This window comes from Lampetra fluviatilis, chromosome 46, assembly GCF_964198595.1.
Source record: "Lampetra fluviatilis chromosome 46, kcLamFluv1.1, whole genome shotgun sequence".
Taxonomy (NCBI): Eukaryota; Metazoa; Chordata; class Hyperoartia; order Petromyzontiformes; family Petromyzontidae; genus Lampetra; species Lampetra fluviatilis.
The window spans coordinates 4,815,955-4,946,424 of NC_136320.1; the positions used below are offsets into that span (position 1 = coordinate 4,815,955).

Below are 130,470 nucleotides of genomic sequence, written 5' to 3' on the forward strand. Positions count from 1 at the left end.
GAAGCTGCCAAACGCCACCGGGTTTGGCCCAGACGGGAGTCCTCGCGCTTGATGAAAGTTCGCTGGGTCGCGGTGGCCTGAAGCTCTTGAATTTATTTTTTTATAAATCAGGATTCCGTCCCCACATTATTATTATGATGTTTTTACCCGTAGGCTTTCACAACCAAAATTTTGATTCACTGCTGGTTTCTTTAGGGTAAGATCTCGTTGCCAATCCGAATCAAGTTGATCATGGCGGGCAAAACTTGGCAATTGATTTGGTTTGTCAGCAACACCGGAGGAATGTTGAAAGGGCAAGCAGATCGTTGTTTGTTTACAATTTGTATCCGACATTGTAGTGGAGATTACAACCAGCATCATCAGGCGATTAACAACATCTCGGCAAGCAGTTTCAAATGTTCTGGCTTCATACTCGACTCGTGACGTGGCCGAGGCCAGAACGTGCAAGGCTGCTGCTGCTGTTGCGTGGACGGTGCCAGCTATGGAGTGGGCGTGGTTGTGCGAAAGTGGGCGGGGGCTAATTAAAATAAAACATAATAAAATAATTCTCACGACGTTTCGGCCACAACGCAAGCAGCCGTCCTCAGGTGAAGAACAGGTCTGTCGGGAAGACAGCGTCTGAATGAAACACCCCAGGGCTTGGAGCGTATATTTAAGCTGTGTTGGATGATCTGCTAAATTCCTCTTGATATGCAAATTCTTTTGTCAAGGCGCTTTTCCCCCTCCAACCCAGCTTAAATATACGCTCCAAGCCTGGGGTGTTTCATTCAGACGCTGTCTTCCCGACAGACCTGCTCTCCACCTGAGGACGGCTGCTTGCGTTGTGGCCGAAACGTCGTGAGAATTATTTTATTAAGTTTTATTATTATTTTATCATTTCCCTTCTACGTGACTTTACCGAAAGAACCAAGAAGATGAACCACAACATCAACAACATCAACAACAACAACAGCCACAAGCTGAAGGAGTCAATCCGCCGACGCTTTGCGCTGCTCTGCCAGCCTGCACTCGAGACGGAGAAGCTGGCGCAGGAATCCGTCGTTGGGGCCGATGGCCCGTCGGGAGCGCACCTGGCGCAGCGCCGACTGCACATCGCGGCCTCGGCGCAGCATGAGGAACGCGACGACGAGGCTGGGAGAGCGGCTGTAGCCCTCGCGGCAGTGAACGAGCACGCGGCCTGCGGGGAACAAGCGACCAAGAGTCACAACCGGGTACCCCCCGATACCCGTACCCGGGTACAGGTAGGCCGTGAGTCACTGGTGAGTCACCGTTTGTCACTCATTTCCCAACGTCTTGTCTCTTCTCACAATTCAAGTTCCTAGAATCAACCCACCCGCGTCTGCAACATGGCTTCATCCCAGAGGTCGCAATCGTGTACCCGATACTCGTACCCTACCCGATACCCGGCCGGGTACGGGTAGCCGGGTATCGGGTAGGGTACGGGTACCCGTTTGCGACCCTGGTGCGGCCGGGTACGGGTAAGGAATCAAAACCCGTTTGCGACCTCTGACAAGCGAGCGGCCTGCGGTGAGCGATCACGTGTCACGCGCCCCGCACAGCCGCGCAGCAGAGAGGCCGTCCGTGCGCTACGGCTCGACGCTTCGATTGCGCCCAGCGGGCGCTCACGCGGTGCCGCACATTGACATTCGTTGTGATGACCCCTCGCCAGAGGAATGTGGAATTTCCACCACTTTGCTCAGGGGCTTTGCAAACTGGCGACGAGCATCGCGTGATTGTCCCGTTTGAGCAGGAAATCATTTACGACTTTGCGTCCGTTAAGGTCTACGCTCATCCCTCTGCCATGGAGATGTGGAATTTCCACCTCTGGCTCTGGACAGGCGATGAGCACCGCGTCAATGTCCCATTGAGCAGGAAATCGCTTCGACTCTGCCTCGACATCGTTGCGTCCGTCAAGATCGCTTCTTAAGCTCACGATGCAAGGCTCGGCTCGTGCTGCGGAGGAGAGTCGATCTTGATGCGCATGTACCCAGTGGGGTAGAGTGGAGGCACAATGGTTGTTAGCACGCCACATGGTAGACCTGGCGAAAGCCGAGTTTGATTCCCGGCAGAGCTAAGATGGAGTGGGGGGGGGGAGTGACATCTGAGCCCGTTCTGGGCACTGCACCCTCACCGAGCACCACTGACCAGCATGGTGAAGTATGGTCAAACAGACCCATCGTGGGGTTAGGGGCCGTCCATAAATGACGTCACGCGATTTTGGACGATTTTTGAGCCCCCCTCGGCACACGGCGTCACAAAAAGTCAGACCTCTCTCAAATGTGACGTCACAAAGCTCTGCCCCCCCCCAAACTAAAAGATGCTCCAAATTGCTTTAAACTATTGTCATTGTAGTGCGTATTTAATGTGCCGCTGCACTCTGATGTTGTAGGAGAAAACATTTATTTTAAAAGTCTATTTAATTAAGTAAATGACGTCACGCACCTAGAGGAGGGGGGGGGGGTCGGACATTTGTGACGATGTGTGACGAGGGGGGGGGGGGGGTTGAGAAATGTGACGTCACATCAAAAGGCGCAACTTTAAATAAATATAGACAACAGGTTCTACTTAATAAAATAGACTTTAATAAATGTTTTCTTCTACAACATCAGAGTGCTTTGTGACGTCATATTTGAGGGGGGGGGTCTGACTTTTTGTGACGCCGTGTGACGAGGGGGGGGGGGGTCAAAATCGTCCAAAATCGCGTGACGTCATTTATGGACGGCCCCTAATGTATTGTGGGTACGATGTTGTTGCGTATAACGTCAATCTTTAACTCTGAATTGTTGGCGTGAAAGAAGCCATCACTGCGGTCACTCGCCGCAATGTTTAAGAAACACCGATGCCCTCGGTTTTGACGACTTCTGACCCCGCCGCCGCTACGGGAGATCCAATTGCACCGTCGCTGTCGAGGCCCAATCAGCCGCTCCCTCTCGCTCGCCCCGACACAGGCAACGTGCACGGACGGTCGATCGAGACCCGGCACGGTGCCGAGTCATCGGGGGGTGCGAGCGATGCGGGCACACGGAGGGCGCCGCGCCATCACGGACCCGGTCGGCAGAGTTCGATTCCCGCTCACGGTCAACATCGGTGACGAATTTCTGAATCGGTTCTGGGCCTCCCCTAGGTCGACTCGGCCTTAAACGCAAGACCTGGTGCGGTGTGCAAGCGTCGCCACTGGAGAGACAAAGGCGGCCGAGCGCGGTGCTGGCCACCCCACGCGGCCGCTTGGGTGTCACGCCGGCCTTCGTAGGTTGCTACTCGCTAAGGGGCCGTCCATAAATGACGTCACGAGATTTTGGACGATTTTGACCACCCCCTCGTCACACAAAGTCAGACTCCCCCTCAAATATGACGTCACAAAGCTCTGCCCCCCCCCCCCCCCAAAACCATATTTCCATTTTGAAGATAAAACATGCTTCAAATCGCTTTAAACTATTGTCATTGTCGTGCGTATTTAATGTGGTACTGCACTCTGATGTTGTAGGAGAAAACATTTATTAAAAAGTCTATTTAATTAACTAGAACGTGTTGTCCATATTTATTTAAAGTTGCGCATTTTGATGTGACGTCAGAGTTCTCACCCCCCCCCCCCTCGTTACACATCGTCACAAACGTCTGACCCCCCCCCCTCCCCCAGGTGCGTGACGTCATTTATGGATGGCCCCTAACAGCTCTTGCCCCAACAGCCTGCGGGTACCTTTGGGGTGCGAGAGCGCCTTCTCGATGAACTCGGCCCCTTCCTCGAAGTACTTGCCCAGGTCGTACGAGTCGAGGTCGCAGGCGGGGACGCCGTGGTAGGCGATGCCGCTCCCCTCGTAGAACTCGGCCCCCGTCTCCACGTGCATCAGCGTCGTGCCGTGGGCCGCGTTCAGCACGTGCGTCACGCCCAGCCGATGGAGGTTCCTGACGCTCCGCGCGATCTCACTGGGGGGCACCGCGCACACGCACAGAGATGCCCGGTCACAGCGGGGCCCACCGTGTGGCCTCGTTTCAAGGCCCTCCACCCCCCCCCCCCCCGCGGGGGTCAGTGGCGGCCGCTGGTGGCCTTTAGTGCGGCCCCTGACGTGTGCCCCACCACTGACAATAGACAAAGATAGACAGCTTCTTGCTGTGGATTTCACAGCTGATGACGATTGCTTGTGTTGCAGTCGAAACGTCGTGAGAATTTTTATTGTTTTATATTTGTGTAGTGGTGATACGCGCTGGGTGTATATGTCGTGTGCCAGCGCGTATGTACGGGTGTGTGTGTGGTGACGCGCGCTGACGGGGAGGAGCAGGCGTCAGTGCGCGGGTGGGGGTAGTGCTGCTGATTGGCTGTGTGCCGGTGACGCGCCCAGAGGGAGTGATCGGGTAGCAGCGCGGTGTGATTGGTCGGGGAGTGGAAACACGCGCTGAGCGGAACCGGATCGTAGGGATAGCGCGTGGGGATTGGGTAACTGAGGAGCGGTGCCGACGTTGAGGTCCGCATCCGCTCCGTCTCCCGGGAAGAAGGGGTATATAAGGTGATGCACAGAGGAGCAGGGGCAGAAGTGGAACCATCTAAGAATGAAGACGAAGGTGCAGAGATAGAGCCCGGAGAGGAGAGTAATGGAGAGTAGAGGGGAGTGAGGTATAAGTGTGTAGCCAGCGAGAGAGAACGGTCTACACGAGCTGAGTAATGTATAGTGTGTAGCCAGCGAGAGAGAACGGTCTACACGAGCTGAGTAATGTATAGTGTGTAGCCAGCGAGAGAGAACGGTCTACACGAGCTGAGTAATGTATAGTGTGTAGCCAGCGAGAGAGAACGGTCTACACGAGCCGAGTATGCATACGGTGTAGCCAGCGAGAGAGGAAGGTCTACACGAGCCGAGTATGCATACGGTGTAGCCAGAGAGAGAGATGCAAAGTCTACACGAGGCGAGTGGAGAGTGTAGCAGAGGCGCAGAGTCTACACGAGGCGAGAGAGGAGTGTAGCCGAGGCGCGGAGTCTACACGAGGCACAGAGAGCCGGCAGCACAGAATCCAGAGTCAAGAGAAGCGCATTGTGAAGAAGAGAGGCCACGCGTTGTATTGTTACAAGTCAAGATTTAATAAAAGAAGTGTGTTCCCGTCAAGGAGTTTCCTGCTGTCATTTTCCAATACTTCATCTGGCGTCAGAAGTGAAACGGGCTTCCAAGTATGGAGACGAGGAAGACCCGTAGGACCCACGGGATTGACCGCGAGGAAGACCTGGACGACTCGGGGCCGCTGGTGGCGGGGGGTGAGGAAGAGGACTTGCCCACGCTGCAGGGTCCGTCGACGGCGCCGGCCGAGCGACCGGGGACAGACGCCGGGCTTCGTGAGGCGCACTCCCGACTGGCGGAGCTGCTGCTCGCCGCCGCGTCCATCTTGGCGGAGATCAGCTCGTCGGGAGGAGCGGGGACGGTGGGGGACATTTTACAAGGTCGCCCCGCAGATTCCCGCCAAAACGAATGGGGGATTCCCGCCATTGCGCCTGGGCCTACTTTTGGCGGGAACGGCGAGCGCCACGTGGTGGTGGGTTCCCAAGCGCGCGCATCGACGTCATCAGCGCGCGAGGGGGTCCGCCATCTTACGTCTGCTGCTGGAGCCGCCATCTTAGACACCGACGGACAGGCGGAGAGGAACCACGAGGCGGATGACTTCATTTTTCAGCAGCGCCTGCCCACGTTGTCAGCCTTCAAGGCGGAAGGCGGAGACTGGGGCCAATTTCAGCGAAGGTTTTTGGCGCATCAAGAGATGTCAGCGTGGTCCGATGCTACGGCGCTGCGGGCATTGCCCGCCATGCTGGACGACGATGCGCTCGCGGCCTTCAGGGCTGCACGGAAGTCGGACCGCTCCACGCTGAAGGATGCGCTGGGGTTGTTGGCCAGGGTCTACGGGCCTCCCTCTACGTGCCGCCATCAGTTCTACGCAAGACGGAAAGCGGCCACGGAGACCGCGCTGGCCTATCGCACGGCGTTGCTGGCTCTTGCTGATGCTGCGTTCCCTCGGATGGACGAGGAGGGCCAAGACGCGATGGTTTTGGAGCAGCTGCTCAAGTTGGCGCAGGACCTGGGGGTCCCTATCAACACAGCTGACGAGATTGATATTTCTTCTTTGAGAGTCGCCACGAGTATTCAAGCGCACGAGGCCCTACAACGGAAGCAAGGCGTTGGTTGCAACGCTGCTGTCGTCGCAGCCCCGGGTTTGGTGGTCGCCGAACCCCAAGTCGTCAGCCCACGAGAGGAGGCGTTCGCCACGGGACGACCAGGGGACTGGAGGCCGGGGGCCCGGTCGCCTCTGCGATCGGGCCGAAAGTCGGAGCAACCAAGATCTACTCCGACCCTCGTCACGTGCTATAACTGCGGCCTCCGGGGCCACGTGGCGTCCGGGTGCCGCGCTCCGCGGCAGCGCACCATGGGAGCTCGGCTGGACGACGACCGAGAGCCCAAGTCATCTCTACAATCCCCGGCAAGTCGCGGCACCTCACACGCTCGGCCTGTTTATTCGGCACACATGGGACGCCGCGTTGCGGCGGAGGAGGGCCGGTTAAGGTTCGGGGATTCGGTTCGGCGAGGGGGGTTCGGCCGGGACCAGGGAGACATTGAATGGGCGGAATTGGGGCATAGAATTGTGGCTGCTTCGGCGGGTTCGTCCGTTGTTACGGGATCTATTGATGGGGTTGAGATTAGGGTGTTAGTGGACACGGGGGCATCGGCAACTATTATATCGGACCTCATTTATAATATTCTTCCGGTCCAATGTCGTCCGCTGCTTCCAGTGGATGTGCCATTTTACGCCGCTAATGGGGGATCGTTGGGCATTATCGGTCAGGTTAGGGCGTCCATTTGCATTGGAGATATCAAATTGTCGGGACCCGTTTTCGTTTCGTCTTCTTTGGCAGTTCCGTGTCTTTTGGGCACTGACTTTTTGGCTAAAATGCCCATTAAAATTCTTATCGACCAACGATGCATTGAACTGCCATCGGGTCGCCGGATTTCATTTTTGACGGGCCCTACTGACATTCGGACGGCGTGCGCTACGATACAAGCGGTGGCGACGCAGACAGTGCAAGTGCCCCCGGGTTCACAGATGTTGATTCCCCTCCGGTTGCGGAAACCATGGGTGAGGGAGGCTTCGGGACAGAGTATGCTTTTGGGTCCTTCTAACAAGGCTGTCGGGGGTCTTGATTTATCGGTGGCTCACACTTTGGTGCGGGCTGACAGGGATCCGTTTGTGATGGTTTTGAACGCGGGGTCGCGACCAGCTGTCATTCCGCAGGGCACCGTGCTGGCTCACGCGGCGCAGGTCCCTGGGGATGATGGGTTGGTTGCGCAGGTGGGCTCGAGCCCCGCGCGGAACGTTGAGCCAAGGGAAGACCTTGAGTGGGTCCATTCGTTATGTGCCGCCTCGGACGATTTGTCGGCGGCGCAGTTGGGTGCGCTGCGCGAGTTGCTCATTGAATTCTCTGATGTATTCAGTAAACATAAGTATGACATTGGGTGCACGGATTTGTTGCACCATCACATTGAAACGGGCGATGCGGCGCCAGTCAGGCTAAATCCCTTCCGACTGAGTCCCGTGGAGAAGGAACATGTTCAGTCGGCTGTTAACGATATGTTAGAAGCCGATATTATTTCGCCCTCCTCTAGCCCGTGGGGAGCGCCTATTGTGCTGGTTAAGAAGCAGGACGGGTCCCTGCGATTCTGCGTTGATTTCCGTCGCCTGAATAAGATCTCTGTGGCTGACGCGTATCCGCTCCCCAGGATGGATGAGTCCCTCGATGCATTGTCTGGTGCGCGATATTTTTCGACTCTTGATTTGTTATCGGGGTTTTGGCAGTTGCCGCTCGACGAAGAGTCGAAACCTAAGACAGCATTTCGGACTCCAGGGGGGCTGTTCCAGTTTAATTGGTTACCCATGGGACTTCACTCCTCTCCAGCGACGTTTCAGCGACTTATGGAGCTGGTTTTGTCGGGCTTGCAGTGGGATACATGCTTGATTTATATGGACGATGTCATTGTTTTCAGTAAAACGTTTGAGGAACACCTCCGGCGATTGAGAGGGGTGTTCTTGCGAATGCGATCGGCTAAGTTGAAATTTAAACCGGCCAAATGTCACCTCCTTCGTAGGTCCGTTAGATACTTGGGTCACATTGTCGATTCTTCGGGGATCTCCACCGATCCCGCGAAGACGGATTGTGTCGGTTCGTGGCCGACACCTACGTCCGTTTCCGACGTGCGTAGTTTCATCGGGTTTGCTTCTTATTATCGGCGGTTCGTTGAGCACTTCGCCACTATTGCAAAACCCTTGCACGCTCTAACGGCGAAGGGAGTGAAGTTCAAATGGGGACCGGAGGAGGAGGCCGCGTTTCGCTCCCTCCGGGACGCCTTGGTGGGTGCCCCACCCTTGTGTTATCCCGATTTTGCCAGTCCCTTTTTGCTGGACACGGATGCTAGCAACACGGGCATTGGGGGGGTGCTATCCCAAGTCGTTGGGGGTGTCGAAAGAGTTGTCGCCTACGGTAGTAGGGTGTTGTCTCCGGCGGAGCAGCGCTACTGTGTCACCCGTCGCGAGCTGCTTGCCATTGTTTTTTTTGTGCAGCAGTTTAGGCCATATCTTTATGGTCGTCACTTTACAGTCCGAACGGACCACGCGGCGCTACAGTATTCATTGAGGGTCGCCCAGCCCTCGGGCCAGTTGTCGCGTTGGTTGGAAGTCTTCCAGGACTATCAGTTTACGACTACGTACCGTAAGGGGTTGCGACACACGAATGCCGATTGCTTGTCGCGGTTGTTGCCTTGTGATGAATGCGCGTGTTTGTCGGGATCGGCGCGCTGTAAACCGACGCTTGCGGGGGAGATGGGGGCACTGGCTGCGACAGCGGGCGCACCGATCGGGGATGATTCCACTGCCTCTCAGGGTCGGGACTCGCTGCTCTCGCTGTCGCTCAGCGAATGGGGCCGCCTCCAGATGGCGGACAGCTCGCTGCTAGCATTGCGCCGCAAGGTTGGGGGTCCCGAGGGGGACCAGGAGCGTACCGGCTCCTATGTACTTGAGCGGGGCGTGTTATTGAAATGGGACAGTTTGTCCCGGCGGAACGCACTCGTGGTGCCTTCCGCTGTGAGGGGGAGGGTTGTCTTGGCGGCACACGAACGCCTCTTGCACTTGGGAGTTAACAAGACGCTTGCCCTGCTTCAGCGTGACTATTACTGGTCGGGAATGGGAAGTGATGTGGTGCATATTCTGAAGGGGTGCGTTGAGTGCGCCAGGCGTAAACCACCGGCCGTGGCAGCTAATCCACCGCTGCAATCTATTCAGGTCTCGCGTACCAACGAGCTCGTTGCACTCGATATTTTGGGGCCCTTCCCAGTCACGCCGAGAGGGAATAAATATTTGTTAGTGGGGGTCGAATACTTTACCCGATGGCCTATGGCGTGGCCTCTCGCTAACCAGTCGGCAGCGGCTGTGACGGATGCCTTCGTCCAGGGCTATGTCCTGGACAAGGAGGCTCCCGAACGCCTGCTGACCGACCAAGGTAAAAATTTTTCGAGTAAATTGTTGCAAGAGGTGTGCGATCTGTTGGGTACCAAGAAGGTGCGTACCTCCCCGTACCACCCGCAGACTGACGGGATGGTGGAGAGACTCCACAAAACCTTGACTTCCATGCTGTGCCAGCAGGTGTGCGAGGCACATGTAGATTGGGACCTGCAGGTCCCGGGAGTCCTTGCCGCGTATAGAATGGCCCCCCATGCAGCTACGGGGTTTTCCCCATTCTATTTGATGTACGGTCGGGAAGCTGACCCGCCAATAGAAACGCAACTTGGCCTGTCCGCTCCACGAACTAATTCTAATTTGGCAGAACATATTAAGTTTAATATTCACAAGCTGACAGAGGCGAGGGAGGCCGCGCGGCTTAATTCGCGGGCTCGCCAAATTGCTAATGAACGGTTGCGGGCACGGAAGGTGTCCATGCACGAATGGAAACCAGGTGACAGGGCCTGGCTGCATTGCCCTCAGGCACCCTTGGCTACGTCGCCTAAATTGTTGAGACCGTGGAGGGGACCCGTGGAGGTCGTGCGCGTTGCACGGCCCCAGTGCGTTCAGATAAAGTGGGGAAAGCGCCGGTGGTACGTTCACCCCTCCCGACTGAAACCGTTCTCGCCTCCATATGGCCTCCCCTTGTGTCGTGATGGCCGGGCGTGTGACGTGACCGGCGACCCAGAGGGGGAAATGTCTCTGCCTGATCCACACGTATTTTCGCCTGATCTGCTCCCAGGTGTCTCGGAACTGACAGCTGCCGATCACCGGCGGCCGGATCTCCGCGGCGGGGCCGGCCCTTTCAGGCCCGTTCCGCGCCGTCTGGAGCAGCCGGAACCGCCGGACGGTCGTCAGTGTCCCGCCCCATACGATGGACCAGCCAGACGGACTCGCGCCAGGTCGTGCTACTTTGCATGACCTGCCTCGTGAGGAGTCGGGGCAGTTGGAGCGCCTCGTCACTGCGTGTAGTCGCAGGGACGTGGGGCGCGTTCGTTTCGAATTTGCTCGTATCGTGTTATTGTTGACTTTTCGGGTTCATTGTCAATCTGTACATAGTTATTCTTGTTGTTGTTGTTGTTGTGTTATGTTACGGGGCACACTCGGGGGGTTACGGGGTTTTTTTTTTGTTGGTTGTCGTTTTATCGTCGCGGTTGGTTGTTGTTAGCAGCCGGGCCGGCTGCGAGCTATGTGGGAGGGGGTGATGTAGTGGTGATACGCGCTGGGTGTATATGTCGTGTGCCAGCGCGTATGTACGGGTGTGTGTGTGGTGACGCGCGCTGACGGGGAGGAGCAGGCGTCAGTGCGCGGGTGGGGGTAGTGCTGCTGATTGGCTGTGTGCCGGTGACGCGCCCAGAGGGAGTGATCGGGTAGCAGCGCGGTGTGATTGGTCGGGGAGTGGAAACACGCGCTGAGCGGAACCGGATCGTAGGGATAGCGCGTGGGGATTGGGTAACTGAGGAGCGGTGCCGACGTTGAGGTCCGCATCCGCTCCGTCTCCCGGGAAGAAGGGGTATATAAGGTGATGCACAGAGGAGCAGGGGCAGAAGTGGAACCATCTAAGAATGAAGACGAAGGTGCAGAGATAGAGCCCGGAGAGGAGAGTAATGGAGAGTAGAGGGGAGTAAGGTATAAGTGTGTAGCCAGCGAGAGAGAACGGTCTACACGAGCTGAGTAATGTATAGTGTGTAGCCAGCGAGAGAGAACGGTCTACACGAGCTGAGTAATGTATAGTGTGTAGCCAGCGAGAGAGAACGGTCTACACGAGCTGAGTAATGTATAGTGTGTAGCCAGCGAGAGAGAACGGTCTACACGAGCCGAGTATGCATACGGTGTAGCCAGCGAGAGAGGAAGGTCTACACGAGCCGAGTATGCATACGGTGTAGCCAGAGAGAGAGATGCAAAGTCTACACGAGGCGAGTGGAGAGTGTAGCAGAGGCGCAGAGTCTACACGAGGCGAGAGAGGAGTGTAGCCGAGGCGCGGAGTCTACACGAGGCACAGAGAGCCGGCAGCACAGAATCCAGAGTCAAGAGAAGCGCATTGTGAAGAAGAGAGGCCACGCGTTGTATTGTTACAAGTCAAGATTTAATAAAAGAAGTGTGTTCCCGTCAAGGAGTTTCCTGCCGTCATTTTCCAATACTTCATTTGTATTATTTTATTGTTTCCCTTCTACGTGACTTTACCGAAAGAACCAAGAATATGAATCCCTGCAGTCACGAAAGAAGCTTGAAATCAAAATAGGCGAAGAGTAAAATTAATGATCGGAGGCGGCGGGGAGGAAAATAATCGTCGATAAAATGTTGAAGAAAACTAAAAACCCGCACCCGTTTGCGTATATTCCGTGCGAAGCAGATTGACACGTGGGGCTCCAAACTTCGATATATTCAGGAAACCCGACGACCAGCGTGACGCGTGTTTGACATGGATGTACAATGATGTCGTGGATGCAAACAAAGCAAAGTGAGAACGCGTGACAAGCGGTGATTATCGTGCCATTCTTCATCGTCTCATCCCCCCCCCCCCCTGTTTTTATAAATATCGCTCCGCCGATGCATCAGCGTTGACAATTGAGAGCTGGCGCCGCGTGTTTCTAAGTGACGGGGAGTGTCGCTGCAGCTCCCGCATCTGCTGCATTCGATATATCAGCGGAGCGGCGACTTGTCCTCAAGTCTCCGCGCTATCTTTAGATCGACAACTTGACTGGATTGGATCAACACGCGGCGCTTTCAGACCGCACACATCCACAGCAAAGTCCCTCTTTCTCTCTCGGCTCAAATACGACGTTGAGGCAGCATTTCAGGCAATGGCGCTTCCACGCCATTGCCCAAAATATCACAGATTTTCTATTTTTCTTTTAAAGGCCACAGTTTTATTGCCGAATGTGTAGAGTTTATTTATTTATTTGTTATTTGTGCACCACTGCCAACTCTAAACTATTTTTTATTTTACCAGGTAAGGCCCACTGAGCTATGTAGCTCTTTTTCAGAAGCGACTTGGCCATCAGAAATGATGGCTCAACGAATTGGTGTATCATCATTTGGATATTTATAGCAGCCAAATACTCTAAACGCGTGACGTTGATACTAAATGTGGAATGAAAACCCAGAGGACCCGGAGAAAAATCCACGCGACCACGGGGAGAGAGACACCTAACTCTAAATATACAGCAGGAGTCAGGGCCGAGATCAAACTCAAGACCTCCTGTATACATGGCGAGGGAGTCAACATCTCATAGCCGCCGTGATGGTGATGAGAGAGACACGCAAACTCCAAATATACAGCAGGTGTCACGGTCGAGATCGAACCCACGACCTCATGTATACCAGGCGAGGTAGTTAACATCTCATAGCCACCACGGGTGCCTTCAGCAGCAGCAGCAGCATCACCAAATAATTTGTTGAGTTTTGGCGGCGCTCAATCCCAGCAGTGGAAATTTCATATTGCTACGGCTGGGACCATTCATTTATCACCGCTGGCTTCCCACAAAGTGGCATTGGCTGTGTCGGGTGGTGGCGGGTTTCACGACACATTTATATATTTACGCAATCTAACCCAAAACAAATCTGTATTATGAAAGTGCCATTTATAAGTATCAACTCCAGAGGGATGCAAGCCGAGCCAACTCCCGAAAGGGATTTGAACGCAAAACCTGACGATTGTAATTCTAGATTTGAAACTTTCGTGACTGCAAGGATTCATACTCTTAGGTTTTTTTTCGGTAAAGTCACGTAGGTAAAAATAAATGATAATGACGATTGTAAGTCAACAACTCTCGCATCACCTGGCTGGGTCAATTTAAAAGACCAATATAGTTTTGTCAATCCACTGCTCGATGAAGGCCTGCCCCAAGCCGTGTCACTCATGGGAGTTGTTTTGACCATACTTCGCCACGCTGGTCAGCGCGGAGTGGGCTACGCATTCATTGCCGAATATTTTCTGTGTCGCCTGCAGGCAGGAGTAAGAACGCGGCTCGCGAGGGATACGCCGGACGACATGAAGCATCGATGCTGAGCGATATCTGTTTTGGTTTCATTAAAAAAATACTCGCACTGAAATGTCCTCGTTGCTTAGAATACATCACTGTGGTTGTAAAAAAACTTTCGGTAAACCACTTTAGTTTGAACTTATTTCGCCCCGTAGTTTCAGCAACATACTTTAGAGGGATTACACTGCTTATAAACGTTATACCCCGCAGGACGAATGGTGAAAAACGATAGTTCTAAAATACTTAATCCACAATTGTATTTAATTAGACCGACGGAACTGTGCTTGATGGGGACGATTCTGTTCATTTGCTGCTCCCAATGTGGAAAATTATCTCTTGCGTAGCACTTACATCGCTCTATTCCCCTTCTCACGACCTTGCTCACAATCTGCTGCAATTCAGTTTATTTTGAGTCTTATGGAGCAGCGGTGGTGGTGCAGCGGTTTAGCACACTGCTCTCTGATCCAGCCCACCTAAGTTCAATTCCCGGCAACGGCTAACGTTATAATGGCGAATGATGCATCAATCGGTTCTGGACACCTCCCCACATTCGCCAACCGGTATGAAGCAGTGTGGTGAAGTGTGTAGTACGTTAGACTTATTTTGCACCGTACGTAGCCAGCCGTGCTAATCGGAGGCGCGAGGGGGAAGGACAGCAAACTACACACAAAGAGCAGTTCTAAAGAAATTAGTTTTCCTTCTAGATGACGTAAAAGTGCACAGCTCCAGTGGCTTCCTGATATCGGAAGGAAGAGCGTTCCAGACGGCCGCAGAAGCGCGTCTGAAAGCGCCGCGCGATGATGATGCGGTGACCACCGCCTTAGTTCGATGGCGAGCAGCCAAAAGGCGCTGCTGCTGCTGCTGCTGCGATGGCCGGAGTTTGCTTGATGGTGATTTATGCCCCTTGACGAGATCAGCGTGGTATTGTGGTTCATTTGCGGCAAGCACTTTGTGTGTAATGAGTGCGACCTTGGAGGTGAAGTATGGTCAAACAATTCCCCCGCCCCCCACCCTAGAATGGCACGGCATGGGAAGACCTTCATTCAGCAATGGAGTGGCAGGAAACGAAATAATAATCACCATCATCATCACCATCAAATAGGCCATATGTAAAGAAACAACAACTTTATTGCCGTGGCAATTTTCTTGAAATTCTATTTAATTTACCCACTGTCATTTCTTATCATCTCGTTTTACTCTAAATTGAACCTTTCCACTTTGCCATCATCTCCACCCATTTGTTTTTGTTCCACCGCTTTCCGCTAATAATATCACGTCCCTGTAAATAAAAACAACACCCCAGACCAGACAGCTCGTCACGAGGATGCTGTCCGCCCGCCACGAAGTCGTTGTTGCCTTTTTGGAGATTATATCGACATCAAAACTGCAACGCGTCATTGACAATTCCACTGCTGGATGAAGGCCCTCCCTCACACTTCTGCGTCGTTCATTGGGGGGGGGGGGGGGCTGTTTCACCATACTTCACCACACTGCTTAGTGCGGGGCCGGCGTGCGCAGGGTGACTCAGGACCTGTTCAGAGATCACGCGCCGCTGATATTTGCCGTGGCTGGGAATCGAACTCGGCGGCTTCACAGCGCCGCAGAGACCACGGTTGCCTGGCGCGTTCTGTCATGTAATGAAAGCCACATCGTGAGCACGCAATCAGCTTTTTGCGATGCGTCCCAGCGTAGCGTTTGTCTGCATCGGCGTTTGAATTCGCAAGCGCGGCATCCCATGGAACGGCTTCCAGGGAGAGTAAATAAATAAATAAAGCGCATACGCGCAAAGAGTTCTTTTAGCGCTGGGTTTTTTTTTTACGCGTTGAGGTCTTGCGCAAAACCTCAAAATAAGTTGACGCCTACGTGCTAAACAGAACGTGGCCAATTCACCACTAGTACAGCACACCGGTGTGTTGGAGAGCCAAGCCACGACATTTACAAGCTGAGTACGACGTTTCGCCAGCAATTACAACTAGCTTCATCAGGCGACAGCCAGATTTGTAGAGAAGTCCACCTGTTTCGTTCCTCATATAGAGGCGTAGATGTGGTGACCACGCAGCTGCGCTCCTGCTCCACGTGGGGGGGGGGGGGGGGGTCAATATGAGCATCATCTGGTTACGATCGTTTACCGTGAGCCTCCTCCCCGCTCGACGGATAGAGATCATTCACTGGGCGCTCTCTAACCGCCGCGCGCTGCCGTGCGATGGAGGCCGCTGCGTGCAACGTACGCGTCTCCCACGAGGATGCCGGGGAAGACCTCGTTGCAGTGGTCGCAGGGCAAGCTGTAGAGGCCGTGTTCGTCCATGAGCAGCTCGTTGAGCACATTCACCATGAAGTCGGACATCCTCCTCTCGCGTGCTGAAGACAGCTGATCCCCCCCCCCCCGTCTCCCTGTGCTACTGCTGCTGATGCTGCTGCTAGTGCTGATGTTAATTCTGGTGGTGCTGCTGCTAGTGTCAACTGCAACTGCTGGTGATGATGTTGTTGGTGCTGCTTAAATTATTCGTTCTGCTGGTGCTACTGCTGCACCGACTGGTGCTGACACTGCTTCTGCTGCTGCTACAACTGCTGCCTGCCACTGCTGCTCTGAGACCTTGGCCCACGCGTACCGCTCACGGGGCCCTCTGTTCCCCACACCCCACCCCGACCCTCGCCTGTGGCACGCTGCACTCACCGCTGGCGAAGTTCATCATTGGCCGGCAGCCAGAGTGGGATCGGGTTCTTCACAAACTCCCTTCACCCCCCCACCCCCTAGTATTTTCCAGCAGTGGCAGCCCCCCCCCCCAAGCCAGCCAGCTCCACGTGCCCGCTCCTTGCCCCGCCGCTCACGCCTCGCACGAAGCCAGCGGCGCATTTCAGAAGCCACGAACCCCGCCGACGACAAATCATTACGGGCGCACCGTGATAATTTATATAAACAAACACGTGCAGCGTGTTGTTTCAACTTCACATAGCATGGCTACAGTCGGTGTCACACGCATTCATCACTTTTACTGTAAGGCTTTGAAAAGAAACACATAAAGTGAAGACAGAAATAGCTGCTCATGAAAATACGATCCACGAGGGGGGGCGGGGGGAGTCTGGAGGCACGTGATGATGGTGGTGGTGGTGATGGTGGTGGTGATGGTGTTGGTGGTGGTGATGGTGGTAATGATGGTGATGGTGATGATGGTGGTGGTGATGGTGGTGGAGATGGTGGTGGTGATGGTGGTGGTGATGGTGGTGATGGTGGTGGTGATGGTGGTGGAGATGGTGGTGGAGATGGTGGTGGTGATGGTGGTGGTGATGGTGTTGGTGGTGGTGATGGTGGTAATGATGGTGATGGTGATGATGGTGGTGGTGATGGTGGTGGAGATGGTGGTGGTGATGGTGGTGGTGATGGTGGTGGTGATGGTGGTGATGGTGGTGGAGATGGTGGTGGAGATGGTGGTGGTGATGGTGGTGATGGTGTTGGTGATGGTGGTGATGGTGGTGGTGATGGTGGTGGTGATGGTGGTGGTGATGGTGGTGGTGATGGTGGTGATGGTGTTGGTGGTGATGGTGGTGGTGATGGTGATGGTGGTGGTGGTGGTGATGATGGTGGTGATGGTGGTGGTGATGGTGGTGGTGATGGTGATGGTGTTGGTGGTGGTGATGGTGATGTTGGTAATGATGGTGATGGTGGTGGTGATGGTGGTGGTGATGGTGATGTTGGTAATGATGGTGATGGTGGTGGTGATGGTGGTGATGGTGTTGGTAATGGTGGTGGTGATGGTGGTAATGATGGTGATGGTGTTGGTGATGATGGTGATGGTGGTGATGGTGATGGTGGTGATGGTGTTGGTGGTGATGGTGGTGATGGTGGTGATGGTGGTGATGGTGGTGATGGTAATGATGGTGATGGTGGTGATGGTAATGATGGTGATGGTGGTGATGGTGGTGATGATGGTGGTGATAGTGGTGGTGATGGTGGTGATGGTGGTGATGGTGGTGGTGATGATGGTGGTGATGGTGGTGATGGTGATGGTAGTGATAACCTCCCTGGGGTACCACCAGCCTCGTCCCGGTGTTAGGGGGGGGAGTGAGTCAGGCTGCTCTCCCGCCGGCGTTGACCGTGGGGAGTCTGTGGGCTACTCGGCACGAGCGGTGCCGTGGGGACCTGCACTGGTGCCTCGTGGAGAGCACTGTCCGTGTCATCCCCACCCACCCACCCGCCTGAGCCACAGCCCCAGCCAGCGCTGGTGGTGTCCACAAAGGGTTTCTTTCGATCTCCGTTCCCGGTGACATGCGCTCATGGCGTCTCCTGGGTTTGTGTGTGTTTTTAAGGCGGCGTGCTTTCTCCGATAATTATGGACATCAGCACGGCCTCGTTTGCTTCCTCCTCGAACCTCTCTTCGTTTGTTGTCACGTCTTTACAATAAATCTGTCGGGATACCTTTTCAGGCTCCCGTTGTGCTCAGATGTCGCGAACGTTTCTTGAATGATTGGCTGGGTCTCGGTTCCAGAGCAACGAGGTGTGGATAGCGCCACGGCTTTGTGTCTGCATTCAGCCAGACAGCCAATCAAAATGCAGCATTCTCTCTTACCATTGTGAACAAGCTCACATCATTCATTGCAATGAACGTAAAGAGAATGCAAAAGTCTCGCTGTGCTGCGCAGACAAAAGTCTCTGGACTCGACGAGAGCCCAGCGAACAGTGATGCATTCCCGTGAATTCATTCGGAATAGCGCTACGTACGGTGCGAAAGAAGTTCAACAAACATACATCCTGTTTATCCAATTGGAACCTCATTTGCCAGTAAAAAATATGATAATTGGTTTTTTACCCTTTTATCTGGCAACAAAACTGACACCTGCGCCTTTTGGCGTTATCTGGTCCAACCCATGTGAGACTAGGCTCTAAGGAAAGCTGTCTCGGGTGTGGACCAATCAACTTTAAGGACAGTGCACACATTATCAGATTTATGTTTTTTGTTTGCATTATGACTGCAGGTATTGTGGTTTATGCAAACATGACTCCTTGTAAAAAAGGTGTCAGTTTTGTTGCCAGATAAAAGGGTAAAAAAAATAATTATCATACTTCCTGTTATGTTCACGGGTTTGCAGCTGTCTTAAGACATTGCCTCCAATCTGCCCCACACTAAAAATAAATGTACTATGTACACAAACGGCTGGATTTTGCAACGGCAACAAGAATAGGCATTGACAAACCATTGCCAATCCACTGCTGTTTGATGAAAGCCTCTGCATGCCCTGCCAGTCACGGGGCTTGTTTACCCATACTTCACCACTCTGGTGAGGGTGGGTGAAGTGAATGGGGGGGGGGGGGCTTGAGCTGGTTAGCCATGGCCGAGAATTGAACTCGGGTCTGCTGCATTCACTGATCCACCGCCCGAACCACGATTGAATATTTTGCTTCAAAAGCCATTCAGTTGCAAATAAACTCCGACACGATTGGATTTCAGCACAGTGAAATAAAGTCTGATGTCTCCAAGTATACTTGAAAAAAGTGAGAGTATTGTTTTTATATTTATAAAATCACAAGGTCACGTTGACCCTCTGCTGATAATATGGCAGCACGGACTGGTTTCAATCTTATGGAGGCTAATCGGCAAACCACCCTCGGTTGATCCACAGCCGGGAATTGGACTCGGTGTGCTGGATTCACTGCTGCACTGCTGCACCGCTCACCTTGACTTAATATTTATCATCAAAAGCCATCATTTCGCAAATAAAATCACGATATAATTGCATCTTGATTTGATATAATTGGATTTAAATAGTACACTTGCAATACAATATCATGTCTCCGAGTATTTTTAAAAAGTAAAAGTGTTTCTGCTATAATTACAAAATAAACAACGTCGTGTTTACCCACTGACACGATTGAGGCTGCCATGGCACCCAGAAAGTCAATTCGCAGTGTGGAAGTCGCGACTCGTTTCGATCTTGGCCTCATCGGAAATCCACTCGACTCGGGACCGTTCTTCATGCCGGGAGCGTCGACACTTAATCCGAATCACGGGGCTCTTGATGTTCCAGTTTAAAAAAGATATAATTAAATTAAGATAATGCTGTTCCAGCTTGGGCCATCAACTAAACACGCAAATTCTAGATTTGAAGCTTTCGTGACTGCAAGGATTCATATTCTTAGGTTTTTTCGGTAAAGTCACGTAGGAAAAAACATTAAAATTAATAAAAGTTAAATAAAATAAAAATCACGACGTTTCGGAGGCAACACAAGCTTCCATTTTCAGGTGGAACCGTCACAGCCACGACAGCTGTATCAAGTAAACTTATTTTATTTTACTTTTATTAATTTTAATGTTTTTACCTACGTGACTTTACCGAAAAAACCTAAGCATATAAACACGTAAAGTAAAAGCTAATGAGCAGGAACATCGGTACCACAGCCGGAGACGAAACGGGGCCGGGCAGTTCTGCTGGGCATCTCCGGCAGGCGGGCGACACGACGGGAGAGCGCGTTTCGTGTCGGGGCCCATCGCGACTAAAAAACAATTCGCGAGGCGAGTAGGAATCTCTTTAAGAGTTTTATTCAATCAATCTTCAGCACTTCCCGTAAGTAAACCGTGAAGGCTGCACCTCAGCGCAGAGATTTCCCCCCCCCACCTTCTCTAAAAGCCACCCAAACCACTCTCTTTCCTAACGCCCGTCTCGATTTCATCATCTCGATTCTGGGACCAACTTTCAATCGCTGCGCTACGGGACATATTCCGCAGCGTTTCCCAGTCTCTTACAATTGTTCAGAAAACTTTTTTTGTACACGACCTTTGTTTCGCCATGTTTATGCTGAGCCCGACATTTAAAAACATTATTTCTAACATTTCCCCTCAGCTCATTGCCATTCCACATTATGACTTGTGTCATTAGAATATTCCAAGATGGTTAATGTCCCCCCCACCCCCGCACTAATATTTAATCCTGTTTGTTTATTTGATCCATTTGTTGGGAAATACCTTCAACTGTCGCTGTGAAGAACGTTGGCAATATACAGGTCGGTGCTTCAAAACAATGTTCACACTTCTGAGGATTTGCAACAAGGCCACAAGAAATATGCTTCCTCTGGGCTCTGGAGACCACCTGGAGAAGATTCCAGGCAGGTGTTGACAATGATGGCAAACACGTGGAGACTTTTTGAAGCTCTTACATTTGATATCATGTTCGTGTATTATCCGTTATTTTTCCATTAACGATAGTCCCATGGAAGTGTTAACATTTCTACTGGTAGAAACCTCCTGGTTACACCAGCCCACAGGGGGTTATTGTGTCCGTCGTGCAGGGAGGGGCTGGGTGGGGAGGGGCTGGTCACCCCGTGGTGCCCTTATATAAAACTTAACGTTTAACCTACTCACGCCGGCTTGTCCACCCTCACAGTCGGGCATATTTGCGGAATACATCACGCCGCCGTTGACCCTGGCCATTAACCGAGCAACCCAACGTTCCTACCAGCTCCCTCCGCAGGAATGTGTTTGAAGCATCCTGTATATATTGTGGCGCTCTGCGCATCGTCAACTTTGACTGTTCCACGGCTTGTAAATGATTTATTATTCTAAAAGCGTTTCATTGTTACACCTTGGTTTGTGATCGCTTGGATGGCTGCATTAATTTTCACTGAGTCACGATTGTAATAGTCGACAAAGCACCAATGGTAATTGAAATTCACGAAGTCTCTTCCAAAATCGGATGAACAGTTCGTGTGGCTGATGGGGAGCGTGCTTGCCACTGCCGTTGGTCGGCGTCTTAGTCGCGTTTGTTATTCCGTTCACAATGACCTTCAGGAACAGTTTATAGATATTATTTGTGCAACTCATGCGTCTGTAGTTCAAGTCATTTTTCTATCCCTTTTTGAATAGAAGAATAAAAAGAGGCAAACCATTCCACAATGGGGCAGTATTTAATTTCTGTGTAAACATTTAGTGGACAAGTCCCACCGCTTTCGTTCCAGCACTTGGCCCCACCTCTGAGTTTAAAGAGTTCCACCATCTGCCCCACGAGCTCTCTACCTTTTTAATTCCTGCAAAGGGCACGGCGTTTACTTCTGCGAGCACGACGTCTGGCGGCGCTCCCCCCGCTCCCCTTTCGTCTCGACGATTTGACTCTTGAGCATTAAAGCCGGGCACAAAGGGGGGAAAGGTTTAATCGCTCTGGGATAGAAGCCCAACAGAATTTCAAACAAACGGTGCGGAAAGAAAATGGGATCTACAAACTCGTATTCGAGGATAACATTCCTGGATGAGGTTACCCAGATGCTCAACAGAAATCTAACTTTATATTTTTCGAGCCATTTTTAGAATTAGGATCAATGTTTCCCCCCCCCCCTCCGCTTATGCAAAAAAAACCAACCAGCCTCACCAGCAGAGGGATATTTTTAGCGGAGGTGGACGCTCAACTATGTGTCAACATCTCAACGAAGCATCGATAACCCGTGCGATCGCACCGACACATGATCACGGTTAATTTTATAACGAATCATCCATCATTCAACTCACCCGCAAATATCTCTGTCGTGTGCACGTCACAGCATAAACCGTAAATCAACTGCAACCTACGAGCAAAATGATTTACCGAACAGGAGAACTTCTGAATGGAGGTTTTAAAAATTAAGTTCACAGTCCACTGCATGGCGGTTGCATCATGCACAGTTGAGAGTGGGTTGAAGGGGGGGCAGATGTGGGGGGGGGGGGGACAGGTCACTAGACACTGATGTCAGCCGTGACCCGGAATCAAACTCGGGTCGCCACCATGTTCATATCAGAGTGCGCTAACCATTGCACCACTGCTCCTTCACACGTGCAAATTCATCAATACATATTGCCCCGTGAATCGCATCTATTGTATGTATGTATGTTGAACTTCTTTCGCACCATACATGGCCAACCGTGCTAATCCAATACGACACACGAGATGCTACCCGCTGATCCCATTATCCGTGTTCGTGCAATATTTGACTCCTTTTGTTCCATAAAAACGCGAAAAGGAACCATTTGACATCAATTCTAGATTTTAAGTTTTCGTGACTGCAAGGATTTATACTCAGTTTTTTTCGGTAAAGTCACGTAGGTGAAAAATTAAATGAAAAAACAACTAATTTAAATCACGACGTTTTGGAGGCAACACAAGTTTCCGTATTTAGGTAATTTTGCTGTGACGGTTCCACCTGAAGACGGAAGTTTGTGTTGCCTCCGAAACGTCGTGATTTAATTTAGTTGTTTTTTCATTTAATTTTTTACCTACGTGACTTTACCGAAAAAAAATAATAATTTGACATCACTTCTCGGTCACTCCTCTTTATCCGTGCCAAGACACGGCCAACAGGACGAATCGTAACTCGACGAATGATGTCCTTCGATGAGCACGGTTGGCTACGTGCGGTGCGTAACAAGTTCAACATACACGCAGACATGTCGTTGTTACTCCAGGATAACGACTTCTGGGCCATTTGGGCCGAGTCAAGTCCACGACAAGGCACCCCACGTCACAGCAAACACAGCACTTGCAGAAACACTATTTCACGTGCAATTCAGCGGCCGTCTGGAACCCTCTTCCTAATCGACATTGGTGTAATTAGCAAAAAATGACGCCAAGCCAATATGCAGCCTAACGGCTCTACGGTGATTGGTCGGGAGGCAGACTTTTAAAAGGATTGGAGGAATAAGGGTTGAACGAGATCGATCGGGAAAACAGAGAGGATCCGTTAGAGGGGGAAGGACAGGGATTGCCTAAGGGACAAACAAGGACGAGGTTCTCGAAGTGGGGGCTTCAGGAGTCTAAACGGGGAGATCACGGGGAGTGGCGACGTGGGGGGTAAGTTACAAGCTGGAGACACGCACCGAGCCCAGGGTCCCGTATTGTGGCCGTGTCCCAATTAAGTGGCTCCTATTACATCGTCGTCAGAGTGGTTTTACATTAGGAAGCCACTGGAGCTATGCACTTTTAAATCCAGCTTGAAAACTCACTTCTTTAAAACTGCTTTGTGTGTCGAGTTTGTCGTCTTTCCCACCGCACCTCCGATTAGCACGGTTTGGCTACGTACGGTGCGAAAGAAGTTAAACGTACATACGTACAAGCGTGTGTGTGTGTGCGTGTTGTGTAGTGATTAGCGCTACGCTGCGCTACGAACCTGGCTACCCGGGTTCGATTCCCGCTTACGGCAAACACCAGTGACGATTATCTGAACCGGTCCAGGGCCTCCCCTAGGTCGACTCAGCCTCAAATGAGTACCTGCTGTTGTGTGTAAACATCGCCACTAGGGAGACAAAGTCGGCCGGGCGTGGTGCTGGCCACCCACCCCCTCGCGATCCACGCCGCCCTTCATAGGTGCTCGCTAACAGTGCTTGCCCCTACAGTCTGTTAAGCCTCCACGGGGGATCTTTGTCTTTGTAATCGCAGGTGGGAGTCAACTCAGCCTCCCGTCACCCCCACGAGTCAAAACAATGGAGTTCCACTGCACAGGTGACGGCTTTGTGACGAGCGACGTTGCCGAGCGGAGGGCAGCCTCCGGCGGCACCATCGGAGGTCCTCGTCACAGCGCTCCTCCCCGGCTGCTTCCCGTCCGCAGTCAGGCGCTTGGTGGTGTCTTTGAGGAGGTCTTGGGCCGGCGATAGACTTGCTCCGGTCTCCCGTCCTTCATGGCAGCAAACCTCGCCAACGTGAAGAGGTAATCGCTCAACCTGCCGGGGTCATCGTGCGAAGAGCGTTGAGCGCAATGCGCAGCCTCGAGCCATACTTCACCACGCTGGTCCGTGCCGGTGGGCTGGTGAAGGCGGGGAGAATTGGTGGTCACCCGTACAAGATAAAGATTTCCCCGTGTAGCCTTGACAAGTGCTGTTAGCGAGGAGCACCTGTGAAAGCCGGCACGGCACACGAGGGGGTGGGCGAGTGGCCAGCATCACGCCCGACCGCCTTTGTCTCCCGAGTGGCCATGTTGATACATCGCAGTTCAGATAACCAACTCGTATCGCCGGGTTTGTAGCACACCGCGTTAACCGTTTACACCACTGCTCCCCACGTATAACGACAATAGTCGCCACTAAGTGGCAGTGATGTCACCACGGTGCCTGTGCCAGGCTAGGTACACTTTGAGGCCAGGTGAAGTGTCGAAGGCTCGCCCACAGGAGGTCACGGGACGGACCCTGGTGCCGTGGGTTGACAAAGCACTTATCCAGGCTCACACCTGCTTAGCTTCTGAGATCTTAGATGGCGTGCACCTCGGGTGATTTGAACACAGGCGATGAACATTGCAGTCATCGGGCAAAAGCGTGCACCCTCCTTACGCACGTGAAGAGGCATTCGGGCAGGTTGACTGGAAAGCGGACAGGCAGACAGACAGACGTGTAGTTGGCAGCTGTCTAGGACGATGGGTAAGTAGCTCCAAGGAAATGGGTGGGAAGCAGAATGTACACTTGAACAATAATTGTCGATACATTACGACCTCCAAAATTCAACCGAGGACTGGAAACAGATATGACCTAACGAGACGGAACATACGAAGGAGGTGATAGGGGATCTAACATAGAATAAAATTTGTGCCCAGAATCGGGAAACAAACTCGTCACGTGGTTTATTACCAGAGCTGTTGTAAATACCGTGCCGATATGAGTGTAGAACACAGGGCGATGGTTTGACCCATAAACGCAGCTCGTGGATGGCACCGAGATGGTAGAATCCATGTTGTGCGACCCGCCGTGAAGGAGGCGATAACAGCTTCAGACGAGAAACAAAGCGGTGCGGAGGAGAGACGGCGAGGTATTTGCTCAAAGAAGAAATCCCCTTTTGATGTTTGTGCCTATTGGAGAGGCCCGCGTTGTGCGGAGCAGAAGCCAAGGAGCGGCTGAGGAGGAAGGCGGGGATGAGGTTTGACGAGTCTGCTGAGTGCATCATAGTCAGGGCTGTCTGGTGGCGCGAGAGGACTTCAAAGATTGCTTCCCCCTGCTGACGGGGAGAGAGCAGCCTTCAGACTTCCAGCTCCTTTTCGCGATGCGCAGAGAACCATTCCACCATTGCCAATAACACTGGTCAACAAAACAAAAAAATAAATTCTGGCCTGGACTTTTGCAGCTGTTTTAGACTAATTTCAGGGTGCTGATTCCAAATATGATCTCAGATTTGCTCTATCACATCTCATTTTTATGCTATCGGCATACCCCATTTTAATTGATTTTACCCGAAATTAACTCCGTCACTTATGATTGCAAGTTGTTGCGAGTCAGTGACTGCTTTAGTGTTAAAATATGGTGCTGTATTTTTAGGATGGTGTGTTTATAATATCATTTTATGTAGATATCCACATTTATTTAATATTTTTCTTCTGCAGTTTTTATTGAAAATGCAATATTTGATATCTCAAAAACCTGACGCGATAGACAAAAACTGATGCCAGCTTTGGAATCAGCACCCCAAAATTACCCTACCACCGTTGGAATACCTTATGCCAGAAAAAGTGTGTTGACCAGTGGATTACGGCTGTCGTAGGCAGCTACGTGCGGGCTGCAGAGACGGAGCGCCACAAGAGAGTTGACGCTCCGAGGAGATTGTGTCACTGTCCCACCCTTCTGTGTGAGCTCGTAGCAGGGCAGTGCAGTGTGTGAAAGCAGAGTGTTGGTGTGCTGTCTAGCATAGGTAGGAAGGAATTGTGCTCCACTGTTGTCTCGTGGTGTTCTTCATTCCCGTTGTTCATGCTCGCTTTCTTTTAAACATCTTACTCAGATTGTATATTTTGTGGATTTGCTCTCCAACACACCGGCGTGTTGCTGTACTAGTAACGAATTGGCACGTTCTGTTTACGTGACAAACCTTACTGTTTGTCGGGTGGTGGCGAGTTTAATGACACTTTTATATTTAAGCGATCTAACCCAAAAGATCCTGTATTATGGAGGTAAAAGACTCCTGGCCTTGTACCCACCTTCCTGGACGTTCCGCTCTGCTATCGCCCTCATTTTATTCAAATCGCACCTTAAGACTCACTTATCTTTACGGGCGTTTCACATTTCTTGAATCCTGTGTTTTGGGGGTGGGAGTTTATTGGCGTGAGCCTGCATGTGTGTTTGGCCAGATAGAGGGTGTCAAACGGGCACGACACGGGCTGGAGAAGAGATGGACTGATGCGGTGTGGGAGGATGTGGAGCTGAATGGACTTTCCAAAGACTGGTACCAGCGGTGTCAAAATTGACACCGCTGGTCAGCTGGAGGCAGTCGCCCTCCTTGGAGGGCAGAGGAACGATGATCACCACAACGAGCGGGGCGCCGGGCGGCTAAAATGCAGAAACTTGGCATTGTAGGGGGCACAGCTGGTGCATCTGCCAGTCATATCGGTCAACCCATGGCACCTGGGTCTGCCCGTGACCTGCCAGCGAGCCTTCGACACTTCACGTGGCCTAAAATTGCTTCAAAGTGCACCTGGCCTGGCACCGCTGCTTCGTGGCGAATAGCGGGTGTCGTAGTCGTTGCGTGTGTTTTGTACGTCCCCTTGTGGTCTCCAGGTGAAAGGCGCTTTAGAAGTGTCAATTATTCTCGGCCGTCACACGCCCCGAGCCGCCAACGATTCCAACCCCATGTGCCACGTGGCGACCGAATGTGCGCGCTTCACCTGTTCAGATATTTCCCAACACTGGCGTCGGCCTCGCCTGCACGCACCAGCACGACAACCCTGCAGCGTATACGCACAAAGACAAAGATCCCCCGTACGGAATTTAACAATGTCGGGGCAAGTGTCGTGAGCGAGCACCTATGTGGGTTAACACGGTACACGATGGGGTGGGTGGCCAGCACCCACGCCTTTGTCTTCCCAGTGCTGATGTTTTTACACGGCGCGCCAGGTACTCGTTTTCAGGCTGAGTCGACCTAGCGGAGGCCCAGGACTGGTTCAGATATTCATCACCGATGATTGCCGGTGAGTGGGAATCGAACTCGGGATGCCGAGTTCGTAGCATAGTGCGTTAACCACCGCACCACGATTCCACACACGTACACACACAAATATTAAATTAATACGATTACATAACCTGTCCCCGGTTACACAAGCAGAATATGAAAACACCATTACATCACTAAGATTATACAATCAGAACTGTGCAACAATAAACGAATGTATGAAAACATACAGTTGTTAAGTCAGTACTGCTGCAGGAAGATTAACCAGGTTGCGATTAGCATAAGGCTTTTTACGTAATATTGCAAAATATATGCGGAGGTAAAATCTGCGACTAATAAAGTATTAACATGCACAGATATTTTTGTGCAAGCTGCGGGTCTCCGCACACCACGCAGGTTACGGGGTTTATTTGACCATACTTCACCAATCCTGGTCAGTGCGGGTTAGGTGAAGGTTGCGGTGGCGTAGCGATTAGCGCGCTGGGCTACGAACCCGGCGACCCGGGTTTGAGTCCCGCTCACGGTGACGATTATATTATCTGAACCGGTCTTGGGCCTTCCTTAGGTCAACCCGGCCTCAAATCAATACCTGGTGTGGTGCATAAACATCGCCACTCGGGAGACAAAGGCGGCCGGGCGTGGTGTAGGCCTTCCACCCCCTTGTGTGCCGTGCCGGCCTTCTTAGGCGCTACTCGTTAACAACACTTGCCCCTATCGACTAAGGCTACAAGGGGGGTCTTTGGTGAAAGCGGCAAAGCATAAACGTGTGGGAGCATAGAAAATAACACGTTGAAAGACAAAAACACGTTGTGTGAACTTAAAAATCAACGTGACATATGACTTGCTGTATTCTTTGGGTCTTTCGGTAAAGTCACGTAGATAGGTTCAAAGAAAATAACAAAAAACTACGACGTTTCGATCGCAACACAAGCGGTCGTCTTACGGATGACGATTGAAACGTCGTGGTTTTATGTTATTTTCTTTGAACCTATCTACGTGACTTTACCGAAAGACCCAAAGAATATTAATTCCTGCAGTCATGAAAGCTTTAAGTCAAAATATATATGACTTGCTGTAAATGGGCTCACAAGTGACGTCGTCACATCTACCCCTCTATTTAAGGAACGAAACAGGAGCATTTCTCCACAAATCTGGCTGTCGCCTGATGAAGCTAGTTGTAATTATTTGTGAAACGTCGTACTCAGATTGTAAATGTTATGGCTTGGCTCTCCAACACACCGGTGTCTGCGTGTCCCTACCGGCGCTCCGCCCGGCGACACGTACTCCGCGCCACGTGTAGAGCCGCGGCGCAGCGACCTCCGGACTGCAACACAGAAAAGACCGAACGACGTTTCCCTTCGTGACGCGAGCAGAGCGACGCCGGAGGCATCCATTTCACGCGCCGAGTATCTCGGCGGGACGAACGCTGGATGTGTCACTACTCGCCCCCCCCCCCGCCTCCCCACCCGCCTCCCCACCAATCAGTTCGGATTGCCACCCGCTCCTGATTTTCCCAGGATCGTCCTCCTCTTGTAGAGCAGGTAGCTAATGTCCTGGGAAAACTTTTGTTATTTCCGGGACTTTCAAAATCCCAGTATGTTGTAAGTTGCGTAGTAGCAACAAGAACAACGGACTGCTCAAGACAATGCACGCACATGAAGTTCTCCCCTCTTCGGCTATTGCGAGATATTCTTCTCATGTTTCTGGTTCATTTTTTTTATACCTCAGGAGGTAGGCGAGTGGTGACTGGTGAGTGTTGAGCATCTGGTGAGAATCTTGAGTCTGGTGAATGGTGAGTGTCTGGTGGTGGGTGAATGGTGAGTGTCTGGTGGTGGGTGAATGGTGAGTGTCTGGAGAATGTGTCAGGGCGGGTGCCGAGTGATGACGGATGTCGAGTGAGGGTCAGGTAAGTGGTGAGCGTATCAAGTGAGTGGTGAACATGAATGGTCAACGTCGAATTGTTAGGCGAGTGTCTGGCGAGGGTCAAGTGAGTGTCCGCCGATTGCCAGGTAAGCGACGAGGTGAGTGTGTCACCGAGTGATGAGCATCAGGTGAGCGATGAGTGTCTAGCGGATGTTCAGTGTCCAGCGAGTGTCTGTGCAGCAGGGTGTAGCTGCTCTCGCCGGTAATATGAAGTTGGTCAGCGGAGGTAGCTGGGACGTGTAGCCATCGATCCACCCCTCCAGTTCGGCCACAACGGATTCGTCGAACTTTGTACGCTCTGCGACACACCGCGAGGGAAACACCCAAATTGTGTTCACTCTCGCGAACATGTCGCACAAGCAAAACGCGCGCGTCGCTTCGGGCGAGAAAATAATTTTCTGCCACCGTTGTTACTCACGTGTGAGTGCCTTCTTGCTTTCTTGCAAAGTCAAAATGTGTTCGGCTTCGTAACGGTGGCCACGGAGATTATCACCACGACCCATTTGAGCAGGAAAGTACTTCCAATTTCACTCGAATGTTACATTAAATGGCAAAAGTCTGTCAATCGCTGCACCGCAATTTTTGGTAGACTGGTTTTTACGTCATCTGGAAAAAAGGAGGCATCGAGGAATCTTGGATTTCTATTCCGTGGCAAGGCCTTCGTGTTTAGCTCTGAACAGTTGTTACGGCTGCTTAAACAGAGCACAGGTTCAGCCCAAGTTGTAATCCTGCTGCTGTCACATCTGTGGTGGAGCACCCAGATTCTAGCCGAATGCATCAACGGATATCGTTCAGAGTGAAGCAGCAGCCGGGGTGGCTGATGATCCAGCACTGACTCACTCCAGCCACGAGCTCACTAGCAGTCAGTCACCTCCTTGTCACTCTGCTATCACTACTACTACTACTAGAGAACTTCACTCATTGATTCCTCCACACATGCTGAGGACTCGGTCTACCAAATACTGACCACTTCGTGTACGTTGAACTTCTTTCGCACTGTACGTAGCCAGCCACGCTAATCGGCGGTGCGGGGGACCTCGAAGGACAACAAACTCAACACAAAAAGAAGTTCTAAAGAAATTCGTTTGTCAATCTCGATTATTTAAAAGTGCATTGCTCCCAGTGGCCCACTATTATGGGAAGGGAAGAACGTTCCAGACGGCCGCAGAAGCGCATCCGAAAGCGCCGCACGATGCGACGGCCACCGTCTTCGTTCGAAAGCGTTGTGAACCGTGGGGTTGAGGCGACGCAAATCACCGGGTAGCGGCGGTGTCAATAATCGAGCGACGACGTGTTCTGCGAACCGACGTGAATGTGGGTATCGCTGCACGAGCAACTCGGGGCTCCGCGTGGACGCCTCACGCACGGAGGTGTGCGTCGCGAGCCGAGGAGCGCGGCGTGGCGACGTTGGAGCCAACGTCCTGCAGCACGCACTGGATCTAACACGAACACGACAAACGCAGAGCACAACAATCGGTTTAACATTTCGATATCGGGCACAACAAAACACTGGTTGCAGTATAGACGTCAAGATTTTATTTCTCGAGAGATTATGTTTATAAAATAATGTTATTAAAAAATGTTTTGTTCTTCCAATGCTGGATAAAAGCCTTGTCACACACACCCATGCCAGCCAAAGGGGTCGTTTGACTATATATATTGACTATATTTTGACGATATATTGACTTTTTACTATATATAGTGACTATATTTTTACTATATATATTGACTATATTTTGACGATATTTTACCATGCCAGTCAGTGATGGGGTTGAAGAAGCAGTGAGGGAGGAAAGCGAGGGGGAGGGGAGGAATAACCGGGACAGATTGAGCCACCACTCGCCACGATCTTTAACCACTGCCAGGATTCAAACTCAGGTCATCGGGCTCACAATGCGCTATCCACTGAGCCATCGCTGCACACTTTGGATGGTTAGCGATATGAATCTGGCGACCTGAGATCAATTCCCAGGCATGGCGTAGCTCTCCGAAGTGTTCCCGCCTTGTGCCGCTTGTTTGTCCGGCACAACGTCTGATGTTTCACTCCAATTCAGTTCCTAAAAAAGCTTCCAGCACGTGGAGCGAAAACGTCGGACATCGTGCCCAACAACACGAATTCCAACCGAAAAGGACATCGGAGAGAGCTGTACAGCACAACTAAGAAGGTCTACGCATCGGCAATACCCAGGCGGTGATTTTTTTCCGATGGCGATCATTTGAAATTCATGGGTATATTCGCGGACACACAAAATGCACACAAACCACATGTATGCCCACCTGCAACAGCTGCTCGCAAAAGCTGTGCTGTCCTTCCTGACAAAGCTCACAGGCGAAGCTGAAAGGACACATTCATACGAAGCATTAGCGGCAGCAGATCCCATCGGTGCTTTGGGTATTCTGGTCAGGTGACACTGTTGTTAGAGCACCAGTAGGGAGAGGCCCAACTAACCTCGTCATTCCTGCAATGGTGGTCAAAACGAGTCGTGCTCTTACGCAAGTTCAACGGCGGTTATTGTGCACAAAGCCTCACGCTCGTCATGAGCACTGCGTGTATTTTTTTCCCCCAAATTGTATATCCCGATTGTGCTCTCGGCTTCATATCACGAGAGGAATATCCCATCCGGATCTCTTTCACCGCAGCAGTGCAGCCCTCTGCCGTGTTAGAGCGGCCCACGGAAGAGAATATCACAGAGCTCCCTCTTGAGACCACTTCAAGTTGGCCTGGCAGTGCTTCCCCACCTGCTGTGCAGTTTGGGAGTAATGTTCATTGTGAGAGTAATGTTTACGGCCATCAAACTGATATATTCATTCTTAAGAGTTATAATCTAGCCAAGGTGCAGAACCAAATTGAACGTGATGTTTTTTTCTAGATTTGAAGCTTTCGTTACTGCAAGGATTCATACTCTTAGGTTTTTTCGGTAAAGTCACGTAGGTAAAAATAAAAAATAATAGAAATAATAATAGAAATAAAATAATAAAGCACGACATTTTGTTTGCCTCCGAAACGTCGTGATTTATTATTTTATTTATATTATTTGTATTTATTATTATTTATTTTTACCTATGTGATTTTACCGAAAAAACCTAAGAGTGTGATGTTGTAGTAATAGGTTTTTACCCTTTCAACTGGTACAAAAACTGACACCTTTATACAAGGCATCATGTTTGCAATAACCACAACACAAGCAGTCAAAATGCAAACAAAAAGAAACAACTCTGATGATGATAATGATATGCACTGTCCTTGAAGTTGATTGGTCCACACCCAAGACAGCTTTTCTTAGAGCCTAGTCTCCATTGGTGTTGGACCAGATGACGCTAGTGATGGGCTGAGGACATCAACTCACTAAACTTAAGGACCCAATTGTAATCACGATCCCGGAATCGAACCCAGGTTGTGAGCGGTGTCAGCTCAGCGCTCTGACTCCAGAGCCACCCGGCCACCTCGGGAAGGTTCAACTTACACCACGGGCTTTGGGCGACAGAAGTAAGTGAGTGGTCACCCAACGCTCGTTTGAGTAGTGAGAGAGACTTATAGTTTAACACGTGGTAGGCTTTCCGGGATCAATATTATCCGTAAAAGTTTTTTGGGTTAGTTCGCGTAAATATTTGTGTCGTTAAACCCGCCACCACCCGACACATCCAATTAGAAAAGTTTGTCACGTAAACGAAACATGGCGTGTTGTGTTTACATTTATATTTACGCAATGGAACCCAAAAACCTCTGTTATAGACTTATTTTTGTTATAGGAATTATCCGTGAAAATAAAATACTGTTTAACTTCTCTTTAAAAAGTTGCCTGTGTGAATGCGTAATGGCTCCGTGAAACAAGGGTACTTTGATATCAATCTACAAACCTCTCACATTTGCTTGTGTGTACAATGAGAGAGTTACATAGGCACGCACTTTCAGCGCAAACTTGTAAGAACAAGTAAGCGCTGTGATATCAGTTGTACGGCGCACCAGTGAGAGCATGACATTGATGTCGCTTGTGCACTCAAGAGCATATTCAGGTGTGCGGCGAAATAAGCTTTCAAAAGCCACTATGTGGGGTCCACTTTTGAACAATGTTTGTACTATTCAAAGACTGGCCCCTGCCACTGAGTGCATGAAAGCTCAGTGAAACGCGAGTATTTTGACATTACAAACCTCACACATCTGTTTGATCATACAATGAGAGACAGAGAGAGAGCATGTAGGCAGGTGTCCCACTAGACCAGGGGTGGGGATAAGGCCCGCGAAATCATTTAGTCTGGCCCTGCCAAGGCAACCGCACGACTCGAAATTCAATAAATCTAGGAGCTTTTTACGTAGCAACATAAATTAAATTTTGTATGGCCCGCGAATGATGTTATAAATATCCAAATGGTCCTTGGCAGAAAAAAGGTTCCCCACCCCTGCACTAGACGGTGGAACGTCTACTAGCCACGTCTAACTACCGTTGCCTTTGGGCCACCGAACAGAGACGGGCACTGCCCAATCCTCACTTAAGCGAGGAGACACTTTAACTTTACGTGAACACTTACCCGAGAGCAGATGAAAGTTCATCAACGGTTCCCAGTGCCTCAAACACAGCATCGTCTTTAGTCCGTCGCTCCCCCGTGAATGTGCTGGACATGCCTAGATGTGTGCGAGAGAAACAGTGTCGATTAAGGCAACAAGCAATTCAAAACAGACGTCAATACAATTTGTATGAGGTGCTCTCCTTTGTAATGATGAGACGAACGTGGAAGAGTGCACGGAGGCGCGGAAGAGAGACGCACGCCTGGAATTACACCGAGCGACAGAAAGGCGGGCGCACTTGGAGCAGGGAAACTATGATTGTTGGAGGCACGACGTGGAGGGCAGGACACGTCGGTGGAAGGGAGGGTGGCCAACGGACGAGACCGGCTATAGAATGGCAGCCAAAGGGGGCGAAAGCGCCCAAGAGGACGATCGCCGCAGGGATTAAGTGATGAGATCAGCTCAAGTGTAGAGAAATGATTGATGGATCATCACGGCAATGTGAGATGGCGATGGTGTGGAGAGGCCATAGCAGGCACATAACAATTCATCAATACAATTCTTATGCCCACGATACAACGAACGTATCGCACGCGTAAAACTCAAATGTTTACAATTCATGCAAAAATATGCAAATGGTATTTAGACTAATGCAGCCAACTGTATAAGACAGGAAAACATAGCCAAAGAAAATTGATAATTTTATCAAAGATGCGTGCACATTGTGACAATCCTTATATTCGTGGAGGGGTGAATGGTTCATTAAATGCTTAAGCAACTGACCAGAGTTGATGATGCTCATTACGACTCATCTATATAACACTTTGCACAAACATCTCAAAAGTTTTACGTCGCATATAATAATCTGCCTGCCGTCATCTTAGCCACTTACAATGCGGTACAATGTGTTGAAAGTGTGGTAACGCGCAGTGAGGTGCGGTTGAAAACACACGTGATTTCATATCAACCAATCGCAGGCACAGATGGATGGGCAAACACATCAAAAACCGGTTTATACTTTTGTGGTTTCATATATTGAGCCACTATGGTGCGCAGCGCCGGATAATTAAATAAGAGGTATCTGGAGACGTAGGAGCCGTAGGCTGGCGAGAGATGTGATGTGCCAGAGTAAGGTATGCGCGGCATAGGGGTGACAGAAGGGACACATGGGGCATAGCCCGGAACCTTCTGGAGTATTCCAGAAGGGGGTGTGGCCGGGGGCGGAGTTAGGCCGCGCTGGAGGATAAAAGGTTCCCGAGGCTGTATCGGGGCTGTCTTCTGGAATGGAACCCGCCGTGCTGCGTCTTCTCCTGGGTCTTCGGTCTTCGTGCTCGGCATCGTGGGTCAGGCAGTGTGCCGACTGACCTGACCCGTTTATATAGTTATCCCGTTGTGGTTATTGTAGAATACAACGTGTCTCTCAGTGAACCAATTACACGTTGATACATCTTTTACAGATACGTAAAGGTTGAAAGGTAAGTCAGGTTCATTATTCCTGTAATTTTCTGGTCTATATTAACGCTAACCTCACCTGCATCCCCAGTTTTCGTATAGATCCTCGGAAGATTACTTCTGTCCGGCGCGTTCGTTCCAGCTGCTTTACTGCAAACCAGGAAGAGCACACATCACAAGCTTTCATAAGCCATCGGTCAAGTGCATGATCCAAAAAATATAACTTTTGATACTATTTAGAGACTAATTTAGAATAGTTGGATGAGGTTGTGAGGCTTGCATTTGGCTGGGCAATGTGCTCTACCCCAGACCTGCTCACCCTCCGTCCCTGCCCATTGTAACTTGTGGACTTTGAAATGTTTTTGGCCACTTTTCATTCCTGGAGTTTGCAGGGCCACCCAGCAGGAATAAAGGTCACGGATACGCTTGGAAAACCTTAGAGGCACTAGATGCCAGCAACGGTCACCCGCAACTTATTTAGACCGTAAACATTTTTGCTGTCCGATTATTGGACGAACCTCAACATCATTGCTCGTTCACACTTAGGAGAGTGAGGTCACGTTCACTACCCAAGGTTGTGTGCTCTATTGACCAATCATCATAATCATGCTTTCAAGAAGCTCTGCTCTCATCTGCTCGCCACACACCCACGCCAGTCTTTCAACCGGTGATCTCAAGTGTGTGAAGAGTTGCTCATGGCAAACAAGTCGACAACCACCAGCAAAGTCTATCGCAGTCATAACCGACCGCGAGGCTGTTCTCGGGGCCAGTTGCGCAAAACCTCAACCATTATGCACATTCTCTCTTTAAGGCCACGGTGTTATTGACGAACGTGTAAAGGCGTTTGCGTGCGTTGTTTGTGCTTGTGCAGCAGGAATCACCTGCAGAGGCAGCGAGGAGCAGGTGATGTTGAGCCCTTCACGAGCAGGGTACGGGCTCGCAGCCAGCGGCTCGCTGCCTGTGAGCAGATTCATGCACGACGGCCACACGGCAGGGTCAGGAAACACGGGGCCGTTGTCAAAGAACGACCCGCAGGGCGTTGTGGCCATCATCCTGCGGTGGATTTAACAAAATGGCTCTGCACGTATACGTGTAGGATATGGAATGACACATCGACCACCAATAATAATAATCAGCTACTTTTGTTATGGTTGATAATTAGTGGGGCCCCTTTAATAACTATCAGCCACCGCTATGAAGGTGGGAGCCCCTCCCCAATAACACGTCCAGTGAAATGTGACGTCACAAGGCCACACCCATCACCTCCCGTACAGCGGCACATGTGGGAGTAAGGGGTGACTACTGGTACTTTTTATCCACAAACTGTTCGCATTCCCTTATTAGTCGAGTAATTGAACCGATAATTATTATCTGTATGTAGTACTCGGCAATTGAAGCAATCCCAAAAGGAACAGCTCCTGCAATGATAAACTGTAGTGACATTCAAGAAGATATACCAGAGGTCTATACCGCAAGTATTATAGACTGTATGTATGATATACTGTATGTAGCATAGACTGTATGTATTATAGAATGTATGTAGTATAGACTGTATGTAGTATAGACTGTATGTATTGTATACTGTATGTATTGTAAACTGTATGTATTGTAGACTGTATATATTATAGACTGTATGCAGTATAGACTGTATGTACTATAGACTGTATGCACTATAGACTGTATGTATTGTAGACTGCATGTAGTATAGACTGTATGTAGTATAGACTATATGTAGTGTAGACTGTATGTATTGTATGGACTGTATGTAGTATAGACTGTATGTAGTATAGACTGTATGTATCATAGACTGTATGCACTATATACTGTATGTATCATAGACTGTATGTAGTATAGACTGTATGCACTATAGACTGTATGTATTGTAGACTGTATGTATTATAGACTGTATGTATTGTAGACTGTATGTATTGTATACTGTATGTAGTATAGACTGTATGCACTATATACTGTATGTATTGTAGATTGTATGTATTGTATAGACTGTATGTATTATAGACTGTATGTATTGTATACTGTATGTATTATAGACTGTATGTATTGTATAGACTGTATGCATTGTAGACTGTATGTATTGTAAACTGTATGTATTGTATAGACTGTATGTATTATAGACTGCATGTAGCATAGACTATATGTAGTATAGACTGTATGTAGAATAGACTGTATGCACTATAGACTGTATGTATGTATTATAGACTGTCACACACGTGTGTCCCGTGTCTCTCCCCAGTTTACCATTCTCACGAAGGCGTGAGGCCTCATCGTCGCGGTGGTGGCGGGCGGGAGGAGGCCGATGTGGGTGGTTGTTGGTGGTGGTTGTGGTGGTGGTGGTTGTGGTGGTTGAGGTCGATGTCTCAGAGACCGACGACTCAACTTCCTGCGCGCCGCGCGAGTCGCGAGCTGACGACGGCGACCGGGGCGGAAGTGACGTCGGCGGTGGAGGAGGTCGGTGGTGGTGTTGTTGGTGGTGGTGGTGGCGGTAGTTGTGGAGGTGGTTGTGGTGCTGGTCGCGGTAGTTGTGGTGGCGATGGTGGTGGTGGTGGCGGTGGTTGTGGTTGTGATGGTGGTGGTGGCGGTGGTTGTGGTGGCGGTGGTTGTGGTGGTGGTGCCATTCCTCCAAAGGGCCACGAGAGGTCGCGATTTCCCTTCTGTTGAGACGTCCCCCCGTTGATAACTAATTCACGATGTAACACGATTCTTGTTACTGTTATTTCCTAATTGCTTATGCCTAAAAGTATAGAACATTGATATTATTCCCCACAAACTTTCCTTTTGTCACCAGGACTTTATGTGAGCGAAAGACACAAACACACCACGTTTTCTCATTGCAAATAGGTAAATTTCAAAATATCACTGCCCTGGTCACAGAAAGCCAAGTTAGTGGGGAATAATTGCCATTGTCTGTACTTTTGAGGCATACGCAGTTCGGAAATAACACTACCCAGGAACAATGTATTTGTGACAGTGATCATTGATCCTTATGGCGGTACCCCGGGGTTCCAAATAATACAAATTGGGCGAGGCAATTAAATATTTTATGTTATTTCTGGGACACAATTGTTGTGTCCAGGGGTGAACTTCGCTCTGCGACTGGGGCACCGATCAATCCGACATCGGTGGTGCCACTCCGCAATGTCGAAACGCCAAACAGCATAAATAAATCATCGTTATCGAAAAATTCAACTTTGAATTGTGCGTCGTCTCCACCGTGGTGGTGGTGGTGGTGCATCGTGTACACCGTGGTGGTGCATCGTGTACACCGTGGTGGTGCATCATGTACACCGTGGTAGTGGTGGTGCCTCGTGTACACCGTGGTGGTGCCTCGTGTACACCGTGGTGGTGGTGCATCGTGTACACCGTGGTGGTGGTGGTGCATCGTGTACACCGTGGTGGTGGTGGTGGTGCATCGTGTACACCGTGGTGGTGGTGGTGCATCGTGTACACCGTGGTGGTGGTGGTGGTGCATCGTGTACACCGTGGTGGTGGTGCATCGTGTACACCGTGGTGGTGGTGGTGGTGGTGCATCGTGTACACCGTGGTGGTGGTGCATCGTGTACACCGTGGTGGTGGTGGTGGTGCATCGTGTAGAGCTCGTCGAGATGAGTGGATGGCCCCATCGCCCCTTTGCAAGGAATCACGTTACTACATTAACCAAACACAGTGCTTGTGGTGAACATGCAAACAGAACGTGCTCTAATGATACATGCATTGTCTTTGTAAACTAATAGGTCTACAGCAGAGACATCCTTCTTATGGCCCAGTCTCACCAGCAGTGTCAGACCAGAGGACAGCCGCACAAGGCGAACAGCTAAAAGGACAATGCCCATATTGCATCCACCCCGAGTGCGTTGTAAAGATCCGCTGGTAGACTGGAGTAGATGGCACGCGGCCAATAAATACTGAATCTGATTTATTTTCAAATGATCAGAATCGTGATTTAGACCGGAGGAATCCGATGAGCTGTAAAGCTCTTGTTCACAGATGTATACTCGACGTGGTGTGCCGGATGCGGAATTGCTTTCCGTATCGTCCGAAACGGCTGAAATAAAAAAAGCCCTGGGTGGTTCGAATCTAACATTTGATGAGAGCTGTCAAATTGTGAGAGATGTAACATAATTTTGAGACCTATCAAATTGTGAGATTTGAGAGGGCTAATGCGTTAAGGTTTGACAGCAAGGTGGCGTGAGATTGTTCAGTGGCGGCGTGAGAGCGTGACATTTCAATGTCCTGCTTACACAGAAGCAGCAATTCCCATTGCAACCCACCACCCCTGTGGTGTCACGCCACTACCAGTCAGCCATTATCACGAATTACACCCATCGCTGGGTTATTACATGTCTGCAGATGCTGATGTAGGGGTCGTCAACCTGCGGCTATTTAAGAAGTGCCTCGTGACGTAATGTATTAAGGACCACCACATGCATTGTGGCTTTTCAAATCTTGAGTTTTTTGGACCGAATTCGAAAAACAATTGCCCTTCTTGTTATGCATCTTGAGCCAGGGCACTGCCCCCAATTCCTTGCTGATCTCGTCAAGGAACTTTAACCACCATCACGCGAACTCCGCCGGTCATCCTCACAGTCACAGCAGCGGCTTTTGGCTGCTGGCCGTCGAACTAAGACGGTCACCGCATCTCGCCCCTTCAGGTGCGCTTCTGTGGCCGTCTGGAACGCTCTTCCTTCCGATATAAGGAACCCACTGGAGTTATGCACCTTTAAGTCTAGATCGAAAACTGATTTACTTAGAACTGCTTTTTGTGTGTAGTTGTCCTTCCGCTTAGCACGGTCGGCTACGTGCGGTGCGAAAGAAGTTTAGCATATTGTCGGTACATTTCTGAAAAATCTCACGCCGCGTGCAACCGCCACCTAGCGGTTGGTGATGGACAACACTTCTCCCCCACGAGAGAAGTCCTGCTCCACAGACGAATATTTATCCTGACCCCAACATGAAAATATGCTAACATCACACATTTTGTAACATTATAGGCACATGCCATTGTCACTTTAGACCACCCCAGGTGATACCGACATGTGTAATATCTGGTCAGGAGCTCATTGACTATTTTTAAATTATAAAATAAACATACAGCGGATATCGAGAAACAATCATAAATAATTGTCCATCTACTGCTGGATAGAGGGCACCCCAAACTCGTACTCGGTGGCAGTCATGTTCTTTTAAACAAATGTGAGCAAAAGCAAAGATACCCTGTACAGCCTTAACAAACTGTTGTGGCAAGTGCTGGTAACGAGCACACGAGGGGTTGGGTGGCCAACACCATGCCCGGCCGCCTTTGTCTCCACAATGTTGATGTTTACACACTGCACCAAATGCTGATTTAAGGCTGAGTCGACCTAGAGGAGGCCATGGACCAGTCAATTATTGGTCACCAATGTTGGCTGTGAGCAAGGAATCGAACCCGGGTCGCCGGGTTCACGGCGCAGCACGCTAACCACTGCACTACCGCTCCCAAATCTGGACACACACGCGGGCGTTATTCTTCGCTTTAAACGCGCCCTGTGGGCTTTTCGACGATCAGATCTAAGCAATGTTGGGATATAACATTTAGAGAAAAAACGCCAACATAATTCTGGGACTGTGCAATCTACAGCCCGCGGGATAAATTCGACCCGCCAACTCATTTAATCCAAACAGCGGTGTCACGCAAGCCTACCATTAACATTGGCCCGCAGCGCATTTGAAATGAAGTTAATTACGTTAATTATCCTTCACGTGTCTGTGTGAAATAATTAAGTTATCCTTCTTGGTTAGGATGCAAGAGTCTCGTCGTGCAATTCCGTGGCGTATGTGATGTAAACATTCTACCCGTTCATCTCCTCTGCTTGCTCTTACATCTTCCCCCTATATCTAACGTATAACTATGCTCTGAATACACTTCCTATATCTTTTGAATAATCGTAGCTGTTTCCTGAATACATCTCCGATCTCACGCATCTCTGTTTAAATACATCGATGCCAAATATCTATTCTCAAAGACCTCTCGTGTTGCTCGTTTAAACACGTAACCTCTATCTTTATCTCATCGTCTGCGTACAAAGTATATCTCTGACTCTTGTCTTCTGCATACATCTCCCGTCTCATATCTCTGCTGAACACATTCCCTATCTCGTGTCTACTCTGAATACATGCCTCCTGGCTAAACGTCAATTACGTGGTTTATGGCAGTGGTCGGCTCCACTCAGAATTGCTCGTCAACTGACGAAAGGCTGCAGCAGGGTTTCCAAAACGCCAGAATTCACGCTCATCAAATCACTCCCCATCCAAACACAAATTCACTCCTTCCACGAGAGCTACGGAGTGTGCCAGTCGATTGTGTAGATGTACGTGCTTTATTTAATTAGCTTTTTTGGTTGATTTGTGAAATTAATTTTGGTCGATGTTTAGCTTCGTATGCAGTACACGATTATACATTTTTTTGTAATGTTTTAATTTTCAAATACTGTATACGTGTTTGATTTTGAACCATTATATCTGGGGTAAAATAATAAAAACCCATATATCCTTCATAGTCGAACAATATAAAATCAAACGTAGCAACGAATATCGTGCAATAGTCCTACCCGTGGCCTCACTTTCTCTCGCTCTCTCTCACCCTCACCCTCTCTCTCACCCTGCCTCTCTCTTTTTTTTACGATCAGTGGAAACAAGAAGATGCTCGGTGTAGTCGGCACTTTGCTTCGTTCATCATTTCGTTTTTTTTAATGCTTTGCTTTATGTAACCCCCCCTCTCGCTCTCGCTCACTCTCGTTCTGCACGCAGCCCTTCTCGCAGTCCGACGGCCTCCGACGGGTAGCTCATATCAGCATGCAGAGCTCCCCGTCATCTGCCACCGAGCACACGGCCTCCTCCATCGCCCACTGCTCCTTGAAGGCCGGCACGGCGTGGGTCAGCCGCGCATGGCGGAACTCCGGCCACACCCTGGCTCCGACCAGAGCGCGGAAGATGCCCACGCTGCTAGCCGGACGTTAGCCCTCCAGGGCCACCTTCCCCGCCCTGTATATGGCGAGCTTATCTCTCTCACCGTGCCTCTCTCACTCACCCTGCCTCTCTCTCTCTCCATCTCACTCACCCTGCCTCTCTCTCTCACTCACCCTGCCTCTCTCTCACTCTCACTTTACTCTCTCGCACGTGCGCTCACGAGCACGCACGGATGCCCCTCTCCCCCCCGTGAGAGTGTTTATTTACCGTGCTATAGAAAATGACCCAAAAACAAACTCCCTCCTCGCGGCCCACCCAGAGTTTGAGGGCGATAGAGATTAGACGAGGTGTGTGACAGCGAGGTTTTAGATACCTCGGTCTACCCTGCGATGGTGATGATTTCAGCGGAGTGAAATCCAACGGGTCGTGAGATCCCGTGGTTTTTTTTAAAGTGTGATGATGAAATTAATCGGGGACATTCGTTGCATGGAAATGTGAAGCGTTGCAGACCGAGGGTGCACTCAACATTTTATTAAAATAATCAAAGGTATTTATAAAGGACGATACATTTATGGAAATGTAATGTTTACATTCCATATCGCACATTTAAGCATTTGTGATGCTTGTAATTACTTCACAAAAAAACTCTCACAAATTTTCAGGAAAGCGTCCAATTAAAATGAAAAAAAAATGAAACAAAGTATTTATAAACCGTGAATTTTGAAATCAACAAAAAGGTGGAAAATGTAAAACCACCACGAATTGGGTGGCTTTTAACGGGAGTAAAGGGGTCGAACGGTCACGTTCACACGTAGAGGGCGGAACTTTGACGACGATGTTTGGCACGCGCCGAATCCGCCAATGTCCTCGTCGCGGACAGACGCCAGGGCCAGTGAATAAACGTTCCGCCGAGGCGATGGCAGCAGGTGGCACAGATATCGCATTTCTCCTGCCACAGGTACATCGCACGCGTCGCCAGAGAAGAGAGGAGGAGGGGGGGAAGTTTTTGTTGATGTTAGCGGGAGAATAGTGCTTTGTAAACTGAGAAGAATGCTGTGATTTTGTTACAAAAAGGTTTCTACTTTTCGCAAACACAAGAGGTGGATGTTTCAGAGTGAAGGCTGTTTCATCACGGTGACATTTGTATTGTTTGCTGCTGGTATATATACACGCACACACACACCGCATTCACTAGCCCAGTGCATCGATCCGCTGTTTCAGCGCGCTGTTTGATATCCCTGGCGCTGAGCTAAAACAAACTAATAACAACATACAGATCCGATATCAGTTTGAAGTTTATTTGTTTTTAACTTTTCATTTGTAGGTATAAATAATACTAATACAAAAAAAGAATGCAGACACAAGCCCCAAGTCTGAACGCGATTCACATTTACATCCTCATGGTACGTACTAAATGGTGTATAAATGAAATCAATGCATTGTCTAATGTGATGACGGCCGGCGCAGAGCGAGCTTTATGTAATCATGTTGTGCTGCTGCAATTGAATCTTGTTTTCACGATCGAACTCCCGTGCCGTTAGCGGTGACGGCTAATCTGCATCGCTGCGTAACGCGACGTGGCCGCAAATCTCCCTTCGTTGCTTTCCAGCTCGACTCCGCCGCCCTTTGGGAAACGTGAACCGGCTAAACATGTCCGTGACTTTCAATCGTTATTTGAACATGTCCGTAAGGTGGCAATGCGTTGGACGTGATTCACCGATGAGCCGTCCGGGCTGTGCGCGATGAACGATGATGCTCGCTATCACAAACGAGGGAGATGGCGATGTTCCGTACGGTGTTCGACGTTTCGCTCCACGTGCTACTGGGAACTGAATTCAGCACGTGGAGCCAAACGTCGAACAAATCACTGCGGAACGACCCGAAAACTCCATCGGTGAGCTGCACGGCGCAATCGTGAAAATAATATCATCATCGTCAAGTGCCATCATCATCATCACCAAGGGCCGAAGTGCACAACCGATGTTTTCCACCACTCATCATCTTCAGCGGATCTCATTCCTCGTCCATTCCAGCCGCTCACACTGTCCCACCCTCAACTCATTCCCTTCTAGAGGTTGTTTTTGGGTTAGATCGCCACGTAAATATGTAAATGTGTCATTAAAACCCACCACCACCCGACACAGCCAACTAGTAAGGGTTGTCACGTAAACACAACGTGCCAATTCGTCACTAGTACAGCACACCGGTGTGTTGGAGAGCCAAGCCACAACATTTACAATCACGAAAGCCTCCGTGTTAAATCGATTCCCTTCCCTATCTCTTCCACTCTGCCCCTTCCACGTTTCCTCGCAAGAAATCCTTCGTGCGTTCTCCAGCGGAGCATCTGACGATGTTCACAATAACAAACAAACAAACAAAAAAAACGTGGGTTACGTTGCGTCAATGTAATCGTGTCGTACACTCATTTCCATTCGACACAGCCAATTAGTACGGCTTGTCACGTGAACTGAACGTGCCAATTTCGACACGAATGGCTGTCGGGTGGTGGTAGGTTTGACTTTTACATTTACGCGACCGAAACCAACAACAAAAAAACGAACAATGTTGGTTGTGAAAGCATACGCATTCAATCTAACGATGTGTTCGCATATGCTCCTCGTTATAGACCCCTGACTAATTCCTGTCGAGACCCTTTCTCTCTTAGTAACTTTCTCTTTGTCGCTGTGTTCCACCCGCTCGCTCTCTCCATTCGCCTGCAACGCAATCGTTTCAAGTGCATTCCCTCTCGTTCAACCTCATGCCTCCTGGGTCGCCGCTCGTGTGCCACTTGCTTGCCCTAGGCAGTAACAATTCACCACGATCGGAATTTGTGGGAAAATTTTATTCTGAAAATAACGGAGAATGTGTTATTTACGAATGATATAGTTTGCCAATAAGAACCCAGATGCTGTTGTTGTTTAATGGCTGGCACATCGCACCTACAATCCAGTGGTCACCCGTTCGAGTCGATCTCCCGGAACGGCAGATGTGACATTGACGAAAGTCTGTTTCCTGTCCACCCAGCAGCAGTAGACATGGAAACACCACAGCGAGTCGGTCAGTCAGGTCACGTGTGGTGGGGTCAAGCGTGGGTACGCCCACCTCTCCCGAAACGTCTGGCCCAGCAAGGAAGGGTATTGCAGGCCAAAGCGCCCTCTCGACGGGCCCTCTAGAGCTTCGTCTCGTGGGAGGCCCTTTTTGCCAGCAGTGGCGTGAGCAAGACATGTCAGGGCTGCAACTCCACCTTCATCGCAAACTCCGCTCATCCTCGCCACCGCGGCGGCGGCTTTTGGCTGGCCATCGTACAAAGACGGTCACCGCACCGCGCGCTTTTGGATGCGCTTCTGTGGCCGCCTGGAACGTTCTTCCTTCCGATATTATGAAGCCACTGGAGCTATGCACTTTTAAATCTAGTTTGAAAACCTCATTTCTTTCGAACTGCTTTTTGTGTTTTTGTTTGTTGTCCTTCGCCCGCACCTCCGGTTATTATCGCGGTCGGCTCTGTACGGCGCGAAAGAAATTGAACGTACACACATGCAAGTAAAAGGCAAATTGTATCCTCGCAGGCCTTGCGCGATGCCAATGCTCGCTGCACGCGTAGGCAGCGTCCTCAGAGAGGCCTGACATCTTCGCTCGTAAACGAACACCGACAAGGCGTCCACTCCGCACGAGGGCAGCACGTGGGATGACAGCGGTGCGGTCTGGACACGTTGCAGCGCGGGGAAGTGGGACGCTGCGTTGTTCATATCGTGGTTGAGGGCTCGACTCAACCCACACATAAAATGAGGACCGTTTTGTAGAGAAGTCAACCTATTGGTTGGCCTATGGATAGACCCGACCCTGCCACAGGAATGTGTAATTTCCACCACCGGCTCATTTGAAGGGTTCGAGTCAATTATATTATACACTACTGTACCTTGAAAGTGATGAACATTTGATCGTCATTTACATTCATTGCTTTTGTTGAAACCACAATAAGGAAAGATTCGTGATAAAACGGAAGACACCGCATTATTTTTCATATTTTTTATAACAGTGGTCTAATCTCATCATTCAAAAAACCCCGTCAACGTCCTAATGGGTTTTCGACTAAGGGTAGCGTTCAAATGTTACGTACAGATTCTTAAATATATGTTGTGCCGCGGGGCCCGACGTGACATGTTTAATTACCATCGTAAACATCTCAGCAAAATAAGCAAATTTTATTTCCGGAGAGCGAGGTGGAGCTGTTTATCTTTACTCAAGTACATTCACTGGAACACTGTCGACAGCAATGTGATTGATTGCAGGCCAACATCACCTTGGGTTACACGTCGCGGATTGCCTGTACGCAGCCTGTTCACATCGCTTATGTGAGTTTATTGTACCGTAAAATCACCGCATCCTTAGGATCAATTTTCGTAAATGAACAACAGCATTGATACCGCGGTTTAAACTCTTTGCACATTGTAGCGGTACAATTCCAGACTCGGTAGCCGTGGCAAAGTCCCCTGAATGTCAATGCTTCCTCCCACTGCCACGCGCTCGCAATGGCATCTTGAGATGCAGGCGCATTTAGACGCTATTGAAATTTGAATTGTAATTGGTGTGATTACACATAATAGCGCCTTCGTAAAATATTCCTCCAGTGGCCTTTATACATTTTACTTTGGTATTGTAATGGTGAAAGTGGCGTGATTATCAGCACAAAGGGGATGGAAATGTAGACTGCATCTGACAGCGTAGTTACGTAGGGAAATTGAGCATTTTCTCCTTTTAGCGAATGAACAGCCTGGCAATTTTACCAGCTCGATTTTAAACATTATACATAGAGAACGGTGAGTGCATGGACAGACCAAGAGGTCGTGCTTAACAAATGTAATTTTTTTTTTCAATTGCGGTGAAGATCTGAATCCTCACATCACTAAGCAGCACTATGTGGAGGTGATAGACTGAGATCCCGAGTTCTAATTCCCGGTTTCAATCGCACATGGTTACTGAGAAGCTGACTCTCAGTTGTGGCGAATCCGTGGTGTGAGCACGGTCACAGATGCACAACAAGGATTCATGTAAAATGTTGGTTTCTCACGGTTTGGTGAAATTCAAACTGAGAGAATTGAAATATTGGTTTGACTCTCGTGCCACAAATACTAACCACAGGACAGAATGTGTGGGAAAGTGTTTCCCGTATTGTGTACAGGACAGAATGTGTGGGAAAGTGTGTCGCGTATTGTGTACAGGACAACGGGGCCACTTGAGGGGTGTATGAGATGCATCCGTTGTGGTGTGTGTGTGCGTGTGAAACCATTGACTTATTCTGTAAATAAGCCACCATTTGTAAAACTTCAGAATGAGTCCTACCCCCCGTATATATTCCGCATTATTCAGAAGATTTTTTTTCTAAATTGTGAAGTTGCCTAATTTCCGCAACTGCCCAGGGACGAGAGGAAACGAGTGGAGGATGGTACGGCGGTAATGCGAACAACATGTTCAGAACACGCCGCGTGTGTCACACGAGGGCGTGGAGGACGATTCGTCTCACTCTTCCAGATTCATAAAACTCTGCGTGCTGCTGCCGCCACCACCTTCAATATGTCTACCGACCCGTATTCGTATGTACGTATGTGCGTATGTACCAGAGGTGGGACAAAGTCATTGTTATGCAAGTCCAAGTCGAGTCGCAAGTCATCAAATTCATGACTCGAGTCTGACTCGAGTCCAAGTCACATGACTCGAGTCCACATCTCAGAGGTGGGACAAAGTCATTGTTATGCAAGTCCAAGTCGAGTCGCAAGTCATCAAATTCATGACTCGAGTCTGACTCGAGTCCAAGTCACATGACTCGAGTCCACATCTCAGGTATGTACTATGTTGAACTTCTTTCACACCGTGCGTAGCCAACCCTGCTAATCGGAGGTGCGGGGGAAGGACAACAAACTGACCAAAAAAAGCATTTATAAACAAATGAGATTTCAATCTAGAAGATGCAAAAGTGTATAGCTCCCAGTGGCTTTATAATATCGGAAGGCAGAGCGTTCCAGACGGCCGCAGAAGCGCATCTGACAGCGCGCGGCGCGGTGCCCGTCTTTGTTCGACGGTTCGCCAAAAGCCGCCGCTGTGAGGATGACCGTAGTTTGCCTGATGGTTCATGCTCCCTGAGATCGGCAGGGTTATTGTGCGCTGCATGAATCACGTTCAAGTCCCGGCTGAAGACTGGCCTCTGTCTCTCTCTATGATCCCTTTGTCTCTTGAGTCTTTCTCTCCACCGTTTACTTTCCACTTATTTTCCTAAATCACTTGCATGGAAGCTCTGAGGTCTATTCTTTAAGGATCCCTTACAAATGGAATTAGTACAGATTAACATGTTATTGTTGTTTTTCGAATCGACTGATACATTTCCACGAAACAAGTTTGCCTCTAGGCAAGAAAAACATCCCGCATGGGAATACAGGGAAATGGTCACTTTACCCAGAAGAAGTGTCATGAACAAGGATGCTAACTCCACTTGCGAGTGACTGACACGTGTGAGACACATGGACACAGGGACCTAATGTCTGCGGAAAGAGGACAAAAAAATATATAATTACGTTTTAAAAAGGGCACATGGGAACACAGGGAACGTGCTGCGTGTGAATTATGAGCATTTATTCCTCTGTTTCTGCTCAGAAAGTCAGAGTTTCCACCAGAGTTTTGGACATAATTGCCATTCATGCCGTGACAATAGCCCCTTTGTGTGCCGTGCTGGACATGAGGGCGCTGTTACTACTTATGCGTGACAAATTTTGTGTGCAAATGAATGAATTGCTCAGATTTGTTTTTTTTTGCTCCTACGTTCGAACAGTGCCAAATGTGAACTTCTGGAACATTGTTCTTATGCCCCCGATTTAACATGGATGGTATCGTTCGTACGGAATCTTACTGTTCTGGGTGTGCGCAGGCAAAACGGCGTGCTTTGCAGTATGCCATTGAAATAAGAGCACCACGAATGTTTAGCCCTTCAATATTTATAACCCTTTGTCGACCAACTGCTGGGGTCTCCCCACACCGTGTCGTGTCGGTTGTCGGGCGGGAGGCAGGGGGTTGGTGACCATACTTCACCACGCCGGTCAGCGCAGGTTGGTGAAGTGTTGGAATCCAGCAACGGTGGCAGATATCGCTCGCCACTGATGTTTAGCCATCGGTGGGGAATCGAACTCGGCTCGCCAGATACATCGCGCATCGCAGTGCGCAAACCACTGTGCCACATCTCCACACGCCACCACCCCGTAGCCCGCCTCATTCAAAAGTGTAACGCACACAAACAAATGTCCCGCGCCTCGTTCTTCTCAGCGAACGTACGCACGCTTGTGTTTTCGCCTCCAGTTGTCCATGTTTCCCAAGGCGGGTCCGTGGCACGTTTTGAACAACCTGGAGTACGACTGCTGGCCGCTGTCACAGCCGAACGAGTTCAACATGATCGACTGCGGAGGTGAGCGCGTGACGGGGGGGGGGGGCGGGGAATGCCTCGTCGCTGCTGACGCCGTTGATGCCGCAGTTGCCTCTCGACCCCCACGTGATCTGCACCCCTCCTCCACCTGGCTTCCAGCTCCTTCTTCCCCTTGGCCACCGACTTGCGTGGGTGCCACTCTCAGTCGCTTCTCCCGCTCCTGCATCCGGCACGAATGCTCCACGAACGACTCTATGAATGTACTCGCAATCTACAATACTTTCCCATCACTCTATGAATGTACTCGCAATCTACAACATGCTCACATCACGTTGCCATTAAAATGCTTCGAACTTGCTCATCCAGTTCTGCCGTAAAATGTCCCAACATGCCCCGCACGAGTCTTTATTCAAAGGCCGGGAGATTATTTTCGGTAGCAGAGATAGGTGGTGGTTGAGGTGGTCATTGTGGTTCAGGTTGTGTAGAGCGATGAATCGGCATTGCTGAGAAGCTGGGTAGGAATCCAGGTTCGATCCACCCGCGAATAAAGTGGGTTCTCAAACGTAGCGAATGAATGGTCTCTGTAGAGTCACCAGTGAATGCACATACTTTTTTCCCCCCTAATATTAAAAATAACTTTTGTCACCTTCATTTGTGACCAATTTGATCGCACAGCATGTGGGGAAAAGTGATATTATGGATAGTAGGTACAACAAGAAAAATTAAGAAGGAAAATTCGATTAAGGCAAGTTAGATTTTCTTGGAAATATAATGAGAAAACAAGAGGACCGCATTTCAAGATTTTTTGGCTCTGAAAATTATCGGTACAACAAGAATCCTGGGAAGACAGCGAATTAAGTGCGTGAAGCAATTTTAACAATTGCATGAGAGGAGCAGTGTAATGTCACGGGCAGAGCTAAGTGGACGGCCACAATCGCCAACGAATTTGAGAATGGACGTTGAGCGTGCGGGGAAGTGCCACCCCTATTTGGTGAAAATGCAAAGGCCACTTGAGTTCTTCATGGTTCTTTCGGTAAAGTCACGTAGAATGGAAATAATAAAATAATAAAAATAAAACATAATAAAATAATTCTCACGACGTTTCAGCCACGTCGTGAGAATTATTTTATTATGTTTTATTTTTATTATTTTAATATTTTCCTTCTACGTGACTTTACCGAAAGAACCAAGAAGATGAATCCCTGCAGTCACGAAAGCTTTTAATCGAAATTTAAGCCACTTGAGGAGTTGTTTTTCTTCTTCATCTCAGAGGTTCAGCGGCAAAATATCTCGCCCAGATGTTCCCGGGCAAACGGGGTGCGGATGCGAACCGTGAGATGTTCTGAATGGATGCAGTGTCTCGGGACAGAGCAGTGGCGCCGTGCAGGTGACATCACTTCCTGCGATCCATAATAGAGGGGTTTTTTCGGATTAGATCGCGTAAATATATAAATGTGTCGTTAAACCCGCCACCACCCGAAACAGGAGGACTTCTCCACAAATCTGTCCGTCGCCTGATGATGATAGTTGTAATTACTGGCGAAACGTTGTACTCAGATTGTAAATGTTGTGGCTTGGCTCTCCAACACACCGGTGTGCTGTACTAGTGACGAATTGGCACGTTCTGTTTACGTGACCAACCTTACTAATTTACTGTCGGGTGGTGGCAGGTTTAACGACACATTTATATACTTATGCGATATAACCTCCCAAAAAACTCTTATGGATGATATTGGTTGCGAAAGCTTCCTACGTGTTAAACTGACTTCCTGCGATGTTATATTTTAAGGTCACATCAAAATTTATGTAACATCTTTGGCTCATCATAAACGTTGTATCTAGCTATGCCGGATCAGCTGAAAAAAAATCAGGAACACAGCAAATAGCCTCCACCAGAGGCACTGTCAATTAAGCAGTCCAGGGACTCCTCGACTTATGAACATTCTACTTACGAACCTTCAGAGATACGAACAAACATGTTTCGTATGTCCAGTTGCTTGTTCGGACCGAGAGTCGTAATTCAACCGCCACACAATAGATGGCGGTGGTGGCATCTGCAGAACGTGAAGAACAGTGGCATCTGCACCTATGGGAGATTATACAATTTTAAAGCCATTCCCCGTGTTTAGTGTACATGGCGCACAACGTGTTGGGAATCGACAGGAGTAAAGTTGTACTTACGAACAAATCGACTTACGAACAGATCTGTGGAACCTAACTTGTTCGTAAGTAGAGGCATCCCTATACTGTACTGTATTTTCTCTCTCGCGTAATAATTTTCTTAACGTGTTATGTTTTCCGTTTATGTTATAAAAAAAATAAGTTTAGCAACTTCCCAGCTCTGTAAATTCGACAAAAATGGTCACGATTCGGGATTTACGAATCGTTGTTTTGTTTAACCGCTTTGGGGGACCGTAGCAGCCACTTGAAGGTAGCTGAGTTCATGTTCACCCCCCCCCCGTTACAACTCAAACGTCATCGATTCTTGCACATGCGATTTGAATGCATGTGTAGTGACTAAACTCGGAGGCAGTAAGACTTGGAGGCACTTCTTTTATTTAACGAGCACGGTAAAGTCACGTAGGTATAAAATAAAATAAATCACGACGTTTCGGGCGCAACACAAGCGTCCGTCATCAGGTGGGAAAGCGTGGCCTGCTGCTGATGAGGCAGACTGTTTTAAAAGGTTTGAAATGGGTGTAGCTCAAGGGTCATGAAGAAGTGGCCGGGGTTAGTGATGTTAATGTGAGAAATTAGCATGTAACTGTAAGATAAAAGGAGAGCGACCTCCTTATCGAGGGCAACGGAAGTGGCTATGTTAATATGAGGGATTAGCATGATGTTAATGTGAGAAATAAGCCTACACACAACACTACGTGGGTACACACAATTACTGTTGCTAGCCTCTACACGACACTAACCGTCTAACACTGACGGCGCTGAACCGAAACAGCCAACGACTACCTAGTAGCGCAATGTCGAGTGAAGACGACAGCGACGATGGCGACGATCTTGAGCAGCGCGACGGGGACCCCACTCCGGCAACAGCCCCGAGGTCCCTCACCGGGGCCCCTCTTAGACCCCCAGGGTGGCCTCGCTCCGCCCTGGCCACGCCCCCTCTCTGGAACCTCCTGGCGGGTTCCCGAGGCTTTCAGATGCCCCCCCCCCCCTCTGTGACTGTTCCCCTAGATGCCCCCCTCTCGTGTCTATCGTGGCCTGCTGACTTCAGTACTGCCGTACACCGCAGTTCCCCTTTTTCGCCAGCAGCCAGCACTATGCCACTACACGTGGATCGTGAACTTCAGAATGTATACACTGATCAGTCAATTAATCAGAGCTTCGTTACACCAGTTTAACATATAGACTTCCGCGACCAATATCATCCATAATAGAGGTTTTTTGGGGTTTCTCGCATAAGTATATAAATGTGTTGTTAAACCCGCCACCAACCGACACAGTCAATTAGTAAGGTTGGTCACGTAAACAGAACGTGCCAATTCATCACGAGTACAGCACACCGGTGTGTTGGAAAGCCAAGCCGCAACATTTACAATCTGAGTACGACGTTTCGCCAATAATTGCAACTAGCTTCATCAGGCAACAGCCAGAACGATTTAGCTTTTTCTGTTTACGTGACAAACCTAACTAATCGGCTGTGTCGGGTGGTGACGAGGTTTAACGACACAATTATATATTTGCGCGATCTAACCCAAGAAAACCTGTATTATGGACTTCGTTACACCATTGGTTATTAGAGACACTCATTTTATATTTGGCTGAATGAAACACGCTCAGTGCGCTGCTGTAGAGGGTTACCAGGAGCGGAATCATAAACAAAGGCTTTGCTCGCTGTGTTTTTGCTCAGAGTGTCAGGGCAGGAGGCCTCGGTTCGATTACCAACTTGGGTGCATTTCTGTGTGGAGTTTGTACGTTTTGTCACTGTTCTGCATGGGTTTCCTCTGGGTCCTGCAGTTGCCTCCCATAGCTAAACACACCCGCAATGCAACTGGTGTCGTATTGGTCAAAACTTCCCAATGCTGACAAATTACCCACAAATGACTCAATTGGGGGTTACACAGCAGCAGCAGCAACACCATCACCTCCCCCAACTGCTCTGAAAACTTGGCAGTGCCCTCCCGAAAACGAGTCTTGAGACTCAGGCTTTCCTTGGTAAACAAGCATAATGATACATTGTATGTATGTTGAACTTCTTTCGTACCGTACGTAACCAATCGCGCTAGTCGGAGGTGCGGGGGAAGGACAACAAACTAAACACAAAAACGCATTTAAACAAAAATGAGATTATAATGGAGACGATATAAAAGTGCACAGCCCCAGTGGCTTCATAATATCGGAAGGAAGAGCGTTCCAGACGGCCGGAAAAGCGCATCTGAAAGCACGCGATGGGGTGACCGTCTTTGTTCGACGGTTAGCCAAAAGCCGCCGCTGTGAGGATGACCGGAGTTTGCCTGATGGTTCATGCTCCCTGAGATCGGCAGGGTTATTGTGCGCTGCATGAAACACGTTCAAGTCCCGGCTGAAGACTGGCCTCTGTCGCTCTCTATAGTCTCCCCTCTACCTCGTCTCTTTAGTCTTTGTCTCCAACGATTACTTCTCATTTGTTTTCCTAAAACCACTTGCATTTCAGGCTTGGAAATGGCTTGGTTTAAAAGGCCACCGGGCACGGTCATAAGTGGAAACGTGTTCGAAGTCGTCTACGAGGTGGATGCTCCGGACAGCTTTTACGAATGGGGTGTAAGCAACAAAATATTCCCCAACAGGTAAGTGTCTCTGTAGTCGACAGGTACGTACTGTGTGTTGGACTTCTTTCGCGCCGCATGTAGCCAACCGTGCTCATCGGAGGCGAGGGGTAGCTCTCGTCGTATGTCCGCGCATCGTTTATTTTGTTGTATCGGGCGATACGACGATGGATCCCGAGAGATTCAATTGTGGATCTCGGGACAAATTCGTAACAAGCGCGAACATCACCGGCAAGACAACAGTTGTCATTACGGCTGGCGGGGCGGCACGTTTAAAGTCAGCGACGAAGAATTCATACGAACAGTCCGACTTCTACCAAGGTATGGCGCTGGTTAGGGATTGGCGCCTGTCCGGTGGGAGATTGCCGCTCTCCGTAGCTTGCAGGTGAATCGCAGAGCCCGGCAAGGTCCACCAAAGTGGATCGCAGTGCACCACGCATTGGCCAACTTCATACCTTTTTTTCTACACAAGTCGGGTTTTCGAAATTTTTTTAGTGAAAGGGGCTGATCGATATCGCGTTATTCACCCCCCCTCCCCCCAACACCTGCGCTTTTGCAGAATGAGGGGAATTGCTCAGAAGAGCACAAAAGATAATTTGGGCAAATTTATGAGCGCGTTTATTATTGTTGTTGTTGTTGTGACGGTTTAGCCTCTGCGGAACGTGAGGATCTGCTCGGAGTGGTGAGTGGGGAGTGGTGAGAGGGGAGTGGTGAGAGGGGAGTGGTGAGTGGTGAGAGGGGAGTGGTGAGTGGGGAGATGGGTGGTGGTGAGTGGGGAGTGGGGAGTGGTGAGAGGGGAGTGTGGAGTGGTGAGAGGGGAGTGGTGAGAGGGGAGTGGTGAGTGGGGAGTGGTGAGAGGGGAGTGGTGAGTGAGGAGTGGTGAGTGGGGAGTGGTGAGAGGGGAGTGGTGAGTGGGGAGTGGTGAGAGGGGAGTGGTGAGTGGGGAGTGGTGAGTGGGGAGTGGTGAGTGGTGAGTGGGGAGTGTGGAGTGGTGAGTGTGGAGTGGGGAGTGGGGAGTGGTGAGTGCTGAGTGCTAAGTGGGGAGTGGTGAGAGGGGAGTGGTGTGAGGAGAGTGGTGAGTGGTGAGAGGGGAGTGGGGAGTGGTGAGAGGGGAGTGGGGAGTGGTGAGAGGGGAGTGGTGAGTGGTGAGTGTGGAGTGCTGAGAGGGGAGTGGAGAGTGGTGAGTGGGGAGTGGTGAGTGGGGAGTGGTGAGATGGGAGTGTGGAGTGGTGAGAGGGGAGTGGGGAGTGTGGAGTGGTGAGAGGGGAGTGCTGAGTGGTGAGAGTGGGGAGTGGTGAGTGGTGAGTGCTGAGTGGTGAGTGCTGAGTGTGGAGTGGTGAGAGGGGAGTGTCCATGTTGGCACGACGCTCGCCCCACTGGCAGAGTGAGCCGACCTTTCAGGCTCAAGGACAAAGATCCTCCGTGTAGCCTTAACAGACTGTTGGGTCAAGTGCTGTTCGCGAGTAGCACCTTGGAAGGTTTGCTCCACTCACGAAGGGGGTGGGTGGCCCAACACCACGCCCGGCCGCCTTTGTCTTCCTAGGACTGACGTTTGCACATACTGCACCGGTTACTAATTTCAAGGCTGAATCGACATCGGGCAGGGAGATCTAAGGCACCGATTGAGATATCCGCTCGTGTTGAGCTGGGCGCTAACCACTACGCTACCGCTCCCCCAGGGCGCGCGTGTGATGGCGTGCGTGTGAGAGTCACTCCATCCTCCGCCAAAGGCGCGAGAATTGGAGTGCTCAGGGCAGAGATGTGATGGGGAAAGTTAGGAATCGTGACAAGCTGGGCGCTTGAGTGTAAGAGATACTTTTGTGTGGATAATTACATTTTGCCACAGAAAGTTTGGAGCCAATGCAAGATGAAACGGCACCTAGGCAGGAAATAGGGTTGTCGACGCTGTAGTGGCCTTGACACTGTGATATTTCGATGTAATAACCACGATGATAGCATGGCCCCTCATTCAAAACATCTCCATGTCGTCATTCCCCTTGCTCGTTCAAGTTTTCTTAAATGTTTCATTTCTTGACGATGAAATAACAATGACAGTAAAAACAGAACCCATTAAATGAGTCAGCTGAACACGTAGTAGGATTTCGCGACGAATATCATCCATAATAGAGGTTTTTGGGTTAGATCTCGTAAATATATAAATGTGTCGTTAAAATCCGCCACCACCCAACACATTTATATATTTACGCGATCTAACACAAAAAAACCTCTACGATGGATATTGGTCGCGGAAGCCTACGTCTTCAAAATAATATATCGTCTACAATCTCGACTTGGTGAAATCCTTTCCTCGGTATGTCAGTTTTTTTTAGCTGCTGTATAATCCTGCACCACCCGACAGAGCCAATGCTGTTGTCACGTGGGCATTTACGCCAATTGATTTGGTTTTATCAGCAAAACCGAGGGAATGTTGAAAGGCAAGCGAAATGTTGACAATTTTACAGCAGACGTTATTGCCAGAGATTACATCCCACATCATCAGGTGTTCACATAAGCTCGGTTGGTTGTCATCGGCATGCAATTATTCGCGGTTACCATCGATCCTATTCAACAATAACTAACTCAACATTTCCACGAATGTAATTCCGTCGAACTGATTTATATGTTCTGAAAAAAAAAAGCCGACGATGAAAAATAAGAATAGGTTTTACCCTTTCCGGCAATAAAACAGGAGGTGTGAAAATGTTCAAACACCAAATATAAACTTTCGCAATTGTTTTATTGCAAGGAAAGGTGAAGCCTATTCTTATTTCTTCATACCTTGATACTGGCAAAAAGGTCCCAAAAATCGGACGATAAGTCCATATATCCGTGTCTCCAACACTGCTGCTGAAATAATGTGTTGTGGAAGAAATACTTAAAAAAATGTTACGTGTGAGAGACGGTTGTGTGAATGAGCTGCATTGCCTGCTTATTTACTCTTGTTATCATTATTATTTAAATTATCTCCACGACAGGCTAATGACGATTTTGCTGTATGTTCTCAAGGACGGTCAGTCAAGCGAAACATTTTTGCGAGGAGCAGGAATGCCCTGCACCATGGAAGGATGCAACGGAAATCAACTGCTGCATCCACCATGCCAACATCCACTCCTGCCCCCTCTCGTTCATGGTACCAGACGCCTCAAGCGAATTTACTCTTTGAGCCGTCCACGTTGTCCGTTATCTCGCGGACAAACTGAAGAGTCGTACGAAATTGCATTTGTTCAATATTCAGGGTGTCCGAAAACGAATATACCAAAAAATAAAGCCGAATAGTTTGATTGATGTTCGAGATACTGACATAAATTTTATATGAATATATATACGCTTTAGTTTATTAAGATATTGATTAGTACTTTATTTCTGATTCAGAAGAGACCCCATTTTCCGAAATAATGACAAGTCCGCCCGTTTACCCGACTTAACACCATTAGATTTATTTTTATCTCTGTTTTTTAAAAAGTAAAGTCTACACTAGCAAACCAAGGGATCTTGAAGAACTTAAACATCGTATTGTTGATGCTGCTGTGTCATCCATTCCTACAACTGTGTTGGAAAATGTTTTCTCCGAGTTTGAACGCCGAATCAGATTGATTGTAGTGAACGACGGACGACATGTAGTAGTGTAGTAATAATTCGAGAATATCTAATTAATACCATAACAAATTAAATAAACATTGAAATCTATTACATGTATTCTTGTAAAATTTACGTCAGTATCTCGAATAACAACATAACTATTCAACGTTATTTTTGGTATATTCATTTTCAGACACCCTGTATATTTCTGTATGCAAGAAAGTCCTTCACATTTGTTCAACTGAGACTATCATTTTCCAGGTGCATGGTGGAATCTGTGGGCCATGGATCCCAGATGATGGACAAATATTTACCCACACACTCTCAGAAGCAGGCACGATGAAGAGGCAGAACTGGTCCGCTCAGGTACGATTATTGATGGATTTGTCTCTTACCCAAGAGCTAACATTAAGGGAGGCATTCTTGTATTTCATTTGTTGAGCTTTGAACCAGGTTGGCCAGGATTGGGAAAGGATATAGCCCACTTTTAACGCCGGTAACCAGACAGCGCAGACTTACTTAATTCTTGACTCATCACCGCAACAACAAATATTTCGATATATTTAAGAACGAACAATGAAATAATTAAAAAACAATTAAGAAGAAGACGAATTTAAATATACATTTTCAAAGCTAAAAATCGTATCAATTATTCTATTTTAAAAACTGGTCATCAGAAAAAATATTAACAAGAATGCAATTATCATGAGGCGTAAACAAGTGCCGTCTCCAACTCTGACTATCCTCTCTGTTTCTCTCGTGGCCTATGTCCCATTGGCCGAAAAGTCACCTATTACATATTGCCTTTTAAGGCCACATGGTGTCATCGATGAACGAGTTGGAGTTCATTTTTAAATCCTTTATATTAAGTTCACTTGCTTGCTTGCTTAGGACCGTGCAAATCTTTCGGTCGTTTTTTAACCCACTTCCCGTGATCTAATCGAGCTGACATTTTCCACACAGACTCGTTGTGCGTGACAATTAATGTTCGTGAAAATTTTTTTCAAAAATTTTACACTTTTTAGGACAAAAATATTATATTTAATTACCAATTGCTTAATGCTGCCATGCAATCATCTGACCCATAGGTGGCAGCCATCTCAAGCCAGAGGACGAGAGGACTCTAGCCGCCACGCATATAAAGGATTTATAGTGAAAAACTTTTTTTTACGGGTTATACTTGTTGTTAAATTGTACTTGTACTCACTGCCAACAGCGGCTGCAGAAACAACAACAGCAACAGCAGCAAGCAAGTTGACTTATTTAGCCCTGCTTCTCGTGGCACTGCCTACAGGTCACGCTGGTGCACGAGGGAGTGACGGACCTGATTGCTCATGTCCGCGTGGGTCACATGCAAGCGGCGCTTGTGGCAACCACCACCGTGCTCCCGGCCACAGGTGAGTTGTGGAGCTGCACGCGCCTTGTTCGCACGGATGAGAAACTGGCGAATCGAATATTACGCGGTTTGCAATGTGGCTGATGGAATATTACGCAGTTTGTAATGTGGCTGATGGAATATTACGCAGTTTGCAATGTGGCTGATGGAATATTACACGGTTTGCAATGTGGCTGATGGAATATTACACGGTTTGCAATGTGGCTGATGGAATATTACACGGTTTGCAATGTGGCTGATGGAATATTACGCAGTTTGTAATGTGGCTGATGGAATTATACGCAGTTTGTAATGTGGCTGATGGAATATTACGCAGTTTGCAATGTGGCTGATGGAATATTACGCAGTTTGTAATGTGGCTGATGGAATATTACGCAGTTTGCAATGTGGCTGATGGAATATTACACGGTTTGCAATGTGGCTGATGGAATATTACGCAGTTTGTAATGTGGCTGATGGAATATTACGCAGTTTGTAATGTGGCTGATGGAATATTACGCAGTTTGCAATGTGGCTGATGGAATATTACACGGTTTGCAATGTGGCTGATGGAATATTACACGGTTTGCAATGTGGCTGATGGAATATTACACGGTTTGCAATGTGGCTGATGGAATTACACGGTTTGCATCATGATTGATGGAATATTAAGTGGTTTGCAATGTGGCTGATAGAATATTACGGTTCTCCACTGTGCTTTCGCGTTGTGCCGCGCATCGTCCGGCGTGATGTCCAACGTTTCGCTCCACGTGCCGGAAAAATCGATGCGCACCAAAATTCAAAACATAAATGACAGTCTACCACAGTAATATTATCTATAATGATAATAGCAATGATTTACAGCCTGACGTAACGATTCCACTTTGCACATGCACACGAGACTATGATGTCATCGCTCAATCTCCACGATGCATGACCACTCGATTGTCAATCATCAACCTTCTTTCTGTCGTCACGTTAACCATCGGTTGCCATGGTGTCTTCAATCGCTTTTGTGTCACGGTGTTCTGCGATTTATTTTCTCGTTCCCATTTAATCCGTTTACAGAGTTCTGTGCATTCGATCTCTGGTTTAGCATCTCCAACTCTTCCGCAAAATGATTTTTTGTGGTTTCAGACAATGTGTTCAAAATTACGTTTGAAAGGTTAGAAATCAAACATTATTTCTATCCTGTAAGTAAAAAGAAAACATTACAAGTTAATGTATACCCCGCTGTCAACCCACTACTGGATTAAGGACTTTTCATACCCTGTTGGCCGTAGGTGTTGTTTGACAATTCTTCACCACACTGCTCAGTGTTGGTTGATATAATGGGAGAGGGTGTGGCGCTAAGTCGTGGTCCGTATATCACTCACCACTGACATATCCGTGGCCAGGAATTTAACTTGCTTGGGTTACAAGGTTCGTTTCTCAAAGCACTAACCACTGGGCCACTGCTCCCTCTTAACATGTTTGTGTCTCCCAAACTGAACACACCAGTGCTATGAATATCAAAACAAAAAAAATCACATCGTCAATAGATTATTGTTTTGGTCCATTCGTGGTTCCTGTGAGATTGAAGGATTTTGTTGGAGGTTTACAAACTGGAGTGCATGATAGATTGAGCAACTCACAGATGATAATTGCAGCCACATACCTCATAGGATAGAATCATACACTTAGGTGATTGTGATCACAATGAGCAGTACATTGATATTTTACTTCACTTTTACGATCTAGATAATTATAATTGTATCAACATTTCCTACTGTGAAAAATGTAGCCATGGTCAAAAGACGGCCCAGAATCACAATATTTTCTTTTCATGGGTTTTGGAAATCATTAAATACAACAACGTTTTTTTTCTATTGTCCAATGTTTAAGTTGGGTCGCACCGCATGTTGATAATGTAAGGGTTTGACTGAGAAAATTACAGGTACAAGAAGCCGGGGAAGGCAGCGAATTAAGTTACATAAGCAACGTTAACAATTGGATGTAATTGGGAGGAGTATCTGAGGCAAAGTTCTTGAGTAATACGATGTTGCAGAGTTCAGTGAAAGGAAAGACACCATTTCTAGCGTCTTTGAGAAAGATACGGCTCACATAGACCACGTGCTGCCGCCGGCATGTGCGGCGAAACGTCGGACATCATGCCGAACGACACGCACCTCCGATTAGCACGTTTCACTACGTACGGTGCGAAGGGAGTTCAACATTCAACCGCGAAATCCTCCACAGTGAATTTTTTGCCGTATGTTTTATGAAGAGTGCACGTGTTTATTTATGTGTTTGGGAAATCGACTTGCACCATTGCCAGATTATTGAAGTGAATTATGCAGAGCGCATGCGGTGCATTTTTAACGGAGCAGTGTTTTTGGATGATAATAACCACATGGTTCATTTAATTTTCACAAACAACATTTCCACTTCAAACTAAAATAAATATGGTAAGCATACTTAACGATTGGATGTGAAATTTGGTTGTACTTTGCCTCTATTCAACTGGAATATATTCTTAAGCGTTTTGAAAACAAGTTGTTGCCATTTCAGTGCGTGCAAATTTGTGGAAAGATAAAGTAATTCAGTCGTCCAGATGTGAACATAGCAAGTAAGTGATGCATATCCTGTTCAATAGGGCAATGGTTATGAACCTTTTTTGGCTACTGTATCCCCCGTGTTGAATTTAGTTTCAACCGAGGAGCCCCTTGCCTGACCCAACATGGTTCTGAGAAATGTATGGACAACGAACATCAATATTTGAACAAATTGCCCATTTTATGAGGTGTATCCTAACCAGATAGTAACTTGCAAGCGAATACAAAAACGGAAGCCCTGCATGCGTGACGTCATGTGTTCGCTGGTTATTCTTGGCAACCGCATTGTTGACGATCCATGAGTTTAGACAGCTCTCTCATATTGTTCGAGGTTGTCATATGGATTAACATTTTATCGTAGTTATTTTGTATTGGCAGATTCGTATGCAATTATTGACCATCGACTCTCATGTATGATATAAAATCACACATTTATAAATCAGCTCACCTACCCTCTGGGACGCTGCCACGTACCCCCCCCCCCCAGGGGTCCGCATACCCCTGGTTGAACGGACCACTGCAATCGGGCAACAAAGGTTGCACTGGGTAGGACTCGTGTGAGACTGGGGGTTGGGCCGAGACACAGATATTGGAGTGGTCTCTTCAAGTCCAGCGACTAGCTACTATTTTGGGAAGCCACGGTGGCTATGAGATGTTAACTACCTCGCCTGGTATACAGGAGGTCGTGGGTTCGATCTCGACCCTCGAGTTTGCATCTGTCTCCCTCGTGGTCAAGTGGATTTTCCATCCAGGTCCTCGAGTTTTTCTCTCAACATTTAGAATCAACGTGCGTTTCGAGTATTTGGCTGCTATACATTTCCACGTGATAAGCCACTTCGTTGAGCAATTATTTGTGGTAGCCAGGTCGCTTCTGCAAAAAGAGCTGCATAGCTCAGTGGGCCTCACCTGGTAAAATAAAAACGTGTCGTGTAGTGTATTATTTTATTTACCAGGTAAAGCCCCTGAGCTCTTAGCTTTTTTTCAGAAGCCACCTGGCCACACACGATAACTCATCGAAGTTGCTTATATCATCACCAAACGTGGGAATGTATAGTTGCAGCCAAAACAATCTAAACTCTGTTTCTAAGTGTTTTATGGGCAAAACCAGAGGTGCCGGAGAAGAATCCCACCAACGGGGAAAAAGTTAACACGCAAACTCGAAATATACAACATGCTTCAGGGTCTGGATCAAACCCATAACCTCTTGCGTACCTGGCGAGGGATATACCATCTCCTTGCCACCCGTGGTGCCCCTGAAGGGGAAGGCTGAGGTCCAAGACGGTGGGATTCTGGTCAGCGCATGTCTACATTCAGTGTCGGATTATTCTAATAGCAAAAGTAGCTACATATGCTACGGGCCTCGCACTTTCAAGGGCACCGTGTTAAATGCTTTCAAGCTGTCAATTCCGGTTCAGTGATTCTGCACTTGTTCTAATATTACACCGCAATCAACTTTTATGAACGACTGGGTGTTTAAGGTTAGCGATTTGTCGTATTAACTGGCTGTATAGCAAATTAAAAATTACAATTAATTTACTATGCAAGTAAAACATGTATGTGTTTTAATATATTTGTTTTATATCTAGGGCCCCTTTATAACAACATATGCTACTACAGGCTCCGCACTAGCTGAATCCGGCACTGTCTACATTGCAGCAGCTATGGGCTCCAGTGGAGGCTGGAGAGCCTTTGCAGTGGAGGAGGTGCGGTGATGGACGTGTAGTGATGGAGGCATCAACGGCTTTGGCCGCGATGACGCCTTGACCTTGAGCATGACGATCACTTCGGTCCGTGTTCCCCACTGCGCATCAGTTTGTGGAGACGCAACCTGCGATGCCGTCGAAAGCTGCTCCACCTGCCCCGCTGACTGCGGAGACTGTCCAATGGCCACCTCCATTAAGGTCGCCATCGGACTGCCGATCTCCCTCGTGGTGTTCACGTTCATCGTGACGATCGCGGTAAGGGGGGGGGACACGCCGCAAGATTGCGTGTCAACACAAGTGACCAACATATCTTCTTTTTCTTATGAACTCTGGTTCCACGGCCTTCTAGTCTCTTGGCTGTTGTCTGGTAGAGCCGCATAAAACGAACCTGCGGGCACGGGCGGCCCTTGGTACTTCACATCTGCATACCGCTCAACACCCCCTTATCAGTGCCCACTACCTTATTACAGACCAATTCAGACCTTATTGGTCACCCCGTGCCCTTATACATCTCAACGTTCATCCTACAAAGTCTCATCACAAGGGAGAAACACAAACATATACACAATTGTGTTTTGCCCGTATTGAAACGGCTGTACAGAAAAATTGAGTTTTCAGATCCATACGGCGTGCAGCCGTTTCAATGCGGGAAAAATCATGTTTTGTCTATTTGGTTGTGTTTCTCCCTTGTGATGGAATTTGTAGGATTAACTTTAAGATTTATAAGGGCACGGTGTGACCAATAAGGGCTGAATTGGTCTGTAATAGGTAGGCACTGATAAGGGGTTGACAGGTATGCATATAAACACATTATTTAGTGATGTTGCTGCTGCTGCGTTGGCAATGGCGCACAAGCACTGATAACAAAATAACTTAGACACATTCGTCAATGTACACTGCGGGCGTTTAAAATCAAATGTTTCTAACAGGTGGCTTTTCAGGAAATGGGTCCTTCTTCACAGCACACAGAGAGGCCAGAGAGGTAGGGGGCATTTAACAGTCGATACGTGAACGAAAGTTGTCCATATCAATTGTGAGAATGAATTCGAACGACAGTGAGCTCGTGTGCTCATATTTGTAAAAATGTTTTACGTTTAAAGAACGCATATGCATCAGCTCTCGCCGTTTGCCTCGCTGTAAAACACGATAACTCTCGTAAAGATAACCCAGTGCAAAGCAAAGTTAAGCTTTCAGTTTTGTTGCTATCAAAATACTTGAACGCACTTACAGGCCACCCGCCTCAGTGTCCCGCCCCTGCTGGCTGAGGTGCGCCCTTCCCCGGCAGAGCCGCCAGGCAAGGCCGAGGTCTCAGTGCAGCCTACGGTGAGACCGAGGGCAAACGCAAATCTGGCTGTCCGCCTGATGAAGCTTATTGTAATTATTGGCGAAACGTCGTACTCAGATTGTAATTGGCACGTTCTGTTTACGTGACAAACCTTACTAGTTGGCTGTGTCGGGTGGTGGCGGGTTTAACGCCACATTTATATTTATGCGATCTAACCCAAAAGAAGCTATATCATGGACAAACACATATCGTGGGACGCGTTATGTAAACCATGTGTGCGTGCGCATGACTTTACCCTCTTAATTGCACGTATATATATGTGTACTAGCATAAGTACCCGGCGTTGCCCGGGTGAAAAATATATTTCTTAATAACCTTACATATATACACACCCTCACCACTCACCCTCACCATTCACCCTCACCACTCTCCCTCACCACTCATCCTCACCAATCACACCCTCACCAATCACCACTCACCCTCAACACTCACCACTCACCCTCACCATTCACCCTCACCACTCTCCCTCACCACTCTCCCTCACCACTCATCCTCACCAATCACACCCTCACCAATCACCACTCACCACTCACCCTCAACACTCACCCTCACCACTCACCCTCACCACTCACCCTCACCACTCAACCTCCCCTCACCACTCACTAATCACCACTCACAATCGCCACTCACAACCGCCCTCACCATTATATTTTTGCCCCAGTCAACGCCGGATATTTCCCATTCGTAGCAGTTTATATCAACTCTATAAGCAACTTATATTAAACAGGAAGCGCGATCCTAAAGTAATTTACAACCTTCGATTAGTCCTTTGTGCGATTCAAAGAAACGATTCCTGGCATGTTGGGGGTTTACATTTTGAATGATAGAGTTTCATTTTCATTGTTATTTTATTTTTTTATTTTTTCAGGAGTTTTTAATTACATTTTTGCCCCGGTCAACGCCGGATATTTCCCGTTCGTAGCAGTTTATATCGACTTTAACCAACTTATAGTAAACGGGAATCGTCCGAATGTAAAGGAATCTACAACCTTCGATTCCTTTGCGCGATTCAGAGAATCGATTCTTGGCGCATCGGGTTTAAAAGTAATTACACAGTTGTTTTTTCATTTGTATGTAATGTTTGAAAGTTTTCATAAGATTTTAAACGTATTTTCCCCCCGGGCAACGCTGGGTATATCGAGTTTATACCACAAATGCGTGCGCATATTTTTAACGGGAATTAAAAATGGCGTCCACCCGGCAGCGAATGCGTCGCTACCCGTTGCCAGGGGCAACCGCCGTCCAATGAAACTGCGTATGGTCCGGCGACACACAGACACACACACAGACAGACAGACAGATTTGCGATTTTATATATATAGATTGGTATAACGCGCGCAGGGTTTGCAAACAGCAGTTGCATTCATGCACGGGGTTGCACACAGTGAGGTCAGGTCAGGATAAGCAGGTGCAAGCGTGAGGCCTGGGAAACAGCAGACAGAGAGACGCCAGTAATTGGGGAAAGAGCGCAGTGATTGGCTGGCTGCAAATGCAAACGCGGGGTAGGCGCCACGGAGTCGAGAGATCGAGGCGATGAGGAGGAGGACACGTGCGAGAGACGCCGGAAGGACGCCGGCTTAATGAGGGCCATCTGAGGGCACTTAATGAGGAGGGGGATATAAGGGGAACGTGTGAGGCAGTGGGGTTGGGTAGGTTGGAGATGAAGCAGTGAAGAGATTCACGACGCCCTCCACACCTCGTCCTCCCCAGCGGTGTTGGCTGAACCCCCGCTGGGGCACGGGCGAGGTTGGATGTGCGTGTGACCACAGGCTAGCAGTGGAGAGGCCAGCGGAATCTTGAGTCTGATTGCGATAGGCTAGCGGGGTGAGAAGCTAGCAGAGTATACGGAGAGAGAGAGTCCGTGCCAGGCTAGGAGAGCGGGGAGTAACAGACTAGCGGAGCGAGAGAGAGCAAGATCGAGGTAGCAGGCTCGCAGAGGAAGAGAGGAAGAGTTCGCCACCGGAGGTGTTGAACGTGAGGAGTATCCGTGTGGGATGCTGCGAATAAAGCGACACAAGAGAAAAAGACGAATAAACACCACACTACACATTGTACTGCATGGTGAATCATTCACCCCGCAGAACAAATAACGCGTTGTATACCCGATACCTCGTCGGTGGAATTAAACAATGTGGAAGTCAGAGAGACAGGTTGATAAAAGAGTTGCGTGAGCCAAAGGGATTGATACGAGTGAGCCAGTGATAATGTGATTGTTATAGGCCCCCGTGGTACATGAAGTGTGGGTCTCCAACTCGCCCACGCATCCTTTCTGGCCTCTCTACTCGCTGTCAATGCAACTTAAGAAGAGCCATTGTCCGAAACGTCGCCCGTTATCAACGTCTTTCTTATTAAGGGAGCGGTGCTGTTGACGGATGTTAAGTGTTTTTTTTGTTAGGCCTTGGGACGGAGTGATTGTGCCTGGTGTGTGCGTGAGAGACTAGTGTTTGAAAAGAGGAAATGTAAAATAAAGATCACTTTCGAATATAAACACAAACCAGGGAATGGGCAACACGAGCGGTGATTTAAGTATAAAATGCTCCTGATCATGAGTACGGAATGAAGAAAACAAAGTTGAAGATATACATTGTCAACATGTGCTGAGTAAGATGTTAATTGATGCCGTTGCATTGGCAGCGGCACGTAAACATATTCGTCAAAAACAGTGACCTTAATAAAAAAAACCTGCCTTATATATTTTGTCTTCTATTTAAGATATTGTTGTTGACGAGTGTGTTGAGATTTTTTTGTGGTAAGATATCATCATTGTAGTCATTCATTACATCCTCGCAAGTTGACATGTTTTGAGTCATGTTTAATGAGTATTCTGTTGTTGTTTTGTGGAGTGTGAAAGATTTGTTTTATTATTCTGCTCCACTGCCCAGATTTAACGTTTGCCAGCTTTTTGAGTTCTCTGTTGGATTAGTATTTTATTTAAATATTATATATTGTTCCCTACGTTTGGCAGTTCAGAGATAAACATTTCCAGCCATTTATGCCACGAACTCTTCCGCATCTACGAACTAATCCGCCCGGGCTAAATCTTTTTTATAAATTAGTTTTTATGTTTGAAAAACAACAGCTTATTAATTTTTCATTTGAGCATCTGTTAGCTGTCAGATTTCACATTTAAGGGTGAAGTTTTGTTCCATCAAAAGTAAACCTTGAGTTTTCTTCGTTAAGCAAATTATTCGAAAGATGGTCAAAGTTATTTGAATAATTTAGTTCATGTGATATCGATGCCATTCCATTGCAAAGGTGCTACATTTCACAACACCAGTATAGTCGGCCAGCAAAGGTGGGGATTTCACTGCATGCTTTTAGCAAACTGAGTAATTTGCTCATTTTGAAGAGAATAAAACAATATTAGTGATATGAAAATGAGATAAACAAGAGACAGAGAGACAGATATTTTCCACAATATAGGCTTTTTGGGTTAGATCACGTAAATATAAATGTGTCGTTAAACTCGCCACCACTCGACACAGCTAATTAGTAAGGTTTGTCACGTAAACAGAACATGCCAATTCGTTACTAGCACAGCACACCGATGTGTTGGAGAGCATATCCACAACATTTACAATCTGAGCGAAAGCTTACGTGTTAGACAGTTATTTGAGAGAATTGTAGACAATACGTTATAACGATGTATGAGATAAAATCTGGGTAAATACGAGGTGCTCATGAGAGCGCTGTAGATGGGAGATGCTGGTGAGTGAGACTGAGATGAGGGACCTGCAGATGTAGAGGTGCACTGTTGATCGCATATACAGACACGCGAGATTACGGCACCATGTGACATTACATCTGTACACGTGATATAGATAATGTGTACTGTGTATGTGAAGAACCCTGTATGCTGTCATGACATCGCTACGCCTCATCAGAATCAGAACACATTCCTGCGGAGGGAGCTGGTAGGAACACGTTGGGTTGCTCGGTCAATGGCCAGGGTCAACGGCGGCGTGGTGTATTCCGCAAATATGGCCGACTGTGAGGGCGGGCACAAGCCGGCGTGAGTAGGTTAAACGTTGAGTTGTATAAGGGCACCACGGGGTGACCAGCCCCTCCCCACCCAGCCCCACCCCTCCCACGCCCCACCCAGCCCCACGCTCCCAAACAGCCCCTCCCCACCCAACCCAGCCCCTCCCCACCCTCCCCACCCAGCCCCTCCCCACCCTCCCCTCCCCACCCAGCCCCACCCTCCCCACCCAGCCCCTCCCCACCCTCCCCTCTCCACCCAGCTCCTCCCTCCCCACCCAGCCCCTCCCTGCACGACGGACGGACACAATAATCCCCTGTGGGCTGGTGTAACCAGGAGGTTCCTACCGGTAATATGTATCTACACTGGAGGAATCCGAAGAGCTATAAAGCTCCTTTTTCACAGATGTCCAGTAGGGGCGGGTCAGAACGTTACAACAACAAACAGTAAAACAAACAAGATAGGAGTTCAAAGGATAGGAAAGGTAAACAAATCACTGAAAAAAATACAAATAAAAACCAAACTACTTTTTTATTCTTAGAAGGCGACGTTTCAAGGAGTTAAATAGTGAGAGGAGCACCTAAATTGGCTTTCTAAAATGGGGTTAAGTGCTCTGAAGAAGGGCTATTGCCCGAAACGTTGCCTATTTTAATATTTTAATTTAAAGTTTTCGTGACTGTAGGGATTCATATTCTTGGTTCAATCATCATCAGGTGATGATAATTGGTTGTGTTGCAGTCGAAACGTCGTGAGAATTTGTATTGTTTAATATTTATTTTATTTTATTATTTCCCTTCGACGTGACTTTACCGAAAGAACCAAGAATATATATTTTTTAATTTTTTCCTTTCAAGGCCACAGTTTTATCGATGAATGTGTCGGCGATGTGGGGGGGAGGGTGATTTGTTAATTGTGCTTGTGCACCACTGTCGATGCAGCAGCATCACCAGATCACGTTGTGTTATCTTTTTTTTTACATTCGCAGTGGTTTCAGTACCATAAGCAGAAAATGTTTTGGGATGAGAGCTGGGTGGTCTGCCTGAAAGACCTCAAAATGGGTAAGTGCTCTCAGCTGTGTGAGCAACACGTGTTCTGTGCATAACAAACCTGCATCGGATGTGTCGTGTGTGTCGTATGTTGAACTTCTTTCGCGCCGTACATCGCCAGTTGTGCTAATCGGAGGTGCGGGGGAAGGACAACAAACTAAACACAAGAAGGATGCAGCACCGTTCCTGCTCTCCGATGTCAGGTGTTCAGGTTGTACCTTGTCGACTGTTGCAGCACGTTATCTGACGTTTCGATCCACATGTCCTGGAGCTGAAGGCACTAAATTGGTGGCTAGCTTCTTCGGGGGAACTGTGCCAATCTACTTTCACTATCTATTAGCTGAACAAACAAACCGGCACGTGGAGTGGAACGTCGGACATCGTGCCAAACAACACGCGGTACGACCAGAAAATACTTTGGAGTGATATACAGCAAAGACAAAGATCCCCCCTAAAGCCTAAACAGACTTTTGGGGAAAGTGCTGTTAGCGAGCACCCATGAATGACAACACGGCGCACGAGGGGGGTGGGTGGTTGGCCAGCACCACGCCCGGCCGCCTTTGTCTCGCCCGGTGTTGGTGTTTACACACTGCACCAGGAAGCCACTTAAGGCTGAGTCAACCTAGAAGAGCTCCAGCACCAAATCAGATATTCGTCACCGCTGCGCCACTGCTTCCCTATACAGCACCGTCACGAACACGATGCAGGAATATTCTCGTGCAGCAGTAAACTGTCCAGCTGGACCCTAAAGCCCCTCTGATCATCTTCTTGGTTCTTTCGGTAAAGTCACGTAGAAGGGAAATAATAAAATAATAAAAATAAAACAAAATTAAATTCTCACGACGTTTCGTCCACAACACAAGCAGCCGTCCTCAGGTGAAGAACAGGTCTGTCGGAAAGACAGCGTCTGAATGAACACCACCAAGCTTGGTTTTTATTATGTTTTATTGTTTTATTTTTATTATTTTATTATTTCCATTCTACGTGACTTTACCGAAAGAACCAAGAAGATGAATCTCTGCAGTCACGAAAGCTTTAAATCGAAACTCCTCTGATGTGTCCACATATCACTCACTACTTTTGTCAGCCATGGGCAGGAGTCATACTCGGATCTCTGGTTCATCGTGCAGTGTGCTAACCACTGCGCCACTCATCAATCTCTCTCTCAGTGACGTGCCTCTGCTTTCAAATATTTGTATAACATGTGATATATAACACGTGTTATATGGCTTTTCAACGATGACTTTTTGATGTTTATTGCTCCAACGTTCATTCTCGGAACCGTTTAATGTATTTGTATCTATCTTATATAAGCATAACATTTAACATTTGTATTTTGACACGTACCACCTGCAAGCGTAGCAGATAATACTGACAACTTGGTGTGCGGTGGCCGTAGCATCAAGATTTCCCTTGCGACCTTTGTCAATACACCGATGCTGTGTCACCCAAGAGGGCTGTTTAACCATATTTCACCATGCTGTTGAATTGGGATGGTGGAGGAGGGCGGGCGGAGGGGCATTTAGGACCAGTTCAGACATCATTCGCTACTGATAGTAGCACATGGCTGGGAATCGATCGAGCCGGGGACAAAGGGTTTTTCGTGCCGTGTGCTCACCGCTCACTGCCGTTGCTGCCACTGAACTAACCGCTGGGAAACGTAGGTTGAAACACAAGACTTGCGAGAACAGAGACGATAAGAAACTTAGCTCGAGGATTAGAATTCCACAAAGTTCTGAGTCCTGTGACAACATCTGATGTTAGCCTCAAGGAAATACTGGAAGCCGAGAGTGTTTGGAGAGGATTGATCCTTTGCCAAAATGGAGAGAACTTTGATTGAGGTCGAGAAGTGGGCGATCGCTTAAGAATAAATCTGCGCACAATTAGTGTGATTGCGCACGGGCCATGGATGAACCTCTCCTGCCTCGCTGTTGCAATCGACCGTGGTCCTCTTTGTAGTAACACGGGACGCATTGTGCCATGCTGGCACTATAAATTGGTTGCAGCAGGCTTCGATTCGAGACATTTTACGCATGTTAGCGTCGGGGTTTTTTTTTTTTTAAATGGGAAAACATGTTTCAAACACCATTCAGTAGCGTGGCCAAGTCTTACAAGTTTCTCGTTCGATTTGTTTTGGACCGCTGCTGCGTTGTGCTTGGCGTAGGGCACTCCCTACAAGTGTACAAGGTACGCCTTAGCCTTGACAATGTTTTACTGTACTGTATTATTGTACCCTATGTTCCTAAGTACCGTCCTTCAGGACATGTGATAAACCCTAAACACGTCACACGTGTTGTTTTTTTGCACAACAATAACAACAACAACTGTCGTTCACCACTAAGCGGTGCAGACGTCACCACGACGCTTGTGCCAGGCTAGGTGCACTTTGAGACCCACGGGAAGTGTCGAGGGCTCGCTGGCAGGAGGTCACGGAACAGACCCGGGTGCCATAGGTTCACCAGCTGACGTGACATGCACCACCTGTGCTCCTTTCAGTGCCAACTCGCTGCATCTTATCCGCCCGGCGCTGTTGCTGGAAGGCGACTGCCTTCAACTGCCCAGTAGCATCGTTCACGAGCCTCATCCACGGAGGCAAATCATGACAGTGCTGGCACCAATCATTGGCAAGTCCAATCAGCTCCACATTCTCCAGTGCCATATCGGTCCATCTCTTCTCCTGCCCGTGATGCGCCCATCATTTAGCCCCCTCTATCCGGAAAAACAGAAGTTGCTTGGGCAATGCGGTGGCTGGGGCATGCGATCTACATGACCCAGCCAACGCAGCCTCGCCTGCCAGATGAGCTCACCGATGGGACTGTGTCTTCCGATGTTTGGCACACACCAACGGATGTATCATGAGGACAGGATCGGGCAAGATTGATGTGGCGTGCCAAAATAATTTCCGGAACAGATTTCTGGATTGTCCATGGCTAAGATGAGTCACTGGGTGTACCAGTTGGGTGTGCAGGCGGTACAGCTGCATCACACGCATCGGGCCGGAGTTAGTCGGGCACTAGGCGGTAACGAGGAGGCGAGGGGATAAGCCGACATGGGGCACAGGTGAACTCCACTCGCCGGGGCCGATGCTAATCGTGTCAGCCCCAAAGGTGTAACTCTGCCGACGTGCAAAGCAAGGCCGTAGCCATGGAGTCAACATTGGGGGGGGGGGGGCAAATCTTCCAGGGGGTCTGGGGGTAACCCCCCCCCAGAAAAAAAAAATCTAAATTTGAAAACGAATTTCCTGCCTAAAATATAAAAACATTCACTAACACATGGGATGGACGTTTTATTTATTTTTTAACAATAATGTCTAATAGTGTATTGTATTACATTGCTCTGTTTTTTTCTGTTTTACCTTTTCTTGTTTCATTGTATGTAATGGCAAAGGTTATGGATTAATAAAGTAAAACCATAACCACAATCATATAAACAGAAATCTATTTTATAGCAATATATTGGGAGGGGGGACATTTTGAGCATATTTGAATATTGGGGGGGGGGGGGGGGGTGATGTGCGTGTGGTGTGTGTGGTGTGCGTGGTGTGTGTGGTGTGCGTGGTGTGTGGGGTGTGTGTGGTGTGTGTGGTGGTGGTGTGTGTGGTGGTGATGTGCGTGGTGTGCGTGGTGTGTGGTGTGCGTGGGGTGTGTGTGGGGTGCGTGGTGTGTGTGGTGTGAGTGGGGTGTGGGGTGTGTGTGGTGTGCGTGGTGTGCGTGGTGTGTGGTGTGCGTGGGGTGTGTGGTGTGTGTGTGGTGTGTGTGGTGGTGGTGTGTATGGTGTGTGTGGTGTGCGTGGTGTGTGTGGTGTGTGTGGTGTGCGTGGTGTTTGTGGTGTGTGTGGTGTGCGTGGTGTGTGGTGTGCGTGGTGTGTGGTGTGTGGTGTGTGTAGTGTGCGTGGTGTGCGTGGTGTTTGTGGTGTGTGGTGTGCGTGGTGTGCGTGGTGTGTGGTGTGCGTGGTGTGTGGTGTGCGTGGTGTGTGGTGTGTGGTGTGCGTGGTGTGGTGTGCGTAGTGCGTGGTGTGTGGGGTGCGTGGTGTGCGTGGTGTGTGGTGTGCGTGGTGTGTGGTGTGCGTAGTGCGTGGTGTGTGGGGTGCGTGGTGTGCGTGGTGTGTGGGGTGCGTGGTGTGCGTGGTGTGTGGGGTGTGTGGTGTGCGTGGTGTGTGGTGTGCGTGGGGTGCGTGGTGTGTGTGGTGTGTGGTGTGCGGTGTGTGTGGTGTGTGTGGTGTGCGTGGTGTGTGGGGTGCGTGGTGTTTGTGGTGTGTGGTGTGTGGTGTGCGTGGTGTGTGGTGTTAGTGGTGTTTGTGGTGTGTGGTGTGCGTGGTGTGTGGTGTGTGGTGTGCGTGGTGTGTGGTGTGCGTGGGGTGCGTGGTGTGTGGGGTGCGTGGTGTGTGGTGTGCGTGGGGTGCGTGGTGTGTGGGGTGCGTGGTGTGTGGTGTGCGTGGTGTGTGGGGTGCGTGGTGTGTGGGGTGCGTGGTGTGTGGTGTGCGTGGGGTGCGTGGTGTGTGGTGTGCGTGGTGTGTGGTGTGTGTGGTGTGCGTGGTGTGTGGTGTGCGTGGGGTGCGTGGTGTGTGGTGTGCGTGGTGTGTGGTGTGCGTGGCGTGCGTGGTGCGTTGTGTGTCTGGTGTGCGTGGTGTGCGTGGTGTGTGGTGTGCGTGGTGTGTGGTGTGTGTGGTGTGCGTGGGGTGCGTGGTGTGCGTGGAGCGTTGTGTGTGTGGTGTGCGTGGGGTGCGTGGTGTGTGGTGTGCGTGGGGTGCGTGGTGTGTGGTGTGCGTGGTGTGTGGTGTGCGTGGCGTGCGTGGTGCGTTGTGTGTGTGGTGTGCGTGGGGTGCGTGGTGTGTGGTGTGCGTGGTGTGTGTGGAGTGCGTGGTTCGTGGTGTGTGTGGTGTGCGTGGTGTTTGTGGTGTGCGTGGTGCGTGGTGTGTGTGGGGTGCGTGGTGTGTGGTGTGCGTGGTGTGTGGTGTGCGTGGTGTGCGTGGTGCGTGGTGTGTGTGGTGTGCGTGGTGTGTGGTGTGCGTGGTGTGCGTGGTGTGTGTTGACCCCGCCGAGTAGCTCCGTCGTAATAGAAGTAGATCTTCTGAGGCCCCTTGCATTTATCCTAAATACACTTCTTATTGCGTTGTTGGTTGTCGTTATAAATAATTAATTGGGCTGGGGCTGCATAGGAGAAGATGAATACACTTTATAGCATTACATTTTTGCTTGATTATCCCTCTATCTTTTTGTACATTTGGCTTAAACAAAAACAATGCCATTGTTTACAAGGGTACAGCAACGAGCCTAACTGTTTTGTTTCATAAAAGTCGGCAGGCTTTCTCCACGCACGCCGACAAACAACAGCATCGGCTTACATTTTGAATGTCCCCGTAACGTGACAAACGCACAGCAGCAGACAGCACGTGGGGTATGGGGGGCACTCAAGAGTGACCGAGCGAGGGAAGGAGAGACATGGAAGCAACTCGGGGGGGGGGGGGGTCTCTGAAGGTGCGGGGGTTGAAGAGGGAAGTTTAAAGGAGAGAGTTGAAAGCAGAGCGAGAGGGGGGCCAGGTGGAATTGTCTGGGGAGAGAGATCCATCGGGAGGGTGTGGGCGGACTGGCTAATAGGGCAGCTAACCATGGAACAAAGACGGCCACTGCATCGCGCGCTTTGTATGTACGTATGTTGAACTTCTTTCGCACCGTACGTAGCCAACCGTGCTAATTGGAGGTGCGGCGGAAGGACAACAAACTAAACAAACAAAAAACAGCGAACAAATGCGCTTCTACGGCCGCCTGGAATGCTCTTCCCTCCAATTTTAGGAAGCCACTGAGGCTATGCACTTTGAAATGTGCATTTAAAACCCATTTCTCTCGAACTGCTTTTTGTGTTGAGTTCATTTTCCTTCCCCCGCACCTCCGATTAGCACAGTTTGGTTAACTTCTGTGCGAAATAAGTTCAACATACGCGGGGGGTTGGAGGTATATCCTGCGAGGTGCAGCATATTACGTTCATTTCGGTTTTGTTTTATGTCTCACAGGTCAGCTTCAAGGATTCGGAAATAGCGTGGTCAGTTTGCAAGAATCTCCGTGCGACATGAATTCCAGCCGCATGAGTGGCCTGAGCGTCTCCTCGACGACACCCAACCACGCGCCCAAGCAGCACTTCACCAGCACAGTTATCATGCACGTAACGCCGCAGATGTTCGCACTGACGAGTTCACATCGTCGGTGTCGGCTGTTCGCCGCCGGTCGGAGAGCGCGCGGAATAGCCAAGAGGACGCAGCGCGACGCGACTCGTGTGTCGGCGTCTGCATGCCATCTCCTAAAAGCATTGACGGAACGTCATCGCCAAGTTCTAAACTAAACTCTTTTATTGTACCATGTAAGGCCCCCTTAGCCGCGAGCTCTTTTTCAGACGCGGCATGGCCACACGTGAAAGCTCGCCGAAGTGGCTCATCATCATCATCATCGTTACATGTGGGAATTTCTGGTGGTAGCCAAATCATCTCAAGGCAAGTTTCTCTAGAACCCTTGATGTTTGGAGAGAATCCTTCTTAACGCCCAAGGAGAGTAATCACTTTGGCGAGTAGCCGAAAGCCTGTGGATTTACATTGTAACCCTTGGTGGGTAATCCGATGTAAGACCGACATTGAAGGTGCTTAGTTCGCTGGCCTCAGTACCCAAGCAAGTTCACGACCTTCTTTCGCACCGTACCTAGCCAATCACGCTAATCGTCATCACCCTGCTGTACGAAGGCATTCTCGTGCTTTTCGATTATTGGCATTACTTGACCCCTGACTAGACCATACTTCACCACACTGGTCAGTGCGTGTTGGTGAAGAGATTGGCCGGGAGAGGGGGTGGAGGGGAGGGGTAGAGCTGGTTCAGAGATCACCCATGCCCGATGTCATGGGAGTCAAACCTTGGTAGAACTCGGGTTGAGCTCAGGTACGTAGCACAGTGCCCGAACCACTGCACCATCGTTTCACCGCACATAACAGCATTGCGTGCATTTCTTTTTTGCCTACCACCGCTTAAATAACAAGCAATCCACGGCTATGAATCTGACACCAGCTGATCCCCCAAGTATCCAATTACACGGTGATGCTGCTGCTGCGTTGGCAGTGGTGCACAAGCGCATATAACAACAAAAGCTGACCGCATGCGTCACCAACGCCGTGGCCTTGAAAGTAAAAATCATAGAATTATAGAATAGGTGACGTATCAGGCGATAGCCCTTCTTAATCGCGGATTTCCCTCCCGAGTGTGACAAACGCGACGGTCAAATAGCCGTACGGGGTCTCTCCGGCTCTGCTCAAGATGACGGCGTCACAAAGGACCCTTTGTGGACCGAGCGCCGTGAGCACGTGCGCGGAGCCAGGAGGGGAATGTATTCGTGACCGTCTCTGCGATCGCATGGCGCCCGGTCAATAATAGCCAAACGTTCAACAAATCCCGAGTGTGGCTGACGGAAACATCAAACAAAGGCGCTTCGGCGAAAGCTCGTCTCTCCACTTTACGCGCTGCCTGGAATAAATATTTCCCCCGTAGCTTCCCGTAACCCGCACGCCGTGTCGCATGCAGCGCGTGTGATGTGATTGGCTTCGGTCGAATACTGTGGGCCCTTTGCGAGTGTTTGGCACGGCACACTAAACAGGGGTCCGGCAAAAGCATTGGGGACGCTAGTGGAGACGCAACAGAGGCAGAGCACGACTGATAAAAAATATATTGGACTTGATAGAGCGGATGAGGCACCAGAATGGATAGGTATGACAGGGATAACAATAGTAATAGGTTTTTACCCTTTCAACTGGTACAAAAACTGACACCTTTATACAAGGCATCATGTTTGCAATAACCACAACACAAGCAGTCAAAATGCAAACAAAAAGAAACAACTCTGATGATGATAATGATATGCACTGTCCTTAAAGTTGATTGGTCCACACCCGAAACAGCTTTTCTTAGAGCCTAGTCTCCATTGGTGTTGGACCAGATGACGCCAAAAGGCGTACAACTCAAAAACAGCGCACTATCAGAGTATTGAGAGCTCGGGGTAAGCATTTACACTATGAGGATGACATCAGCAACACATGCGATGGTGATGATGGTGATGACAGCCACCAGAAGTGTATGCCCTCAGCGGCCTCCATAAAGGGGATGGACGGCAAGAGAAAGAGAGAGCACGGGCCAAATGCAGAGCTCTCAGAGCTCACACTTTCGGCATAAGTTGTGGTCACTTGAGGCCTTTCTCACGGTTTCACAGGCACATCTCACCCGCTGACTGGAGCGATAGAATGTGGAGGGCGTGGGGGCTGGGAAGGAGTCCTTGAATGTTAAGCAGGGCACTTAGGTTTGGGAATCGCCATATGCTTGAGGTTTCCTGAGCTTTGTGAAGGGTGCCGATTGGTAAATCTCACCCGAATTGGTGTGGGTTTCCTCTCCAACATAACGGTCTGCTGAAGTAGTAACTAATTGGCAGATTTAGTTTACATGACAAACCTTACCAATTGGCTTTGTCGGGCGGTGGCGGATTTAATGACCCATTTATATTGACGCGATCTAACCCAGCAAAAAAAACACTTTATTATGGATAACATTGGTTGCGAAAGCCTACCTCGTGTTAAATTCACCTGCAAATTGGAATGGCAGCAGAGGGTGCTGGGTAGAAGGTTTCACGTCGGTCTGCGTGTCAGCAAGATGCGTGTTTGTTCGCGAGCGTCCATCGGGGGGATGCGGTCGATCCGGTGACGCTAGGCAGTGCGCTCCACCTCGGAGCTTTTTGTCATTGCAGTTGGGACAATCAGGTGGTTAAACTCGTCGGGTGGCGATACTGTGATACAGATTATCGTGGACCTTTGCTTTTCCTGGCTTGATTGTGGTCTAGGATGTGTAGACCTCAGGGACTCATTTCTTTGTTGTGATCACTTTTTGTTTTTGTTTTGGTGCCATTTATTATTATTGTTTATTCATTTTGCATTTTGCTTGGGAGTAGTTTGGAGTTTTCATTTGCTCGGTGTGTGTGTGTTGGACTTCTTTCGCACCGTACATAGCCAACCACGTATACAGGAATTGGTCCTCATATATCAATAATGTGCAGCGTTGTGAGATGCTGTTGGCATGAATGACACTAAATAAAATGTAAGTATTATATCATTGTATTACGATGTAAAGTCCACGATAATCGTATTGTCCATTCTGTAAATTCGTGTCTACCGTCTCTTCCAGTGCTGTGTCCTGGCTAAGCTCAGACACGCCTCTGCAGTCAAAAGTCAAGGTTATTTATTTTTGCTCAAATAAGCATTGAGATGATGCTCATCTCTTGTTTATTGCCACGTAGAGCCAGTGGTGGAAGTTCCAAATTCCTATGGCGAGTTTTGTTGACCATGGTAAAGGGACTGTGGGCTGAAATTGGCTATCAGATACCTTGTGAAATGTGGCTTTCGTTGATGATGAAGAGCCATTTTATTCAGTGGGAAGTAATGCGGTCATCCACGCTCTCACATTCATAATAAAAAATATATATTACATAAAAAAAATCATGTAAACCATTGACAATGACACTGCACACAGAGAGGGCAGCACATTCAAATCACAGGAGTACTGGGAGCTCGTTTCTTCTGCCAAACGGATTAATGAGTCGAATGCGCGTAGCGTTCGTTTAATGTCGCAAAGCCGATTTACGTTCGCGAACTGGCATCGCGCTTGTCTTTTTTTCTCTTCCCGCGTTGTTTGCTTTTTTTTCGATTTCAGAAATGGACGGACGGTGGCTTTAAAGAAAATTGAAAAGAAAGCTTTTAACTTGACCAAGGTGATCAGAAGAGAAGTGAAACAAGTAAGGTAAGGCAGATAAAAGGACAGAAATCCCCCCCCCGTGTAGCCTTAACAGACTTTTTGGGCAAGTGCTGTGAGCGAGCACCTATGAAGGATGGCATGGCACACGAGGGGTGGCGATATTTACACAGCAGGTAACTCATTTAAGGCTGAATCGACCTACACACACACACACCACGTGTTATTAAACAGAGTACATCTCTTGCTTGCTCTGCAGCAAGGAACCGGCTTATCACATAATTTGATTGATGGTAGAGAAACCTTTCCTAAACCTGGCTTTCTCATTAGTTTGGTTGGCCTGTATTTTTGAGATTTCTCTGTTCCCAGTAATGTTCGTGAACAATGTGTGTATGTCGAATACGGCGAATGGGTCTGCCATTTAATGACGTGCCCAAAGCGTCACTTCTTATATATTTAGCCTTTTGAGGCAAGAGTGTTATTGACGAATGTGTTGAGTGCGTTTTGTAATTTTTCAAGTCACTTTTATATCCCTTGTTTTAAATAGCAGAATTACTCGGGCATCATTCCACGACGGGGGTATTTCGTTTCTGTGTAAATATTTAGTAAAACGGTCCAATATATTTGTTCATAAGACCTGGTGAGAGGCAGTGTATATTTGTTCAAGTGTGGCAGCTGGAACTTGCTTTGCTGTATCTGAAAGTAGTTTAATTCCTGGTGATATGATTCTAGTGTGCGTGTGAGTGCATGCGACTTTAAATGAGCGTAATAGAGAAAATTACTTTGCAGAAATAGAGAAATGACAATTGAAATAGAGATATTAACAGCGGAGAATGTTTGAACAGCGGGATATAGAAAGCCTGCAAAGATAAATACAGGGCTCAAGATGAAAACGAATGAGCAAAACTATAGCCTTACACAAGTGTGTTACTGAAGGCAGACTCGAGACTAGTAAGATAATTTGTTTCAGAGGATTCGTCTAAAATATTATAGGAGGATGAAACCTGCTGATGTTCACCATTTTTGGTGGTGGAGATCTTTGATTTTGGCGGCCATGTTTGTTTTTTAGGTGGCTAACGTATATTTATTTATTCGTAAGTGACCCGAGCAGATAGCACGTGCCAAATGTGGCGCTCGTATCCCCCCATTTTAAAGATTCTTCCTGTCGTCTGCTTCACTGATCAAACGGATGAGAGAGGCAAATGAGAGCAGGTTGGGGTTCTTTTTTGGAAAACTTAACGAGCAAAAGCTACATGCCAGTCTCGCACACCTGAGATGGATTCTCTGAACGTACTAAATATAATTGTTCATGCGTGGGGGGGGGGGGGGGCGGAGTGGGGGGTTTCCTAATGCGTACCTGATGCGGAGAGACGACCAACCGCAAAACGCGGGCGAGCTCTCGCTCTTGCCGGCCGCGTGTTCCCCCAGGGAGCTCGAGTACGCGAACCTGTGCAAGTTCATTGGCGGGACGGTGGAGGTGCCCAACGTGGCCATTCTCACCGAGTACTGTCCCAAGGGAAGCCTCCAGGACGTGCTCCTCAACGATGACATCCCGCTCAACTGGGGATTCAGGTGCGGGTTTGCGTTCTCCGGCGCTAATAACGATAAGTTGAACTTGTGACGCGCCGTCGCGGCACAGTGTTCTCTCACTCTCGTAGACTAAGTATGTACAGTATGTATGCATGTTGAACTTCTTTCGCACCGTACTTAGCCAACCGTGCGAATCGGAGGTGTGAAATTACTCGCCGGCAAATGGGAAGGCAGCCACGCGTTAAGCCGGCACCGATACTCTCCCAAGCTCTGTGGTCCTCTACACATTAAGGTGTTATCAGCAAATGAATGTGTGTTTATTCATGTGGGAGGACACTGGAGTACCCGGAGAAGACCCATACGTGCGAGGGGGAAACGCACTATCCCATACAAACGGAAGAGATGGAGTCCACGTTCCCGCTGTACCGCCTTCTCCTCGCGAGCCGGGATGTGGCACCTCGACGCCCACGGGAAGGGAGTTGCGCAACATTTGTCCAATCCGCCAACCCTCGCTGCCTCCACAGTGGTGGATTACAGGCGTGCACCATCACCGTCCTTCACGGCGTATAGACGAGACGGTGCGATGGCCCTGTAAATATTGGAACGTTGGGCCAACGCTGGTCCAACGGTTCCAAGCACGCGCCAACGTTGCCCCAACGTTGCACGTTCACCCGTGGCGCAGTGTCACGCGATGCGATTCAAGAATCCGTTGCTATTTTAAAATCATTGCGGTGCATGCTTTAAATGTCTGCCCTCGTACTACCTGAAGAGTGGGTGTGGCAGAGTAGTGGGCGGGACATACGAGCAGGCCAGCGAATGAGTGAGCGTGGGAGCGGCCGATGGAGACGTTGCCTGCGCGCCACGTGTCCCCCCCGTTGAGCCTCCCAGAAATTGAGACGTGGTTGCTTTAGGAAGATTTGATCAGAACGTAATGGAACTTATCATCATGGCTGTAGAGGCAAAATGTAAAAATGTACGTTGTCCTTCCCCGTTGACTGTACTGTGCGAAAGAACTTCAACGTACACACGTAACATATCACAGCAGCATCCGAGTAACGGCACTGTCCATTTGTGTTGACGTGTGCCCCCCGCCTTCGAATAGGTTTTCATTTGCAACAGACATCGCGCGTGGTATGGCCTTCCTTCATAGCCACCGGCTCTTCCATGGGAGGCTTAAGTCAACTAACTGCGTTATCGATGACAGATGGGTGTGCAAAATAGCAGGTGAGAAAAAATTCCACCGACGCACATGCACGTCACGCAGTGCACCACTCAACACTTCCTACGTAGCACCGTCGATAATAATGAAAAATAATAAAGTCCACGTATGAAGCGCCGTTGTGCAAGGCACTCCAAGCGCTGTCCGTCGCCAAAATACAAAAGCCATTGCACGCATCGTTGTCCAAGAGGCATGGGAGCTAATGTCTGCGCACAAAGCGAAACCGCATGAGACAGCTGCCTGCCTCGTAGCACACACAGTATGCACACAGTACACGCAGCGCACACACACATCACACACACACCATGCACAAGCAGCACACACAGTACACGCACCGCACACACACAGCACACACAGCGCACAGGCAGCACACATGCAATGTTATTCCCACGTCCGACCGAGTAGCCGCATTTAGAGTGAATTCAAACCACACCTCCCATTGGCATGGTTGGCTACGTACGGTGCGAATTATGTTCAACATACATACTGACCAGCTTGGTGAAATATGGTCAAATAATCCCCACCGGCCACATGGATGGCATGGGGAGGCCCTCAGCCAGTGTGTTCCGACTTTATTTGCATTTGATGGGACGACCGATACAATTGTAAAGGTGGATAATGGTGGATGTGTGAGACATTGAAGGTTGTCACCTCTGAGCTACAAATAAAGCCAGGAAATGTCCTCTGCAGAAGAAGAAGAAGAAGACCTCACAACCGCACAAAAAGGATGAGAATGACAGGCAAATGCATCGTCCTGAGTGGTGTGTTATCATTATTGTTAGACAACAGGAATGTTGACGTCCCAGGAAGACTCGCAGATGTCCCAGGGCGGGCAGTCGTCCTCAACAAGAGGAACATTTTGTGAAAACCAGGAGAGGTGACAACCCCAGCGAGGACCGGACTCCGTGTCGGCATGATGTGCTTGTGTTCTCATTTGCAACGTGGGCTTTGTGCGCACAGACTACGGGCTCGAGGAATACAGGAAGGACGACTTGGCAGAATACGCCACCACGCACAAGCCAAAGTCCTGGGTTTACTTGCCGCCTGAATGTATCATCAGCAAGAACACAGAGCCCGCTCCGACGACGGATGTGTACAGGTAAGTTTGTCGAGAATAATAGTTATTGTTTATTATTGCACACTGAGTCTGCGCTCCTGTTCAGGAGTGTCACCCCCATCTCTCCTGACCCTCTTGCTCCCGTTTCCCCATTCCTTTTCCATTCCTCTTCGTCCTCTTTCAAGTTCAAGTTCATTTATTAGGTATAGCCCTGTGAGCCATTCGGCTCTTGAATCGGGTGCAACCACAACAAACAAAAAACATAAACATGAACAAAAAACATCTTAAAGTGAATATGTGACTAAGTGCAAACAGAAAATCCAAGAAAAGACAGCAAAATATTGCAGAAAAAAAATCACCGTACACCAACGCTGCTTCCTTTTCCCGCTGCTTTTTATCTTCTCCCGTGCACTGCGACCTTTGACTCCACTCCCCTCGCCGTGACGTAGCCGCCGGTGCAAGAGTTGCTCGTATCAGGTTTGTGAAAGATAAAATCATGGATTGTCTCTTGCGGGGCCTGGTGCACGTATCACGAGTCGATTTTTTATTGGAACACACGACGAACCCACGGACTACATTTGTAGACACAACTTTGAAGGAAGGATAAGAGTTACAGCGTCAATAATTAAGACAAAGGTTGTACACATTTACCAATACAATAGAATCTGGATAGACGCACACCCCTTGTCAAGCAAGATCAGCTGTGCTTCGATTCAAAGCACTGCAGTGCAGATGAATCAAAAAGTTGCCTGTTGCCTTTTCCCCAACAGTGCCATGTAAGCACGCATTGCTTATATCAGAACTGTGCTTATATATCGTGCGATGATTTTATCCATATTCCATTTGACTGCGTGATACGTTTCGTGCTTTTCATTGTTCTGTTTGCAGCTACGGCGTCATTCTAGTTGAAATCGCGACGAGGCAAACGCCCACGCCGGTGAGTTCTTCATTAATGCACAGACGTTTTAGTCCGAGCTTAAACGCGAATCTCACTGAATTTGTTAAAACTGAACGAGTCAGCTGGGGACGATGGCGCCCAGTTACTGGGCTTCCAATTCGCTTTTTTCATTCGCACGAGTGCCGTTTATTTGATTAAAAGTTACTTGTGATATTGTTAGGGCAGATCAAATTGTGCTGGCACTCGCAATTACAGAATCCTATTCGCAAACGGGATGAAAGTGGATCAACTACGTATACTAATTTTAAATTAATGCATTTTGGACGCAGTGAATATCAATTTGAAATGAAGCCACGTGTGATGGATTCTGTCCAAGCACACACGTACCCTCGTACAACGATGTGCAAACCACAACACACAATGCCAGTAGTGGCAGCCGTGTCAAGAGAAACTATTCCACACGGGAAGACATGAAGATACTCTCGATGAATACAATGCTATTCGAACAAACTCAGTTATGTATCCTTCTTTTCGTATTGGAAGCCCAGTGACAGTTGGCCGCACTCACATATCAGAGTTAATAAAGCTACAGGGGACAGCCCTAAATGCCTTGCCCTAATGACACCCACTGGATGAAGGACCTTCACAACAGGGAGCTCTATGCTGTCTCTCTAAGCTGGTATTTTCACCCTACTCCCACGTCTTGGAAGACGTCCTGGAAGACGTGGGAGTGTCCACACTTTGCCCCACTACGCACGACCTACCGATCACCCGCTGGGGTACCCACTTACACTGCGGAGTGGACAGAGGCAGTGGCGGCGGTGGGAGGAGGGATTTGAGAAACCCGCGCCGTTGTTTCGACTGCCGTGTCGGGAAATCGATAACCGACGGTCCTCTGGATTGCAAAATCCAGCGCGCTAAACCGTTACACCCACGGCACTCGGATAGTGCCAAGGAAAATAAAGCGACAATGCCATTTGAATTATCCACATTGTTTGTTTGTTGCAGACTGAAATTGACATTGCGACAGACGCATTGTCGTGGCAGCCATCCATCCCTGAACTGACCACAACCAAATCGGAGAACGATTGTCCGAGCCCAGCCCAGTACATTGAGGTATCTCTCTTGCTCTCTCTCTCTCTCTCTCCCGTTTAACACTTTTGGCTACGTTGGCTTTTGTTGATGCGCAGTGGCATATCAGGCGAGCGTGCAGGCAGTGCAACTGCACCAGGGTCCACGGGCTGGGGGAGGGGCCCAGCCATTGGGCGACGAGGTGGGCGGGCGGGGGGGGGGTGCCGTCCAATGCCTCTCTGAGGCCCCATGCCAACAGCGCTGCGCCACTGCTGATGGGTGATGGCCGCATTGTGATTAGTAACAAAATAGCGAGGTAGACTTAGACGTCTCCTTTCTATATCTCCATTTCTCTCTACATTCTGCCACTTGGTGGGTACCCGACAGTTGCTTGGGAGGTCGTGTGTGGTGGGGTAAAGTGTGGGCACTCCCACGTCCTCCAAGACGTCTTGAGGAGCGTGGAAGGTTACGCCAACATAGCAGCCGAGAGGGACTGCATAGAGCTGCCCTCTTGTGAAGGGCCTTCAGCCAGTGAGTGTCATCAGGCCAGGCATTGTAGGGCTGCCCCTGTAGCCTTATTAACTCTGAACCACAATTCGAGGTTCAGATTTTGATTTCGGACTTGATGTAATGAGGACCGGTATGTCTGCGGCACTGGTGTACGGCCAATACGTCCATTTATTTATAAATCCGTGCATCGTACGATGGGTGTGCTTATTATTACAGCGGAGTTCTGAAAAAAGTAATTTTGCGGAATGCACTTCAACCCGATATGTGTCGCTTGTTCCACTGTACAACTGAGGCCACACCAGCGCTGTGCCGAGCCAGCTCCAGCACAGGTGCTACATTGCTTTTCCACTGCAGGACCCGAAGCCGCGCTGCTGACGTCACACGCAGCGAACAAGTGGAGACGCTGTGCGCTCGTGGTGCCCTGACTCACGTCGCACACAAATAACAATGATTATTGACCCGTCCCCTGGCCCTGCTTGGCCCGAGCCAGATTCAGAAATCTTTTGACGCCAGCTTTTCAAAGCCACGGTGAATGGGCCGTTGTGTGTGTTGGCACGGACAAAATGTGTCAGTGGAAAAGGGGTGATGCTGACGCGGGTGTAGTTGATGAAGATTTTTTTTTAAAGGTTCCTCTGTAGTTTGCAGATGAATTAATGGATCATATTTACCTTGAATGTTTCGTGTCTTTTTCTCTCCAAACAAGCTGATACAAAAGTGCTGGACTCACAACCCTTTGCTCCGACCAACTTTTGAACAAATCAAAAAGTCCCTGCATAAAATGAATCCAAACAAATTCAGCCCAGTTGACATGATGATGAGCCTGGTAAGCAAGCATTCTCTGTCCCCCGCTTGACTGCACTTTATGCCTTCATTATACCAGGTTTGCCACATTCATAAATTGTTCAGAATACAGGGGAGCCCAAAAGTCCGAACACATTGAACCATTATATTTATTTGAACAATTAACACATGGTTATATCATTGATTTGAACAAATGTTCAAACTGTCTTTCATTAACATTAATGTTCGCATTAAGTTTTAAATTCAGGACTAATCAATTTAAAAACAATGTATCGGTCGTGGAGTTGTTGTGAGCGGTCACCGTGCTGAGATTGGCAGCGGTCCCCCCACTTGAGAAGCCGGATTCATTCACCACGAGCGTCTGATTCAAACCCAGGATTTCGGTGGCGCTGATCGGTGCCTCTTGGCTCTTGAGCCAGACGGGCACCTCGCTAACAATGCAGCAGAGAGTCAAATGCATCGCGGCCCTCACTCCAACATCCAGTGACCAAGGGTAAAGCTAAACCTTACGACTGCCTCTGTCGACTCCACTCTGGGAATTAATGGTGAATGCAATCCACAGACGAAGACTTGACGACAATTCCACAAGCTGTGGTGGGATAGACTAAGATCGTGACTAATTTAACAAATAAATGCCGACTAAATCAACACCTGTGTGTACCCAGTGTGCATCATGCTGTGTCGCTCTTTGACGGCATCTGCTGGAATTTGCCGCAGCCTCTTGACCTGGGGCGACACCGCATGGCAGAGGGGCTGTCAGCCAGGCATTGAGTTCTCGCCTTTTGGGCAGTGTCCGTGTTGGTGGCAAGCCCTTCTGTATCAGACATGATCATCGCAAGAGTGAATAATGTGTGTGTTGAACTTATTTCACACCGTACGTAGCCAACCGTGCTAATCGGAGATGCGGGGGAAGGACAGAAAACAAAAACTAAAATCCTCCACCACCTGACAGAGACACTCAAATCAAGTTGTCACGTGGGCAAATATGCCAGTTGATTTGTTCTTGTTCAGCCAGCTGCCACAATGTGGAAATGCAATAAAAACGTTGACAATTTTGTTTCGCTGTGGCCTTTGAATCTGCCTCGCATGCCTCACTTGTGCGCAAACCCCGAAGAAATGCGGCACAGTACAAGTGGACGTAAAGAAGGCTCTTCGCTCACTAAGCCCAGAATCTTTGTGGAGTTCAAGCGCCCACGCGATTTGTGGGAGCCAGCATTCCTGTGCATCTTGGGTGCCATGGTGGCTATGAGATGTTAACTACCTCGCCTGGCATACAGGAGGGCGTGGGTTCGATCCCGACCCTGAAGCCTGTATGTTTGTTTGGAGTTTGCGCGTGCATTTTCCCCTGGGTCCCCCGGTTTTTCCCTTCACATTTAAAAAAAAACATGCGTTGAGAGTATTTGGCTGCTTTACATTTCCGCAAAATGGTAAACCATTTCGTTGAGCTATCACTTGTGGCCGGGTCGCGTCTGGATAAAGAGCTACGTAGCTCAGTGGGCCTTACCCGCGAAAATAAATCAGCTCATAGTTCATAACATAATAATCTTGGCCAAGCCTTGAAGCAGCACAGAGCATCTGATGTCTAGGACCACTGCCTTGGCAGCTTGTTACGTCCCTTGTTCGGACGTGCAGCAAGGTCTGCGGTACCGAACACCGCGACGGCAGTGAATGCATTCACGCTTGAATCGTCTTCCCCCCCACCCCTTTGCTTCATTCCAGATGGAAAAGTACAGCAAGCACTTGGAGTCGGTCGTCGCTGAACGAACGCAAGACCTCGTGCTGGAAAAACAGAAGACGGATCGGCTGCTATACAGTAGGCCACCCGTACGGACACGATCGCGCACAGCCCCTGTGTCAATCCACTGCTGGATGAGGACCTCCCCCACGCTGTGCGGGTCATGGGGGTTATTTGGTTATACTTCACCACCTTGGTCAATGCGAGTTGGTAAAGCAGCTCAAAATGCAGGGTGCGGACCAGTGTACAAGTGATATGTGACGATAAAGGGTTAGTTGTTGGTTACTCAGAGGCTGGTAATTTCTGTACTCTTTCTCCGGGAGTAGAATGGGAGATTTGGAAAACGGAGATAACGAAAATAAAACAATGATTTAATAATAATTGAGAACATTTAGTATTTTCGCCATTTTTATCGCGCAAGACTCATCACGAAGGCGCTGTGCCTCGCAGACGTAGCCGACTGTAGTTTCACACCAGGGGGCGATGTCGCGATGTGTAATCACGATTGAGTCATCTGCGGGCCATTCTTCAAGTTGGGCCTAATGACGCAATGGGCCTACCCTTTCTCGAGTGACGTCGCGACATTTCTAACAACCAACTCTTGAAGCACATGGCACGGGTGTTATTGTTTGGTCACGGTTAATACGCTACACACTGCAGTGATAACCGGGGCGGCCTGCCGGATTCCGACCTTGAAACCGCGGCAACAAAGCAGCGCGTCATCGTCGTAGTGGCATATCCGGTGCTTGCTTTTTTATTTTCTTTTATAATTTTTGCCGGGGTCGGCAACCCGCGGCTCCGGAGTCCCGCGCGGCTCTTTAAGGACTGCGTCTTCACGACGTCACTTATCAAAGACCGCCGTCTTGTATTCACCACGCTGTGCGTTGCGGCTCTTGAAATAGTGAACTTGTTGACCGAATTCGAGAAGAAATGGCTTTTGGTGTTAATTTGGATCCCGACCCTTTGCCTTCGGGTGACACTGGGCATCGACCCCCCCGCCCCCTTCTCACCACCTCCCCCCCACCTCCCATGTTTTCTTGTCCCAGGTATGTTACCGAAGCAGATTGCAGATGATCTGAGGCAAGGGAGGGTGACGAAGGCTCAGAGCTATGCAAGTGCCACTGTGTTTTTCAGGTAGCAAACCACAACACGCAAATTATTTGGTGATGCTGCTGCTGCTGTGTTGGCGGCAGTGCACAAGCGCAAACAACAACTATACTCGAGACATTCGTCAGGAACACTGTGGTTTTAACAGGAGAAATCTGTAATAATAGGCTATGTTTTTCGGGAAATGGCCTTTCTTCGTGTCACGTGAAGAAGTGCCGTACAATGCACTGTTCAGAATTGCGAGAGTCGTTAAAAATAACGCCGCTTACTCTTTGCGGGAAAGCCTCGATGAGATTCAGGAGTCTTATCAGATGGCTCCTCCTGCATTGGGATGTTCGACCAATTACTGTCCACGTTTTGGCAGAGGTGCCTGATTGGCTCATAGGTCGGAGCGCTGACCTGGCACCGCCGAGATCCCCTGAGTTCTCGACTGAACTGTTGACGGTTTCAGCCAGGTCACCAACGACTGCGATAAAAAAAAAAACACATCACGCAAAATGTTGGTTCCGCGCTAAATGTATCTGTGCTCCAGCCCAGAGAATTAACAACATCGGTCTGACTGTCGTACGAGTGGGTGAGCGAGTGCTGCCCCCTCCTGTGTGTGTGGCAGAGGTCACGTGAATGTTTCTCAGAAGTAGCTCTCTGATGTCCGCTTCCGCGGGCCGCCTCTCTAACAATTAAGGCTCGGCACTGCTTCGCGTGAGATCCGAATGGAATCTTCGTCCTGTGAGGACGTGATGCCAATAGCGCAGTCAAGATGAAAAAATGCGGGGAAAAAACTATGAAAAAAAAATATAGACGTCGAAAATATAGACGCGTGACGTGTGTTAGGAAACTCATGTATCTGGAGAACTGCTACGCGTATGAGGAGGATAATGCTCAAAGCTCTGCGCGGATATGTGAGGGAACCCACTTGCTGTGCTGCCATCTCCGAGACACCTTGCAGCCCAGCGTGGTTTTACATTTTACAAATGTGCACTCTCCACGAGCCCTTTTCTCCGTGGTGCTGGATTACAGTGGGAGCCATTGACCGGACACCCAGCTTGACAAATTACAATTCACATTAGTAATGTTCTCGCGCTTATCGGTATACAAATATAATTAACGGGAAAATGATGACTGATATTGTAGTTGAAATGAATTCTGTAAAAATACGAAAAAAATATGTTAATCACATCGGCAGTAATATATCACGCGATCAGTTTGACTGGAACATTAGTGTTAACATCAAAACAAGTTGCCGAGGAGGAAGATTCTGACTGAGCTTTTGTCACCGACATCCGCGAAAGTTTCTTAAAACCACCGATTAATCACACTCCGTGAGCCCCTCCTGGGACCACCCAATTAATAATGCTTCCCTATAATGACATGCATGGTTGGGTTATTTCTGGAGGGGAGCATAAATGACAGAAACGCAGTCATTCATCAACATCCAACTCTAATTTGAATAGCGATATTTTAAAGGCATCAGCATTCTGTAGGACAATGCAACTATGATAGGACACGGCTTGTGCCGTATTCCCCGGGTATGAGTGTACAATTGTGGAGAGCGGTGGTGCAGCGGTTGACGCACTGCGCTGCGAACCCGGCGACCCAGGTTTGATTCCCAATCGCGGCCAGCACCAGTGATGATTATCTGAACCTGTCCTGGGCCTCCCCGAAGTCAGCCTCAAATGAGTACCTGGTGCGGTGTGTCAACATCGTCACTGGGGAGAAAAAAGCGGCCGGACGTGGTGCTGTCCACCCACCCCCTCGTGTGCCCTACTGGCCTTCATAGCTAACAGCACTTGCCCCAAAAGTTTGTCAAGGCTACACGGGAGATCTTTGTCTTTGTGTGTGTAACCATATTTCTATAACTTTATTGACACCGGGCATCAGTTTGGGGGGTGCGTCTTGCTTTCCGGAGTGTCTTATAATCTAGAGAATCGGGTCAACTTCCAAGAATCAAATAATCCTGGCTTTGTAAACAGTGGCACGGGGTGGTTGGCATGGTCCCCGGTGCGAAGGAGCGAGACGGAGAGGCCCCTGTCCAAATTCCGCGTGGGCCCCGCTTGGCCCGTGGGCCTCGGTGTGGTTGCACTGCCTGCAACACTCTACAGCCGCTTGGTCTCACAAGGAAACTTGCGGTGCTCCGTCAACCGCTGCTGCGCCACCCCTCCTCCTCCACGAGTCGAGAATGAAAGACGACCGACGGTGTGACTGCGGCCACCCGCACCAGCCAGCGGAACCCGTATCGCAGACGGCTGCATCCTTCGCCCGCTCTCTCTCCGGCGGGCTGAGCAGTATTGGTCGCGGCTGCTCCCGAAGCTATCGCGGGGCTCGCAGACTTAAAGTTGGACGCGTGATTTGCACAGACTTGCCATACGCTAGAAGAAGACTGTATGTATGGATGCTGAACTTTTTTTGCACTGCACGTAGCCAACCGTGCTCATCGGAGGTGAATAATGCGTGCATGGCTTGCTTGTGTAATTGCACACAAACGCCTGCCACACAAGATGCACGCATTGCCTTTTACTAGAGGAGTGTCCCAAGAATTACCAAAAAGCAAAGTCAAATTGTCTCCCAAATGAGCAATGGGAATGGTGTTTGCTTCTTTTGAATGTGGAGATTTGTTGGGTGGCCAGTATCTCATAGCGACTACCAATGTCTTAGTCTTCTCACAGAGTCGTTTCCCTTTTTATTGGCCATGAAAGTGTCATCGGCTGACTTGACCCCAGATTGTGGTTGGACCTCGGAACCTCTGTGGGCGCGTGTCGAAGCGTCCTTCCCACGGTGCCACCGCAGCTGGCTGAAAATGATGATGATGATGTTTAAAGTTGAATGACTGTGTGTGTCCATTTGCATGAGTTGCGTGTCCACGTCGAGAAGGCTTCGGTTAAAAACGTTCGTTATTTTACACCGACGCTCGACACGAACGTCTGGTCCTCCGTACAGCGACATCGTTGGCTTCACGCAGCTGTCCAGTTCGAGCACCCCCTACGAAGTGGTGGACTTCCTGAACAAGCTGTACACGTCCTTCGACGGGATCATCGACAACTACGATGTGTACAAAGTGGAGACCATAGGAGATGCCTGTGAGTCATCGCTTCTCTTCACCACCACCATCAGTCGGGCGGTGACACGGCTGCGGTGGCGAGATGTTGACTACCTCGCCTGGTATACGGGAGGTCGTGGGTTCGATCCCGACCCTGACGCCTGCTGCTGTATGTGTGGAGTTTGCGTGTCTCTCTCCTCGTGGCCGCGTGGATTTTTCTCCGAGTCCTCCGGGTTTCCCCTCCACATTTAGAATCAACATCGCGCGTTAAAAGCTGCTTTAAATTTCCACGTGATAAACCACTTCGTTGAGCTATCATTTGTGGCCAAGTCGCTTCTGAAAAAGAGCCGTATAGTTCAACCTTACCTGGTAAAATAAAAAGTTTCGTTTTAGAGAGCGTTTTGTCGCTCGTTGGAGGGGTTCGCAGTTCGATTGTGGCAGGCTGCCCCGGCAAATACTGCAGTCGTGTGCAACATTTCCTGTAAAACAAACGCCGTCTGTTTCACGGTGGACGTTAAAGATCCCCTCACTCCATGAGATTAGCACGGTCGGCTACGTACGGTGCGACGGAAGTTCAAAGTACGTCCATACGTACATTCGAAAACAGTAGGTCACTGCGTGCCCGGCATCATGGCCCATATTTTTCCCGAGTATGAAAAATGTCACCGCAAATTACTCAAATTGGATAACACTGAGCAGCGTCGCCGCCTCTCTGTCTCTATGCTTGGTTAGATGATTATCTACGTGTGTGTTTTTTTGTGTACGTGTGTGTTTTTTTGTGTACGTGTGTGTGTTTTTGTGTACGTGTGTGTGTTTTTTGTGTACGTGTGTGTTTTTTTGTGTACGTGTGTGTTTTTTTGTGTACGTGTGTGTTTTTTTGTGTACGTGTGTGTTTTTTTGTGTACGTGTGTGTTTTTTTGTGTACGTGTGTGTTTTTTTGTGTACGTGTGTGTTTTTTTGTGTACGTGTGTGTTTTTTTGTGTACGTGTGTGTTTTTTTGTGTACGTGTGTGTTTTTTGTGTACGTGTGTGTTTTTTGTGTACGTGTGTGTTTTTTTGTGTACGTGTGTGTTTTTTGTGTACGTGTGTGTTTTTTTGTGTACGTGTGTGTTTTTTTGTGTACGTGTGTGTTTTTTTGTGTACGTGTGTGTTTTTTTGTGTACGTGTGTGTTTTTTTGTGTACGTGTGTGTTTTTTTGTGTACGTGTGTGTTTTTTGTGTACGTGTGTGTTTTTTTGTGTACGTGTGTGTTTTTTTGTGTACGTGTGTGTTTTTTGTGTACGTGTGTGTTTTTTTGTGTACGTGTGTGTTTTTTTGTGTACGTGTGTGTTTTTTGTGTACGTGTGTGTTTTTTGTGTACGTGTGTGTTTTTTGTGTACGTGTGTGTTTTTTTGTGTACGTGTGTTTTTTTGTGTACGTGTGTGTTTTTTTGTGTACGTGTGTGTTTTTTGTGTACGTGTGTGTTTTTTGTGTACGTGTGTGTTTTTTGTGTACGTGTGTGTTTTTTTGTGTACGTGTGTGTTTTTTTGTGTACGTGTGTGTTTTTTTGTGTACGTGTGTGTTTTTTTGTGTACGTGTGTGTTTTTTGTGTACGTGTGTGTTTTTTGTGTACGTGTGTGTTTTTTGTGTACGTGTGTGTTTTTTTGTGTACGTGTGTGTTTTTTGTGTACGTGTGTGTTTTTTTGTGTACGTGTGTTTTTTTGTGTACGTGTGTGTTTTTTGTGTACGTGTGTGTTTTTTGTGTACGTGTGTGTTTTTTTGTGTACGTGTGTTTTTTTTGTGTACATGTGTGATGTGTTTTAAAATTATTTTTTATTTATTCCAGATATGGTCGTTTCAGGAGTGCCCAATGAAAACCACAATCAGCACGCCGTTGAGACCGCAAATATGGCTCTCGATCTGGTGAACGTGTGCCAGGCGTTTGTCATTCCACACAAACCCGAGATGCAGTTGAAGATCAGGGCAGGAATTCACACAGGTGACACACACACACCCATTCCTCACATTGCCCAGTGTTGGCAAACATCACACCTCCTGGCTTTGACATTCCTCCTCGAAGACGCTGGTGGTGGAACCATCAATCGCCTCTGATCATCATCGACAGCAGGCCGATGCGCACATCTCCTGCACGTAACGGAACGTTCAAGACACGCGCCACAAGGCGACCGTGCCCATGCAACCCGAACTGTGGACCAGAGAGTAAAACCACTGCAGTCTGTTGCACCTACCTCTAGGCCCTCTCGTGGTGAGCAGACCTCGACATTGGCATTGAGCCCCTGAGCACATTGCCACCACACGCAAGAATTGAGTTGCCAAACGATGCCCAATTGCCGGCCGGTGCCACGTAAACCTTGTGCCACGTAGGGGAAATTGCCGCTGGGGGGGGCAAGCGCTGTCAGCGAGCGCCTATGAAGGCCGGCACGGCACATGGGGTGGTGGGTGGCCAGCACCACGCCCGGCCGCCTTTGTCTCTCTAGTGGCGATGTTTACACACAGCACCAGGTACTCATTTGAGACTGCATCGACCTAGGGGAGGCCCGGGATCGGTTAAAATATTCACCCCTGTAATTATTGGTCATGAGCGGGAAATTAACTCGGGTCACTGGTTTCTTAGCACAATGCGCTCACCACTGCGCCACCACTCCTCACGTACACATAAACAAACCTCGGGCACGCACACTGAATCATACAAAAGCAAACGTTCACAAGCAGATGTATCAAGATACATACAGACGCAGACACATTGAGAGTACTCGTGTGTCCGAGGCTGGGAAGTCCACTTCTGTTGTGCCTCGAAGCTTGCGAATCAACGTCACAGCCTCTCCTGCTCCTGCTCATGAACCGATGTCGACAGGCCACCTCCGTTGCGGTGATCCTCTTGGGCGCGTTCCCTCCTTTGGCTGCCATTCCGTCACCGGTCTCTTCCATCGGCCATCATCCCGCCTGGCCGTGACGTGTCCTGCCCGCGTCCACTCTTTTATAAACACTCAGAATGATGTCTCCAATGTGTTGCTTGTTCCCTGTCCCACGCGCCAGCCTCTGCCGTGTCGGCCCCAGCGTGTGTCTCGACTGCAATTGCCTCTCTGTGCACTTTTCACTTTGTGGTTCCATTTTCTCTGTCGGTCTCCCATGTTTCATAGCCATCGGTCATAGCAGACAACACAAACTCATTGGAAGCGTTATCCTCTGGGCACTTTGGTTGGTTATTTTGCACGCTCAATGTGAACGAATACAACCACTTGCGCCTGCTCTTGCGCACCTCCGTGTGTTGAGCATTTTGATCCTGGTGTGCCTTCAATAATTATAATTGGCCAAGATATAATAGAGGACCCACGCAGTAAAGTTTTACATTTGTGCCCCTCCAACGGTTTTGTTCAGCGCGTGATGTATTTCCCTCGTAGTTATATTTAGCCCAGAATTTGCATCCCTTTTTGAAGTTCTTCAACCATTTCTCGTCGTTCATGTCCATCGCTTGCTATTTTTACTTCATTGTCAGCAAGTTTGAGATGATGAGCACTTCCTTCATTTATGGGATGCCATTAGCATGACTGACGCAACGTAAAATGTAAGTGTTATGATGAATATTGTTTACCTTAATTTCTCTGTCCTAGTTGAGACAAACGGCTTTGGTACAGAGTCTCTCTCTGTGTGTGTGCGACTCCATTCGCGCCCCCCGCTTCACGTGATCAGGCCCGGTCGTCGCTGGCGTGGTGGGCACGAAGATGCCACGCTACTGCTTGTTTGGAGACACAGTAAACACCGCTTCGCGCATGGAGTCTACAAGTGAAGGTGCCTAATTGCACAACCTTTGGACGCGATTAAAAATAATAACTTACGTAGTAAGCATGCAATGTTGATTAACGTTGGACCAATTTTGGCCCAACGTTACATGTTTACTGGGTATTTAGCCAGATGAGCCTTGCCGAGCTCATAAGACTTCTTCAGGAGAGCCCTGCATTGGGGTGTTTGGCCAATGCCGTGAATGAGTGTTTCGGGAGAGAGCCGGGGTGTAGAGAGAAAATCCGGAGTACCCGGAGAAAACCGACGCGTATGTGGTGGGTAACATTCAAAGCTCCGCACAAATACGTTCACTCCGCAGATAGACTCGGGCTCAATCTAGTGAGTGGACCGAATCTGTATGCGCCATCTCCAGGTATCTTGCAGGCCTCACGGTCACCCACCCACAACACCAGGCACGAAGCAGGCTCCTTAGCTGCTGAGATTTTTTAAAAGGTATGATTCTAGGCGTGGAGTCATTCAGCTTCGAGGTGCCATTCGACTGTTTAAACAAACACCCAGGCAGGCCATAGCTTAATATGCAGATGTTAATGCAGGAACCCTCCAAAGCGTCGTGCAATCACAGCGATGTGCTCTTGAGTGTGGAGGAGTATTCCCAAGTGCTCGTGGAAATGTTTCAGAGAGGATATCAAGTGGTGAGTGGCGGTGGACCGCTCTGGGTGGCAGCCTGAGGCTGGATGGGGGAGGCTCGCGAGAGGGGAGCGGGGGGGGCTGAAGGGGGCATGGAGCTGTTAGTTTAGTGTTCAGTTTCCATGGGAACGTCAAGGGTGTGCATTAAAAAAAAGATTGTGCCAGGTGAGGTCCACTGGGCTATATATCTGTTTTTTAGAAGCGTTTTGAGAAGCGACCTGGCCACAAATGATAGCTCCCCGAAGTGGCTTATCGTGTGGAAATCTATAGCAGCCACAGACTCTAAACGCACGTTTCTAATAGTAGAGGGAAAAACTGGAGGACCTGGAGAAAAATCCACATGACCACGGGGAGAACATGCAAACTCCAAATATACAGCAGCAGGCGTCAGGGTCGGGATTGAACCCACGACCTCCTGTATACCAGGCAGGGGAGTGAACATCTCGCTACCGCGGCGCCCACATACATCGGTGAACCGTCGCTCAGTGAGAGCTTGCTTTTTCCCTGCAGCTGATCCTACTGCCTGTGATCATCTGCACTGCTGAGACCCCGACTCCCTGTGAAAGTCCAAGCTCAAGACCTCCCCATTATTTCTAGATTTGAAGCTTTCGTGACTGCAAGGATTCATATTCTTAGGTTTTTTCGGTAAAGTCACGTAGGTAAAAAATTTAAATTAATAAAAGTAAAATAAAAATAAAATAAAAATCACGACGTTTCGGAGGCAACACAAGCTTCCGTCTTCAGGTGGAACAGTCACAGCACGATAGCTGTATCAAGTAAGAGAAACGTCGTGATTTTTATTTTATTTTTATTTTACTTTTATTAATTTTAATTTTCATTTTTTACCTACGTGACTTTACCGAAAAAACCTAAGAATATGAATATACTTCCCCATTCTACCTATGACCGTCTCGCTCTCTCTCTCTTTGCAACCTGCCCACATCGACGCTTCTATCATACTGTCATCCCAACTCCCTCTCAGCCCTGCAGAATTGCATCCGTCATTCCCGACAAGTAATAAGATAACCTCTTCAAATTCTCCACACGCGGGCATATGTCCCCAGTCTTTGTGGCTTCTTGAGATGCAGCCGCACTTTAGATTGTTTTCAAAATCCACATCGTTTTGCATTCTAATGGTGGTTATTGTGGTGGGGCTTGTACGAACATTTTGAAGCATCTACAATATGCTTGCAATCTAGCACTTTGGAATCAAAGTGATGTGACTCACACACCGATTTCAATGTCCACTGTGAGACTCGCAAACTTGCTGATCTATGATGTAACCACACAGAATCTGTATTAACGTCATTGTATTTATTGATTTCCTCCCAGTTACTACGATAGTTCTATCAGCATAAAGTCACACGACAAAGTGCCCATTCAGATCTCTCTCAGGGCAGTACAACCCATCGGTTTAGGGAATGGCCCACAAAAGCAGATCTCACAGAGCTACCTCTGAGACACCTTCAAATGTCTTCAGGTCCGCCAAGTAGAGACAAAGAACTTTCCTCACCCGCTCTGCATATGAGAGTAACGTGCGTCGCGTAACAATCAAACCGATATTTATATTTTCAGAGGTGGAACTTAGCCAAATTACGTGCTGAACCAAATTTAACTTGATCGTGTTTTTGTGCAGTCACCGGTGACCCTCGCCTGGCATGCAGGAGGTCGTGGGTTATCATGTGTGGCCGGGTCGCTTCTGAAAAAGAGCTACATAGCTCAGTGGGCCTTACCTCGTACATGTAAACACATTTTTAGTTCATAGTTTACACTTGATAACCTAGTTTAATCACAGGCAGTGGCAGCATGGATTTGCACGCGGAATCTGAGCAGTTCCAGCTCCGTGCACTTACCTCAGTCTGCTGAGTAGACCTTCAGGCCTCCTCTCCTCACGTGTGTGGGAGTTCACAAATACTCCCGGTTCCTCTCACGTGCCGTGGTGGCTACGCACGCCTCTAAGCCAGCGCTGTGGAGGCAGTGAGGGTTGGTGGACCACACAATTGTTGTGGAACTCCCTTCCCGTGGACGTCGAGATGCCACATGCTGGCTTTCCAGTAGAAGGCAGTACAGCAGAATGCGGACTCATATCCTCTGCCCCTTCTGCGTTGGATAGGGTGTCTCGCGCATTTGTGGAGGGAGGGAGGGAGGGACAGATGGACGGACGGCGATGTCCTCAGGATGTGCGGGAATGCTATTCTAGGAAAAGGTTTTATCTGGTTGGCTGGCTGGCTGAAGGGACAGATGGACAATTATGTCCAAAAGATGGGCGGCCTGCTCGTGTTTTATACAAATAAAATGGCGAAACTTTTGAAAGAAGAACCCACAGCAAAATGAGTATTTAACAACCCATAAAATGATTTGTATTAAAATTAAATGATCAAAAGTTGCCGACATATTTAATTCTGGGAAACCGTGTTTCAGTGAAGTGAGAAACACAGTGTCCACTTGCGCAATGCTCCCTCGCGAAGCAAATTCCATTTCTCAGTTAAATCTAGATATTTTTCAATCTTCCAAATTCCTCAAATCTTGCCTCGCTCTTGATGGGCGAAATGCATTTGTGTTTTGCAAGATTACAACGGGTTCCCTGATATGGTTCCGACGTGTGTGTTCGTGTGTGAAGCGATAGTGTGGTGGTTAGCGTGCCGCGCTACGAACCCGGCGGCCCGAGTTCGATTCCCACTCACAGCCAACACGACGATTTTTTGAACCGGTCCTAGGTCTCCTCTAAGTCGACTCAGCCTAAAATGAGTAACTGGTGCGGGGCGTACATATCACCACTAGGGAGACAAAGGCGGCCGGGCGTGGTGTTGACCACCCACATCCCTCGTGTGCCGTGCTGGTCTTCATAGGTGCTCGCTAACAGTACTTGCCCCAACAGTCTGTGAAGGCTATATGGGGGATCTTTGTCTTTGTTTTTTGTGTGAAGCTCTGAAGATCCAATGCAGCCCAAGCACGAGCAGTATCCTGCAGCAAATCGGAAGCTATTTGCTGAGCTGTCGTGGAACCGTCACCGTCAAGGTAAGGGTTGGCGTTAGGGATCCGTTAAATGATCCATAATAGAGTTGTTTTGGGTTATATCGCGTAAATATATAAATGTGTCGTTCAAACCCGCCACCACCCGACACAGCCAACTAGTAAGGGTTGTCACGTTAACAGAACGTGGCCAATTCGTCACTAGTACAGCACACCGGTGTGTTGGAGAGCCAAGCTACAATATTTACAATCTGAGTACGACGTTTCGCCAGTAATTACAACCAGCTTCATCAGGCGACAGCCAGATGACGCCTGTTTTATAATTATTTTGAGTTTGCGTGTTCTCTCTTTCCCCGTGGTTACATGCAATTTTTCTCTGGGCCCTCCAGTTTTTCCCTCCACATTTCTAAAGGTGTGTTTAGATTACTTGGCTCCTTTACATTTCCACGTGTGATATAAGCCACTTGGATGAGCTATCATGTGTGCACAGGTCGCCTGTGAAAAAGAGCTCACAGCTCAGCGGGCTTTACCTGGTAAACAAAATGGTTTAAATTTCGATTTAAAGCTTTCGTGACTGCAGGGATTCATCTTCTTGGTTCTTTCGGTAAAGTCACGTAGAAGGGAAATAATAAAAATAAAACATAATATTTTATTATGTTTTATTTTTATTATTATTTTATTACTTCCCTTCTACGTGACTTTACCGAAAGAACCAAGAAGACAAAATGGTTTAGTTTAGGTGTGAAGGTAAGTGGGAATGATGGAACACAAAAAGTATTTCCACGTGAGTTCGTAAAGAACTAGCGAGCTCTTTGTGAAGGAGCCATTCACAAATGGGCGAGATCCCCGTGGGTGGGAGCAGTGGCGGCGGTGGCGGCAGTGGTCAGCGCCTTGCACTATGAACCTGGTTAGTCACGAGTTTGACCCCTGGGTCACGGCTCACATCAGCGGCGAGTGGCGGTGTGATCCGGTCCAGGGCGAATACCTCTTCCCCAACCTTCACTTGCCATCGTGGTGTAAATATGGTCAAACAACCCTCGTGACTGATACGGACTGGGACAGCACCATCCAGCAGTAGATTGTTCATGGCTGACGGTGAAAATAATCTTGATTTGAAGCTTTCGTGACTGCAGGAATCCATACTCTTTGGTTCTTTCGGTAAAGTCACGTAGGTAGAAAAATAATGATATAATATTTTTTGTTTTATTTTTCTACCTACGTGACTTTACCGAAAGAACCAAAGAGGTGAAAATAATATAGACTGATCGATTGAATGTTTTTTTTAGGTGTATTGTGATTTTAATGGTGTGTGTGCGTTTTTTTGTTCAACTTGTATATATTCATTGTAAATTTGAGTGTGTGCCAAATGTGTCTTTTACATTGCAGGGGAAAGGAGAGATGATCACCTGGTGGCTGGAGGGGAGAGATACAAATACAAAAAAATAAATAATACTTTGGAGACACTGACCACGATTTCCAAGGTCTACCTGATTGCCCGATCATAGTAGACAAACCATGGACTTTATTGAGTGTTATTAACGTGAACCTAACGTCTGTATTTCATTCGAAGTAAAATATACTTCTAAGTAAACAAAACAAATTGTGTGCCTTTTGCACGATACATTGGGACGCCTCGTGTCTCACTCCCCGGCTGCAGCTGCTTCACACACCAAGCGCATCGGCCCTGCCCACAGAATCATTATTTATAAACTGGAGGAATCCGATGAGCTGTGAAGCTCTTTCACAGATGTACGTATGTATGTGGAACGTATTTTGCACCGTACGTAGCCCAACTGTGCTAATCGGAGGTGCGGGGAAAGGACAACAAACTGAACACAGAAATCCATAAGAGGTTTTTTTTGGTTAGATCGCGTAAATAAATAAATGTGTCGTTAAATCCGCCACCACCCGACACAGCCAACTAGTAAGGGTTGTCACGTAAACAGAACATGCCAATTCGTCACTAGTACGGCACACCGGTGTGTTGGAGAGCCAAGCCACAACATTTACAATCTCAGTACGACGTTTCGCCAGTAATTACAACTAGCTTCATCAGGCGACAGCCAGATTTGTGGAGAAGTCTTACTGTTTCGTTCCTTATATAGAGGCGTAGACGTGGTGACCACGCTTCTGCGCTCTTGCATAATGTGGGGGGGGGGGATTAATGAGTCAACGTACATGATGCATGTGCATTATGAGAGCCCGTTGATCTAGTCCTAACCTGTCCATTGTGTGTATTAAAATAGCCGTACCAACGCTAATCCCTATTGAAGTATAGGCATGCATTTAAACAATGTATTATTTGATGATTCGCTTCCACGCAGCACTAAGTCGGTAGCTATCCGAACGGTTACAATTATTTTTATTTCTTTCAATTTGGTCGCGAAAGCCTCCGTGTTAAACTCACCACAGAAAGCACATGCCCAACAGCGGCGTGCCGGAAAGTTTCCCAGGCCCCCATCATACCATTTATCCCCCACCCCCCTCCCTCTATAAGAGTGCACAACTTAAAATAATCACTTGAATTGTTGTGGAGAATGTACATACCGTATCAAAACAGGTAAGCGGACGGTGTCTCCTTCATATATATAAAGTTTTTTTTTTAAACCCACCGGCCACATTGCCTTCTGTGAGTGCATCATATCAACGGCATTGATGCGGCGCTAGCAAGCTCCGTCTTGACGTACGTCCATCTCATCAGCAGCAGGCGGCCTCACTTGATACGAACGCTATTCGACTGCCAGACGTTTATACTGGTAGGAACCTCCTGGTTACACCAGCACACAGGGAATTATTGTGTCCGTCCGTCCGTCGTGCATCCAAAAATTGAAGGGGTGGGGCTGGGTGGAGAGGGGAGGGTGGGGAGGGGCTGGGTGGGGAGGGTGGAGAGTGGCTGGGTGGGGAGGGTGGGGCTGGGTGGGGGTTGGGAGGGGTAGGGCTGGGTGGGGAGGGGCTGGTCACCCCGTGGTGCCCTTATAAAACTCAACGTTTAACCTACTCACGGCATATTTGCGGAATACACCACGCCGCCGTTGACCCTGGCAATTGACCGAGCAACCCAACGTTCCTACCAGCTCCCTCCGCAGGAGGAATGTGTTAGCGGTGTCTCCGGCGTGGTCTGCAAGTCGAGCACGGAACGTGGCGTGTCCCCGCCCTGGCGATGTAAGCGCCTACTCCCACTGCAGTATTTGTGCACACGGTGTGGAACTGTCACTTTCTATAGATGTCCACATGCTGTGTAATATGACCTTTTGCGCACGCACTGATGTATTCTTAATCTCACGTAGATCCACTCTAAAGTGCAGTAAAGCATTTCCCACGTCTAGAGCGGGTCCGCATCCCTTTGTCCGGTCTTCTTTCGAATGTCGAGGTGAAACGAGCAACATTACTGTACGTGAATATTGAGGTTATTAAGCCATTCCATAGGCTGTGTGGAGGGTGAATGACACTTTTAGTCTGAATAATTTCCTTTCATTTTACATAGTGTCGTTCGTGCCAAAAGCATCTCAAAACGCTGTACATGAATTATACAGGTTGGTGCTTCAAAAAACTTGTTCACACTTCTGAGAATTTGCAACAACAACAACACCGCGAGAAATGTGCCTCCTCCGGGCTCTGGAGACCACCTGGAGAAGATTCCAGGCACGCGTTGACAACGATGGCGAAACACGTGGAGACTTTGACTTTTTGAAGCTGTTAACATCACATTTGTTATCATATTACAGTGTGGTATTATCCCTTCTTTCTCCATTAAAACGATAGTTCCATGTAAGTGTGAACATCTTTTTTTAAGCACCCTGTATATATGAGACACAGATCCGTATCCATGCGGCGCGAACACAAACACACCGAGCAAATGTGAACCCCAACTACTACCAAGCAAAATTTTAAAATGAATAAGCAAATTAAGAAGTGGCACCGAAATAAAAAGCGCAAACAATAACAAAGTTGCCACAACACAGCGGTGGGTGGCGGTGTTCTTGTAGACAAATCGGCGGTGCAGAGGGCATTGTGGGATCACGTGATCCATTGTCTGGTTGGTGACCACCGCATCTCCCGTGCCCTGCTCTACACAGATTCAGGGCTGCCCACTAGGGGTCGGCACGGTTTGAACCGACTCAAACCGGTTTCAAATTGAGCAAGCCAAACCAAACCAAACCAGCGACGACTGAACCAAACCAAACCAAAACCAAACCAAACTAAGCTAAACCAAACCTCTTGAGTTGGCTTGAACCGAAAAGATGCGCGGCAAACAATATTCGCATTCAATACAAATATCAAGTGTATTAATCGCTAATTTCTACGCAGGCTTTCTTCATATTGAGATTCACTAGCAAGTACTGGACGACGATGTCGTCCACAGCCATCTCCTCAAGCTTGGCACGCCCAATGTCCTTGAACGCAGTGTGGTAGTTCAATGGCAGTGAAACCCCAACACTAGGCAACATCCGCGCCCACGAGCGCACACACATCTCGGCCTTGAACGTGCACTTGTGCAGGTTTGGTCGGTCGAGAAAGGAGCGCTTGGCGGCCGAGTTTGCTCTCTCGGAGGGCACGGACGACGCCGGGATAGGCAAATAGTCGAGGGCCACGCGTCGTAGGCGTGGGTACTTGCCGCCGTACAGCTTCCACCACTCGACGACGTCCATGCTCAGGTCCTGAGTCGGCTCAAGCAGGAAGCGGTCGACCTCGGAGGCGGCGCCGTCGTGAGCGTTGGGCGCGTAGACCATGTCAAAGAGGATGTTAATGCCGCCACGCGGCGCCGCCTTCGGCGCCGCGTCCGTCGTCAACGCTGGGTAGCGCTGGTTGAGAATGTCCGTCATCATGTCCTTGATATTGCTGTACTCGGTGCTCGAGGCCGCGGGCTTGGGGTGGCGCAGGTCGAGAAAGCGGGCGACGCGGCTTGGTTCGGACGAGAGAAGGTCGCTGTACTTGACCATGTAGTCGGAGATGGTCACGGTGGCCGAGCTCACGACCACATGAGGACTCGGGCGGTGGGTCATGCAGTGGCTCAAGAGAGCCTCCTGCGCCGTGATGGCGTTCGAGATGGTGCAGTACTCCTCGGCGCCCATGGCATCGGAGATGGCCGCCGGCTTCTCCAAGAACTGGCAGAGCAGCGCCGCCTGCTCCCACTGCTCGTCCGACAAGCCGGCCTGGCTCCGCGACCAGCCGGGCTCAAGGCAGATGGCGTCGATCACTTGGCGCTGCCTTAGCGACGCCGTGAGCATCACGTACGTGCTACCCCAACGTGTGACCACGTCGAGGCAAGGCGGCTGCAGCGGGCACTTGAGGTAGTGCCGCGCGAGCGACGTGTAGGCCGCCCTCTTCGTCTTGCTCTTGCGGATAGCGCCGAGCGTCGCGCGGAGGCTGCGCAGCAGTGTCTCGAACGCGCCGAATGAGGCCTTGACGCCGAGGTTGACGCAGTGCGCGATGCACCGCAAGCAGCACGTCGAGCGCAGGTTGCTCCCCTCGAGGAGCGTGAGGGACTTGGCGGATGCGACGGCGTCAGAACCGCTGTCGGTGACGACGGCGAGCAGGCGCGGCCACACGCCAAAGTCGTCGAGCAGCTCGTGCAGGCGCTGCGCCATGCGCTTGCCCACGCCTTCGCCCGGGGCCACCCAAAAGAAGTCAATGATGCAGTTGCACATGGAGAACGACGCCGGGTCCATCCAGTGGAGGGTGACCGAGAAGAAGCCGGTCATGGCGTCGTTTGTCCAACCGTCGTAGGTCAAGGAGACGCAAGAGCCAAAAGTAGTAAAGTACTGTAGCACGAGTAGCTTGAGGACGACATACATCTCGAGCATGCGGCGCTTGACCGTGCGCTCAGACTTGGGCTCGTAACCCGGGGCAGCTCGTTGAAGAAGAGTCGTAAAGGGATCCGATGTTACGTGTTTATGGCCTAGACCACTCGTCGCGATGTACTCGGCGACAAAGCTGTCCATGGCCTTGCTCGCGTGCGCTGACATGGGCGTGGCCATCTTGGACTGCACGAGCAAACCCTTCCCCGTCGGCGGCGACGTGACGACCGTGGGCGACTCGGGGTCGACGATCCCATGGGTCTTGAGATGCTTGATACGGGTGCCCGAGGAGGTGGAGCCCGCGTACTGGAGGGTGCAGATCTTGCAGGTCCGGCTCTGCACGTCGCCCGCGGCCTGGCTCGTCTCAAAGTACTCGTCGTGCCACAGCGCTCGGGACACACGGGCCTTCTTGGGCTTGGGCTGCGTCGCGGTCTGCAGCGCTGCGGCGCCGAGGGTGCGCATGAGGCTCTGCCGCGTGTCGCCGCGCGTGGCGTCCGGGCTCTCACGTTCGCTCGCCATCGGCTCCTCGTCGCTACCGGCGTGTTTGGTCTCTTCCACGTCGTGGATGAGATACCTTGTGATGCTGGAGCCGCCGGGGATGGCGCCGTCTTGAGCCGCTCGAGCCATGGAGATGCAATTGCAAAGTGAATTCACAGGCAAAGGCAACTACAGCATGTCCTTTCGTGTCGCCTTTACAACCAACCAAACTAGTTTGAGCCGGTTCCACCCTGTCCGAGCCAAACCGAGTCGGTTTTCGTAGCCCCAAACCAAACCGAACCAGTTCAAACAGAGCCAAACCAAACCGATTTGGTTCGGTTCAAACCGCGGTTTGGTGGTTTGAGCCAAACCGTGCCGACCCCTACTGCCCACTGTTGTTGTTAGTCAGCTATCCGTGTGCAATATGACTGTCACTTCGTACAAATGTTCACGTATCTGCCCTCGTCACATATCCGCATGTATTACCCTCAGTCCCCAGGGAGTCGGGAGTGTAACGTTGTGCTGACGAGCACGATACGTTGGGTAAAGAGAAGTTCATTTCATTCGGGTGCATGTTGACGTGTTCTGTGTTCCGTGCGATGTCCCCCTGGCAACAACACAGGGCACAGTGTGTTGTCTGACTATCCTCGTTTTCACAGCTGCAACTTTACACAATTGCTGCTCACACAACTTGTATCTTCATTTTTCACGACAAACGCACAACTTGCCAATGTGGAAATATGTTATTACCAAGCACGCAACAATTCCCCCTCCTCCGCCTCCCCCCACACCATTCGATGAATCGTCACGACTTGGGCTCATGATTCATTACAGCAAACTAAAGAACATCGCTGCCCTTGGAGGGGTTTTGTTGTTGTCACCCCCCCCCCGTCTTCCACAACCCCCACCACAACCCCCATCACAACCCCCACCACAACCCCCACCACAACCCCCACCACAACCCCCACCACAACCCCCATCACAACCCCCACCACAACCCCCATCACAACCCCCACCACAACCCCCACCACAACCCCCATCACAACCCCCACCACAACCCCCACCACAACCCCCATCACAACCCCCACCACAACCCCCATCACAACCCCCACCACAACTCCCACTATACCTAAACCAGCCCAACCCCATGTTTCAGGGGCCGAAGGGTGGGGCTTAAACAGAAAGAGGCGGGGCTTAAAGAGCGAGGGGTGGGGCTTAAGGAGCGAGGGGGCGGGGCTTAATGAACGAGGGGGTGGGGCTTAAAAAGGAAAGGTGCGGGGGGGGGTAATCACGATGGGTGGGGGCTTAACGAGTGAGGGGCTGAGCATGCATAGATCAACCTCTTACAAAATCATCTGGACAGCGGTGAAGTGTCGACCAAAAACACATTTTATTTGTTTATTAGAGGAGCACTTTGGAACCCCCTAAAGTGGAAGTCCTGCCAGCAGCGGCATTGACAAGCAATTGCAGGGCTGCACCTTGACAGTTCACCATTTCGCCCACCGACAGTCCATTGTGAAAGTTGCTTGGAACGTCTCTGGCATCCAGAGTCCTGAAGTATTCCGTCGAGTTCACTTCGTACATTGAGAGTTGTGAATATCGGCGATGAAAAAGAGTGTAATCCAAACTAAGCCTGCCCTTGGAAATCATGCTAAGTGTAAATTGGCAGCACTCTATGATGGCGACCGTTCGGTTCGAGTGACTGGTAAAAATGAGTGAATGAAAGGCAGATGTTGAATATGGTGCACGCTGTGGTACTATTTGGAAACACACGTGTAGGATGGACAACAACAGGAACACTGAAAGTGTTGTTGTTGTTCGGGAAAATGGAAGGAACCGTAAAGAGAGGAAGACCTAGCAGAGAATGACTTGACCACGGCATGAGAGATTGGTGCCAGAAGTTAGAACGATGTGACGCTCTACTTGAGCATATTGGCACAAGACGGAGGAAAGTGGAAACAGCGAATGACGAAACGAGCGGCAGACGCCTCCAGGCTCCCTGCCCCACGTGATGATGGTCACGTGACTCAGGGGTCAGAGCACCGAGCCTGAGTTTGAGTCTGGGTTTCAGTCACCCATGATTATAGTACTGCATTAACTACACTGCCCTTAAAGGGGAAAAAAATCGATGACATTTCGGATGAACGGCCTTCTTTCATTGGACATGAAAGGCAGACATTGTTATTTGTGCTTGGGCACCACTGCCAACTCAGCATCACAAAAAAATATCATGACTTTACTGTGGTCTGGAGTATATTGAGTTGATGGTATATTGAGTTGATGGTCTTTGCAATTTGTTTAGCCAAAGAAATATGACGGGGTTTTTTCTCTCTATTAATTTGTCTTGGTGTTAAAGCTCCGCGACTTAAAACAAGTATTTATTTGTTTTATTCCACTTTGTTTTTCCAGGGAAACCTCACCGAGTCTCGTGACGTTTTTAAGGAGTGTCCTGCCAGGTGTTTTTCTCCAGTAGGGGGCTGTGACTGTCTCGTATATCCTGAATGAGTCAATTATTCGATGTGACATTTCATCTTTAGACCACGCCGCCGACACACAACGGCCTACTCTTGCGAATGACGCCACGGTAAACTTGAAAGTCCTCTGTAACAATCCATCTGGCAACCCGCAGTCATAACCAGGCCGGCCACTGGATTCGAACCGTGAACCTTTGCAACAACAACGCTGCAAACGCGCTCTCACTAGGCCGCGTCTCCGCAGTATACGATGTTACGTTGTAATGTAACACGAGTTACATGGTATGCGTGGGTTATCCTACAAAGTCGTGTGGCCAGCGTTAAAGCGTAGGTCAAATTCTATTTTTTTTTATTAGAGGGGCTATTTTTTAGAGCTCCCTATAACGGAGGCCCTTCTGGCAGCGGTGGCATCAACAAGATATTGCAGGGGCTGCATCTTTATATTTCACCGTCACCCCATCCATCTGCAGTCCCTTGTGCAATGTTATTGGAACGTCTCTCGCATTCCAGAGTGCTGAGATATTCCGGTGACATCGCCGCTCTTTCTTTTTTAAAGTTTTGCTTCCTCCTCTGGTGAGGAAACCGGAGAAGCCGGAGGAAACCCCATGCCGCCCAACAGGAGAAGAACTTTCACAGAAATGCGCCTTCGGTGGGAATCTAACCCAGACGCTGTTGGCCACTGAGCCACCCTGATATCCAGAGTCAATCTAGATGTTGTTCCGTGTGTTTGGTTAAAAGTAAGCGTTGTGTTTTTCCAATTACGTCAACGTAAACCCGCAATAAATGATTACGTCATTCAATTGTAGGGTTTATATGATTTACTAGAGTTGTGCCAGAGATAATTACAATTTCTGTTTTAGAAGTACAGCACAGTACAACGTCGCATATGTAACTCGCTGGGGACTGAGGTATACACAGACATATGTCTGGAAGGCTCTTCCCTATGGTATTTGTAAGCCACTGGGAGCTAAGCACTTTTAAATCATCTCGATAGAAACCCCGTTCCTCTAGAACTGCTGTTTTTCGCATGTGTTGTCCTTCCACCCGCATCACCGATTAGCGTGGTTGGCTACGTACGGTGCAAAAGAAGTTCAACATACGTACAGATAGGTTACTGGACAAAAACAAAGGGCAAACTTCTATAAGCATGGGTAAATGATTGACTGTAGTTTAGAAGTGAGCGAATATACATGAGATTTAAAATACTAAACTTTTTTTTATTTTACCAGGTAACGCCCCAATGAGCTATTCAGTTCTTTTTTCAGAAGCGAGCTGGCTACAAATGCCAGCTCAAAGAAGTGGCTTATCACGTGGAAATTTATAGCAGCGAAATACTCTAAAGGCATGTTTCTAAATGTGGAGGGAAACCCCGGATGACCTGGAGAAACATCCACGCGACCAGGGGGAGCGAGACATGCAAATATACAGCAGCAGGCGTCAGGGTCGGGATCCCCACCGTGACACCCATAAAATACACCACCGCGTGTGCAAAGGTTGAATTTGTAATGCCTTATCGAGAATGACAGTTACACCGCACATGCACAAATCCTGACCGGGTGTGGGCGGATAATTGGGTCGGGGCTGATAATTGTGACGTGTCGGTCATGGGGCATAGTTGTTGCCGTGCTGAGTTCTCTGTCGGAATCGGCGTGCTGGGTGCGTCAGCAAATTCCACGACCAAAACAATGACCCGTGCAAAAAAAAATTAGAGCCAAATATTTGTTTAGCTATCGTTTAACGGATGTTATGCATTAAGCTCTCGCCACGATGTCCATCACCGTCTCTCTCTCTCGACACTTCCTGCAAGATCCGAGCGTGGTCCGCCGGGTGCCAGCCCAGCTGCATTGGCTTCCTGAAGCCCGTGGCAAGGTCGCACTCATCACACACACAAAGTGCCTGCCACACGTGAACCACAAACACCTTCTTGCTGATCTCGCCAAGGAGCCTGTAAACCACCATCACGCCAACTTCTCGCAGCGGCGGGTTTTGGCTGCTGGCCATCGAACAAAGAAGGCGGTCACCGCCTCGCGCGGCGCTTTCAGATGCGCTTCTGCGGCCGTCTGGAGCGCCCTTTCATTCCGACGTTATGAAGCCACTGGAGCTGAGCACTTCTACATCGTCTAGATTGAAAACTCTTTTCTGTAGAGCTGCATTTCTGTGTTTAGTGTCGTTGTCCTTCCCCCGCACCTCCGATTAGCACGGTCGGCTACGTACGGTGTGAAAGAAGTTCAACGTACATACATACAACATGCATACAACATACATACAACATACATACATACAACATACATACAACATAGATACATGCATGCAACTACAATGCAGACACGAGGTAAAAAACCAAACTGTGTTCCACACTTTCACAGTGGCAGTCCTCCCCCACACACTTGGACCCAGGCTGCCTCTGTCTGGCACAGCGCTCATGCAACAACAAAGGCCATCATCCCACACCTCCCTCTCCCGATCAAAAACAAACACTCACCACGGTTCTCAATGACACTGCTCCAAGAGGAAACTAATGGTGTACGATGTACATGTACTGTATGAACTTATATGTAGCCACTAGCAGTCAGCAAGTTCCTTGTCAGTTTTCTACCGCTGCTCCTGCCGCCACGGATTCTGTTCCCGAGAACTCCACTCATGGGTTCCTCCACGCTCGCTGACGACTCGCCCTGCCAAACACGGGACGCCTCGTCCGTACGTGTGTTGAACTTCTTATGCACCGTACGTAGCCAACCGTGCCAATCGGATGTGCCGTGGAATAACAACAACAATATATAACGTAGTAGTATTAACAACAATAGGTGACGTTTAGAGCAATGGTCCTTCTTTGTAGCAGAGATAGGCCAGAGAGACCGAGTGAATTGTAGTCGAAGGCTGCACTAAACGCTGCCTGCTACTCTTCTTCTTACGCAACAAGAAGAACAGCAACATCAATTGGACCTCACATGCCGCATAAACAACCATAGGGCCCGGATAAGTGAAATCAATGTTTAGGCTCCCACGTAGGCATTCTGAAATGCAAAGTCCTGCCGCACACGTCTCTTCCTCCAGCACTCAGCGCCTTTGTTATCCTTTCATTTCGTGAGCCCCACCTGGACTGTCACCCCAAGCACCACGCGTCCCTCGCCTCCTGCGTGCACATCCCTCGGCACTCCTCTTCCTTGTCCACACTCTGCATCGTCTTAGCGACGTCCCTTGTTGACCCGACTACTCAGGGAGACTTCGGTGTTTGCGACGTCCCTGTTTGTTAATTAGGAGTTTATTGTGTGGTGGCTTTAGAATTGTTTGGAATTCAAAACTTGAGAGATCAGTCTTTGGATTAGCCTCTTAGATGCGCCCGTTGGGAGTGCAGGCGTGCGGGTTTAAGTCTGAGTACAAACATCTACATTGGATGTAGATGTGTGTACGTTGATGTACTGTTCAAACGCTGTTAAACTTAAAGCGCCACGCTCACAAGAGCTGTGCGGGTTTAGTCGCAGTAACGGTCTAACTCATCTGGCTGCTTCGTAGTGGGTAGCTTGCCCACTCCATCATATTCCGAGGTCGTGCGATGGCCAGAGCGAAATTGACTTCCTACCCAGAGGTTCGCGCCGGGTTCGATTCCATCACCCGGCGCAGTAGTTGAAAGAATTCGGGCGGGGAAGGCGATGTTTTCAAGTCTGAAATCCTCACCCCCCCCTTTGTCCACTCTGAATCAGTCGGCTGGCAAAGTCGCGCGTGGTGGGGTAAGACTGTGGGCTTCTTCCCACCGCTTTGGAGACGTCTTGGCCAGCGTGCAAGGGTAGGCCACGAATACCCTGAACAGGTGGCTCTGTCGGAGGCCCTCCCCGCCAGCAGTGGTCCCAGCGAAGCGATTAAGGAGCGCTTCGCCGTTGACCTGTCACGCAAACTCCTGCACGAAGGCCCCATCGAGGGGGGCCTTCGGCGAAGGCTACGGGGTCCGCGACTGCTCTGTGGGTCATCTGAGGAGCGCGTCCCAGCGAGAGGCAACTCACAATCCTGCTGCCCCTCGCTGGTTGCTACCTCCTTGTCCGTCATTCATATCAACTTTGCATGGCTATTTTTAAAAAAGTTGATCTACTTGCGCTGAGTACTCTTTTGTCTCGCAGTCCAAAAAGATTAGATAATCTTCCAGGGACACTGTCACCCTCTAATAATAACAACGATAATTTATATCCCTATGCCAATTCACTGCTGAAAGCCTCCCCGTGCCGTGTCAGTTATTCGGGTTTGCTAGACCATACTTCACCTCGTTGGACATTTAGGCTTAGCGAAAATAGGTTTAGGAGGGAGAGGACCTCCTCCGATTCAAAACTAAAAACCATGGATACTATTTTTAGTTTACCAGGTAAGGCCCACTGCGCTACATATATATATATTTTTTACAAAGCGACCTGACCACAAACGACAGCTCAACGAAGTGGACGGAAAACCCGAGAACTCAGAAAAAAAATCCACGCGACCACGGGCAGAACATGCAAACTCCAAATATAGAGCAGGCATCCGGTCGGGAACCACGACCTCCTGTATACCAGGCGAGGTAGTTAACATCTCACCACGACGGCGGATATCACGCCATCGATATGATTAGTCGTGGTCAGGAATGAAATTCAGCAGCCAGGTTCCTCCAACTACTGCACCACTTAACACACTGCTAATTAAAGGTATACTATTAAGTTAATGCTGATTCAAACTCCGTATTTCTCATTCGTCGCGAACTCTATTACTGTTACCAATCCTACAACCATCATAACCAACTTCACTACATTACTGTTATAAGGCAAATCATATGACCTCCATCATTATCAGAATAAACGTCACTCTAATAATATGTCTGTGTAAGGTGGTGGTGAAGCTACGATCCTGAAATTGCTCACGCCACTGCTCAACAAAGATCCTCCGCTCGACCGAGCTGCGCTCGTCTAGAGGTCCTCGAGATGATATTCGGCCTACTCTTCCACGCCGGGCCAGACATCTTGCAAGGGGTGGGAGTTACCCACACTTTTCCCCACACCACGCAATCCTCCGCTACCGCTACCATCACTACCAGCGTTCTTCCTTCTTTGTGTTGAGAACTTTACGTTACACTCAGACTATCAATGTTATTGCAATAGATGACTGTGGCTACAGTTCGCGTGTGTGTGTGGGAGCCGGTTGTATTTTTACGGAAACATTTGCCCACAACCTCACGTGAAGGAAACTTTTTTGTATATTTTTTTAACCTGTGGGGTAAAGCAGCAGCAGCACACACACAGCTTGTGTGCAATTCCGTGGCTTCGCTATCACACCCCACCGCGCCCAACCCACCGCCAGCTGCATGACTCATGAGCCACAGTCACTTTGGTAAAGGTGGGTCCTGCCAGAACACACACACACACGAACATACACACACACACGAACACACACACACGTGGAGTTCCCCGTGCGGGTGCCGCTTTCCACGATCCGTGAACGCAGAACGTTGACGTCAAACGCGACGACTTTCTCTTGGTGCTCCCACAGAAATGTCGCGGATGTGGCCGTGGGAAATTCGACGATTGTGTTCAACGTTTTGTGCACTGGTTCAGATAGAAGGGCCCGTCATCGGTCTGGCGGGGGAAACATGTGTGCACGGTGGGAATTTCTTTTAATATTATATGGCGTTGGTACAGGCTAGAAAAGGGTTGCCAACCTCGATATTGTGTATAGCTGAATCAACTGCTGTACGTGGCAGGGGATACGCAGTGTACCTTGCAATGGGTTATACAAATTCTGGGCTGTGCGTGTACATTGTTACTGTCGTCATCGTCAACCTTGATCAGTCCACAGCTGGATGGAGGCCTCCTCCAGCCGTCGCGATCTCTCACTGGTTTGACGATGTCAGACAAAGACAAAGATCCCCCGTGTAGCCTGAACAGACTGTTGGGGCGAGTGCTGTTAGCGAGTAGCACCTATGAAGGCCGCCACGGCACACGAGGGGATGGGTGGTCAGGTACAGCTCATCGGATTCCTCCAGTATAAATACATACTCTTATTTAGGGACATTTCTCATGATCAGATTAATAAACGGAACTCCACATACAAAAGGACGCATTTTGTCCCATCGGCATCTTGGCTTTCCACTGTATGATATATACTTTGGTAAACTCTGGACCGGTTTTGACATTCTTGCGCTCTTAGACAAAGTTATCCTGTTGTGACATCGGCCACGATGGGATTGTCTTTCACCAGGATTTGTTTTCTTCTTCAGTAACTGCGGTACAGTTCGTCTTGTTCTCCCCCTGTTCTGCACGGGAGTTCTCCTTGCGCAACATCAACCACCATCACGCCAACTCCGCTCATCATCACAGCGGCTTCCGTCCGACCATCAAACAAAGACGGCGGTCACCGCATCATCATCGCGCGGCGCTTTCAGATGCGCTTCTGCGGCCGTCTGGAACGCTCTTCCTTCTCATATTAGGAAGCCACTGGAGCTGTGCACTGTTCAATGATCTACATTGAAAGCCTCATTCGTCAACTCATCACCTCGATTGATAAACTCATTTCTTAAGAACTGCGTTTTTGTCTTTAGTTTCTTGTCCTTCCCCTGCACCTCCTAGTGGCGCGGTTGGCTACGTACGGTGCAAACATTAAGTGCGCCATATTTACACATAATAAGCACACACACACATACAATATACACACAAAGACAAAGCTCTCCCGTATAGCCTTAATCGATTGTTGGGGCAAGTGCCGTTAGTGAGCAGCACCTATGAAAGCCGGCACGACACATGTCTCGCCAGTGGCGACGTATACACATCGCACCAGGTACTCGTTTGAGGCTGAGTCGACCTAGAGGAGGCCCAGAACCGATGCAGATAATCGTCACCGGTGTTGGTGGCCGTGAGCGGGAATCGAACTCGGGTCGTCGGGTTCGTAGCGCTGCTTAACACCGACTCGCAAAATAAGTTTTATTGGCCAAAACATCCCCAATGTTCACAAAGCACGCATCTGGAACATTCCTCAATCGGGATTGCCCTACAGTACTCCAGAGGAAGCAACGTTGCATCGTCACTGCGACAACTTAGAGCAGGGACGCTCTTGAAAACCCCCCAGAGTTTTAAGACTCATTCGCGAGCCTTTCCTGGGTACACAATCCTCGTGGCAATACACAACAGCAACAACAATCATTAACGTTCATCTTTTCCCCTAAAGTGCCTGCGCAGTTGTGTGTATTCGAAAACAAACAGCAAAAAAAAAACAGCACATTGCCCAACTTTTGTTTTCTTTGTAACTGGGCCGCAAACATCAGCAAGAACGACACCAGCGTCGCGTGTGCATATCCCAGATTAGGCGGTGGAGGATGTGCTCGCAACCACCACCACTCCCCATCATCGTCATCTTGTGGTGGAGAGGGGTGGCTCCTCCACGTGTCCCGCGATGATTGACGGGATGAGCGCGGCCCAGCACGCGCGCGTCTATTCCGGCCAGCGCGGAGCAGGCGAGGGGGGTGCTGGGTCCGGGGACGTGGCGATTGGCTCCCCCCCCCACTCACTCCTCACTCACACAGAGGCAGCAGCAGCAGCAAAGTTTCAAAGCGGGAGAAATATAAAAAAAAGTGATTATTTCATTTCCTCTCCCATTCGCTGCCCTGCCCCCTACCCCCGCCACAGATGTTTATCCTGCCCGCTGACGAGCGCGACTCGTTGTTCAGATCGCCGTGGTGGCGAAGGTAGTCGAGGCGTGGACGCTGATGCTGATAGCGCGGGGGGGGGAGGGGAATTTCCATCGCCCCCCAGCCCACACCTTTCACGCAGCAGCACCCCCACACCGCAGAGAAAGAGAATGGACGTGAGGAATTAGTGATTCAAGTCGTACAACAACAAACCCAGTATACAGATCCTCCGTCTCTCTCTCTCTGAGTTGAACCGCCCACTCGCTCACTTCACTCATCCAGTCCCATCGCCATCCCCCGCCTCCCTCCCCCACTGCTCCTCCACATTCCTCGTCGCAGTTTCCGAGCCGTCGCTCCGTCTGCCGTGCTCCTGCCACAGACGCTGGGCCCGTGGCGTCAAACAAAACACTCTGCTGCTGCTGCTCTGGTCGGGGCGAGGTGGATTGCAGGTGATGGTGGACAACTGCGGCAGGAGGACGAGGTGGACGAGCTGGAGGAGTAACAACAACTTCTGCTGCTGCTGCTGCTTTTGCTGTTGAGTGGTGGACGCGCGCGAGTGGCTCCACTCTGCGCCTGCCTCTCCAGCCACAGCGAGTCGCCTGTGTGAGTGTGCGTGGTTGAACATTGCTGTGCATGTACGAGCGTGTACGTCTGCCTGGTCGTGCGTGTTTGTGTACATGGTTGTGTGTGTGTGTGGTTGTCGCTGTGAGTGTGAATGACCGTGTGCGTGTGTACATGGTTGTGTGTGTGTGTGGTTGTCGCTGTGAGTGTGGATGACCGTGTGCGTGTGTACATGGTTGGGTGTTTGTGTCTTCTTTGTGTGTGCTGGGCTCACTGTGATAACCAAGTCTTCTTGTATGATGTCCGCTTGTGCTGGGGTTAGTTCGCTTGTGCTGGGGTTAGTTCGCTTGTGCTGGGGTTAGTTCGATTGTTGCTGGATTCGTAAGCGTGCCAGTGCCGGGATGTTGCATTGTGTCGGCATCGAATGATCTGTCTTAGCACACCGCCTTGTGCGTGTTTTTTTTTAATAGCTGTGATTGTACCGAGGTGTGATTGTGTTTGGGGTGTGTATGGTGCTTGTGTTGAGTTAATATGGAATGTTGTGTTTGGCTTTAGTTGAGTATTGTGTCGGTATTGTATCGAGTTTTGTGCATGGTTTGTGTTGGGGGGGGGGTATTTTGTGCTGTTTTCATACCGTAATTGTGTTGACGAGAGTTTGCCATTGTTTGTAGAAGTAGTTGTGTTTGTACAGGGGTCTTGTGTTGGCTTATCTTGGTGGAGTTGCTGTGCTGGGTTTTTGTCGATTACAGGATTCTGTTAGGTTTGCATTGCGTTTATTATTCTGTAGGGTTTGTACTATACAGTGTTGTGATGGGTTCATGTTGAGTTTAGTATTGTGTAGGGTTTGTATAGAGAGTTGTGATGGGTACATGTTGAGTTTATTATTCTGTAGGGTTTGTATAGAGTGTTGTGATGGGTGCATGTTGAGTTTGTGTTAACTTTATGGACGAGCTGTGTTGCCTTTGTGTAGCATTTGTGCCACGTATGTACGCCTCACGTAGCATTGGGTTCGTGCCATGCGTTTGTCCAGATCCGGCTTTGCGTTTGTTTAATGCCGGGTCCTGGGCTTTGCTACTGCTCTGCACAATAGCTGTGATTTGGTTGGGCTGTATCACATTTTCTTGACCTTATTCGTTTCGTAGGAAAAATTTCGCTGTGTTTGTGTATGACCGAGGTTGCGATTGAGTCCACATTGCGACGGCTTTGATCGATGTGTGCTGGCGTTGTATAATATTACACCAATCTTGGTGGGATTGTGTCTTGTTGTGTATTTCCAGCTTTGTGTGGAGTCATAAATTCGTCCACTTTGTACCACAGTTTGTATGTAAATCTTTCACTAGCCCGGAGGCTTTTGCCATCCCATGTCACCCTGAGTGTTGTGGTAATTCATGTTGTTATAACGATATTATTTACCACAATATTGTCTTAAGTGGTAAAAAAAAAGATTCCACACGTGCTTACTACGTACAGTGTCCTTTATTGTCCAGCCCTCGGTCGTTAAAGAGAGAGAGAGATAAGGAGCGTGCAAAGTTATTAAAAGTTAGGCATCTTACATTCAGCATAATAATGTAGGCCAGGGCTGGGAAACATTTTCCCTACCGGAGGGCAATTTTTCTGGCCACACATTAACAGACGACCTGAAGTGTTTTTGAATGAACGCAAAATAATAATAACGAGCGCTCACCTTTCACCTCTGATACGATGCATGTCGTCTACTTTCCACTCACTAGCACACGCTGGCGATGTGGGGCTCACGCTCCCAAAGTAGACGCGGGGATTAGACACTAGGTGGTGGATGGACACGGTTATCGCTTGTGGGACCACTTTTTAGTCTCACGCCTCGTGTGCCCACGGGCCCATACGCGAAAACGAAGCTTTTCGGCCGTGTCAACAGCCCATTGAAGCAGTGGGGTGGGTTCCTCCACCGCTAGATTTAGGCAAGCGTCGTCCCATGCCGCATACAAACAAATGGAGTGGATTTGCAATATGAGAATAATGTCGTGCTCAGAAGGAGGTGCTGCCCGGTCACCCTCACAGCATTGCCTGCTGCAGGCAGGTTAAACCTGCATGGACCTGTCTGCTCATTGCTACTGTGACTTTTAAATTCACGTGAACCAGCTGACCAGTCCAGCAAGAGCAACTTACACACGTTACGCTTTGCGTGCAAACGTGTTCTTGTACAGCAGCGCCGGCGCAAATATCAGAGAGGAACTCCAAAATTACATGTTTCATATGGGGCAAATAATAATGATAATTCAAATGTATCATGCGCATTCCATCCGAGAATCCCGATATGCAATGCGTGAAAAGCAGGAAACAAAAAGAGAACCAGGGGCAACCGACGAAACTAAAGAGGGAAGGCCACATTAAAGAGATGGGGTTTCAAAGCGGACTTGAATCTATCTACCGACTCTGATTGCCAGATTTCAAGTGGCAAGGCGTTCCATGACTTGGGTGCCACGCTAACAAATGTCCATAAGAATAACAGCAAGCAACGAATATCCTTTATTTAGGAAAGGGTCACTTGGACATATGGCCAATTCCTTTCACGTGAACGTTCTGCGGAAACGTTAAGATGTTATCCGAGTTTTTATGGGTGAACGGTAAGATGATTTTTATTGCGAAATTTCTGCACAGCTGGAATTCAAAGTTACCAAATGTCCCGGTTCTCTTTTTCAAAATCGAGCGATGTGTCACGGGCTGAGATATTTTGACTTAGGTTCTGTGAAATTGATTTTCCAGATCTGGCAGCACCGGCGTGTAAGCGCCTCCCGGTCATCGCTGCTCACCGATACCGCTCACCCACAAAGCAACAGGGCGGCCAACAATTGGTGTACATCCGAATCTGTTGGGGAGGCAATGTGTGTCGCATCCTGCCCCGTCCGTCCAGCCATCGCCCATGGCCGGTCTAATGGCAAGGTCATCGTGACACTGTGTTGGCAGTCCTTGTCACGATCTCCCTCCTCCTTGTGGGGTGTCATGCATTATTTTGTCTGGCCCTCAGTTTTAACAGAGCTGAGAGAGATAGGGGCGCTTAAAGTTACTAAAGTCGTCATTTAGGACCAGGGGTGGGGGATATTTCCCTCACCGAGCCACACAAATACCTACCTTTGCTGGGCCAGACATTAACTAAACATACTCTTGCTACCCAATGATAATGCCAAAAGTAACCAGGGCTCACCTTTACCACACTCATGGACTTCTCTGTCTGCTTTCCTCTCTCCCCTCAACTTCGCCACTTAGCCGATTGTGGTTCAAGCCCCGTTGAGTCTGTCCCCAACTCGAACGTGAAGACAACTGAAAGATAAACCATGACATTGTAAGATGTAACGTGGCATTCGTTCTTAAACTACAAGCCGCATTAATAATTACGTGTGCAATATAAGTGTGGTTATGTCAAAGTAGCCTACGACCAAATCACCCACAATGCACCCGGTCTTTTCAGATTTTGTAAAGCTTAGCGGGGTCGAGCCTAGGAAGTGCATTGGATGGGTGCGCATCACCGCCACCACGTGCAGTAGCAAGGTGCCGTGGGCGTTGTGGGCAGCAGCTGGCAGTGCAGAAAACCCCACTGGTGTACTGTACTCCCAACACCGTCACCACAACCCCCACTGACCAGCGTGGTAAAGTATGGTCAAATATCGCTCTCGACCCGACCCGCAAGACGTGCGGAGGCCCTCATCCAGCAGTGGAATGATTGAAACGGACTGTGCATGTACATGCATGTACAATGCGAGAGTGACTGTGCATGTACATGCGTGTACAATGCGAGAGTGACTGTGCATGTACATGCGTGTACAATGCGAGAGTGACTATGCATGTACATGCGTGTACAATGCGAGAGTGACTGTGCATGTACATGCGTGTACAATGCGAGAGTGACTATGCATGTACATGCGTGTACAATGCGAGAGTGACTGTGCATGTACATGCGTGTACAATGCGAGAGTGACTATGCATGTACATGCGTGTACAATGCGAGAGTGACTGTGCATGTACATGCGTGTACGTACATGTATAGGCAGTGTTCCAAGATGCAATCGCCTCTATTCGCGACCCTGAGCTAGTGGTGGGAATTCCACATTCCCATGGGGGTCACTACAAAGGACAATAAGTCACGGGCACCAGTGCAAATAATAGATTGTGCCATTGTATATGACGATGACGACGCTCACTGAAGGAAGGCTATCGAGATGTAATTGTATAACCGCGGCTCTCTGAATGCATTGTCGACGGTGACCCGGTACGATAATGCAGCGAGGGGTAGTGGGTGGCGTGCGGCGCTCCGAACGGGGCAACCTGGGTTCGATCCCCAGACGCATCTGACATCCGTGGCGAGTGGCATGCGGACCAGTCGTGAGCCCCTCGCTGCCGCTGACCCACAATGACCCACACTGACCAGCATGATGAATTACTCAAATTATCAGATGGCCCTTCGAGCGACACGGCATGGGGGCGGGGGGGGGATGCATTCGTCCATCATTGGATCGACACGAGAGCTGTAAATGATTATATAGTCAGCAAAATTATACCATGTACAATGTAATTGTTGTTGTGTAAATCTGTGTAAGATGAGATATGATTTGGTGATGCTGCTGCTGCGTTGGCAGTGGTGCTCGAGCACAGATCACAAAATAATAACTCCACAAGTTCGTCATAAAAACACCGTGGACCTTAAACGGACCGAACATGTAACAGGCGATGTTTCGGGCAACAGTCCTCCTCCATAGCACGATATAGTCACTTCAAAAGTCACGTTGTGACTTGACTACACGGCAAAAAACAATCTTCACTTCGCCTTCTCTTTTTAAATCGGTCCATTTAAAAAGCATTTGGTTCGGGACGAGAGCGGAACGTTTCTCTTACCTTTAAATCATCTTTGCGCTGCAGGTGTGTGTGTGTGTGTGGGCGTGAGAAAACGCAACGCGAGAACGAGATGGAGGGCAGGTGCCACCACAACGAGACGATCACCTTCTTCTACAACAACAGCGGAAAGCCGCTGTACGACGAGTGGACCGTCAGCAGCACCGTGGTCATGGTGCTCGGCTTCGCCTTGTGCCTTTTCATCATGCTGGCCAACGGCCTCGTCATGTCCGCCGTGTACATCAACAAGAAGTTCCACCACCCCATCTACTATCTCATGGCCAACCTGGCCGCGGCGGATTTCTTTGCGGGAGCGGCGTACGTCTACCTGATGTTCAACACGGGGCCCAACACTCGCAAGCTGTCGCTGCAGACCTGGATGCTGCGCCAGGGACTCATCGACACCAGCCTGACGGCCTCCGTCGCCAACCTCCTGGCCATCGCCATCGAGCGCCACATCACGGTGTTCCGGATGCAGCTGCACACGCGGATGAGCGAGCGGCGCGTCGTAGTCGTCATCGCGATCATCTGGCTCGCGTCCATCATCACCGGCGCCATTCCCAGCATGGGCTGGAACTGCATCTGCAACATCGGCACGTGCTCCACCATGGCGCCCCTGTACAGTGCCAGCTACGTCATCTTCTGGGCCGGCTCCAATCTCTCCACGTTCCTGATCATGGTGGGGCTCTACGGCCACATCTTCGTGCACGTGTGGAGGAACACGATACCCGTGTCGCGGAACTCCTCCAGGTCCACCCAGAGGCGAGAGGCCACCATGAGCTTGCTCATAACGGTCACCATCATGCTGGGTGAGTGCTGTGGGTCTGTCTGGACGGCGGGTGCTCGCATTCGACAACACGATTCACATTCGTCTTCGAACGTGTATGTGTGTGTACGGCCCCTTGTGTCGATCCGCTGCATGTGTAGGGAGTTATTTGGCAGTGTGGGTTGGTGTAGGTGGGGAACGTAGACGTGGGAGCATAGAAAGTGTAGTACAACAATGGAGATCATTGCACTGGCCGCCATGTAGCTTCCGCGGCAGGCTACATCAATCTGACGTGCACGACAGTCGCCTAACCAAGTACTGTCTCTCGGCTCAACACTCTGCTCAGCTTCTGATGAGATTGGGTATTCTCTGGGTGATTTTGATTGTGGGCAACATTAATGGATGATGTCGCATGCTCAAAAGCTCCGAGGGAAACGGTGGCTGAGTGGTTAGCGTAATGGCGCTATGAACCCGGCGACTGCTGTTCGATTTCGAACCACGGCTAACGTTGGTGGCGAGTCATTATCAGCACCGGTGCTGCACCTCCCCAGACGTTTCACCAAACTGCACTGACTTGCTTGGTGAAGTACGCTTGGACAGCTACTCTGGCCTACACAGCATGGGGCCGGCGTTCATCCCACAAGAGGATTAACAAAGGCCCGTGAATTATCATTCGTACGACGACTATTCTAGCACAGCGGTTGAAACAACGGGTCAAGTTTGTTTTTTTATCTCCCAACCCACCACCGCCTCTGTCCACCCGGCAGTACGTAGGGGTCTAGCCACGGTTTGTCGATCGGCAGGTCTGGGTGTGGCGAGGTGAAGTGTGGGTACTCGTCTGGTCAACAGGTGAAATAAATTGCCTTTCAAAGGCCTAAATTTCGATTTAAAGCTTTCGTGACTGCAGGGATTCATCTTCTTGGTTCTTTCGGTAAAGTCACGTAGAAGGAAAATAATAAAATAATAAAAATAAAACATAATAAAATAATATTATATTATGATTATATTACTTAATTATGTTTTATTTTTATTATTTTCCTTCTACGTGACTTTACCGAAAGAACCAAGAAGATCTCAAAGGCCTCTCCACCGTTCCCCTCTAGTGGAGGCCCTCCTTGCAGCAGTCGCGGAGCAAGCCATTGCAAGGTTGCGCCTTTACCTACAACGGGTTTCAGGGAACAACGCTAGTCTTGTGTTCCGCGCATTGCTGCCAAAATTGCTGATTCGTGTCTCGTGCCGTCTCTCTCAGGAGCCTTCATCGTGTGCTGGACGCCGGGCCTGGTGATTCTGCTGCTGGATTCGTTCTGCTCGGACTGCAATGTCCTGGCCTTCGAGAAGTACTTCTTGCTCATAGCGGAGCTCAACTCCGCCATGAACCCCATCATATACTCGTTTCGGGACAAAGAGATGGTCGCCACTTTCAAGCGCATCCTGTGCTGCCGGAAGGCAAACGCCGTCGTCACCAACGGCTCCGACAACTTCGACAAATCAACGTCCACGCCGAATCACAACCTGGTCACGCCGATCAGTCACGTGACCACCACGAGTGCGATGAAGATAAATCAGTTTGTCGTCTAATATCTAATTGGGCTCACGAAGCAAGTTTTTACTTGGAAGCCTGTTGTTGTTTCAAATATATATTTTTTACACAAGTCATGTTTAACTTCGTATGTGTTTCTTGAATACTACAGTGCTTTACTGGAGGATGCATTGTATCTCGTTGGTTCTCTTCCTGTTAAAATGACGGCTGCCCCCCCCCGCACACACGAACTAGAGTATAGACTTGGCCACCCTCGTAAGCGTCCGTGTTAAAGTGGCTGTGTGTGTCCTTCAGGAACATTGTAAAATAAATATTTCGTATTTTGAAAGCTTCGCTCAATATTCCTATATTTATTTCACTTTATTTTGGGGGCCATTAAACGCTTGTTCAGAATTTTGTATCGAGCACATTTTGCGTTTCGTTTTCTTTCGAGCAAGGGCATAGTCTGTGCGAGCTTGTACACCATCCACACATTGTTTTCTCCGCGTGAAAATGCTGCCTTAGTTTTGAGAGAAAAGTCGGTGCCGCCGCTGTAAATGGGCCCGTTGTTTCGTGATTATTATTTTTGTAATTATTGTGACAGTTGCTTTTGGAAAGCTGGTGGTTTACTATTATTTTTTTTTATATAAACAAGATGCTGGACCAACGGGCAGGGTTGATTGGAAACGACTGCTCGTTTTTGCGTGTTTTTTTTTGTCTCACTTCACATTGGCAGTATTCACAAAGGCTCGGTGTATTTTGCTAAGCGCGAGCATTGTGTAACCTTCGCACGGCAATATTGAACTCTTTCGCACTGTACAAATGTTGGAGATGCGGGTTTCGTCGAAAAGAGAGTTACAGCACCGCTGTTTCCCCGTTGATTAATTAAAACTCACTTTGATTCTTTCATGACGGCCACATTTACACAGTGCAGTGATTGTACTGAAATGTGGGTGCAGTCGCGCCAGTCATATCTATGTATCCAAAGAGCACAGATTCTACTGGCTGCGGAGGAAGGAAGGCCACAACCACAGTACAATGTTATCGAGAGCAAGTCGTAGTAGTAGGCCGCACTGTGAATTGTTTGTGCTGTTGAGAGCTGGGCTGCTGTACGCTGTGGTATCGCAACAATGTAATAAGTGCACTGATTACGAGACACCGTGATCAAAACTTTGTGGTTGGGCAATAGCAAAGGAGGGAACGGCACTCCCACCGTTACCTTGCGGGAAGTTTTCGCTGTGTTGAAGTCTCAGCAAATATATATTTTGTAGTATTATTATCATTTTGGTTGCTAGTTAATTAAGTTAAAGTGTTTCTGTGCGGTATGAGCGCCAACTGTGTTTAAACTCCCACTCTAAACGACTGAGCTGCAAAAAAGTCTTCAAGAATTCGTTTTTTGCAGAGCGACGTTTCTCTTTGCGATAAGATATCATGAAACCTGGGTACAATGTATGTGTGTGTGAACCCTTGTGTAGATAATGCATACTCAAATACAAACCTAGTTGCATTTGGTACGCTTTGTACCAAGCAGTGTTTATATATCCATACGAGATTTTTTGGGTTAGATCACTTAAATATAAATGTGTCGTTAAACCCGCCACCACCCGACACAACCAATTAGTAAGGTTTGTCACGTATAAAAAACGTGCAAATTCGTTACTAGTACAGCACACCGGTGTGTTTGAGGGTAAATCCACAACATTTACAATTTGAGTACGACGTTTCACCAGTAATTACAGGCAGCATCATCAGGCGACAGACAGATTTGGCTCCCCAACACACCGATGTGCTGTACTCGAAACGAATTGCCACGTTTTGTTCACGTGACAAACCTTACTAATTGGCTGTGTCGGGTGGTGGCGGGTATGAAAACACATTTATAGATTTACGTGAGCTAACCCCAAAGAAACCTCTTCTAATATGGATAAAATTGGTCGCGAAAGCCTCCAACTACTACTACCACGTGTTCAAGTGTTTATACATTTCGTATATTTTGATGGTAAAGTTTTTTTTGACGTCTGTTGCAGTCGTGCAAAACCGAACATTAAAACATTAACAACGGATGTGAATACCGAGTTTGTGGATTCTGAGTCTCCCGTGAATTGCACCCCTGGTCATGCACCTTTGTCAGTGTACAGATGTGCAGATAATTACCAAAATATTGACCGATGAAGTGTTATTAACATTTATCTTGGTGAATCATAACTAAGAGGGGATGAAAGTAATACAATATGACGATCGACCATGACGAAACCCACCGATCAAATGTGTTGACTTCGATGAGATTAAGCCTGATTAAAGATAATAAGATCATTGAGTAACAGAGAGTGCAGTGCAGAGAAATACCAAACATGATAATTGGTAAAATAGTGTAGCTATTTAAAATAGATTTACTCTGCTTGGCTGCCCTGATCATATTTGGGAGGTGGGGGGTGGAGTTATAACGCCCACTTCACCGACATTTAAGTAACCGAGTGCCACAAAGTTTTAGTGCTTGAATCGACGACACTCAGAGAATCACTACAGAGAGAATCCACAGAGTGTAAGACTTGTGGACTAATAGAGTAAGTCTTACAGAGTAATAGAGTAGGTCTCACAGAGTAATAGAGTGAATCTTGCAGAGTAAGTAATAGAGTAATACTCACTCTTACAGACTTGTGGACTAATCGAGTCAGTGATAATTGCTTTTTTTTACCCTTTTATCTGGCAACAAAACTGACACCTTTTTATTACAAGGAGTCGTGTTTGCATAGACCACAATACCTGCCGTCATAACGCAAAAAAAAACACAACTCTGATAATGTATGCACTGTCCTTGAAGTTGATTGGTCCACACCCGAGACAGCTTTCCTAAGTCTCACATGGTGTTGGACCAGATAAGACTTGTGGACTAATAGAGTAAGAAAGCCTTACTCTGTAAGAGTCCCCTCATGAGTATTACAGAGTAAGACTCATGAGTGGACTAATACTCCACTCATAATCTCGCACCACCGCACTGACAGTGGTGCAAAAGCACAACACGGAGTCCAACGTGTCCGTCAATACCACCGTGGCTTTTAAAAGTTAAACAATATAACAGGCTACGTTTCTGGAAATGGCATTCTTGATATATGTGCTATGACATTATTTTAAAATGTTTTACAATTGTTTTGTATTTACCAGGTAAGGCCCACTGAGCTGTATAGCTCTTTTTTCAGAAGTGACCTGGCCACAAATGATAGCGTAACGAAGTGGCTCATCACGTGGAATAGTATTGCAGCCAAATATTCTAAACGCGTGATGTTGATTCTAAATGTGGGCGGAAAAACCAGAGGAGAAAAATCCACACGACCACAGGGAGAACATGCAAACTCCAAATACACAGCGGGCATTAGGGTCGTGACAGGGATCAAACCCACGACCTCCTGTGTAACCAGGCGAAGTAGTTAACATCTCGCCACCGCGGTCCATTGCCTGATATGTCACCTGTTGTATAACATTCCACCGGTTGTTATTGACCGGACGAAGACTTATGACCAAAATAAAAATGAAGGTGAAAAAAAAAACACCGCACCGACAACGCCCTTCGTTGTGAACACTGCACCGGTGTGTGCGCCGGTTGTTCCGCTGCAGGCGAAGGACCCAACAGGCGTTCGCGTGTTTGCATTCCTGTGCAGTCTCCCTTGAAGCTCGAGAGCTTGCTCAGGGGAGCCATGCCAGAGGAGAAAGGGAGCAGCGACGAAGGTCGCTTTGATCGTCATGGAATCCGTGCATCCTGCCCTGAGACTCGAGCTCGGACGATGTGCTGTGTTCCTGTTGCCGTGAGCGTCACCCCTCGGGGACCTGTTGTTGCTGTTGTTGTTGCTGTTGTTTGAGGGCACAGAAGCATCGTTGACGAGCGTTCAAAGAGGCCGATCAACAATGCCAGTCCACGCACTCACCTGGAGGTCCTCTCGTGCCAACATCCCACCGACAGATCTCCTTCCACGTGGGGAACACAGAGGCGACGTGACCCAGCCCAATGATGCCTCACCTGCCGGCAGAGGCCTGCGATGGGACTCTGTCCAGATCGTTCTCGCATCTCTTCGGCTCACTGCCACATGCCACCGACATTCTTTTCGGTTGGAATCTCCTCGAATGATCAGTACACAGAAGTACAAAATAGTGTTCGGAGGTTTGGGGAGATTCTGCTGCTGCATTATTTATTGTGTGCACAAGGGGATGGTTTTGACTCCAGAGCACACAGCTTTGCGGAGGCCTGTCCAGCATCACAAAGTGCTTAACGATTGTTAACGGAGGACCTGTGACCCTGAAAACAAGAAGCATGACCCAAAGGCCTGTTCTCCTGACGCAGTCTGTTCTATAACGCGGTGGTTCCGTTCCTGAAGAACACTACGTTATGGAAAAATCGCGTTCTTATAAATAAAATGTAATACAGGTGTAGTACCGTTGAGGACGCGTGGACACCCGAGTAGAGGCACACGTATTTATTTCACAACAGTCACTGGGGACATACAGTACTGGAGGGGGAATCGGCCCCCTCACCCGGATAGCTGGGAACACACGGCTAGCTACCCCTAGCCTGCCTCCTAATCCTCCAAATACTGGGCTAGGGGAGGCTGTCTGGCCCGACACTGGTCAGTCGGGCTACGGTACCCGGAGTCCCAGAGTCCTGGCTCTGGTTCACGGGACCACGCCGCTGGCTCGGTCCTGCGCGGCCCTGACAAGGGCGGCGTCCCAGGGGAGTCCAGGGCTCTAGCTAGACGATCTTCGGTCTTCAAGAGTTTACTTAAACATTCTGCCCTGAGCTCTCCGGCTCATCCCCTTATATCCCGAACCCCCCCGCTGGGGTCAGCACCCCCCCCCGGCTGCCCTGTGCGGACGTCGTTGCGAGCACCCTCCCGTGTGCTCACGAAGCCCCGCCCACTGTGCTAGTTTCCCGTTTGATCCCATACATACAGCTCCTCCGTAACACCCCTACACAGGGTACAGAACAGTTCACGCTAACACGGCGAGACGTGTAGACAGGCCGAACAAAGACCGAGGCACGTGGGTAGCATCTAGAAGCATCCAGCATCATCCCACTGCCTCGAGCGATGATGCTACGCCAAAGCAACCGTGCGACCGCTTATTCCAACTCGCGCGGCGTAGTTCCGTTTACTTAACCGCGTTACATCCAATATGCAGCCGCGTTATAAAAAACGTGTCCCCTAATACATTCGTCGCGTTATATCCGATTCGCGTGATGAAACCACGCGGCATTAAAGGAGAACAGACCGATACTGTCATTGAACATGATCAGATCGTGGAAGCGGAAATGAGTGGCCTGTTGAATGTCCTGCCACTGGCTCTCGGGTGCCCTGGTGGCGAGATGTTATCTGCCTCGCCTGGTATACAGGAGGTCTATGGGTTCGATCCTGACCACGACCATGGCTGTATATTTGGAGCTTGCATGCAGTGCCGGATTATCCTAGTAGCACAAGTAGCTACATATGCTACGGGCCCCGCACTTTCAAGGGCCCCGCGCTAAATGCTTTCAAGATATCAATTCCGGTTCAGTGATTCTGCACTTGCTCTATTACTATAGTACTATACCGTCTTAAACTTTTATGAACGACTGGGTGTTTAAGGTTAGTGATTTGTCGTATTATCTGGCTGTATAGCAAATGAAAAATACAATTACTTTACAATGCAAGTTACAAATTTGTGTTGTAGTATGTGTGTTTTTTTAAATTTAGGGCCCCTTTATAACAACATGCTACAGGCCCCGCACTAGCTGAATCCGGCACTGTTTGCATGTCTCTCTCACTCCCCGTGATTGTGTGGATTTTTATCCGGGTCCTCGGTTTTTTTTTAAACTACACATTAAGAGCGAACATCCACGCCTTCAGAATATCTGCCCGCTATAAATGTCCACATCACGCCGACCCCACTCTGTCGAGCTGTCATTCGTGATGCGTAGCTCAGTGCGCCTTACTTGGTAAGATAAAAAAAAACACTGTAGTTTATAGCAGTCAAGAGCAAGTTCCAAAGCCCGAATTCGCGCTACGGGGCGTTCCGCGCGTTTCCCCTCGCCGTGCGTGCCAAGGCGCTTATTGAATTACTGCCCCTCGTGTGCCAGCACCTCCCTAGGGACTCAGATGACGGAGATTCACCCCCTCGCTTTAATTCTCCAACTCCCGCGGAACGCCTGCCGCCCCCACGCCTACCCCCCAAATCCACGGTGGCTACCAGATGTTGACTACCTCTCCTGGTATACAGGAGGTCCGTGGGTTCG

General features: G+C 49.0%; 4 protein-coding genes across 7 annotated transcripts; 2 read left to right on the plus strand and 2 right to left on the minus strand.

The window, feature by feature from the left end:
• Nucleotides 1–788: 788 nt before the first annotated feature.
• Nucleotides 789–37,780, minus strand: LOC144947700 (corrinoid adenosyltransferase MMAB-like). 3 transcript variants are annotated; one of them, XM_078877002.1, is made up of 11 exons: nucleotides 37,507–37,780; nucleotides 36,132–36,208; nucleotides 35,330–35,400; nucleotides 33,822–33,915; nucleotides 31,572–31,629; nucleotides 30,661–30,733; nucleotides 29,495–29,592; nucleotides 28,631–28,695; nucleotides 27,088–27,147; nucleotides 3,698–3,924; nucleotides 789–1,177 (listed from the first exon to the last, which is right to left on the minus strand). In XM_078877002.1, the coding sequence occupies exons 1-11, from the start codon at nucleotides 37,531–37,533 to the stop codon at nucleotides 969–971; spliced, it is 1,059 nt and encodes a 352-aa protein (XP_078733128.1). In that variant the 5' UTR covers nucleotides 37,534–37,780; the 3' UTR covers nucleotides 789–968. The 3 variants fall into 3 exon arrangements, with proteins under 3 accessions (XP_078733128.1, XP_078733129.1, XP_078733130.1); XM_078877003.1 differs by lacking the exons at nucleotides 36,132–36,208; nucleotides 37,507–37,780 and adding an exon at nucleotides 34,061–34,185 and having other exon boundaries at nucleotides 35,330–35,381; XM_078877004.1 differs by lacking the exons at nucleotides 789–1,177; nucleotides 3,698–3,924 and adding an exon at nucleotides 23,932–24,172 and having other exon boundaries at nucleotides 37,507–37,774.
• Nucleotides 37,621–101,804, plus strand: LOC144947581 (atrial natriuretic peptide receptor 1-like). The gene is made up of 23 exons (XM_078876793.1): nucleotides 37,621–37,716; nucleotides 49,552–49,657; nucleotides 54,264–54,396; nucleotides 57,382–57,505; nucleotides 58,216–58,320; nucleotides 59,249–59,351; nucleotides 63,736–63,881; nucleotides 69,936–70,008; nucleotides 76,006–76,330; nucleotides 79,550–79,807; nucleotides 81,188–81,331; nucleotides 82,392–82,513; nucleotides 83,469–83,607; nucleotides 84,454–84,527; nucleotides 85,494–85,579; nucleotides 86,748–86,867; nucleotides 88,565–88,658; nucleotides 89,627–89,714; nucleotides 92,622–92,761; nucleotides 94,545–94,697; nucleotides 96,410–96,508; nucleotides 100,074–100,165; nucleotides 101,507–101,804. Exons 1-23 carry the CDS (start codon nucleotides 37,621–37,623, stop codon nucleotides 101,564–101,566), a joined length of 2,880 nt encoding a protein of 959 aa, XP_078732919.1. The 3' UTR covers nucleotides 101,567–101,804.
• Nucleotides 101,805–104,406: 2,602 nt separating this feature from the next.
• On the minus strand, nucleotides 104,407–106,545 carry LOC144947582 (uncharacterized). The gene has a single exon (XM_078876794.1). It carries the CDS (start codon nucleotides 106,543–106,545, stop codon nucleotides 104,407–104,409), a length of 2,139 nt encoding a protein of 712 aa, XP_078732920.1.
• A 10,015-nt stretch (nucleotides 106,546–116,560) lies between these two features.
• Nucleotides 116,561–126,260, plus strand: LOC144947699 (lysophosphatidic acid receptor 1-A-like). 2 transcript variants are annotated; one of them, XM_078877000.1, is made up of 3 exons: nucleotides 116,561–117,108; nucleotides 121,957–122,738; nucleotides 123,945–126,260. In XM_078877000.1, the coding sequence occupies exons 2-3, from the start codon at nucleotides 122,003–122,005 to the stop codon at nucleotides 124,271–124,273; spliced, it is 1,065 nt and encodes a 354-aa protein (XP_078733126.1). In that variant the 5' UTR covers nucleotides 116,561–117,108; nucleotides 121,957–122,002; the 3' UTR covers nucleotides 124,274–126,260. The 2 variants fall into 2 exon arrangements, with proteins under 2 accessions (XP_078733126.1, XP_078733127.1); XM_078877001.1 differs by having other exon boundaries at nucleotides 116,561–116,954.
• The last annotated feature ends 4,210 nt before the right edge of the window (nucleotides 126,261–130,470 follow it).

What these genes read in the sequence shown, in the direction of transcription:
- LOC144947699 (XM_078877000.1), top strand. Translation starts at nt 122,003, where the DNA reads ATGGAGGGCAGGTGCCACCACAACGAGACGATCACCTTCTTCTACAAC. An exon ending in AACGGTCACCATCATGCTGG is followed by an intron (nt 122,739 to 123,944) that starts GTGAGTGCTGTG and finishes CGTCTCTCTCAG; the next exon opens with GAGCCTTCATCGTGTGCTGG.
- LOC144947581 (XM_078876793.1), top strand. Translation starts at nt 37,621, where the DNA reads ATGTCTCAGAGACCGACGACTCAACTTCCTGCGCGCCGCGCGAGTCGC. An exon ending in CCTGCCCCCTCTCGTTCATG is followed by an intron (nt 57,506 to 58,215) that starts GTACCAGACGCC and finishes ATCATTTTCCAG; the next exon opens with GTGCATGGTGGAATCTGTGG. An exon ending in CCGACGACGGATGTGTACAG is followed by an intron (nt 83,608 to 84,453) that starts GTAAGTTTGTCG and finishes TTCTGTTTGCAG; the next exon opens with CTACGGCGTCATTCTAGTTG.
- LOC144947700 (XM_078877002.1), bottom strand. Translation starts at nt 37,533, where the DNA reads ATGAGGCCTCACGCCTTCGTGAGAATG. An exon ending in TACGAAAACTGGGGATGCAG is followed by an intron (nt 33,916 to 35,329) that starts GTGAGGTTAGCG and finishes GCACACATCTAG; the next exon opens with GCATGTCCAGCACATTCACG. An exon ending in GGCTCGCGACGCACACCTCC is followed by an intron (nt 29,593 to 30,660) that starts GTGCGTGAGGCG and finishes GGTGTGTCGCAG; the next exon opens with AGCGTACAAAGTTCGACGAA.
- LOC144947582 (XM_078876794.1), bottom strand. Translation starts at nt 106,545, where the DNA reads ATGGCTCGAGCGGCTCAAGACGGCGCCATCCCCGGCGGCTCCAGCATC.